The sequence below is a fragment of the Paramormyrops kingsleyae genome, chromosome 4, assembly GCF_048594095.1.
Source record: "Paramormyrops kingsleyae isolate MSU_618 chromosome 4, PKINGS_0.4, whole genome shotgun sequence".
In the NCBI taxonomy this organism is placed as follows: domain Eukaryota; kingdom Metazoa; phylum Chordata; class Actinopteri; order Osteoglossiformes; family Mormyridae; genus Paramormyrops; species Paramormyrops kingsleyae.
The window spans coordinates 12,270,204-12,413,958 of record NC_132800.1 but is presented as its reverse complement, the minus strand read 5'-3'; the positions used below and the strand labels follow the sequence as shown (position 1 = coordinate 12,413,958).

Sequence of the window (143,755 nt, the reverse complement as noted above, 5' to 3'; positions counted from 1 at the left end):
CGGAGATTGATAAAAGTGTAAAAAATAAATGGAGATGGGCTTGGCTTAGCGAAATTGGGGAGAATGGCAAGCCTTTTAGTTCGTGGGCTAAAAAAATCAAACAACCAGGTATGTGTCTTTGCACAGTATGCCACAGGAAACTTCAATATGGTAATAATGGCAAAAAAGTGCTAGCTCGCCATCAATCAGAAGCTAGTCACAATGCTGCCGTTCGTGCTCTACAGTACACATGCTCCCTGCCTGGTGCGACAAATATCACAACGGAGATTCATGCATCTATGGCCGACCGTGTGTGCGATGTAAAAGTGCGCATATGTTCTTTCATAGCGGAGCATGACCTGTCGTTCACAGTATCACAACCGCTAGTTAATTTAATGCAATCAGTTGTCAAAGACAAGAGTGCACTTTCAAGATTGTCTATGTCTAATGCACATGCCTCCTACTTGTGCACACATGGCATTGCTGCTTATTGGAATTCCAAATTGTCATCTAAGCTGAAAACGAAGATGTTTTCTTTAAATGTAGATGAGGCAACAGATGGAAACATGGACAGGATTCTGAATGTTCTTGTTCGGTACTATTAAGAGTTTCACCAAACGTTGTTTGGTGTTATAAGATAAATAAAAACAAGCACTGAAAAGATGTGTGGTAGATGGTTGATTATTTGTCAAGGTATATTTTTTTTCAAAGATTACAAATAGCTTTTAAAATATGCAAACTGGCAATATTAAAGCGGTTTAAAACGCTATTGGTCTCGACTATTTAAATAAAGTGTTTGTTAAAGGAATATGGCTTGGCCTGAAAAAAGTTCAGTCAGAAGATTTTTTTTCACTTTAATCCCTGTGTTAACTGGGGATACTGAGGTCAGTATTACTGGGGATTCCAAGCTGTTAACTGGGGATACTGAGGTCAGTCATATTTATCCGGTCAAATAGTAAACTGGTATTTCATGATGATCACTATGATCACTGATGTGTATAATATATACTGGTTTCTGTGTGTATAATAACACGGCTTCTTTTGCAGGCTGAACAGCTGTAATCTCACAGAGAAATGCTGTGAGGTGCTGGCTTCAGCTCTCAGATCAAACTCCTCACCCCTGAGAGAGCTGGACCTGAGTGACAATGACCTGCAGGATTCAGGGGTGAAGCTGCTCTCTGCTGGACTGGAGGATTCACATTGTAAACTGGGGATACTGAGGTCAGTATTACTGGGGATTCCAAGCTGTTAATTGGGGATACTGAGGTCAGTCATATTTGTCCGGTCAAATAGTAAACTGGTATTTCATGATGATCACTATGATCACTGATGTGTAGGATTTATACTGCTCTCTGTGTGTATAATAACACGGCTTCTTTTGCAGGCTGAACAGCTGTAATCTCACAGAGAAATGCTGTGAGGTGCTGGCTTCAGCTCTCAGATCAAACTCCTCACCTCTGAGAGAGCTGGACCTGAGTGACAATGACCTGCAGGATTCAGGAATGAAGCTGCTCTCTGCTGGACTGGGGGATTCACACTGTAAACTGGAGATACTGAGGTCAGTATTACTGGGTATTCCACACTGTAAACTGGGGACACTGAGGTCAGTGTTACTGGGTATTCTACACTGTAAACTGGTGCTGTTATCAGCTGTCAGCTGCCTCCTGTTGACATTCCTCACTTCCTCACGGGTGGTTCTGCGGCCGACCGTGGGGATCTTGTGGTTTCTGCCCGGCGCTGTGGTGCTGAACGTCCTCTTTGGGATTTAGCCGACTTTCCTGCCCCTGTGGCGTCACACTGTTTGCTCTTGGCGTCACTGCAGGGCCTCATCCTCTCTGCCATCAGTGCTCTTCTTGTGGCAGGACTGTGGATGAGGGAGTCCAGCTCTAAATTTCATTCAGTGGGTCACTGTCACTGGATGGTTTAATTTTGAACTGAGCTGATTATTCATGTGTGTTGCTACACAGTCAGTGAGGCTAAAAGGTGAGCTTCAGTGAACAGTGTGTGGGGGCCGCAGGAGCAGAGGCACACAGGTGAACCCGGGTGCAGAATAATGCCCCCAAATGGAAGCTTTTTATCAGGAACAGGGAGAGCAGGGATGGAGGAAAAGAGGTGCTGAATGGCTGCTTGGTCTGGGGGGGTCCAGGCCAGTTGCTGGTCCCAGTCAGGCTGTGGCTTTGGGCACGTCAGCACTGGCGTTTTGATGGGTTGCTGCCACCTGTATTTTGTCTGATATTTTGTGATTTCCTTTCTGCAGGCTGCCATTCTGTAGAGTCACAGAAGAAGGCTGTTCTTCCCTGGCTTCAGCTCTGAAGTCAAACACCTCACACCTGAGAGAGCTGGATCTGAGCTACAATCACCCAGGAGACTCAGGAGTGAAGCTGCTCTCTGCTGTACTGGAGGATCCCAGCTGTAACCTGGAGAAGCTGAAGTGAGTACAGAATATGTGTCTGACACACTACAGATACTTATGCATGTCTGTGAAGAAGAGGCACCAATAAATAAATGGATACAGCAGTACTATGTTATGGCTTAATGGTTAGGGAAGCGCACTTGTAATTGAAAGATTGCTGGATGGAATCCCTGACCAGCAAGGCACTACTGAGGTACCCTGAGCAAGGTACCGTCCCCAAGCACTGCTCCCTGGGTGCTGAATTAGCTGCCCCCTGCTATGTCACGATGTCACATATGGGTTAAATGCAGAGGACATATTTTGTTGTTGTGCACTGTGTGCTGTGGTGTGTCAACAATAACCACTGATCATTCAATTCTAATTCTAAAATTCTAAATTCTGCTTTTCCTATAGTGTGGACCACTGTGGCGAGTGCAGGACCAGACCAGGCGTACAGAAATGTAAGTGTGTCTGCATGTTCTTATTAATAATGCCATTAATACCATTTTATGATTGTATTCATGCAATTGTTGTGATGAGTGTGGCTTTTTGCACTGTATGTGTCACGGCGTGTGTAGCACGGAGCGGGGAAGCAGGCGAACGGAAGCCAGGGATCGGGGAATACGGAGTTTAATGCCAAAACACAGAGCACGCAAAAACAACATCAATGACCGGACTGGGGATACAAACGGGAACGCGGACTAAATACACTGAACTAATGACAACAATCCGAAACAGCTGTAAAACACTGGGATTCCACATGAGGTTAACGAGGGGGCGTGGCACACATTAGGATCGGACGGAGCGGGGCATGACAGTATGTAGATGGATTTCCATGTTTTTATTTAGGTGAGTTTCTCTGTGTGTGACAGTTTAGACAGAATCCAAAGGGAAAGAACAAAACAGACAAAACATCCATCACCGTAACCACTTAATCCCAACTGGGGTCAGAGGGGGCACCGGAGCCTATCCCAGGAACAAGGGGCGCAGGCGGGAACCAACCCTGGGCACAGACACACACACCAATCAGCCTGGCCTGCACGTTTTTGGACCGTGGGAGGAAACCAGAGCCCCCTGCAGAATCCCACACAAACACAGAGCGTGTGAACTCCACACAGAAAGGACTCGAGACCAAACCCAGGACCTTCTTGCCGTGAGGCAGCAGCACTAACCACTGCACCACTGTGCCGCCCACAGACAAAACAGGCATCACCAAAAATACTATTAATTCATTCATCTTTTTTTTGTACAAATAAATACTTTATAGATGCTTATATCGTCTGTGTGTGGGAGTGTAACAGGGTTAAAATATGTTCTGATACAGTTCTGTGTCTTTGATTTCACAAAGAAATCCTTTGCATTTGTTCTTCATGCACATGTGGTGAGTTTACTTTTATCTTATTGAGATTCATTAGTATTTTCCTAGATGGCACCCGTAGTCTCCCCCAAACCGGGAGAATGGTCTGACTGCAGAACACTGGGCGTCTCCGCTAGGAGGATCTCCACTGTGGGACCAGAAATCACATGATCTCCACTCCTGGGCCGGACATGACGTTATGCAAACTTAAGAAACAGAGCCGAAATATAGGATAGAGTTATTATTTTTATTGTTAATAATTATTATAGCATTATTATAATAATTTGTATAATATATGTATATATACATATGTGTCTGTATAATGTTAAACATTATCGCAACATCTTATATATAATTATACCATAGAAAAGTATTATTATTACTAATAATAAATCATAATAATGTACAATAATAATATAGGATAGGAAATTATTATTATTATCTCCACTGGGATTATATCGCATCACTCTGTATAACTTAGGATGTACCACCACTAGGGGGCGCCGAATGACATGACTTCCACAATAGCGTGGAGTGGCGTCAGTGCAACATCGTGAACTAACTTTAATAATCCAGCCTGCTGAATTCTCTTTAGTAGCGTCGTGTCCGGGCAGGAGTGGAGTTTCCAGCCCCACAGTAGAGACCCTCCTGGCGGAGTCTGCAGCCAGATGTAATCAGTTCGTGCTCCTTATCTTTCTCTCTTCTAAACCGGGTGTTCTGACGAGTTGAGCTACCTATCGAAACGTGCTATCGAGCCTTTCGGCGCATGTGCAGTTCCACCGTCTTGGAGTTAGGGTTAGGTTTTAGGGGTTAGGGTTAGGGTTAAGGTAAGGGTTTTAGGGGGTTTTGGGTGGTTAGGGTTAGGGTTAGGGTAAGAGTTAGGGTTAGGGTTATCGATTAGCACTACGGTAGCCTAACTCGACAAAGTAGCTCAACTCGACAGAACACCGGCGCTGATGCCGGACTCTGCTCAGTCTGCGGGTAGCGCTGCCGTGAAGAGGTTTGCGGTTCGAAGGAAGGTTATATTTTAAACTAAAGACGCTCACTTTTAGTATTAATCTCTGATTCCGTCTTGTGGTAAATATGCTTCTGATGAATATGTCTGATGAATGTCGCTGCTTTGTAATTTTATTTACCCGTAATTAAGCTGTTAGTTTAGCTCGCGCAGCATTTCCCGCCGGCGTCGCGCGCCGTACGATATTTCCTGAGCTATATCATAAACTTCAGTTCCCGCTTCGTTAAGCGAAGCTGTGCTGTTTTTATATTGTACAGAAACATAAAGTACAGGCTGCCTGATGATATTAATAATAATAATTCTTCCTCTTGCCTACAGACTCCTGCCAGCTGACGCTGGACCCCAACACAGCAAACAGACACCTGTCTCTGTCAGAGGGGAACAGGAAGGTGACAAGGGGGGCAAAGCAGCCATATCCTGATCATCCAGAGAGATTTGACTACTGGCCTCAAGTTCTGTGCAGAGAGAGTCTGACTGGTCGCTGTTACTGGGAGGCTGAGTGGAGTGGATATGGAGCTGAAATAGCAGTGACTTATAACGGAATCAGGAGGAAAGGAGACAGTGATGACTGTGGGCTTGGATTCAATGACAAGTCATGGAGTCTGTGCTGCTCTCCTGTCAGTTACTCTGTCTGTCACAATAATAAACAGACTGTCATACCCATAAAGACCTCAGGCTCCCGCAGAGTAGGAGTGTATCTGGACTGGGCAGCTGGTACTCTGTCCTTCTACAGAGTCTCCTCTGATGGACTGACCCTCCTGTACAGCTTCACCTCCTCATTCACTGAACCCCTCTGCCCAGGGTTTTATGTTTATACAAACTCCTCCGTGTCACTGTGACGTGTTGCTGGTTCTCATGGCAAAAAGGTAAAATCTCTGCTTTTTAACCTTTATAATCCTTTTTACTCTGAAATGTATGTTTGACAGAAATAAATGCCTGTGTTCAGGGAGCTGAATAAACATGAAAAATATTTTATAGTTTTTCTCTCTGATTAAAATGTAACTAAATGTAATCCTGATGAGTGGGGGGGGGGCTTTCCCCCTCCCCTGTATATGTACATTTTATATATTTATGCCTATTTACTGTATTTCCTGCCTGTACAATGACAATAAAGGCTTTCTGTTCTGTCCTATTAATGTCCTGCTTCAGCGTCACCCAAAGCATAACTGAGTAACATAATGAAACCACAGTCTGGTGGATTAAGTTAAATTGACTTTACTGCTGCAGCTGAACATAACTTACACAATGACACTAAATCAATGTACATAATAATCATTTAACTGGAGACATAACAGAAACAACAAACTTTAAATTATATTGTGTTACTGCTCTGGTTCAGTGGATTAAAGTAAATAAAATTAATTTATTTTATTAAAATTTCTTTTAGGAAATAATTATTTAATAATTTATTAATTATTAATTACTTTAAGAATAAAGTAGTATTATATTACCATTATTTACCATTACCATTATATTATACTATATTATCATTATTATTACATTATATTATCTCTCTCTCTCTCTCTCTCTATATATATATATATATATATATGTGTCTGTGTGTGTGTGTGTGTATATATATATATTCATTCATACATACATACACATACACACACAAATAGCACCCAGATAGATCACACACACAGGTTTGTAATTATATCTTTGTGTGGACTCTCCATTCATTACTATGGGGAAAATCTAATTAGCATAACAATCTTAACCGGGCACAGTATATGGGTAAGTGTGTGTGTATGTGTATGCATAGTGTAACTGGGCACTGTACGTGTGTGTGTGTGTGTATGCGTGCATGCTCTAACTGGGCACTACGTGTGTGTGTGTGTGTATGTGCATGCGTGCTCTAACTGGGCACTGTGTGTGTGTGTGTGTGTGTGCTTTAACTGAGCGTTCGGTGTGTGTGTGTAGGTGTATATGCTCTAACTGGGTGCTCTGTGTGTGTGTGTCCTTGTCACTGCACTGGGGCACTGGGATCCACACTGACCACAGGGTGGACTAATCTGTTGGCCACACCAACACCTCTTCCAGCAGTAGCCCAGCTTTCCTAGTTGATCTCCCATCCAAGTACTGGCCAGGCCCAAAGCTGCTTCAGATGCATTACCTGGTCTGAGCTACAGGTGGTGTGGCTGCTGACATCTCAAAAAGAAAGAAAGTGATTGATCAATCAATCAAATAAACAGTATATGATGACTGTTGAAACACTTTACCATGAAATGTAGGTAATGATTAAAAACCTTAAAAATCTTTTTGTATTAGTGAGCAGGACCAGGTGACAAACTGTTTCTGTCAGTGTTCCAGGGTTCTAGGTAGCTTTTATTAGAGGTCGACCGATATTGAATTTTACCGATACCGATAGTTAGGTTGGTCCGTACTTGCCGGTAACCGATTAATTAACCGATAGTTTTTAAAATGGATACTGGATTAAAAAAAAAAAAACTAAATTAAAACACAACACTACATGTAAAATAGCACTAAACTTTATTACAAAAACCAAACAAAAAAACAGTACTGAATCATGAAAATGTGCTATATGAAATAAATATGAATATATTAATAAATATTGAGGTAAATTAAAGACATGCTTTCAAACTGAAACAAAAAGTAACACTCCAAATAAATAAAAAAAAAGTTACATACAAAATGAATTATAATAATAATTATATAATATTATAATTATATATAATATTAATTATATAAATGTATATTATATGTGTAGTCTCCCACTATATTTGCTTCTATTTTGAAAACTTTTTTCTCTCTCCATAGACAGAGGTTGACCAAACTGTTTGTGTAATCTGTTAACAACGCTCATTATATACCGGTACCCGTCTTTTTAGGCAAGAACCAGATAATGAGTGTCACATCATGAAATGGTTTTAATACGAAGGGAGCTGTATTACAGTACGTGATAACAAATTTAATAAAAACATCGTAAGTTAGGCCTATAATAGTAATGATTTCATTTCAAATAACAAATATATTATATAGAGAAGGTGAGCAAAGTATCAACAGAGCTTTTTGAAACTCCGAATCAGTAAAACACTGGATCCCCCCCATCCCCCCGGCAAATCGCACCCTGTGCCTGAAGATAAAAAGAACTGAAATCGAATGCATTCCTGATGGTAACAATCATGACATTAAACATTTGGGTCAGACTTGCGTGTATTTTTGCCACATTATTTTAACCGCTTGATGTAGCCTACTGCTAATGTTAGCGTCCTCTCAGCCTTGTCGACAAACATACTGCTGTTCTTTCTCCAATGCAGAATCTAATCAACAAATGAATTACTTTATATTGAGATGAAAACATGTACTGTAGTGTACTGTATACATACCTTTTCGCTGTCTATGTTTTAAACGTGCATTTGAAGTGTCAGCGTTGTCCGTGCACCGCGCTCTCTCCAGGCAGCTTGCGATCTCCTTGAAACTAACAGTATCACGTGTCAAAACAAAAGCATGTGCTTTACAGCGATTTTCGCCTATAGAGGTGGCTCTTGCCATAGATATATATGTTGGCTCTTGCACTGTATAAGGACAACGGACCGTTCTCAGCCGCTTCAGCTCTGACGCAACCCGGAAAAACTATCGGCGTGGATTTTTGCGATAACCGATAGTTCCGGGAATCAACTATCGGTGCCGATTAATCGGCAAAACCGATACATCGGTCGACCTCTAGCTTTTATTAATATTTTACATTATGTATCTTACATTTGCATGAGGACATTGTGGAGGACAGTTTGCTTGAAATAACATGTATTATAAAGCTACTTTTCATGCATATTTATGCCTATAATGTCCTGGGGACAGAAATGGCACGGATTTGGCAGAATACCCCGAAACGGCTCGTCCATGAGGATCCTGTGGCTGCGGTAACGTTAGCTGTATGTTCCATATTCAGTCCTCCAGCTGTAGCATCATTCATCATTTCAGGCACTTTTTAATCACAGAATTTTCATGTCCGTGGGCAGAGATGCACACCGATCATTTTTCATTTCGAGCCCTTTGCTGTCTGTGCCAAGTCTTGGTATTATCTAAGAAAAGAGGCGATCTCTGCTGTAACAAGATATCGGTTCAGAAATTGGAGTCTATGGTGACTCTTGCACACAGTTTGGTTTTCCTTATTACTTCATGGGTGAATATTAATTAGCCTAATAGCTGAATGTTCACATGTACACTTCACGTTCAGTAGCTGGTGGTGATTGGACACTGCGGTTATTAATGAAGATGAATAAAAATCTGAAATCATCTGCAGTGTCATGATGTGAATATCAAGTGGTGTGCATTGTGCCCCATAGATCATTGCTTAAACCAGACTTTACTGAACATGTCTATATCTCATTAGGTTTAATGGTTAATCGATGAAACTTTTGGCTGGCACTGTATGAACATAAATGAAAGCATCAATAGCCATCTCTACAATTTTCTTTGAATATTGATAGAGGTGTTTTGGTCAAAAAAAATTATTTTGTCTATTTCTCCCAGCCTAGAAATAACATCATATGAACTTGATGTCATGAACTTATGAACTCATCATGAAAACAAAAGCTTCACTATTTCCTAAAACCTCTTTGATCGATGAAGGGGTGTGTCATCTTTCATCACCAAACTCATCGAATTGTTCTTGCCTCTCAACAAAAACTCTACTCTCTCTGTGCAACTAAAAGAGCTCAGTGGAGTTTTGAAACCTTTGGCATGGGGATTGTGACTGTTCGTGATGTCACGTCACAGGGCGGAAGCAAGCGACGGGACTCCAGGAATAGGGGAACACCGGGTTTAATTGCACACAAGGCAGGCGAAAACACATTGACAATACAATGACCGGACTGGGGAAACAAACGGAAACGCGGACTAAATACAATGGACTAATTGACAACGATCAGGAACAGCTGGTAAACACAGGGAATCCACATGCGGTTAACGAGGGGGCGTGGCACACAAGAGGAGCGGACGATCGGGGCATGACACATGATGTCACAGAGCATGTCAATCATCTAAAAGCAAATATATGCATTATAACAGGAGGAATCTGAATCATCAGCATAAATAACATGTTTCCTTTCATCATTAGCTAATTACTGAAATATAGCAGGAATGTTTTTCATTATTTGTTTCATTATTATTAAACTTTGCATGTAACATTACCTCAGTGAAGAGTGAACAGCCGCGGTCCCTCAATGTGCGCAGAGCTGCTGTCACAGAGCGACTCAATGTTTGTGCACACATGGACACCATTTTCTGTGAATCAAAATTCACATCATCCATCATCACAAGCACCTTCGCACCAACATCTCCTCCATCATCAAAAAGGCCCAGCAGAGGATGTACTTCCTGAGACTAACTGAGGAAGTACAGTCTTCCACAGGAGCTGCTGATCCAATTCTACTCTGCAGTCATTGAGTCTGTCCTCTGCTCCTCCATCACAGTCTGGTATGGAGCAGCCACTAAACAGGACAGGAACAGACTGCAGCGGGCTGTACGGACAGCAGGAAAGATCATCGGTGCCCCCCTGCCCTCCATCCAGGACTTGTACTGCTCAAGGACTAGGAAACAGGCTGATAAAATCATTTCAGATCCGTCACACCCTGGACACAATCTCTTCCAGCTCCTCCCCTCTGGCAGGCGCTACAGAACTCTGTACACAAAAACCACCAGACACAGGAGCAGCTTGTTCCCTCAGGCCATCACCCTCATAAACAGCTAAGCTGTCATCTGCCTTCTGTCAATTTCCCCCCTGTTGCTCTCTACCTCGCACCTTAATTGCAGTGTTACCCAAGTGTGTATATTTATAATATTTATAATTTGTCACATTTGTATTTCTTGTATAGTGTAATTTATTGTTTGTATCCTGTCGCTTATTGTCTGTGTATGAGAGAGTCTCAAGCTGCCGGAAACAAATTCCTTGTGTGCCCCAGCACACTTGGCGAATAAAAGCTGATTCTGATTTGTAGATAAAGGTGATGTAATTATATCACTTATGCAAAAACAAGAAAAAAATCCATTTATTCAACAAAAGAAATTAACTATGATGCCAATTTCCATTGAGGAAAAAGTTAGTTCACCCTCACATTCATGACTATTGAAAATGCCCAGAATTTGATTCCGGGCACCACATTAGGTGAAAATGGTTATAACATTGTTACACAGCCCAGGAGTTTCTGTTGCTGTTTTGCCTGTACATTTTTTATTTTGTTTTCTTTTTTTTGTTGTTTGTGATAAGGTCGTGTGGCTTGTTCTTTTGTAACTTGTTTGTAACTTGTGTGAACAAGTGATTGATCAATGACTACTGCTGGTGCACATGCTTCTTTTCTGATTAGGGTTAGGGTTAGGGTACTGGCTGGTCTAACTTTGTGTGTGTGTGTGTGTGTGTGTGTGTGTGTTTGAGTCTATAATGCTGACCAATTACTGCTGTGCACATTGTGATAAAAAACAAGTATGAATTAGCACCTTGTGTTGGCTTAGAAGTTTCTGTATCTGTTAGCCGTTTTGTTAGCCTCTAGTGTATGAATATGTACTTTATTAGTGCTGCAGCTTATCACTATGTTGAAGGACAAATACCTTATTAACCCTCTAGCCAGACAATCCGCAAGAAGCAGAAACTGCCACGGTTTGCTACTGAAGGAAGGGATTCGCCTGAGTTCACCAAAAGTTCACAGCTGGACATTTTAAAAAAACTGAGTAGAGATGGTCACGTCACCCTTATGTTCAGCCGAGGCACCAAACAGTAAAAGAGATGATTGACAAACTTATCATATAGGGGTGTGGATTAAGGGAGAAAACAACGATGGTGAATGGCTGAGGGAATGATGATGCTTAAGTGGCGAGATATTGTTACACAATGAGAAAATGTATAAAGATTGGTGTAAAACAGTATTGGACACACTTGTAAGTGTCCGGCCTTGGTTGTAACTTCATTGTTGCAATAAAGACTGAATTTGGATCTACACCAGCGGCTTCTGACTTCTGATTTGGCGGAGAAGGAAAAACCACAACACCATCAGAAAAAAGACTCCACAAGTTCAGTTTACATGGGAGGTGTGCAAAGAGTTAAAAAATATTAGGGCAAGACCAGGACTTTTGGAGCAATGTGCTTTGGACAGATCAATCTAAAAATGAATTATTTGTACACAGTAAGAAAGTAGTGTCACGGTTCTGGACGACACGGGAACGGGAACGAGGCATCGCAGGCACAGAAGAAGGGTGGACGACCCACTGGCGGCTCCAGAACAAAAAGGGGTTTATTAAGGAAAACGGAAAACACAAGGAAGGGCTAACAAAACAAAAGGACCACGAGGGGTCGAAAACTAAAAAGGGATTAAGTAACAAAACTAAATAACAAAACCTAACTACACAACTAATACGGGGAATCGCAGAAACAAACCATGAAACACAAACAATACAAATTAACTAACACGCCATCACGAACAACCTAGACAAAGACAATGAACCACTGGGGAACTGAACACAGGCAGGAACTAAAATACTAATGGGTAACGAGACTAACACAGGACAGGTGAGGCTAATTAACAAAACCAAGGAAACAGGGCACAGGTGAAACTAATGAACTCAAAAGGAACTGAAAACAGGGAAACTAATAACTAACCAAGGAAACAGATACTAACACTGGGGAATCTAAACAGGTAAAGACACAAGCAGAGGGCATAAGGAACAAAACCAAGAACCATATACAAAATCACCAAATACAATAACTAGACAAACTCAACTGAAACACTAGGGAGCAAAATACAAAAACAGGAGGCAGGATTCAAACATAGGACGGAAGGGTACTCAAGACAGAAGGGTACACAGGACAACCACATGCTCTACACATTGAGCCACAAGACCAGACAGGTAACAGGAAAGAACAAAGACTAACAAAGAACAGGATGACCAGCAGCACCTGCTGGTCAAACAGGGAAGGGACACGGAAGGACCACAGTGGGGGGCTGACCCTGACAGTACCCCCCACCGAACGCGCGGACACCGGACGCGCGCCGGGGCACTGCCAGGGCCACAGAGAACAGGCAGACAGGACTCAGACGCGGAGCAGGACAGGGAACAGACGAACGACAACCAAGGAACCGGACAGACAGGACAGACCAAGACGCAGAACCGGACAGGGAACAGACTAACGACAACCGAGGAACTGGACAGACAGAACCAAAAACTCAGACAGGAAGGGCACGAAAATAGACAGAGCAGACACCAGGAGCTGAGACAGGAAGACCAGACGGGGAAACACAGCAGGGGACAGAGCATGGGAACCAAAAACAAAAGGACCTGGGAACGGACGCGGAGGCGGAGGAACAAAACCCGGGGCACGAGGAGGAAAACAAAATGCAGGGGAACCAGAAGGGACAGGACCAGGGACATGGGACTGGGACCGAAACGGGGCAGAGGGACCGGAAGGGAAGGGCAGAAACGGGACTTGTTGGGGCAGCTGACCAGGAAACGGAGAAGGGAACTGTTGGGTAGGGTGTGGGCCTGGTGGCCGATTGGAGGGCGAGGTGGAAGGGACTGCAGGACGGGGACAGGAACTGAAGGGCGACGAGAAACGAACTGGAGGACGGGAACTGGAAGGTGACGGCAAGGAAGGGACTGCAGGATGAGGACGGGAACTGGGACCGGAGGGTGACGAGGAAGGGACCGCAGGACGGGAACTGGGGGGTGACGGCGAGGAAGGGACTGCAGGATGTGGACGGGAACTGGGATCAGAGGGTGACAAGGAAGGGACTGCAGGATGTGGACAAGGACGGGTACAGGAGGGCGATGAGGCAATGACGGCAGGACGGGAAAAGGGACTGGGACTGGGATGGGAACTGAGAACGGAGGGCGATAAGGAAGGGACTGTAGGATGGGAACCAGAGGGTGGCAACGAAGGGACTGGGTCTAGGTGGTTGGACCGCCTAGTGTGTCCCCGTCTCCCCTTTCGGGAGACAGAGAACCGGCCTGGCCCTCTGCTGGACCTCCACCAGCGCCAGGAAAGGTCCGCTTGGGTGGAGGTAGGCGTCCGGATCTTGGGGCTTGGGGCCAGGACGGTCTTGGGTGGAGAAGCAGGGGCAAAGTCAAAAGGCCTGGCCCCCTGTGGGCCGGGCGCAGGCAGAGCAGAAGCGGCGGCCCCCTGTGGGCCGGGCGCAGGCAGAGCAGAGACGAAAGCGGCCCCCTGTGGGCCGGGCGCGGGCAGAGCAGAAGCGGCGGCCCCCTGTGGGCCGGGCGCAGGCAGAGCAGAGACGAAAGCGGCCCCCTGTGGACCGGGCGTGGGCAGCCGGAGCGTCCCAGAGACGACAGCCCCCTGTAGGCCGGGCGCGGGCGGCCGGGGCATCGCAGAAGCGGCGACCTCCTGTAGGCCGGGCGCGGGCGGCCGGGGCATCGCAGAAGCGGCGACCTCCTGTGGGTCGGGCGCAGACAGAGCAGAAGCGGCGGCCCCCCGTGGGCCAGGCGCGGACAGAGCGGAAGCGGCCGTGGCTTCCCCTGGGCAGGGCTCGGGCAGAGCGGCGGAAGCGGCCGTGGCTTCCCCTGGGCAGGGCTCGGGCAGAGCGGCGGAAGCGGCCGTGGCTTCCCCTGGGCAGGGCTCGGGCAGAGCGGCGGAAGCGGCCGTGGCTTCCCCTGGGCAGGGCTCGGGCAGAGCGGCGGAAGCGGCCGTGGCTTCCCCTGGGCAGGGCTCGGGCAGAGCGGCGGAAGCGGCCGTGGCTTCCCCTGGGCAGGGCTCGGGCAGAGCGGCGGAAGCGGCCGTGGCTTCCCCTGGGCAGGGCTCGGGCAGAGCGGCGGAAGCGGCCGTGGCTTCCCCTGGGCAGGGCTCGGGCAGAGCGGCGGAAGCGGCCGTGGCTTCCCCTGGGCAGGGCTCGGGCAGAGCGGCGGAAGCGGCCGTGGCTTCCCCTGGGCAGGGCTCGGGCAGAGCGGCGGAAGCGGCCGTGGCTTCCCCTGGGCAGGGCTCGGGCAGAGCGGCGGAAGCGGCCGTGGCTTCCCCTGGGCAGGGCTCGGGCAGAGCGGCGGAAGCGGCCGTGGCTTCCCCTGGGCAGGGCTCGGGCAGAGCGGCGGAAGCGGTCGTGGCTTCCCCTGGGCAGGGCTCGGGCAGAGCGGCGGAAGCGGCCGTGGCTTCCCCTGGGCAGGGCTCGGGCAGAGCGGCGGAAGCGGCCGTGGCTTCCCCTGGGCAGGGCTCGGGCAGAGCGGCGGAAGCGGCCGTGGCTTCCCCTGGGCAGGGCTCGGGCAGAGCGGCGGAGCCGGCTGCGGCTTCCCCTGGGCCAGTAACGGGATACCGGAGACCCTGGACCCAGGCCTTCAGCCGACGGGCAAAAGCCTCCGGTCCTTCCTCCTCCTTGACGGGCGTTCCAACCGGAACCCCTGGAGGCAGGCAGGCAGGCAGAGGTCTCCCAGATGCCAGAGCAGGGGCTATCCTCCCCGTCTTTGGCACCTTGGGGACTCGTGGAATAGCGTCCTCAGGAAACCTGGAACATTTTAGGGCCAGGCGGGTGCCAAGGTAGGCACTCTGGGACCAGACGCCACGGAGTCGGGGTGAATCAGGAACAGGTCCAGGGGGTGAGTGCTCCAACTGGAGCACTGCAGGCCTAGTAGCAGGTGCTAGGGACACATATCCCAGCATGAGGGGTGTTGTGGAGCCTGGGGATCGTCCTTGCGAGTGGTTCATTCTGTCACGGTTCTGGACGACACGGGAACGGGAACGAGGCATCGCAGGCACAGAAGAAGGGTGGACGACCCACTGGCGGCTCCAGAACAAAAAGGGGTTTATTAAGGAAAACGGAAAACACAAGGAAGGGCTAACAAAACAAAAGGACCACGAGGGGTCGAAAACTAAAAAGGGATTAAGTAACAAAACTAAATAACAAAACCTAACTACACAACTAATACGGGGAATCGCAGAAACAAACCATGAAACACAAACAATACAAATTAACTAACACGCCATCACGAACAACCTAGACAAAGACAATGAACCACTGGGGAACTGAACACAGGCAGGAACTAAAATACTAATGGGTAACGAGACTAACACAGGACAGGTGAGGCTAATTAACAAAACCAAGGAAACAGGGCACAGGTGAAACTAATGAACTCAAAAGGAACTGAAAACAGGGAAACTAATAACTAACCAAGGAAACAGATACTAACACTGGGGAATCTAAACAGGTAAAGACACAAGCAGAGGGCATAAGGAACAAAACCAAGAACCATATACAAAATCACCAAATACAATAACTAGACAAACTCAACTGAAACACTAGGGAGCAAAATACAAAAACAGGAGGCAGGATTCAAACATAGGACGGAAGGGTACTCAAGACAGAAGGGTACACAGGACAACCACATGCTCTACACATTGAGCCACAAGACCAGACAGGTAACAGGAGAGAACAAAGACTAACAAAGAACAGGATGACCAGCAGCACCTGCTGGTCAAACAGGGAAGGGACACGGAAGGACCACAGTGGGGGGCTGACCCTGACAAGTAGAGCTTTACTGTAATCCCAACAATATATAATAAGTATACAGTGAGACGAAATATCATTCTCCATGACCGTAAGTGCAACATTAACCACAACAACACACAAGACAGATCACAATGAGGGTGAAAGGGGTAATAATTTACAGTACACACACACACACATATATGGTGCAGTTGTTAACTCTAAATCTATATATAGATTAGATTAGATAGCACTTTATTAATCCCTCGGGAAGGTTCCTCCGGGAAATTCAGTTCCAAGGCTGCCGTCACTTCAGCGCCATCTTGCCAGCAGGCCATCAACCCGACCATACATATACAAACATCACATTACAGGGGGTAGACAGGTCGGGAAGACAGGGGAACAAGATTACATGAGGAGAGTGGAGGTGAATAAAAAATTATACTCCAGTAGGGAGTACAATGTAGGAATAGAAAAAAACACCTCAGCAACATACGCTCATAGTCACCACATCTTACAACATTGAAGTCGAGACTGGCAATAGGGGAGGGGAATGGGGAGGTGGAGGTAGTCCATCATAGACAAACATCAGTCCGGTCCTGCAGCCAAATGGCGCTGGTCACAGACCCGCTTGGTCACGCTGGGGGTATGAAATGGCGAAGGCGTGGGATGGGGGTAGGGTGTCCTTGGGATTGGGGGAGAGGAATTCAAGAGAGTCTCCCTGCCTCGTTCTTCAGGGGGAGTTGTTGAATTCAGCAGCGGCCTTGGCCAAGGCCAGTGCTGATTAGGGGGGAGCCAAAAGCAGATAGGATAGGGTTGTTTGGGTTTTCAGGCGAGAAGCTGTAATTTCGCAGCTCCTCTAATGTCAGGATTACATTTAGTTACATTTTAATCAGAGATTTTGCATGTTTTTTCAGTTTGCTGAACCCAGTCACTTATTCTTGTCAGACATACGTCACACTTAAGGGTTATACTGGTTAAAAAGCAGAGATTTTACCTTTTTGCCATGGAGAAGCAGCGACATGTGACACTCTGATAAGGTAAAAATTATTCCTCCAGCACACAGTGAGCTATCCCAGCATGCACAGGGACACTGAGGAGTCTAGATAAACATAAAACCCTGGATAGAGGGGTTCAGTGAATGAGGAGGTGAAGCTGTACAGGAGGGTCAGTCCATCAGAGGAGACTCTGTAGAAGGACAGAGTACCAGCCGCCCAGTCCAGATACACTCCTACTCTGCGGGAGCCTGAGGGCTCTATGGGTATGACAGTCTGTTTATTATTGTGACAGACAGAGTAACTGTCAGGAGAGCAGAACAGACTCCATGACTTGTTATTGTCTCCAAGCCCACAGTCAGTACTGTTTCCTTTCCTCCCGATTCCTTTATAAGTCACTCCTATCCAGGCTTCATATCCACTCCACTCAGCCTCCCAGTAACAGCGACCAGTCAGACTCTCTCTGCACAGAACTTGGTACCAGCAGTCAAATCTCTCTGGATGATCAGGATATGGCTGCTTTGCCCCCCATGTCACCTTCCTGTTCCCCTCTGACAGAGACAGGTTTCTGTATGCTGTGTTGGGGTCCAGCGTCAGCTGGCAGGAGTCTGTAGGCAAGAGGAAGAGCGATTAATCCCATCACGAAGCCCAGCATCTCCATCATTATCACTGTCACACCTCACACACTCACTAACACAGAACTCGCTCCAATACACACATTTTATTCCCAATATACTCATGTAGCCGCCCGAGTCTGCGGCGCTCCGGCTGCCCCCTGCGCTGTGAGACTCGCTGGGGACCGAACTGCACTTTAGTCTGAAAGCTATTATTCTGTACGATACATAAAATATAAAAACGAAGCAGGAATTCAAGTATGTGAAATACCTCAGGAAATGTCGGACGCCCGCGCGACGCCGGCGGGAAGACTGGACGAAATGTTGCGCGTGCTAAATTAATAGCCTTAATTACAGGTAAATAATAATAATAATAAATTTTATTTATAATGCACTTTTCATTAAAACAAATCTCAAAGTGCTACAAAAGTAAAATCAGCACATAAAAACACATAAAATCAGCAATAAAATGCTCGTCTAAAAAGGTGGGTCTTTAAGCCACATTTGAAAGTGGCTACATTCTGTGGTGCCCTAAGATGCTCTGGGAGGGCATTCCAAAGACGAGGGGCAGCAGAGCAAAAGGCCCGATCCCCCATTGTGCGGAGTTTTGTCCTTTGAATTTTAAGAAGGTAGGTTGAGGAGGAGCGGAGGAAACGTACGGATGTCTGAGGAGTGAGGAGATCCTTGAGGTATGTAGGAGCAGTTCCGTGGAGACATTGGTGGGTGAGGAGGGAGACCTTATACTCAATGCGGAGTGAAACAGGGAGCCAATGGAGTGTTTTTAGAATGGGAGTAATGTGGTTGAATTTTCGCACCCTCATCAGGATCCTAGCAGCGCTGTTCTGCAGGTATTGAAATTTTTGAATGCTCTTGCTAGGGATCCCGATGAGGAGCGCATTGCAATAGTCCAGCCTGGAGGAGACAAAGGCGTGCATCTGCATCTGCCAGGGTGAGTAATGGACGAAGTTTGGCGATGTTCCTGAGGTGGTAAAAAGAGGTTTTGCATAGCTGTTGGATGTGAGTATCGTAGGTGAGATGGGGGTCCATTTTTACACCGAGGTTGGTGACAACTGATGATAATGGAATGTCCTGATCTGAAAAAGAAATACTGGTGATGATGGAAGTGGAAACCTGGTGTGGAGTGCCGACTAGGATGGCCTCAGTTTTGGAGCTGTTTAGCTGCAAAAAGTTGAGCTTCATCCACGTCTTTATGTCCTTCAGGCAGGTGGTGAGAGTGGCAGAATGCGACAGTGCAGAGTGGTTGGGGTGGTTAAAATCCATTTTTAAGTAAAGCTGTGTGTCGTCAGCGTAGCAGTGGAAAGATAGTCCATGTGTACTGATAACACGACCAAGAGGGAGCAGATAAAGGGTGAATAGAGTAGGTCCTAGTACCGAGCCCTGGGGAACCCCACAGGTGACAATGTGGGTATCTGATTTGGCTTTTCCCAGGGCAACGTGCTAAGTTCTTCCAGAGAGAAAGGAAGAGAACCAGTCGTAGACGGAGTTGGAGAGACCGATGGTGGTATGAAGGCGGTGCAATAGGATATCGTGATCGACGGTGTCAAAAGCAGCGGACAGATCCAGAAGAATGAGAAGGGATGGGGAACCAGCATCAGCTGTCATGAGCAGGTCATTGGTCACTCTAACCAGCGCTGTTTCCGTGCTGTGACCTTGACGGAAACCAGACTGAAATGTTTCATATAAACTATTTAGTTTCAGATGGTTATGAAGTTGGGAAGCCACTACTTTTTCCAGCACCTTTGAGAGAAATGGGAGGTTAGATATGGGTCTGTAGTTAAAAAATTGATCAGGATCTAGTGTGTGTTTTTTAAGAAGTGGCCTAATGACAGCACTTTTGAGTGCAGGTGGAACATGACCAGCTTGAAGAGAAAGGTTTATCACTTGGGTAATGAGGGGGCCGATAATTGCAAGATTGGATTTTACCAGAACTGTGGGGAGGGGGTCCAACACGCAAGTGGATGGTTTCATCTTAGTGATGATTGCCTCAACCTCTTGCAGAGTAACGGTGGAAAAGTGGCTGAGAGGTCTGGTTGGTCCCGGCAGTGAGTCTGATAGAGTGGTGAAAGTGGCTGATGGGCTAGGAGGACTGGAGAGACGAGAGCGGATGGTTATTATTTTATATCTGAAGAAGTTCATGAAGTTATTGCACTTTTCCACAGTGGCATCCGAGGGAGAGGTCGTTTGTGGCTGGAGAAGGTGATTAATGGTGGAAAAAAGCTGTTTCGAGTTCCTGTGGTTGTTGTTGATGATATTGGAATAAAATTGGGATCGTGCATCTTTGAGCGATTTGGCATAGGCCTTTTGATGTTCCCTATAGGCCTGCATATGTACGGTGAGTCCAGAAGCCTTGAAGCGCCGTTCAAGGATACGTCCAGCAGATTTCATCTTCCACAGCTCACTGGTGTACCAGGGGGCTGAGCGTGAGAAGGTGACCGTGCGGGTTCTGATGGGGGCATGGTGGTCTAGGAGGCTGGACAGAGAATGATTGTAAATCCACTGTTTCAGTAACTGAGGAAAAAGTGGTAGGGTCAGAGGATATGTGTTGCAGGTCTAGCGCTAGGGCGTCAGGGTCAATGTTTTTAATAGACCTAAAGTCGATTTGCCGCTCCGATTTACAGTGAGATGGGTAGGATAAAGGCAGCTCCATGAAGATGGCTTTGTGGTCTGACAGCCCTAGATCACGTACCTGTACATTTGTAATGGGAACATAGCTTGATATTACCAGGTCAAGTGTGTGTCCCTTAGAGTGAGTAGGAGCAATAACATGTTGCTGCAGATTTAAATAGTCGAGTAGATGAAGAAACTCAGCAGCAGAGTGGCAGGAGGGGGTGTCAACATGAATGTTAAAATCACCGAGTATCATAATGTTGGCAGAGGTTGTGCAGAGTGTGCTGAGAAGGTCCTGAAACTCCAGGAGGAAAGCTGAGTTGGGTTTAGGAGGGCGATAAACAAGAAGAAATGTTAATGATAAAGGAGGCTTGCATTTGAATGCAAGGCATTCAAATGTTGAGAGTACAGGTAGTGGAATGGAAGATAGCTCCAAGTCCTGACGATGTATTGCAGCAAGGCCACCACCACGACCAGTGCTGCGTGCCTTCTCAAGGTAAGAGTAGCCAGGGGGGCAGGATTCATTTAAGGTAGAAAACACTTCTGGCTCATGCCATGTTTCAGTGAGGCACAGGAGATCTAATCTATTTTCAAGGATATGATCCTGTAAAAAGGATGCCTTTTTTGACATGGACTGTGTATTGAAGAGTTCAATTTTGACCAATGGAGAAACAACATGTCTCTGTAGGGGGCGCAGTACAGCCCAGTCCGCTCCGCGAAACCCACACTCCGCCGTGTTACATGTATCAAGCAAGACAGTGTTCTGATGACGTCTCCAATGTGCGCCAGTTACTGACCAGAGAGCCGGGATTTTTGAAGCGAAGCGTGGATATGGAGCACAGTGGTTGGAGTGATGATCATAGATGAATTTTCTCCGGGAACTTCTATGGATGTAACGAGGTCGGCGTAGAAGTCCAAGTTCCCCGATGATGGACATACACACTGGACGAGTGTATGTATCGAGGCTAAGTAGCTGTGCGGCGGTGTACGTGAGCGTCATGCCGCCAGCCGCTGAAAGGGTCCGCCGGCGAGAGGTACGGGAATTGACTGTAGTGGAGATCGGGGGCTACATGGAGCTCGACAGAGCCAGTTCAGTTCAATAAATTATGGCTTGTAGTTTGTAGATTACAGACCATAAAACAACTAGGAAGTAGTCAAACTACCTCAGGGAGAGCGTAAAGCATAAGAGCATAGAGGATAGAGGATAGACGGGAAGCGGCGACAAAACACGCCAGCGACCTCCCCTACCTAATTACCCGAACTTTTAGCCGGTCAGGAAGCCGGTCATTCGGCATCAGGAAGCCAGTACTTGGATGGAAGAATAGCTAGCAGTCTGACGTCATATAAACAGCATTAATCAAACATGTTAAACCTGAAATTGTACCACAAAGAGTACCACTCGAAGTTAATTTGTCTTTACTTCAAAATAAGAACTTCCTTCAAACCACTTCGGACACATACCTCCCTCCAGCAGCGTTCAGGACCGACTAGTGATGTGTCGGTCGCGAACGAGCCGTTCAAAACATCCGGATCCTGACCGAGAGACGTTTTTATAGAAACCAAAACGTCTCCGCGGCTCAGCGCTCCCCACACGGAAATAACCTATATAAACATATAGGTTTTGATATAGGTTTTTAATATATGTGACATATATAAAATTGGCCATTTTCCTATATTATATGTACATATATGCACATATATGCGTACATATATGTACCTATATAGGTACATATTTGCATATATATATGTATGTGCATATATGCACCTATATGTTCACCTATATAGTACTAAAATTATTAAAATCCATAGCTGCTAGACAACATAAATAAAAGCCCAAAATGTAGAAATTTAAATTTCTTTATTTACATTTAGCAAGTGTCTTGTCACACAACGACAATCTGCACCTGCAGAAGCCGGGCTTCAAACCCCTGACCTTCCGATCATGGGACGACCTGCTCTCCCATCTGTGCCACTGTCACCATTAAATTGATTCCTCTGTTTCTCCCTCTCCCTCCGAAGGTTGGCGTGAAAAAGAAATGTTCTTCTAAATACAACTGCATAGTAAATGTTTCATGGGACTGCATAGTAAATGTTTCAGGAAAACGTGTAGACATCATAGCTTTCCATCTCCTCTAACTTATTTGCCATAGTTAAATTCCATAACATGCCAATTACATGTGATACCAATTTCACGTGTTCGCACATAAGTTTTTTGCATTTTTTTTTTTTTAGTTAGTTCTTAGTTATTGCCTTGATAATAGAAAATATGAGCTAGGCATCATGTATGACAGTTGCCAAAGTGAGATATGAACTAAAATGACCAGATCCTGCCATGAGCTATATAGGAGACATATCTTGTATGTACATATAGGGCTTACACTCACCTAAAGGATTATTAGGAACACCTGTTCAATTTCTCATTAATGCAATTATCTAATCAACCAATCACATGGCAGTTGCTTCGATGCATTTAGGGGTGTGGTCCTGGTCAAGACAATCTCTTGAACTCCAAACTGAATGTCAGAATGGGAAAGAAAGGTGATTTAAGCAATTTTGAGTGTGGCATGGTTGTTGGTGCCAGACGGGCCGGTCTGAGTATTTCACAATCTGCTCAGTTACTGGGATTTTCACGGACAACCATTTCTAGGGTTTACAAAGAATGGTGTGCAAAGGGAAAAACATCCAGTATGCGGCAGTCCTGTGGGCGAAAATGCCTTGTTGATGCTAGAGGTCAGAGGAGAATGGTCCGACTGATTCAAGCTGATAGAAGAGCAACTTTGGCTGAAATAACCACTCGTTACAACCGAGGTATGCAGCAAAGCATTTGTGAAGCCACAACACGCACAACCTTGAGGCGGATGGGCTACAACAGCAGAAGACCCCACCGGGTACCACTCATCTCCACTACAAATAGGAAAAAGAGGCTACAATTTGCACGAGCTCACCAAAATTGGACAGTTGAAGACTGGAAAAATGTTGCCTGGTCTGATGAGTCTCGATTTCTGTTGAGACATTCAAATGGTAGAGATAGAATTTGGCGTAAACAGAATGAGAACATGGATCCATCATGCCTTGTTACCACTGTGCAGGCTGCTGGTGGTGGTGTAATGGTGTGGGGGATGTTTTCTTGGCACACTTTAGGCCCCTTAGTGCCAATTGGGCATCGTTTAAATGCCACAGCCTACCTGAGCATTGTTTCTGACCATGTCCATCCCTTTATGACCACCATGTACCCATCCTCTGATGGCTACTTCCAGCAGGATAATGCACCATGTCACAAAGCTCGAATCATTTCAAATTGGTTTCTTGAACATGACAATGAGTTCACTGTACTACAATGGCCCTCACAGTCACCAGATCTCAACCAAATAGAGCATCTTTGGGATGTGGTGGAACGGGAGCTTCGTGCCCTGGATGTGCATCCCACAAATCTCCATCAACTGCAAGATGCTATCCTATCAATATGGGCCAACATTTCTAAAGAATGCTTTCAGCACCTTGTTGAATCAATGCCACGTAGAATTAAGGCAGTTCTGAAGGCGAAAGGGGGTCAAACACCGTATTAGTATGGTGTTCCTAATAATCCTTTAGGTGAGTGTATATGTGGATATAAAGAAGCAATACAGGAGACATATATGGCCTGTATATGCACATATATGCACCTCAATTTTGCCTATATGTCGCATATATACGCATATATGCTGCATATAGGTTTCATATATGCGCATATATCCTCATATGATCCATGCTGCTCTGGCTGTGACTGAAGTTTGTGTTAATGGCGTGTGAGCCGCGCGACCAATCACGTGATGAGTCAGACAAGGGGGGGGGCGCGTGCTGACGGTGTACAGGTACAGAGCACGAGGGAGGGAGAGGAGGAGAGAAAGAGGGAGTGTGGTGCGCGAATAATAGGCAAGATGAGTGGTAGTCGGAAACGAAGCGGCATGCCTCAAAGGCACAATGCACAGTTTGCAAGATGAAGCTGTCATTTCGATCAGGATCCACAAACAACCTTCACAGGCACTTAGGAACTGCGCATCCAACAGTTCAGATGGAAGGAAAAAGACAGGCTAGCGTGCTGCTACTGCCAGAAGCCGGATCAGCCCGTCTAAGCTGAGGCACTTAGCCTTTCTGCCCCAAAGGAAATGTTACAATGTTACTCTGTTAGAAAGGTGATAGATAGTTGTTATAGTGGATAGATACTAAAACTGTTGGATGCTGGTGTTTTGCACGTTATTTATTTATTATTTCTTTATTGTTATTTGTTATTTATGTTATTTGACTGTTAATGGCATCAAAGACAAAAAGATTTTCCACTTCCATGATGTTCAATACACGTGTAGTAGTGTTTGAGGTTTTTACATTTAAACATAATGTAAAATTATGGTATTGAGGAAATCATAAGGTTTAGTACACATATCAATCAAGCGTCAAAACAGCGCTGAATCTGGCTGAGGCAGAAATAATAAAATGAAGAATCGTTTGGGAGCCGGAAGAGCCGGCTCTTCTTGGTGACCTGAGCCAAATGATCCGACTGACTAAAAAGAGCCGAAATTCCCATCACTAGCTCAGACTGAGGAGACATTCAGTGTCACAGCCAGTTTGGGGAGATTACGGGTGCTGTCTTAGGACAATACTAACAAATCTCAAAACAGTACTACTACAGAAGTTCCCAGACTCCCATTGTTATTTAAGAAAAGAGTCATTTTTAAACCAAAAAAAGAAAAGAAGAAAAAAAAAACAAACACACGTAAGGAATAATTGACGACGGGCCGTTGAATTATTAGAAAAATAATGCACACCCGAGGTGGTGATGCGGCCACGACGCGAATTATTTTTCTAATAATTCAACGGTCCGGAGTCAATTATTCCGCTTATACTACGGTTGCCACACCTCAAGACATCGATCAGATGATATATTTCAAGGGATTCGTCCGGTTTTTCTACTTAAATCGCTATTGTGAGTAGGATTATTTCTTCCGCATCTCATCCAACGACTCTTTTGCTAGTTCCAAAACGTCATTTTAAAGCTGGCAATGGAGGCTTGAGCCGTTGATAGCAGACTAATGCAGTTAATAATGAAGTTATTAGAAAGAGAGCGAGAGAGACAGAGACACAGAGAAAGGGAAACAGAGAGAGAGAGACCTTGTATGAATTAGGCTACCTCTGTGTGTCCCTCAACAGTGTTCTGAAGCACCGTCTCTAAACTGTAAGTCTGCTTTAAGATGCAGCGCTGTTATTACCTCGCTAGTGAGAAATGTCATGTGTAGCCTTTAAGTTGCTACACTAGGCTAACTGATAAAATCGTCAGGGCAGCGCTGACAACACGTTTTTGTGTGAGTGTGTAAATATTAAAATTTACTTTCGGAAAATCGTCTGTCATGTTGTTGTTTTTGTTAGTCCTGTGTGCTGTATAGGTACTGTATGCTAATTTCCGTTATTACAGTTAACTATGCGAAGTGATATGGAACTGTAATGCGGTCAAGAGAGCTGCCTGGAACTACGTTCGCCGTGCGTTTCCCTGAAAATAATTGCACACCTCAGAACGTTCGTCAGCCAATCAGATTCAAGCATTCAACGGTCCCGTAGTATAAAGTAGTATAAATGGTATTAAGCATAACAACATGCAAATAAACTTACATTTCTGGATCCCTGGTCTGGTCCTGCACTCTCCACTGTGGTCCACACTATATCAGAAGCAGAATGACATAGTACTGCTGTATCCATTTATTTAATTGTTGTACTTTCTCCACATACATGAGTCTATGTCAGGGACAGACACACATTCTGTACTCACTTCAGTTTCTCCAGTTTACAGCTGGGATCCTCCAGTAGAGCAGAGAGCAGCTTCACTCCTGAGTCTCCTGGGTGATTGTAGCTCAGGTCCAGCTCTCTCAGGTGTGAGGGGTTTGACCTCAGAGCTGAAGCCAGGGAAGAACAGCCTTCTTCTGTGACTCTACAGAATGGCAGCCTGCAGAGAGACAGACAATATCTCTCCAATAAATAAGACCACCTAACCACTATGAGTATTACTGTTAAGTAAATGTGACGACTTCAATAAAGATTTCAGTAATTACACATTACAGTGTGGAATACCCAGTAATACTGACCTCAGTATCTCCAGTGTACAGTGTGAATCCCCCAGTCCAGCAGAGAGCAGCTTCACCCCTGAATCCTGCAGGTCATTGTCACTCAGGTCCAGCTCTCTCAGCTGAGAGGAGTTTGATCTGAGAGCTGAAGCCAACACTTCACAGCATGTCTCTGTGAGGCTACAGCTGTCCAGCCTGGAAAAGGAAACGTGTTAAGATATAAATACAAACATGACACACACAGGTATATCAAATAAAATATCAAAATAGACATTACGTACAATAAGACATGCAGCATATAGCTGAAATATCAGTTATTTTGTTGTTTCCTTGTCCTAGTCAGAAACACAAATAGTTTTTACTTGACACTCCCCAGCCGAGACGAACCTGCTGTTTAATGACCTTACAGGGTGAGTTACCCTGAGACTCTGTAATTTCTGCATAAGAATTTTTATAAAGCTCTGAGCAGCGCTGGGGCTCAGTGATCAGCACTACAGCCGACCCAGGGGTTCTAGGGTTTTGGGTTCAGTTCCTGCCTCGGATGTGTGTAAGTGTACATGTTTATGGGGGTTTGAATGTCAAGAAGAGCTTAAGTAATGTTAATTATAATTTTTATATGACTTTTGAATTGCTTACACCATGTCTGAAATACTTATTTTCTGTTTGTTGTATCTGACAACCTGTTAAATTTACAAAACACTAATCAGCCAATTATCAATCCTGTCAGATATGGATGAAATAGTGAAACTTTATTAATCTCCCTGGTAAAATAGTGCTGTCACCTCTCTGATCTTGCTCTCTCTGACACACACATACAGGTCAGAGCACAGGGTTGGCCAGCATCCAGCCCTCTGAAGTTGGGGGGTAAGCATCACTCTGCCAGCCAGGTATTTAAACCGGTGACCTTCTGACTACAGGCAAGAGTCCAAACCCACTGAACCACACACCACAGCAAGAATGTTAAGAAAAATATACACATATCCTGCAGTATCCAGAATGAAAAAGAATTTCTGGGTGTCCATATAAATACACTCTAATTGTTCTGATAAGATATAAAAGCAGTATCATGAATAACATCTGTTCTTCTTTAGCAACAGACTAATGTAAGATCACTTACAGAGCTCTCCTAGATTTCTTGATCACAGGCAGCAGCATCTGAAGACCTTCATCTGATCTGATGTATTTCTTCAGATCAAACACATCCAGCTCCTTATCTGACATCAGTAACACAAAGGCCAGAGCTGACCACTGTGCAGGTGAGAGGTCTGCTGCTGAAAGGCTTCCTGAACTCAGGTATCTTTGTACTTCCTCTATTAGAGAATTGTCACCCAGTTCATTCAGACAGTGGAACAGGTTGATGGTCCTTTCTGCAGATAAATTCTCCTGTATTTTCTTCTTGATGTACTGGGCTGTTTCCTTAATGTTATGTGAGCTGGGTCTTGTCTCTCCCAGTAGTAACAGAGTTCTTTTCTGGCCCAGTAGCCTTTGTAACAGATTTTTACTAGAGACTGTTGAGAGGCCAAGGAGGAAGCGGAGGTAGAGGTCCAAGTGTCCATTCTTGCTCTCTAATGCCTGATCCACTGCAGTCTTCAGCAGATCAGCTGATGAGTTTGACAGAAACACATATAAAGCAGCGAGATACTCCTGGATGCTCAGATGCACAAAGCAGTACACCTTCTCCTGGTACAATCCATATTCCTCCTTAAAGACTTCTGTGCACATTCCAGAGTAAACTGAAGCTTCAGTGACATTAATGTTATTCTGTATCAGATCTTGCTCATAAAATATGAGATTGCCTTTCTCAAGGTTGTCAAAAGCCAGTTTACCAAGTTCCAAAAGGAATTCCTGGCTGGTTTTATAGTTTTTCATATACTTGTCATTTTTTAAACTCACCTGAAAGATCAGGAAGTGTGTGTACATTTCAGTCAGAGTCCTTGGAATTTCTCCCTTGTCAGTCTCACTAAAAAGCCTTTCAAGGACAGTGGCTGAAATCCAGCAGAACACAGGTATGTGGCACATGATGAAGAGGCTCCTTGATGATTTCACATGTGTGATAATCCTGCTGGCCAGACCCTGATCACTAAATCTCTTCCTGAAATACTCCTCCTTCTGGGCATCACTGAACCCTCGGATCTCTGTCACCTGGTGGATGCAATCAGGAGGTATCTGATTGGCTGCTGCTGGCCGGGAGGTTATCCAGAGGAGAGCAGATGGAAGCAGATTCCCCTTAATGAGGTTAGTCAACAGCACATCCAGTGACGTTTTCTCTGTTACATCAAACCGGCCCTCATTGTTCTGATAATCTAGAGGAAGGCGACACTCATCCAGACCATCAAAGATGAACAAGACTTTGTACTTAAACAGCTGAGTGGATTCAAGTGATTTCAGTTCTGGGACAAAGTGGTGAAGCAGATCAATCAGACTGTATTCATCCTTGATCAAATTCAGGTCCCGGAAAGGAAGAGCAAATATGAAGTGAATGTCCTGGTTTGCTTTTCCTTCTGCCCAGTCAAGAATAACTTTCTGCACAGAGACTGTTTTCCCAATACCTGCCACCCCTTTAGTGAGTACAGTTCTGATAGGTGTCACACGCTCACGTAAGGGTTTAAATATATCATTGCACTTGACTGTAGTATCTTCTGTTACCCTTTTCTTGGATGCTGTTTCAATCTGTCTCACTTCATGTTCATCATTGACTCCTCCAGCTCCCCCTTCAGTTATGTAGAGTTCTGTGTAAATCTCTTTGAGAAGTGTTGGCTGTCCTTCCTTAGCTTTCCCTTCAAATACACACTCAAATTTCTTCTTCAGGTTACATTTGATTGTGCGCTGATACTGCGACAGAAGATGCCCTGAAACAAAACAAGAGCTTTTCAAACAACATTTTTTACTCATTAAAACCAAATTAAGTCAAATTAAATAAATGATAAACTGAAATGTAATACACATATTTCTATAAATTCTTTTTCTGCAGCAAATCAAAAACACTCTGAATGAGGTACAGCTCTTACTCTTCTCCAGCATGTCAGCGAGATCATTTTGCTCCATGGTCCTCAGGATGTACAGTGTGATCTTCAGAGCTCCCTCTCTACCACAGGTCTTCTGCATCTGACCATCACTGTCCAGGTCATTGTCCTCCTCCAGCTGAGGCTCAGAGCATTCTGGGTCATTCTGATCCAGGTACCTTTTGAATTTCATCAGCTCATCCTTCAGAAACTTTTGAATTTTTTTCTCCAATACCTGAAAAGAACAGTTACAGATTAATTATTATCACTCCTGGCACCGTATCTTTTTATAACTTCATTTGTGAGTTATGCTGCGTTCCATTTCAACTTGTAACTTGGAAATTCGGAGTTCCTAGTGGGAAATATCAACTGAAGTCGGAATTTAATGTACTCTGGGCTAAATATAAGTGAATGAAGATGAAGGTCATTTAAACTGGGGCACATTAAATACAAGGAGTTATCTGGCTAAGGAAGAAACCCTGCTGTTTGAAACAGGTCCCTATTCAAGCGATTTCAGGTCCCTGATTTTGCTAAATGGCTTTCCGACTTGCTGTACTGAAACGAGGTTAACTTGGGTGTGACGTCATTCCCAGCTCCGACTTCCGACCTCCGGTAAATGAAACGCAGGATTAGTTGTAAATATCATCTCTTTGATAGGATGAACTACTTATTATACATCTGTAGAAGATATATGTCAATTTAGATGAAATTCAAGAAAATATACTTCAGTAATAAATGCACACCTTGAAGATGGATGATAAGTCCCCTTTATGTGGCTGTGAATTACATCTATTCACTCCGTCCCTGTGAATGAAACACAAATATCCAACCATTATATTTTTATTTAAATAGATGTAACTGCCATCCACATTCTGAGCTTATTTCATTACGGCGGCTTCCTGACATCAGCTTGCTTATGACAGTATAAGAGAAGCAGTGACATCTAGTGGCAGCACAGAGAGACAGCAGGTAGCAGCCAGGAGAGACGATTTGTCATGTAGCTCCCAGTCACTCAATGACATTCACTGGTTACTTCTTGTAAACTGTGACATGATTTCAAACAGATTTCAACTTAATTACCATAACTATCCAGGGGTGGAATTTTTTTGGGGGGGACAACACTGATGTCGACTTTTTTTTAGCTAAAAAAAACACATAGATCAAATGTTCACATCAAACCATTTATATAATTATTTTGATTACAGTAAAATGTATAACAATATACCAATATACAAATTTTGCATGATATCACCCCCCCCCCCAACAGCACTCCTGTTTCTCTTTTGGCTCCAAAAGCAGCTGGCTTAACCCCAAAGGGATTTGTTCTGTCCCTTGTTTCCAGGGTTAACACTAGACTGCCTGTAATACTCAGGAGCTTCCTGTCTCTAGCTGGGCTGCACCTCAGGTACCCAGCAGGCCCAGGCTCTGGTGTGACCTCTGGCAGCTCCGTAGGATCTTGTCCAGTGTGAGAGAAAAACTGACTAGAGGGATATTTTGTAATTAGCTTTGAAACTTTATCTTTGTGCAACTAATACAAAAGTACCTGAGTGTTAGGCAGCTGACAGCCAAGAATGTCAGCTTAAGAGAATTAAGAGTGAACCTTAGTGTAGCGATATGTGCTTGAACTTTGTGCTCATTAGATTGAGCAGAAATGCAGGCTAGAGAACAGAAATGCAGGTTTAGAACGTGTTTATCAGATAGAGCAGGAAAATCACAAAAGGCTACAGTGAGTGTTCTGTGTTTGTTAATTGTTAGTTAATTCCACCTGTGTCCTGTTTCCAGTGTTTGCTCTGATTGGTTGATTGTGTTGAGTTCTCACACCTGCCTTTTGTTAGTCCCCATGATCTGTGTATTTTCCTGCCTGTCTGTGGTCAGTTCCCTCACTTCATTGTATCACATGCTGTTGATCCTGTGCTTTGTTCCTGTGTGTATTGGATTCCTGTGTAGTTATTTTCCCTTAGTTCTGCTCCCTGGGTTGCTGCTCTTTACTAGTGTCCCCTGTGTTTTGTTGTTATGGCCTTTTGACCCCTCGTGGTTCCCTTATTTTCTGCTCTGTGTTTTGTTATAAATAAACCCCTGTCATCTTGGAGCCGCACTGTGGATCGTCATCCTTTCCTCGCCTGCACCATCCCCCGATCCCATAACAACTAGCTAATAAGTAACAGGCACTGTTCCATTAAACATGTTCAAACTGAAGCACGTACTGTACACGGGTATTTTTTCAAACGGTGTTTTTCCTCCTCCGTTAAAAAAAAATCCCGTCCACATGAAACTGCTAAAATGCGCTGTCAAGAGCATGCCAAACCAACAGGGGGCATTATAACTCTAACCGTACTGCCATGTTAGCCAATCAGAAGCCTAATTGCCAGTCCTGTTAAGTTGAAAACCATGGCGCACATTCCGACACCTGTCTTGATCAATATAATGCGAGAATGACTCAACATGTATCTGTACACATGTAAGAAGTCCTGTCAGCAAGGTTAGCACAAGCATTATTTCCGCTAAGTCCGCCATTGCTCAAACTCGCCTAATGTATACAGCAAACAGCACACGCTTTGACGTTAAAAAAAGTGGACAACGGTGCACAATCTGACGTTTCGAGCCAAAAACTCTGTTTTCCCTGTCTACATGTCGGCGCTGAAGCCGGACTTTCTTAAAATCTTCACCCTGGATGGAGTTTTGCAAAAGCTCCGTTTTCAGTGACCTAAGACGCCATTTACGTGTGGCCAAAAGCCCAAGACGTATAGAAAAAGGTACTTTTAAATATTGCCCATGTACGTGTGGACAAGGCATCTGTCTGAACAGAGCTAAGGAGCCCATGAGAATCTATTTATTATCAAAGCAGAAACATCCGTCCCAGAAGAAGACAATCTATTGTCCAGTCATGTTTAATCAATATAGAGCAGTAGCTTTTTTCCAGCTGCATGCTGAGGATTGACGTTTAAAATACACTTTTCAATCTACCTTCTAATTTCAGCTCGCAAGAACTCAGTCTTTACAGTAATCCTCATCCTTTTACCTAAGAACTAATTTATACAGAAGACAGACAAAACTTCTGTTTACATTTTCAAAAACAATGGGATTTGCAAAAGTTAAAAAAAAATTGAAAGTTGAAGATTTTTTTTCCTTGTAGCTTGTGTTTGCCTGTATGTCTTTTGACTGAGAGCCTGAGTGTTTTAAACAATGTTTAAGTGTATATTTACCTTTGACCTGTAGGAAAAGGTCCCTCTCTGAAGCTCATTGGTAGGTCCATTGACCTGTCACTCTTCATGGAAACACAGCTGGTTACAGGTGAGCCTGCTCTCTCCATCAGGACACTGTGGACAATGAGAGGAAAGATCCTCATTATATAAATATAATCCATATACTGTGGACAGGGTCACATTAAATCTTCAGCTGTTTAACCTTCTGCTCTGTCTTCGTGTACTTTGTTATGCTGTGAAGCTCTTGATGCAAACATGCTTGTTTGCATTTAGCTTTAATGTGAAATAGTGTCTCACCTAAAATGAAGATACCAGTATGAAAGGTTTAGTATCATTGTTACAGCCTTCGTTGCTATACTTGCCTGTTGTTGCCTGATATTATACACTCACCTAAAGGAATATTAGGAACACCATACTAATACGGTGTTTGACCCCCTTTCGCCTTCAGAACTACCTTAATTCTACGTGGCATTGATTCAACAAGGTGCTGAAAGCATTCTTTAGAAATGTTGGCCCATATTGATAGGATAGCATCTTGCAGTTGATGGAGATTTGTGGGATGCACATCCAGGGCACGAAGCTCCCATTCCACCACATCCCAAAGATGCTCTATTGGGTTGAGATCTGGTGACTGTGGGGGCCATTTTAGTACAGTGAACTCATTGTCATGTTCAAGAAACCAATTTGAAATTATTCGAGCTTTGTGACATGGTGCATTATCCTGCTGGAAGTAGCCATCAGAGGATGGGTACATGGTGGTCATAAAGGGATGGACATGGTCAGAAACAATGCTCAGGTAGGCCGTGGCATTTAAACGATGCCCAATTGGCACTAAGGGGCCTAAAGTGTGCCAAGAAAACATCCCCCACACCATTACACCACCACCACCAGCCTGCACAGTGGTAACAAGGCATGATGGATCCATGTTCTCATTCTGTTTACACCAAATTCTGACTCTACCATTTGAATGTCTCAACAGAAATCGAGACTCATCAGACCAGGCAACATTTTTCCAGTCTTCAACTGTCCAATTTTGGTGAGCTCGTGCAAATTGTAGCCTCTTTTTCCTATTTGTAGTGGAGATGAGTGGTACCCGGTGGGGTCTTCTGCTGTTGTAGCCCATCCGCCTCAAGGTTGTGCGTGTTGTGGCTTCACAAATGCTTTGCTGCATACCTCGGTTGTAACGAGTGGTTATTTCAGTCAAAGTTGCTCTTCTATCAGCTTGAATCAGTCGGCCCATTCTCCTCTGACCTCTAGCATCAACAAGGCATTTTCGCCCACAGGACTGCCGCATACTAGATGTTTTTCCCTTTGCACACCATTCTTTGTAAACCCTAGAAATGGTTGTGTGTGAAAATCCCAGTAACTGAGCAGATTGTGAAATACTCAGACCGGCCCGTCTGGCACCAACAACCATGCCATGCTCAAAATTGCTTAAATAACCTTTCTTTCCCATTCTGACATTCAGTTTGGAGTTCAGGAGATTGTCTTGACCAGGACCACACCCCTAAATGCATTGAAGCAACTGCCATGTGATTGGTTGATTAGATATTTGCATTAATGAGAAATTGAACAGGTGTTCCTAATAATCCTTTAGGTGAGTGTATAAATTTAGCCTTAAATGGTGTTCCCCACAGTAAAAGTTACCAATAAAAAAGTTTGCCGACCAGCTACTGGACTGAATACTGATAACATGTTCTGAATTGGGGGGGGTGCGGAGACCGACAATATGGATTTTATTTTAGCGCATATTCAGAAAATCTTCTTGCGCCATAAAGATGTGAAAAATTCAAGAATCAGCGCTAGGTGGCAGCAGAGGACGGCGTCCGGGGAGTACAATTAGATGTCAATTCTTTAAGGAAATTAAATTTCATAAATTTCATAAAGGATAAACATAAATCATCTACCCCACGGACTTGAAGCAGTTAAGTCTCGAGGAAGTGAATTAAATTAAGACAGATCATTACTCTCTCTTTCGAGAATGCTGGAACGTTCATTTTTTATGACCGTGTGTAAAGCAGTACAAACACACAGGTTCTGTCTTACCTCTCAGCTCTCTTTGTTTTACACTCCACAGGGGGGGTCACTTCAGAAGCAGCTCGCTCCATTTTTGTGCCGATCTAGACCAGATGACTGATGCTGGGGCCTCATGAACACGAAGGGTAAATAGTGACATACATGCATAATATCTACTAGCTATTCTTAATGCAACGGGTGCGGCCGCTATATATAGGTGTGTTTTTATATGTATACATACATACATACATACATACATACACACGCACACATATATATTTTATTGACTAAAATCTTACCTTGCAATACAGAATCTTATCCGTGTTTATTAACAACTGGAGAGTCCAGCATTAAAATACTTTCACTTTCATTTGCAAACAGGAAATGCTGCGTATCAAACGCGGAAGCGGTCTAAGCAGAAATGGACACGGACTCAGTGGCCCGGCGTAGGATTTTTGGGGATATTATCCATGTGACTTAATAACAAGTAACAATAAGAGAAAGGGGACAAGCTACCGCCGCCACCTAATTCTGTCATGACGGACATTTTGTGTTATAGCCTACTTGTACATTTAAAACGTGGTTCTGCAGTGACACTTAAATCAATAACACACATAAATCAATATCATACAATCTTACTTACGATTCACTTTTCACATTTGTCGCTGCCCTACGGCTGCTTTAGATAGATTCCTCTGTCTTTTGAGACAGATGCATGTCCTTTAAAATGAGCTTTGAACAGTGGACTGTGCGTAATGTACAATATATAGATTTATAGGAGTACCAGATCTGAGATGTGTGCACTGTCATAGACTGTCCACTGCTCTAAGCACTTTACTATAGATGTGTCTTATTTTGTCATAGTTATTAACCCATGTATATATTGTCCTATTGCATGGGTACAGTATAATTAATAAACATGTACATACATAAGTAACCTAAAAATGCAAGGGTTGTGCATTGGTCCCCAGAGTCCACTGTTAAAAGCCCACTTTGCAGAGCATGTTTGTCTCGTTTAGTGTTAGAGTAATTATGCCATTTCCTACCCTTTGTACTATGAATGGAGACTCGGGGCACCAGTGACTGTGAGTGAATAGGAAGTGCGCATGCGAACATTCAAACATTAATTAAAATTCGCCCGTAAAAAAATATGGAAAACTAACCACACAACCGCAGGCACACGCACTGACATACAGATATACACGCACTCATGCCAGGGACGGATTACGGACCGGGCCAGCGGGGCCTCTGCCCAGGGGCCCTTGGGGTGCAGGGGGCCCGTGGGGCCCCTAGCCCAAAACAATTTGCAACGCTTATCAACAATGTATTTTCGTTTGTCTATTTTAGAGGGCCTACATTCTTTGATCCTCTGCCTACAAGGGCCCCTGACCCTACAGGGCCTCTGATGGAAACATGGAGGGAGGGCGTTTGGCTGCCAAGGGCCCTTGAATTGTGGTGGTTGTGGTGGTGGTGGTGGGGGGGGGAGGGGGCCTCGCGAACGTTTTGCCCAGGGGCCCACACAACCCATAATCCGTCCCTGCCCTGACCTGCCCATAATTATGTATATTTGCATATGTAAATATATGGCAGAGGAGGAAGCCGGTCAGATCTGGTAGACCCAAGCGTATAGTGAGGGTATGCTGGGAACGTCTGGCAGAGGCTCCTGTTCGCTGGAGCTTTAACTCGTGCCTCCGGCAGAATTCCAACTGCATGCCGGGGGAGGTTGGGGACATTGAGTCTGAATGGACCCTGTTCCGGACCTCCATTGTGGAAGCGGCCGTACGGAGCTGTGGCTGCAGGGTGGTCGGTGCCAGTCGTGGCGGTAACCCCCGTACCCGATGGTGGACACCAGAGGTGAGGGGGGCCGTGAAGCTGAAGAAGGAGGCTTACTGGGAATTATTAGCCCGGGGGTCTCCGGAGGCAGCTGACGGGTACCGGCGGGCCAGGCGGAACGCAGCTCGGGCGGTCGCAGATGCAAAAACCCGGGCATGGGAGGAGTTCGGTGAGGCCATGGAAAGTGACTTTCGGTCGGCCTCAAAAAGGTTCTGGCAAACCATCCGGAGTATCAGGAGGGGGAAGCAGCTCCTGGTTCCTACTATTTATAGTGGGGGGGGGGGGGCTGTTGACCTCACCTGGGGACATCATCCGGAGGTGGAAGGAGTACTTTGAGGACCTCCTCAACCCTGCCTCAAATACATCTACGCACACTGCCTTTGAGACATCTGAGGGCACAGAGCCCGAGGGTGCTGGGGGGGGCTTGCCCATCACTGGGGCTGAGGTGGCCACGGTGGTTAAACAGCTCCGTGGTGGCCGGGCCCCGGGGGTGGACGAGATCCGCCCGGAGTACCTGAAGGCTCTGGATGTTGTGGGGCTGTCGTGGCTGACATGCCTTCTCAACAGTGCGTGGAGGTCAGGGACAGTGCCGCTGGATTGGCAGACCGGGGTGGTGGTCCCCTTATTTAAGAAGGGGGACCGGAGGGTGTGTTCCAACTACAGGGGGATCACACTTCTCAGCCTCCCTGGGAAAGTCTATGCCGGAGTACTGGAGAGGAGGGTGAGATCGATAGTTGAATCTCGGATTCAGGAGGAACAATGCGGTTTTCGTCCTGGTCGTGGAACACTGGACCAGCTTTATACCCTTGCAAGGGTACTGGAGGGGGCCTGGGAGTTTGCCTATCCAGTCTACATGTGTTTTGTGGATTTGGAAAAGGCCTACGACCGGGTTCCCCGAGGTGCTCTGTGGGGGGTGCTTCGAGGGTATGGGGTCCGGGGTCCGCTGTTGGGGGCGATCCGGTCCCTGTACGAACGGAGCAGAAGCTTGGTCCACATTGCCGGCAATAAGTCGGACGTGTTCCCGGTGCGGGTTGGGCTCCGCCAGGGCTGCCCTTTGTCATCGGTCCTGTTCATAATATTTATGGACAGGATTTCTAGGCGCAGCCAAGGTGTCGAGGGTGTCCAGTTTGGTGACCTCAGGATTGCCTCGCTGCTTTTTGCAGACGATGTCGTCCTGTTGGCTTCATCTGCTGGGGATCTCCAGCATGCACTGGGGCGGTTCGCAGCCGAGTGCGAAGCGGCAGGGATGAGGATTAGCACCTCCAAGTCCGAGACCATGGTTCTCAGCCGGAAACGGGTGGTTTGCCCTCTTCGGGTTGGGGAAGACGTACTGCCTCAAGTGGAGGAGTTTAAGTATCTCGGGGTCTTGTTCACGAGTGAGGGTAGGCGAGATCGGGAGCTGGATAGACGGATCAGAGCGGCGTCTGCAGTTCTGCAGGCGCTTAACCGGTCCGTCGTGGCTAAGAAAGAACTGAGCCAAAAAGCCAAGCTCTCGACCTATTGGTCCATCTTTGTCCCTACCCTCACCTATGGTCATGAGTTATGGGTAATGACCGAAAGAACGAGATCGCGAATACAGACGGCAGAAAGGTTTCTCCGCAGGGTGTCTGGGCTCTCCCTTAGGGATAGGGTGAGAAGTTCGGATATCCGGGAGGGCCTCAGAGTAGAACCGCTGCTTCTTCACGTCGAAAGGAGCCAGTTGAGGTGGTGTGGACATCTGGTGCGCATGTCCTACAGGGAGGAGGCCCCGGGGCAGGCCCAGGACTCGCTGGAGGGATTATATCTCTCGGCTGGCCTGGGAACGCCTCGGTGTCCCCCCCGAGGAGCTGGTGGAGGTAGCTGGGGAGAGGGAGGTCTGGGTGCCTCTCCTGAAGCTGCTGCCCCCGCGACCCGAACCCCGGACAAGCGGCAGATGATGGATGGATGGATGGATGGCATATGTAAATCTGTACACATACCCGCTTTTTTCTGTGTTTTGGAAAACCACATGGAAAAAAAGTATTTCAGCGAGTGCGAGGTGGAGGTCATGTTTACAGAAATCGAGAAAAGAAAAGTGATATTTAAGTATTTAAGTGGTTTAAGTAGCCCTGTCAAAGTGTGTCAGCGTAGCCATTTCAGAACCTCTGCTAAAATCATCCCAGTATTTGCAGCGACCGTCCAGTGCAGCCATTTTTTGACTTGGCCACTAGCCCACCTCATACAGCTAGTCAATCTGTCACTGACTTTTTAAACCAATTTATTTAATAATTTAATTGAGCTGTTGGTGAAATTTAACAAAATCATGAGGAGAAGTTTGGGAACTGAAGCGGTGTTCATCTAGCCATCCAACTAGATATCAGTAACTTTTTAGAAAACAGAAGAAATTATTACTAGTTTTTATCCTGTTACTCTTAATTTGCATATGTTCTAATGTTGAATTGTGTTTTTTGTTCTATGCCAAAGTACACTTGCTACACCAGATAAACAACTTTAAACATTTCTTTGGACTGCCTAAGACTTTTGCACAGTACTGTATCTGGGTGACAAGTGGATTATGCCGTCCCATACAGCTGGCATGGCGTGACTTGGTGTTGACTGAGAAATACCCGATCGGTCTGCAAGTTCTCACTGAAAAGCACCAGTGGCTAAGAAGCCGAGAGTGGACAGAACTTGTAAAGGAACAGGTACAGTATAGCGCAATTCCTCATCTTCTGCCTCTGTAATGCTGGCCCCAGTTCAGCACACAGATCCAAAAGGATTGCTCTGGGAAATCTGAATCGACTTAGAAGCCAGTCATCATCATGGGCCAAGAAATCACTACGATCCCTGAATACGCGCTCTCTTCTAATTCTTCCATAAGCTATGTCTTCCAATAACGCAAGAGCTGCCATGGTAGTTGTAATAGTTTGGTCATTTTCTGCACCGTTTTATTGTTACAAATTGATTAAAATCGGATGCCGTACATTTGTAAACAACACACAGTTAATGTTGTTTAGTGTATTGGATAAAGTCAATGTCATGATTGTGAGTTTAAAAAGGGAAAGCACAGTAGCAATAACTTGCCTCTGAGTGCCGTCCGTTTACAAAGCCGAGCAGAAATGTGCGTACGCCATGTCTGGAGCTGCCGTGAAAATGTGCGTAGCAGTACGCCAAGTTTCGTTTTTATTAGTGCTGTCAAACGATTAAAATTTTTAATCGGATTAATCACAGGGTTGCTGTGGATTAATTTTGATTAATCACGATTAAATATCATTCATTTTTAATCTATATTAATCGCATTTCATTTTGCATGAGCAAAGAGACTGAAGAAAAAAGGGAATATATATGCACTTTGTCACGCCCCGCTCCGTCCACTCCTAATGTGTGCCACGCCCACCTCATTACCTCGTGTTCATCCCTGATTGTTCTCACCTGTTGCCTATTTCGTTTACCTAGTCTTGTGCATTTAGTCCGTGTCTCAGTCAGTGTACCCCAGATCGGTCATTGACGTTTGTCAGTGTGCTTTCCCCGGTCCTGTTTCCCCAATTAAACCCCGTTATTTTGACTTCCCGGCTCCTTTTCCCTGCTTCCCTGCTCACCTACAGCACTGATCGTAACAGAATGACCGATCTCCCCGAGAGCACAAAGCAGCAGGCCGAGCACACCCGGCTCGGTCTGCTGCAAGAATTTGTGCATTGGCGATCGGAGCCCGAGGTCCAGGAGGACCCGGTGGCCTTGGAGCTGGCCGACCGGGGCACGGAACTGCTCCGAAAGGAGCGCCCGCCTGGACAGGACTATCCGCTCCAGAGGGCACGGAAATGCCTCCGCCGCCTGATGCGCCGGCGCACCGAGCGAAGGGAGAAGTGCGGTCGAGAGCAGCAGGAAGAAGCAGAAGTACTCTTCCTGGGAGCCTGCTCTCTCCTCCCGGCCTGGGACGCCATCGCCGTCACCCGCCTGGACAGCGCCGAGCAGAAGCCACCTCCCATGGAGGCATACCATTATCGGCCGGAGCGCCTGGGTCAAGGCGGGATAAGGGCGGTAAGGAACGCGATTCCCCGGGTCCCGAAAGCCCAAAAAGGGGCAGCACCCAGTCGCTCGGCGCCCCTCCTGGCGCCTGTGCCGGACCTGCCTGCTCCGGACCTGCCGGCCGAGCCGCCTGCTGCTGCCGCCGATCTGCCCGCGGCACCGCCCGCTGCAGCTTCCGCCGCTCTACCCGCGGCACCGCCCGCTGCAGCTTCCGCCGCTCTGCCCGCGGCACCGCTTTCTGCTGCTGCCGCCGCTCTGCCCGCGGCACCGCTTGCTGCTGCTGCCGCCGCTCTGACCACGGCACCGCTTGCTGCTGCTGCCGCCGCTCTGCCCGCGGCACTGCCTGCTGATGCTGCTGCCGCTGCTCTGCCCGCGGCACCGCCCGCCGCTGCCGCCGTTCTGCCCGCGGCACCGCCTGACCCGCCTGTCCTACCTGCGGTCCCTGCAGCTGCCGCCGCTCTGCCTGTGGCAACGCCCGAGGTGCCCGCCGAGGCGCCCCCTGCTGGCCGCGTGATGGCGGCGCCCGCCGAAGCGCCCCCTGCTGGCCAGGAACTGAGGGTGCCCGCTGCAGCTCAGCCCGAGGGCCTGGCTTTGCCTCCGCCTGCAGCGGAGGAAGCCGCTCTGCCCGTGGCGCCCCCTTCTGGCCGCACGCCCAAAGCGCCCTCCGAGGCGCCCCCTGCTGGCCAAGTGACTACGGCGCCCCCTATTGGCCACAGGATGGCGGCCCTGCCCGCGGCCGCCTCTCCTGTCCTGCCCACGGCCGCCTCTCCTGTCCTGCCCGCGGCCCCGCCCGTGGCCGCCTCTCCTGTCCAGCCTGCGGCCCCGCCCGCGGCCGCCTCTCCTGTCCAGCCCGCGGCTCCGGCTGCACCGCCTGCGGCCACGCCCCTTGCTCTGCCCGAGCCTCCGCCCTCGGGGGCCTCCCTAATGACTCCTTTGCCCTTGCCCCGACAAGGCCGACGCCCCCCAGGACCCCGCCTTTCAGTGTCCCGTAAGGGACGGGGACACAGGCATTGGGCCGGGGTCCCGCCCGCCCTGCCCCCTGGCTCGCCCGTTCGGCCCCTGGCTGTGGCTCGGTGGCTGCCTGCGGGTCCTGCGCCTCGGGGTCGGCGGTCTCCGCCAGGTCCCCCCCTGGATCCTCGGTGCCGGTCCTCGGTCCCGCCTCCGGCTCCGTGTCTGCCGCGGCTTCCCCCTCCTGCCTGCACCGGTGTTCCCTTCTGCTCCCTCCGTGTCCCCTCCGTCACTCCCTCATCCCGTTCCCTTGGCCCCTGGGTGGTCCCCTCTTGCTCCCTCCTCCCTCTCGCCTGCGGCCCCTCCGGCCGCTGCCCATCGCCCGTTTGGGTTCCTTCGGGCTCCCCTGGTTCCTCCTCCCTTTCCCTTTCTGCCTCCTGTCTCTGCTCCTCCTCCCTCTGTTCCTCTGTTCACTCCTGGCCCCTTCGTGTCGCCTGTGGGTGTTCCCTCCGTGTCGCCCTTTTCCGTCTGCCTGTCTGCGTTCCCCGTCCTCTGTCAGGTCCTGTCTTTCTTTTCGTCCCTGTTCCTGTTCTGTGTTTCTGTCTTATTTCCGGTTCCCCGTTGATGTCTTGCTTTTGTCTTTCAGGTCCTGTTCCCTCGTCCCGTCCGTCGCCTCCTCTCGGGCGCGCCCGGTGTGCGCGCCTTTGGGGGGGGCTTATGTCACGCCCCGCTCCGTCCGCTCCTAATGTGTGCCACGCCCACCTCATTACCTCGTGTTCATCCCTGATTGTTCTCACCTGTTGCCTATTTCGTTTGCCTAGTCTTGTGCATTTAGTCCGTGTCTCAGGCAGTGTACCCCAGATCGGTCATTGACGTTTGTCAGTGTGCTTTCCCCGGTCCTGTTTCCCCAATTAAACTTCCCGGCTCCTTTTCCCTGCTTCCCTGCTCACCTACAGCACTGATCGTAACACACTTAACATGTTTATTGAACATCTTGAACACGACTCGGATGCATTCCATCTGCCACAGAAGTGCAATACCATGGACCCATATCAAAAAGCAAGATTTTTTGCTTAGCTGGACAACTTGTCGGATTTAAGGTACCTCCGTTTAAATGGTCTTTATTTTCGTTCACTTACAATTAGCCCGAACTACCGTAAAGCTGACAAATAATCCGACTAATCATGAAATCCAATTCTAGCCCGGTTAATTGCCATTGTTAGCAATATCAGTTGATAACACATTACCTGCGGTGCTTCACGTATAAAACTCCGTAGCAACACGTCCATAGATAAGTTGGACGGTATAGTGTGTGCGACCGATTTAATGAGCCACAAATGAGAAGCAGTGCTTAAACAGTATAAAACTACAACTTTCCCTTCTGTTGATAAAAGGCGCAGCCATCTTCGATTCTGAACTCGGGATCCTCTGTGCTGCTCCGAGATATTTCTTGGAGAAACGGGAGCGCACATGTCGTCACTTCCGGCTTCAAAACTGGAATCCAACTTGGAATACGTAGTATACGGAGTTACCCGGGGCAAATGGAACGCACCAAAACTGCCCGAAATGGGTTGACAGAGACATTTCAGGGATTTTGAGTCATTCTGCGCTGCAGATGGATTAATTGCGTTAAAAATTTTAATCAGATTAATCATGATGATGGATTAATCCGCGTTAACCCGTTAATTTTGACAGCCCTAGTTTTTATACATCTCGACGTGAGCGTGGAAATGGCCGTACGCAACATTTTCGTGCATACGCACCGTTTATACATGAGGCCCCGGGAAACTACTGCCAGTGCAGCTTCTGAAAACCTGAAAAAGACATCATCATCACAAAGTTATGCAGAGCTTGCAAAAGCTACACTTGCAAGGGTAATTATTTTCAATCGTGGGCGTGCCGGTGACGTTTCTAAAATGCAGCTCAAAAGCTTCCAGGAAAAAGAGAACACACTACTTCATGCAGATGTTGCAGTGGGCCTTTACAAATTTGAGCAGAAACTCTGTAGCCATTTTAGTAGAGTTGAAATCAGAGGTAAAAGAGGTTGAAAGGTTGCTGTCCTCCTCACACCAGATATGGTGGATGCCCTAACACTTTTGGTGAATAAAAGAACAGAGAGTGCGGTTCAGGATGACTGCTTCTTGTTTGCTAGACCCAACTGCCAGAGTCATTGCAGAGGTCAAGATTGCTTGAGGCTCTATGCAACTCAGTGTGGTGCTCAGAATCCACAACATCAGATCAACACACTTGCGCAAACATGTGGCCACTCTATCACAAATTCTTAACTTGAAAAACAATGAATTAGATGAAGTTGCTGACTTCTTGGGGCACGATATTCATGTACATTGTGAGTATTACAGGGTCCCAGAAGCGACAACTCAACTAGCAAAAATATCCAAACTTCTGCTTACCATGGAAAAAGGGTGCCTCCCTAAACTGCAAGGCAAATCACTTGATGAAATTGAAATTTAAGGTACGCTTTTGTACAGTATCTATTTGCTGTATGTCCTTTTTCATGGTAAATATGTGAAATCTGAGCGCATTCATCTGGATTGGTTAACTTGATGCACCTCAGATACTTTTAAAACATGAGCATTATATGTTTTGCAGCATCATTGTCCCGGTTCAGTTCAATTTGACTTCTTTGTTTAAGATGAGATCAACTTAAGTATATTCAGTTTTTTTCCATGTTCTACTAGAATTGTTTGCATGTACATTGATTGAGCAGTTCCATATTCTTACAGAAAGTCAAAGCATTCAGCCAGCTACAGAAGATAATGCTGGAGGCTCAACAGATTCCATCACTGGTAAGTTTCGGTATAATTCAGATTTTTTTTATGGAAAGAAGTTTGATTACCGAGACAATAAGTTTGTCCACTGCTAAGTGGTATATTTGGCTGGTGTTGTGGCACATCTTACACGTTGCCATAGATTCTGATGCTTTTGACACTTGTGGCAACATGAATGGTTTTCCCCAAAGCCATTTGTAGTAAAGGAGTGAGGAAGGGCCTGGGTTTTGGGTTTGCCTGCCAGAATCTAGATTCTCACAGTAGATATCTCAAGGGGTTTGTACAGCTATAGAAGACAATGCAACAGTTGTGACATGAAGGATGGAGACTGGCAGTGGTGAACTCCTTCTCTGTAAGATTCTCATCCTGCCTCCAAGGTTTATGGCTGGTATCAGTATCTATATATTAAAGACCAATTTAACTACGCCCAAGTTCTTGTTCAGGCATGCCCTCCTAGGAAGTGAATCTATGTTGGGATTTTTTGGCAGGAGGTCATCTTTGATTAGTCAGGGGCAAGCAAACCTTGTACTGTGTACAATCATCGTAAGAGTAAAGCAGCACAGCTGAGTGAGGACTTTTGTCACAGGTCTCTAAGGAGGTCATTTTTCTCCGAGAGCTTTAGTGGTGGGGGACCTTTGCTGAAAAAGAGCCATATGGAGATCTCCTCTGGATCAGTCCGGGTTTCCCTCTCTGTCTCCCACCAAGTAACACTCATGCAGTGATATTCATGCTGTTTCTCTTATTTGCAATATTCTATGTGTTGAAGTCTTGCCTTATTTAGCCAGTTAATATGTGTGATTAATTTGGGTATGACCTGGGTATGAATCCATCCATTCTTTAAACCATTGTGAAGCTCAGCTTTCTACATAGCCTTGGATAACATAACGTTTAAATGTCTGTGTGCTAATTAAATGGAATAATGTTATGTTTGACATTACTGCAGATTATAGTGCAGAAATTCTGATGTCATTCTTCATAAATGACTATTTTTCTGTCCTTTATAATTAATTTACAGATTTAGCTTTTAGATACAGGTTGTATGCATTCGTTACTGAATGAACTGCCCTACACATGCAACTGTAGTAAATAATATCCCAACTCAAAATTGTCATTCTCAGCAATCTCATGCATACAGTAACTACTTCAGTTGTTTGTATGTGTTTGCATCTAGATAATACTGACTTGATTTGTTTTTTTCTGTGACAGTGGGCCAGGTTTTTTCAGCAGGAATTGAAACCAAAAAAGAAGAAGACGCGAACACAGTGGTCAAAACAGGAGGTGACAGCTGTATTTTAAAGATCATATAACCAAAGGAAAACTGGCAACAATGGCAGTGCAAGTCAACTGAGGATCCTGTTCTGTCAGGGCACACTGTACAAAACATAAGAGATTTTGTTAGAAATAGAGGGATCACACTTAAAAGGAAAACCATGGGTAAATGAATATATATTATTTTCTACAGAGGCAAAAATGCCAAGGAGAAAAAGATTGTTTATTTCTAATTTTTGGGGAGTAAAGAATTTGCCCTCGTGTTATGCACTGTTAAGTTGCAGTAAGTCTTTTGTTACAAGTTATAATAAAAAAACAATTGTTTCTATTAATATTTTCATTTCACATTAATACTTGTGCATAAGTAATCTGCATTTCATTAATCAGGAAAAAGTCATTTTTGTTTGTGTGTATAATCGAGGTCCAATAAAACATCACTGACCTTCTAACACAGTGAATGCACATTTTGTTGTCCTGGAAAATCATGTATGACCTCACAAACAATGTTCTGGTCATAGGTGGGAGGTTCCCATATGCTACCATAGTGTCAGGTGGAAATGTAAAGAGCTTAATTTACTTTAGAATTAATCTGTAGTGATATCTGTGTTGTGCAAAGCAAAAGAATTTTTTTGATGTTTACAGCATCTCTCTAGAGCAGGGAAGGTGGGAAGGTGGGAAGGTGGGTCCCCTAAAACCATGTTTCTACTGGTTTGGGAGGCAAAGTCCTCTTAAGACTTAAAAACCCGTATATGTGTGTGTGTGTGTGTGTGTGTATGACACTATGTTGCAGAGGGGACTTCATCCGATTAGTGTCATTAAAAGTATCAATACAATTGTGGTTAATTGACAAGTAAACTGTCGTGCAGTACAATAGTATAAAAGATATTTACTCATATAATGTATAATAAGTATTTATCATACAAATTTATCATATATTGTTATTATTTATTATTAGATGTAAGGTTATTAGATATAATCTGTGATTCATCGTAGTCATCAAGAATCTGTGATGTCCAGCTGAGTTCTTGGAATGAGGGAGGAACAAAGCAGAGAGGTTTTGCTTCTGCTTTCACAATACTTCTCCATTTCTTTCCAGTAAATGCAGTGTTTGCCTGCAGTTATAGTCTGTTACTATTTGAAATTTATTTTCAAAAATGATTTCCAATGTATATCCACACATACATGTAAACAGAAACATCAGCTATTTCCCCAGAACTGGAGGGATCATACCGACTTGATGTTGTCTTTTCAATTTGATGAACACATACTATTGGATATGCAGATGTAACAGTGTCGGAATGTTGAAGTGTTTCCTTGGCCCTTTTCCAAAGTCAAATCAATAAAAAAAAACACACACACAGACACGCACGCACACACACATGTAGGGTAAACATATCCTTATGGGGACTGCTCATTCATTTCAATGGGAAAAATGCTAACGCTAACTATGACAACCTTAACCCCTACCCTGCCCTAACCATAACCATAAGTAACCTAACAAAATACAAGAGTTTTTGCATTTTTAGTCTTTTCATAGCAGTCACCGATTTTTATAAAATAGCGTTTTCCCTTATGGGGACCAGGAAACCGGTCCCCATAAGGGAAAAAAAACGGATATTTATCACGTTATGGGGACATTGTGTCCCCATAAGGATAAGTAAACCCACTCGCGCGCGCGCGCACACACACACACACACACACATACACACACACACACACACACACAGAGCGATGTATAAAAATGATCACTGCTGTTTGCCACTCTGATGGAGAGGTGTGGTTGCTCCAGGCCCACATCTTCTAACCCAGCTTGTGCATAATAGGGCAAATTGTGTTTACTAATGATAATGATTGTAATAATCTGAATTTGGGCTGGAGAGAAAATTTGAATAATCACCTGAGTAACACAGGATAATCAACACTGCCATTTGAACTTGAGTTGAAATAAATGAATACAGCCAGGTTTATAATGTATATAATTTACACCATTGACAATGGGACAGGCCATGCCTGCTTCTATAAAAAGTGTGACACTTTAAAAATACTCAAATGCTTATAAAGATAAATAAGTCTCCTGTCTTTAATATTGCCTGAGAAAATCACAAAGTGAAGTAAAGAGATAAATGCAAGTGAAATGTGAATTAAATGTGAATGAAATATAAACATGGGACTGATGAAGAACAAAATGAAGAGTAAAATGAAGTGTTTGAATGGAGAGAGTAGAAGTGTCCAATCACAGCGGTCCAAGTTTTATATAAAGAGTAAATCTAACCCACTTCTTTGCTGTTACAGCTATTTATTCTCCCACCTCCTCCCCTCCACCACCTTCGGCTCCCTGTCCTGGTACGGGGGTTGGCTCCTTCGCCTCCTGCCTGGTCGCCCAGCCAGATCTGACAGCTTCAGAGTCGAAGGAACCAACGACCAAGAGATGGGCTTCGCCAAATCACTGTTCACATACTCATTTAAATTTGTTCAACAAATAAACACTTGTCAACTATCTGTTGAGGTCTCCTTGGTTGAACTGGCATTGGAAAAGGTTCATGGTTAAGAAGGAGACACTTCAACATTCCGACAGTGTTAAAAAAAACACAAAATTGAGTTGGTATGATCCCTCCAGGTTCTGCAGATATAGTTATAACGCTGATGTTTCTGTTTAAAATGGTAAATGGACTTCATTTACTGTATATAGTGCTTTTCTACTCCTACAATGACTCAAAGCAATTCATAATACATGCCTCACATTCATCCATTTGTACACGAGTGGTGGAGGCTGCCATGCAAGGTGCCAATGTGCTCACCAGGAGCAATTTGGCGTTCAGTGTCTTGCTCAAGGACACTTTGTTGGGCTCAAGAGGAACCAGGGTTTGAACCTGTAACCCTCTGGTTACTGAATGATAGCATTATCTCCTGTGCCACCATCTCCCCCTCATGTATAAGTGGATATACACTGGAAATCACTTTTGAATAATAACAGACTATAACTGCAGGCAAACACTGCATTTGCTTTACAAGTAACTGAATTACTGGAAAGAAATTGTTGTGCTAGCTGAGCACTATTGTGAAAGCCAAGATCCTAAAGATAGCAACAGTTGTGCTTCCTCAGCAAATCTGCCTTGTGATGGGCTGGATCAGAAGCATTATAGCGTTTATGGCAGGACTTCTTCACCCCATACAGTACAGTATATATACCAGCTTCTTCACCACATACAGTACAGTATATATAACAGCTTCTTCACCCCATACAGTGCAGTATATATACCAGCTTCTTCACCACATACAGTACAGTATATATACCAGCTTCTTCACCACATACAGTACAGTATATATACCAGCTTCTTCACCACATACAGTACAGTATATATACCAGCGCTCTCTCCTGCTGCTACAGCCTGCCTGCTTAAGCACAGCAGGAGAAGAAACTATCTCAGCTTCTCAGATCTGACTTACGCCAAGCCCACCGGCCTCCATCATGGTAATGTAATGTAGTATGAATTAAAAAAGGAAGACTGTATTTGATATTCCCAAAATGTTTAATAATGTGCAACATTTCATCAGGGGTCAAATTCTTTTTGGGAGCATCAAATACAGTTTGTGAGAATTCCTCCTTTTTCACATTTACCTTTAGCTTTGTCCTGCACCCGATTCCAGCTTGGGTTGGATGTGCACACCTTGAATAGTTTTTATAAGTAATGTAAGCTAATCTTTTCCTTTTTCCTTTCTCTAGACTGCTGGTCTGTGATTGTGCTCGTTCATGTTTTGTTACCTGTCTAGGTGTGTACAGGTGTGCTGACTGGACTCCTCCTGTTCTCCCTGTCCTCCTCTGTGGTATCTGCAGACAGGGTGGATCTGAACACTCTCCATAGAATCATCCAAGTCTTTGAAAGCAGGTAAGTGAGTGAGACTCCCATCATAGTTTAAGTTATTTGTCAGAGTAAACAGCTATAAATATTTGTAGCGAATCTTCTTAAATATTAGTAGTTATCCCTCAAGGTTGGTCAAAAGTATGATCAAGAAGCAGTTGTCATGACTATTCCATGTCCTGTCATCATGACTTGTATGTGAATTCAGCAGGCAGAGGAAAATCCTGACTGATAAAAAGAGCGAATAGTATTTGTGCACCGTGTCAAGCCTGGGATGTGCAGCATCAGTAACATCAGGTCTTCATTTATCTTGTCTTTTTCACTTGTTGTTTCTCCAAGATATAAACCCGGTGAAGATCTCCAGTATGCTGTGGCCATCAATGTCCCAGCAGAACAGTGTAAGGAAAATTTCAATAAGGACAACTTCCTTAGCGAGTACACAGATAATGTCAAGGATGACCTCAAAAAAAAGAGACTTTACATAGGAAATCACATGGTCGCTGCCAGACCAAAGGGCGGGGGCTCCACAGCCATCCACTCAGAGCGTGCCTTGCTCATCTGTGAAGACCAAGCTGTCACTCCTGTGCAAAACCTGCTGAACACAGCGGACAGAAATGGCTGTGTGGTGTTTTACACCTACAACTCTCCATGTCTGGACTACTGTCTGAACCAAAAAAATGACAATGACCAACAGAACCGGGAGAGGGCCCAGAAAGAGAGAGGAAAAACTGATGTCACCCCCGCTGTGAAGAAGTGCATCCTGGACTCTCTCAGTATACTGACCAATCACCCCGGTCCCAAGGCCTTTGTGTTCAGTCAGGTCTATAGGAAGGACAGAGAAAACACCAACCTAGCCTCTGCCCTGAAGGAGGTTGCAGAGAAGGTCCCCCTCTACAGATGTAACACCAACCGCTGTATCGAGTGCCTGGATAACAATAAAAAGTTCAACAATCAATGCCTGTCCTAAGCGAGACACATTGCAATCATGTCCAAATGGATATTCATCTTTTTTCTTTCCGTGAATATGAATGATTTCAGTCTTTGTAACTTGATTTACTAACATATATTAGTACTCTTTGACTACTGTTAATTATGCACTTGTGATTTGAAATCATTTAATAAATATCACAGCAACAATTACAGAGGTCTGTCTATGTGTTGGAAGAAAAAAGCTGAATGTTTGGATATGTGTGTGTTTGTGTGTGGAGATAAAAATCTTTTGGTCAGATGAGGAAAAAGTATACAGAAATCAAAAGACTGAAAAGGAATTTAGAAAACCAGGAATGAGTAAAAACTTAATCAGACGAAAAAAGTCTGTCTTAAAATTGGGCCTCCCCACCAGCAGATGGCAGCACTGAGAGCCTGAGATCTTCCTCATCATGACTCCGCAGGGAGGAGCTCAGTCACACACACCCACACATTACCATTAGACTCCATACGGGAACATGCTAACTGACAGGAACAGATACAGTCAGTTACTGAAATGAACAGAACGACAGGCTGGGCAGTTTGGGTGGCATCATGTGTTCAAGCTGTTTTCTGTCAGGAAACTAAGGAATGGCTGGCTTATCATTACTCTACAGCACAGCACACAGCCACCAAATACCTTGAAACCAAATACAAAATATTTAAACCACCAACCTCATATGAAGTAACAGAGGAGAATCAGGTCTGTCAGATTAACAGCAGATTCAACATTCAAGAACTTTATTGTCATTCCACACGTTTGCACATACCGTGGAGCGAAATTAAGTTCTCAGGTCCCGGATAAGCCACAGAGCTAGTCACACACACTTTTAAATATAAAGATGAAATTTAAATATAAAGGTATAGAAGTATAAAGTATGGATTATAAATTAGCAGTATGTACAGTGTCCGATGCACAGAAGCAGACAATGATGCAACATAAACGGATCCAGGCAATTTACTATATAATAGTAATAACTTAGTTACTGTGTTATAATGAGCATTGCACATTTGAGTGTATTGCACGTTATATGTTCCTTTGGACTACTGGAGGGTTATCGTCTATTAGTCCTTTTTTTGATGGAGATGGGGGGGGGGAGAATCTGTGCGGGGGCTGGGGGGGGGCAGAGTTCAGCAGTCTTACAGCATCTGGAAAGAAGCTGTTACACAGTCTGGTCCTACTCCTGATGTTCCTCAGCCTCCTGCCTGAGGGGAGAGGAACAAACAGTTTGTGTGCTGGGTGGGTGGGGTTAGGTTTAGGGTTAGGTTTAGGGTTAGGTTTAGGGGTCCCTCATAATGCAGGAAGCCCTTCTCCTGCATCTGGTGATGTAGATGTCAGTGGTGGTGGGTAAGCTGCTCCCCACCCCCCTCTGAGCTGCCTTCACCATAAGAACATAAGAACTATACAAACGAGAGGAGGCCATTCGGCCCATCAAGCTCGCTTGGGGAGAACTTAACTAATAGCTCAGAGTTGTTCAAATCTTATCTAGCTCTGATTTGAAGGAACCCAAGGATTCAGCTTGCACTACGTTATCAGGAAGACTATTCCATACTCTGACTACACATTGTGTAAAGAAGTGCTTCCTTAAATCCAGTTTGAAATGTTCTCCCACTAATTTCCACCTATGGCCACAAGTTCTTGTATTTGAACTAATGCTGAAGTAACTATTCGGTTGAACAGCATCCAAACCTGTTAGAATCTTATAGACCTGGATCATGTCCCCCCTCAGTCTCCTTTGCTTGAGGCTGAACAGATTTAGCTCAACTAACCTTTCCGTATGACATTCCTCTAAGACCAGGAATCATTCTTGTGGCCCTACGCTGCACCTTTTCTAAGGCCGCAATGTCATTTTTAAGATATGGAAACCAAACCTGCACACAATATTCTAGGTGAGGTCTCACCAAGGAATTGTATAATCTTAGCATTACCTCCCTTGACTTAAACTCCACACACCTGGAGATATACCCCAACATCCTATTGGCCTTTTTTATTGCTTCCCCACACTGGCGAGAGTGAGACATGGAAGCATCAACATACACACCAAGGTCTTTCTCATAATCAGCTACCTTTATTTCAGTAGGTCCCATAAAATACCTGTACTTTATATTTCTGCTCCCTACATGGAGTACCTTACATTTATCTATGTTAAATTTCATCTGCCAGGTGTCGGCCCAGTCACAAATTAAATCAAGTTCCTGCTGTAGCTGCTGAGCCGCTAGTTCAGTATCTGCTACACCACCCACCTTGGTTTCATCTGCAAATTTCACCAGTTTACTGTATATATTGGTGTCTATATCATTTATGTAAATTAGGAACAATAGTGGTCCTAAAATTGAACCCTGCGGTACCCCACTATGAACGCAGGCCCACTGTGACATTGTGCCTCTTATAACTACTCGCTGCTTCCTATCTGTTAACCAGTTATCAATCCAGGTCACTACAGTTCCTAAAATACCTGTCGCTTTGAGTTTAAGTGAGAGCCTCTTGTGGGGGACAACATCAAAAGCCTTTTGGAAATCTAAGTAAATGACATCATAGGCCTTCTTATCATCAACTTCCTGAGTAGCTTCCTCAAAAAACTCCAACAGATTTGTTAAACAGGATCTACCTCTCCTAAATCAATGCTGGCTATCCCTCAAAATGTTATTTGAGTCCAGGTAATCTACCATTTTCTCTTTGATTATAGCCTCCATAACTTTACCAGTTATACAAGTTAGACTGATTGGCCTATAGTTTGACAAATTACTTCTATCCCCTTTTTTGAAAATGGGCGTTATGTTGGCATGCTTCCAATCAGAAGGTACCACACCTTCAGATAAGGATTTTTGAAACAGTAAAGTTAAGGGTCGGCAAATAATATCCCTCATCTCTTTTAACACTATAGGTAAGATGCCATCAGGGCCCTGTGATTTATTTATTTTGAGCTTAGCTAGGCTTTGCAAAACATCAGCTTCAGTTATATATATATTAGTTATAGACGATGCTGGATTAGTAATAAGAACTGGTAAGTTACTAGTGTCCTCAACAGTGAATACCCATGCAAAACTATCATTGAACTCATTTACTATATCAATGTCGTTTTCAATTTATAAGACCCTTACTATCCTGCAGATTAGTAATTTCAGCTTTTAGAGCTCTTTTAGAGTTAAAATACTGGAAAAAACTTTTAACGTCATCCTTAGCCTCCAATGCGATCTTCCTTTTGACATTCCTTTTAGCTCGTCTAATGTCATTTTTTAGTTCAGTCTGTAGATTTAGATACTCTTGCTTTATTCCGTCATCATCAGTTATTTTCCATTTCTGGAACAAAGCCCTTTTCCTCCTTACTTTATACTTTATTTCCCTAGTAAACCACCTAGGTTGCAATTTCCTAGATTTATTCTTGCTGGAAACAGGTACAGTATGAAGTCCTCTTGCACTTGCAATAATGTGCTTTTAAAAAATTCCCATGCCTCTTCAACAGTTTTGTTATTTAACTCCATCCAGTTCACAGTTTCTACCTTGTGCAGTCCTTTCTTTTCTGCAGCCGTGCAGCCGGCATGCCGTACTGTGATGCAGACAGAGAGAATGCTCTCCACCGCACACCTGTAGAAGGAGGTCAGGACTGTGCTCCTGAGTCCAGCTCACCTCAGCTTCCGGAGGAAATAGAGGCGTTTATGGGCTCTCCTGATAAATGACGATGTATTTATAGTCCAGGTGAGGTCCCTGGCGAGGTGTCCACCCAGGTACTTGAAGCTGGAGACCACCTCCACAGGTGCTCCTCCGACATGCAGGGAAGGGGGGGGGGGGTATGTCTGCGCTTCCTAAAATCCACGATTACTTCCTTTTCTTTACGTTGATGCAGAGGTTATTTTTCCTGCACCAGTCCTCCAAGTGCTCCACCTCCTGTCTGTATGCGGATTCGTCATCATTCCTGATGTATCCCACCACTGCCATAGACATGACTACAGGGGGAACAGTCGTGGTATATCCACCCCTGATATCCATGAGTTTGACTGAACTGTAAGTCAGGCGCTTGTTCGCGCAAGAAACCGAAATAGCAGTTAAATCGGGCTTAATTCCGGGAGCTGGAGAAGCCGCTGCACTGTGACACGCCGCCATCTTGCATCTTTGATCAAGGCCAGACTCACAGGCTCCTTACTAACTCCCAACAGCACCCTCCAGTGGCCAAAAAAAAGTTTGGTAAAGTTCACCCAGTTTCAGATGTTTATTTTTCCATATCAGTATAGAGCTTTATTTGAGTCACATTGCTGAGTTGATCAGCTTTGTCAATACCAAGAGTGAAGACATCCACTACAGTTATGTTACAGAGTGTGAGCAAGTGTTAGCATGTGAAGCACAAACAGTCAGCCTACGTGAGTGTATAGAGTATCTGGGTGTTTGTTCATGTAGATCCACACCGAGAGTCAGATTAGTCTGCACTCATCCAAATTATATCTACCCATGCTTAATATGGACTTTATGTTCATTTCCCTCCTGCATCTTTTCAGCCATGTTACTAATACGATCAAGGGTCAAGTATGTATCTGCAAGGATCCCAGTGTCCCATTAGCATCCCAGTGTCCCATTAGCATCGCAGTGTCCCATTAGCATCCCAGTGTCCCATTAGCATCCCAGTGTGTAAGACATAAATACAGAAGGATGTGTCCAGCACATACATGTACCTGAGGATTAAGTGGATTAGCTTAAATCAACATTTATTTTGAGTGTGTGTGTGTGTGTGTGTGTGTGTGTGTGTTCAGCTCTCGGTTATAATACAAACCCTGCTGCTCACAGAGAGAGAGAGAGAGAGAAAGAGAGAGAGACATTGTTAGTTTCTCCAGAGCAAATAAATGACAATATCTTTTAGAAAGAGACACACACACACACACACACACACACCTTATCATGCATGGTCCAGCTCATGTATTTCAGGTAGCCGTCATTCAGAAACGCATCACTGTACATCTTCATCCACACAACGATCTCCTTGATACAGATCGCCCTGATCTCTGCTTTCGCATCTCTGAAATCCACGCACACACACACACACACACACACACTCTCTCTCTCTCTCTCTAGTGTTAATTTAAAGCTAATATCACACAAACACACATCACTGGAGTGAGTAAAAGGTGCCTGACTTGTACAATTAAGTCACATTCAGCCTTTACTATAGTCGTCTACCTTTCAGGATATCTGATGTTCTGTAGGATTAGAGTACAGATGCAGTATGGATACAGTACAGTACAGTGTGTGACTTACTACAAGTGCAACGTTACATAAAAGTCTTACAGTAAAAGTACAGTAATGAATCAGAGTTCATAAAGAAATATAAATATCAGAAAAGAAACGATAGAGGCTGATAGTTGATTGTAACGTCAGTGTTGAGTGTGTGTTCGTGAGTTGAAATGTTTGGAAATGCAGCGTTTGTGGTATAGTTATTGATTTTACTGAGGCAAATAAACACACAGTGTATACCGAAATCTAGAATACAGACAGTGTGTGTGTGTGTGTGTGCGCGCGTGTGTAGCCACACAAAGCATATGGACAAAAGAATTGGGACACCTGGCCATTACAACTACGGAACTACAGTATTATGACATCCTATTCTAAATTCATAGGCATCAATATGGAGTTTGTTGCCCCTTTGCAGTTGTAACAGCTGCCACTCTCCTGTGAAGGCTTTCCACAAGATTTCCACAGTGTCTCTGTCCAAATTTTTGCCCATTCATCCAGAACAGCATTTGTGAGGCACTGATGCTGGACGTGAAGGCCTGGCTTGCAATCTCTGTTCTAGTTCATCCCAAAGATGTTCGATGGGGTGGAGGTCAGGGGTCTGTGCAGGCCAGTCAAGTTCCTCCACAACAAGTTCACCCAGTATAATGTCATTATGGACCTTGCTTTGTGTAATGGGGTATAGTCATACTAGAACAGAAAAGGGCCTTCCCCAGACTGTTCCCTCAAAGTTGGAAGCACAGAACTGGAAAAAAAAATGCCTTGGTATGCTGAAGCATTAAGAGTTCCCCTTACTAGAACAAAGGGCCTAGCCCAGGGATGGGCAAACTACGGCCCGGGGGCCGTATGCGGCCCGTTAAGATTTTTAATCCGGCCCCCCGAATTAGAATCAATTATAATGGTAAACCTTGTTAATGTTTTATTTTCCCTGCAATTGTGGCGTTTCTCGATAGATGCGACACTCTGATACACTGACCTTTGTTGAGGTGCGCTGTCTTATGCTGCATTCAAGTGGTGTCGGAAGGTCCGTCTTGCCGAGTTGTTTTTCCCAGTGGGAAAGTGATTTTTACGATCATTCCGACACCGTATGAACGCATCATTACTCAGCATTTTCCCTCTTTGACAGCTCAACCTGTGACGCCCGGCTCGTTTTTTTTCCGAAATTGGGATTCCCTCAGGCAGTTCAGTCGGCGGGTCTAAAGACAAACCGCTGTTTGTGGCTACCTGCCACCGGTTTGCCTCTGCTGCCATGCTTCTAAGCTGCTGCAGGTTTAAACGAACCTCCTCTGCCAGGAAGGCGTCCTTCATCGGGGAAATCCTCGTCTCCTTTTCCCCTGTATGAGCAGTGAGTGCACATGCTGCGGGGTCCTCCCGAATCTCGGGCTGCTGGATCCAGTACCCAGCCTCAGCAATTAAAGCGCTGTATTCAGCTTCGGTGAACTGAAGCGCCTTCTTCCGGAGGTGTAATCATATTTACGTGGATTTACGTGTTACATGTCATTTCTGTTAAGGTGCGCACATAAGTGGTGTGCAGGTGCACTGCCTTCTCAATATAAACAATGCGCACCAGATATAACATGGCCACATACTGGCATGCTGTCACTGTTCCGATGATCTGCATCTCCAACCATTTTTGAAATGTTCAGGAGGAGAGTGATGATAATGTCCTGAAGGATATCAAAACTTTAAATGCTTCAAAATGGTAACTGTTAGTAATTTTAAAAAAGCTGTATTTTGTCAATTGAATTTTCAGTGTTTTAAGAGTCATTTCAATAAAGAAATACTGTGGGACTTGGAAGAGATATTTTGTTGTGATGCTTTTGTTAATTTTCTATTGAAATTAAAGCACGTTTTCTACATATCCCATGTTATTTTTTCTCTTATGAGGTGAATTACCAAAACACTCCATCCATCTGCTCCTGGTCCGGCCCTTCTGTCAAATTTTAGAACCCCCTGCGGCCCACGAGTCAAAAAGTTTCCCCACCCCTGGCCTAGCCCTACCCCTGAAAAACACCCCTGACCTGTTATCCCTCCTCCAGCAAACTTTATAGATGGATCAGTGCTGTCAGGTAGGTTACATTCTCCTGGCATCTGCCAAACCCAGACTCGTTCATCAGACGGCCAGACAGAGAAGCGTGATTCATCACTCCACTGAACACAAGTCTACTGCTCTAGAATCCAATGGCGGCGTGCTTCACACCACTCCATCCGACGCTTGGCGATGTGAGGCTTGCATGCATCTGCTCGGCCATGCAAGCCCATTCCACGCAGCTCCCAGTGTTTTATTGTCAGGGTAAATCTTAGAGGAAGCTTGGAACTCTGCAGTTATTGAGTCAACAGAGCGTTGGAAACTGTTTTGCGTTATTGCACTCGGCGACCCTGGTCTGTTACTTTATGTGGTCTGCCATTTCATGGCTGACTTTCTTTGGTTCCTACATGCTATAGGCGATGTGGTGCTGTTTCTATGGTCCAAATACACTACGCAAGAAGCCCAGAGATAAACAAATCATTACTTTAACTAAACATAGTTTAAAAATGGTAATAGGTAGTGTCATGCCCTGCTTGTGCCGATCCTCCTGTGTGCCACGCCCCCCTCGCTACCTCGTGTGGAATCCCCATGTCTTCAGCTGTTTCTAGTCTTGCTAATAGCTGTTGTGTATTTAAGTCCACATTAGAGTATGTTTCCTCGAGTCCGGTCATTAATGTTGTGATGTTGTGTGCTGATTGTGTGGTCCTGCTTGTTTCCCTTAATTAAACCCCGTATTCACCTGATTCCTGGAGTCCTGTTCCTTCGACCTTGGTCCGTGCCCCGGTGACTCATGACAGGAGGTATGTCTACTAATAATACTAACATTTACATCATATCTATTGTTTAGGCATTTTTGCTTGATTACCAAATTATTCTGAATGAAGAGGCAAAAAAGCAGAAGTATATGTATTTGTTCTTAAACTCAATGGGTCATTCCCATGAACTCATTACCGCAACAATTTTCTCTATTTTTTTAATTAGTATGACAACAGACTCACATTATAGTATTGTTTGAAATGTTGACTGTTGTAGTTAATAGGTTGCAAAACAATCAAAGAGATCAAACTACATCATATACTAAATGACTGTGTTACAGGTACCGTGCAGGGGCACCAAGATAACAGATACGTTCCTGAAATAAAGGAGAGAAATGATGAGGCAGGGCAACAGCGTGTCGATGCTTCCGAGTTTTCTGCAGTTATGTTTATTAAACACTCTTTTCAGCAAGTCCATGTCAGCTTTCTTATGAGTCAGGTTTACATACAATGCATATTCAATGCCTTTTAACATAAGGATGATTGTTACCAGAGCAAGGCATGGTGCAGGCAGAAAAAAGGAGGATATGATCCACTGACCCACTGACAGCTCTGAGACACAAAGGGGTTAATTAATCAAAGAAACACCCTGGGTAAAACTACAAAGGAAAAGAACCATGAGAGGTCAATAAGCAAAATAGGGAAAACAAAGACTAACTACAAGAAATGTCAAGGGAACAAGGTCCAGGAACAAGAGTGACAGGGGCCTTAAAATATCTGGAAAATAACTGGACTGGTCTGGACTGGGGGGCCCAATATAATATGCTTTCATGGGGCCCAAAATCTTTAGCAACTCCCCTGCATGAAACACAGTATATGTACATGCTGCCGGTGGGAGGAGAGTTGTGCGCCGAGCTAGCTAACTTGATTAAGAACGTGTCCACATTCTTAGTTTAAAACTGTTTTAGAAAAATAGTGAACTAGTGTCTTGTCATGTCTTTGTCCTGTTTTTAAAGGTGTTTTACACATTACTAACCTGAGAGAGATGATTAGGCAGAGCAACAGTGTGTCGATGCTTCCTGGTTCTCTGCAGTTATGAGAAAACTAAAACAAATTCAGAGAAAATCGCTACGTGACTCTGCCCCCTGCTGATCTGGAGTGAGCATGACAAGTGTGTATTTCAAATGAAAAACTTTTGAAATACATAAATTTTCTCATGTTCGTCATGCATACATTTTTCCCCAAATAAAATACAATCCATTGTATTGAAATGAAAAGGCAATAATCACAAAAAAATACAATATGTAAAACCACAAATCTGACACTTTTGTGGACATCACAATTGTCCATTATGGGTTACTTTCAGTAAAGCTGAAAGATTTTAAAACATTTCATATAGTTTTGGGCTATTTGATCTTTAAAAAATGGTTGAGGGATCAATAAATCAGTGCTTTAAATGACATAATTGTAATATAACTAATAAGTTAAGGCAGACAAAATAAGCTCCAACCCCCCCCCCCCCCCCCCACACACACACACACACACACACATATTTCCTGACTGCACAGGTTGCTGACTGAAAGAATCAAACCTACACTTGGGTTCAGTTAAACGTTAAGTCAGGTGTAATTATAATTTAAATGTTTAGATGCATACAGGTATTTCCTGGTCTGTATTTAGCCAAACACAAAACCCCAGGCTCTGTGTGTGTGGAGTCTGCATGCTCTGCCCATGTCTGTATGGGTGTCCTCCAGATGAACTGGTGTCTGTAAATTGTCCACAGTGTGTGATGATGTGTGAGTGGCTGCTCTGTGATGGACTGACATCCCATCCAGGGTGTCCCTAGTGCTGGAGGACACACCTTGGCTTGAACTGTGCACTGATCTCCTGGAATCACTACCTGCTTCTGTCTTTAATTTTTTGACATACTTTTAACAGCCTGTTAACATACTCAGTACAGTCTGGCTGCACTGTTCCAGAGAAAAAACCCAGGATAGAGTGGTTCAGTGAACGTGGTCTGGACCCTGTGCAGGAGGGTCACTGTGTCAGAGACGCTGTAGAAGGACAGAGTTCCTGCCCCGTGATCCAGGTACACTCCTATCCTGGGGGAGGGGGGGCCAGATACCGCTGTTTGCACAGTATTATGCCGGAATGAGTAACTGGAACCTGAGCAGTACAAACACCAGGACTTGTCATTGTATCCAAGCCTACTGCCCTCACCTCCTCTTTCCCTGTCAATCCCTTTATATGTGACGGCTATACCAACCCATCCCCCGCTCCACTTAACCTCCCAGTAGCAGCACCCAGTCAGACCCTCTGTACACAGCACTTGGTGGCATGTGACAAATCGCTCCCAGTGATCAGGATATGACTGTGTCTCTTCCTTCCATGTCACCACTCTGTTCCCCTTAGACAGTTGGAGGTGTTTGTTTGCTGTGTTGGGGTCCAGAGTGAGCTGACAGGAATCTGATGGAGGAGAAGATCAGAAGGTGATGGTTTGCTCTTATTGATGTCATCACTGAAAAACCGTTAATTATATGTTTACCTCTTCATTTTTAAATGGTTATATTCTCAACATGAATGAACAACATGATAAACACAGTAATATTAAACATCAGCAATTGCATTAGAAATCAATTGAATGATACTGATGTCAACAATTTCTGTAAATATGCAAGGCCAGGCAGCAGGAGAGAGAAAGAGAAGCTCCCCTAGCAGAAGAAAACGAAAGACAATAAAACACACTCCACCTCATACAGGGAGAGAGAAGCGTGTGTGTGAACAGACTCACATTGTAAGAATTCTGGTCTGGTCCTGGGCACTAATACCGATAGGATGGTGTCTTTGGTAACTAGAAGGAGTCAGAGAGAAACAGGGATGTGAGTAAAAGGAATTTACTTGTGGGAGATGGACTTCACTCACTGTGGAGATAACAGCAGTAGGGAATTATCATTATGAGGTACAGTAACAGGCAGTTTAACAAACCATTAATCATACTACAATAAACATAATAGAAATTTTTAGATTGCATAATTTAAAAGAAACATGATTTGTGTAACCTGTAAAATGTAGATCTCTTTTAAAGGTTTACGCAAAGATTTAATCTTATTGAAACAGAAACTGACTTGGTCACACAAACATAAGGCTGACTGTACTGCATTCTCTATCTGCATGGTCTATATTAACATGAACAGACTGGAAAATGCATTTATTTATTAACCTGTACGATGCAACTGTGCTGTTTTCTTTTCACAAACATTCTCCAGTTGATCCTTCAGTTCAGAAACCACCTTCCTCATGTTCTCAAAAGAACAACGTGGATAGACAGAGATTCTGGGTCCAATTCCAGCTTCTTGGGCAACCGGAAGACCCTGGCAACTCTACAGACACACACTCCGAGTAAACTGCTTCATCAAAACCAATGTGTATTGTAATCAAATTAACAGAAATATTTTACATCTGTCAAATGATAAAGTAAGCTGAATGTATATGACCTTGGATATCTGTTCTAAGTTTCTGGTTCTCATATTGTTAAGGTAGCTGTTCTGTTACCTGAATTAAATGGATGTGATCCTCTGTGTGTGAAAGCTGCTCCAGCTCAGAGTGTCTCCTCTTCAGTTCATCAATCTCCTGCTTCAGTCTCTCCATGTGTCCTTTAACCTGACTTACTGCAGCCTTCTCCTGATCTCTGATCAACTTTGTCACCTCAGAGCGTCTTCTCTGGATGGAGCAGATCATCTCACTGAAGATCTTCTCGTTGTCTACCACAGCTGAATGTACTGACCTCTGTCAGTAAATTACCAGATTAGCCAGAATATATGACAACCTCCTACTTTTTTCAGCAACTCTTTTAGGAAAAAAAGCTTTCAGAATACCAAGCCTTATCTCGATAAATAGTCAGCACTATAAACTCCACAGCCTTAAACATTACAGAATGCCATGCCTGCTATTTTGTTTTTTGTCCTACCTCTCGTTCCAGCTCTTGTGTGACTCACTCCAGCTGCCTCTTGTTTGATCTCTTGTAAATCCTGCTTATAAGTGCTTCTCTGGCTTGCGTGCCTTAGCCTCTCCTGGGGCCTGTACTACGAAGGGGATTTAACCAAATCAGATTTAACCCGGAGTCAATTTGCGAACGCATGATTGACAAAATCAGGTTGTCTCAATCGGTGCTAAATCAGTACTACGACGCCAGTTAAGAAGTTGATTTGTTACATCGGTGTTAACTGCATTGGAGTTTTTGCGCGTTCACATAAATGGAGCACGTTCGGCAGCGCAAGGCACCGTTTGACTCATGGTGCGATCTCCATGTATCACGGAGGAAGACTGCATGCTAATCATGCAGGGATATGAGGAGTTTAAATCAACGCTGTAAAGAAAGTCCAATACCACTGCAGCCAACAAAAGCAGGCTGGCTTGTTGGCAACGTATTGCCGACCGAGTAAATGCACACGTACATTTTCATGGTCATAAAACGTGGTCTAAAATATCTCACGACCGAGTATTAGACTATGAAGTGAACTGAACTACTGTTAATAGAGACTCACAGATGCGACACAATTCAGAAGTAAGCTTATTATTTGCTGTTCAGTAATGTAATGCTCCCTAAAGTTCCATTACTGTGATGTTACTCATAATGTAAACCTAATGTTAACAATAACTTAATTGATCCGTTTTCAAATGCAATAGTAGTGGAAAGCGTACGTGGCAGCAAGTCAAGATGAAATATAAAACATCATGTCAAGTGGTAGGGCTATGTATTTATATTTCTACTCATTATGAAAGATTTGTTGTGTCTAGCCTCCACTTAATAGCGTCTTTCTATGTTTTACAGCTAATAAGAAAAAGGTGTCTGTTCATATGACACTTAATAGAAGGTGAGCCATTGTTTAACAAACAAATGATTTATAACAGGACAAAACAGAAGCATATGTGTAGTGAGAAAACGACTAGGATCCTGTCAAATCTTTCCTGAAAGTACAATACTATCAAAATAGTAGATCAGTCATAACAAATATATGTTACAGAAGAAGCTAACAAATTCCAAATCACCACCTTATGTGACTCCAATAAGAGAAGAAGAGGTGAACCTAGTGTAGACGTGTAGTCACTAGTCCATATATCAGATCTAAAAGCATATTATGAGAAAAATACCTGTACAGTGGTACCTCGGTTCTCGAACTCACTAGAACTCGAATCTCTTGAAAGTCGAACAAACCAGTTTGACCTAGAACTCGATCTGAATATCAGAAATCGAACCGTGAACGCTGACCTAATATAAATTGTATACGCCAGGAAAGGAGTCACAAAGTTTTTATTGTTATGTTCAGACTACAATACAATTCTTACTTGAATGCCTTCTTCACAGACTGGACGATTAACCAAATAAAGCAGCGCAACATTACAGTAACTAACAATAAATAAACCACTAACTTACGTGTACTATTAGAGCATTTATGTCATTTATTTAAACTGCATTTTACCAGGTAAATTAACTGAAAACCAGTTCTTACTGCTTTACGTGATATTCGAGAGAAACAGCAGATTACGTATCGGAACTGGGATACAAACGTCATGCGTGTAACTAAACTCTTCAGCCAATAAAGGCAAAGGTGTGTCGTCACGGAGGCGGTTCCAGTTTGTGCAGCCGGGTGAGAGGTCGCAATGCATCTAACTGTAATGCATTGCATCAGGATCAGAATGCGTTGCTTTAAGCCAGCGCTGTAAGCAAGTCGACCGCACCCAATGACCGGACTGGGGAAACAAACTGAAAAGCGGATTTAATACAGAGGACTAATGACAACAACCAGAAACAGCTGATCACATGGGGATCCCACACGAGGTTAACGAGGGGGCGTGGAACACGGAAGGAGCGGACAATCGGGGCAGGACAGGGGTAATGTTGGGATAAGATCTTTATCGTTTTGGAAGCCATTAAGAAAAAAATGCTCTTCTTGTTTTATCCTGTTCATTTTGTGTTTAAAAACATAACATAAAAACATATTTAGGTGTAATTTTTGGGGGCCGGGAACCAATTAATTGGTTTTCCATTAGGCCTATTTCTTATGGGAAAAATTCGATCAGAACTCGAACTTTTTAGGATTCGATCCGGAGTCCGGAACGGATTAAGTTTGAGAACTGAGGTACCACTGTACACTGATGCTGTGAAAAGATTTGCGATTCACATAATCGCCCTCATGTTCTCCCAGGGGTGCACTAATTGGGCTGTGTGTGCAATCGATGATTCCTATGACCCTTGGGAATCTTATGAGAAATTGTGCTCAGTAAAAGCAATTTCCCTATGGAAATAGAATATTTTAATGCTGCGATTTACCTGCGATTGCATGAAAGCCTTCTTTATTACGCAGAGCACTTAAATGACAAGGGAAAACCACAAATGCATCCAACAGTCTAGATAGAACAAGCACCACTTTGCGAACCGCACGGCAAACAGTATTCTTGCTCAGATGTTCAGCATCACCTGTGGAAAACATAAATTGGCCACTGGCAAAATATTTTGGCACAAAGCATACTGTCTGCTCGATTGTGAGGACATTGCTATGGTTAATAGAGACCTATGGGCCGATCAACTGACAAAGGTAGCGAATTCCCTCGGATGAGAACCTGTACCTTTCATGCAGGTATGCCAGCGGATTCTGGCAGTCTCTAAAAACCCTCGCCCTGCGGAGAGAGCCCCCTCATGATTTGCGCGCCAGTGTCGTATGGATCATCCAGGTACACCGGCATTTTCTTAAGAGAAAGCGGTGCTCATATAGGGCTGGCTTATGCAGCAACCTCGACTTAACTAAGAACAGGACCTGCACAAAGCAGGTTTGAAACACAGTGTAAATTGCCATAGCAGCATACCTCGAGTAAAACCTACCCACCTTTCATAGTACGGGTTAATCGCGAAGTTACACCACATGTCATCAAGTTACTCGCAAAGTTACCCCGATAAGCCAGTAATCCCACTTCGAAGTACAGGTCACTGATTAGCACTGATTGAGACAACCTGGTTTTGTCAACTCTGTGTTCGCAAATTGACTCCAGTGGCCTGTACTACGAAGCGGGGTTACTGGCTTATCGGGGTAACTTGTCGGATTTAAGGTACCACAGTTTAAATGGACTTCATATTCATTCACTTACATTTTGCCCAGACTACCTTAAATCCGACAAGTTACCCCGATAAGCCAGTAACCCCGCTTCGTAGTACAGGCCACAGGTTAAATCTGATTTGGTTAAACCCCCTTCATAACACAGGCCCCTGACCTGACCTCTGCTTCTTAACTGACCAGATCAATATCCCAGAAGTTTAATTGACTTGATGCTATACTCTGATTAATAAATGTTCCTTTAATTTTTTTGAGCAGTGTAGTTTAGTCTAATATTGCCGGTGCCAGCAGTAAAACAACTAGCTAGCTTATAAACTAAATAACTCTGCATAGTAAATTAAAACCATGCTGCAGCTCTAATAAATAATGTACTGTGGTGCTCGAGTGGCAAAGTTATCATGAGGCGGTCAGCAAAGTTCAGTTATTAGCAGACTCTTTTATTGCGAGGTCCTTAAAAGGACAGTGACAAAACAACGAGCGAGAATAAAGAATAAACTCACACACAGACAAGGAGCCTTTAAGGAGACAAAAGTGGATTCAGGCAGTAGAGACAGAGCGCAACAATTCATTCAGTTTGGCAGCTTATAAAAACTTAAAATCCAAAACAGATAACATGAACCTTTGCTCTCATTTCCACTTATGTTCATTTTTGTGACCGGTGGAAATGTGGGCAGGTTCTCAAAAGGCACTAAGAGAGAACCAGCCTAGCACTGCTTCTGCGTTGGTAGAAATGAGGCAAATGTGACAGGTTTTAGATACACCTGTAAAGCAGAGTGATGTGAAATGTCCGAGTGCGTTTATACTCTGATAACTGCACTTGTCCAATCAGATTTCTTGGTCGGAATTAACTGTATGAAACTGTATAATTTACCATAAACCACTCAAGTCACCCATCTGCAGAAGAATCTCAATTCAAGCCTGAAATGACTCTTATGACTCAGCTGTTATCTTCTCTTCAGGTTCATACTCACTGTTATTGAGTTCACAGCCTCTCTCAGCACTTGCAGGTCCTTTTGTTTCATCTGAATTCTTTGCTGAAATTCCTTCTGTGTTTCACCCATTTTTTTCTACCGAAAGGGAAAAATATGACAAAATGAGTTTGTTTCATTAGCTGAGTTTATATTTGAATGTATTTTAATCACCATGTCCAGCGTGGACCCCAGCCTTGTGCCCTGGGGAGGCTCCAGGTCCCCATGACCCTGACCTGGATTAATGGTTAGGAGATGGATGGATGGATGGAAATTCTTAAACGATTTATTGACTGTAGGTAGCATAAACTGGACAAAGATCTTTTGACTCCTGATCCTAGTGACACATCATTTAAAAACTGCATTTTGTATGTACTCTGGTTATCGTTGCCTATTATTAAAATTTGTTCAAAGATCTGAAATGTAAGTTTGACAAAAATGCATAAAAATAAAAAATACTTTTTCACAGCACTATGAGTAGTGGAAAGTTCCCATGTCTCTTTTTTACTTGCAGAAACCTATTTATTGGTTCATTTATTATCATAATTACCAATATCTAGTAGGTAGATAATGATTATGTACACTAGACAGTGATGGTTAACTAAAGTTAACACTGAGCTCAGCAACTTTAGTAATTTGCTTGCAACTAAGACTTAGTTTGTGGTTAATTAATACATTAAGTAAGAGTTGGTTCATGGTTAATTAAGATTTTAGTATATTTGTGGCCCCACAAGTAAAGTGTTACTGGAAATATTCAGTAATGCATATGTCTGTGTGTTTTCTTTTCAGTTTTGCTTTATCTCATTAGCCTCAATCTCTGTGCCTTCAAAGCAAATTACACTCACAAACATCCATCCATCACCATAACAACTTAATCCCAACTGGGGTCATGGAGCCAATCCTGGGAACAAGGGGCACAGGCAGGAACCAACATACTACAGGGCCAACTTAGAATTGCCAATTAACCAATCATGCACGCTTTTGGACAGTGGGAGGAAACCGGAGCCCCTGGCAGAAACCCACATCAACACAGGGAGAGCATGCGAACTCCAAGCAGAAAGGACCTACGCCGACCCGGGGATCGAACCCAGGGAGAGCATGCGAACTCCAAGCAGAAAGGACCTACGCCGACCCGGGGATCGAACCCAGGGAGAGCATGCGAACTCCAAGCAGAAAGGACCTACGCCGACCCGGGGATCGAACCCAGGGAGAGCATGCGAACTCCAAGCAGAAAGGACCTACGCCGACCCGGGGATCGAACCCAGGGAGAGCATGCGAACTCCAAGCAGAAAGGACCTACGCCGACTCGGGGATCGAACCCAGAATCTTTTTGTTATGAAACAGCGGCACTAATCACTGCACTGCACTACCGTGCTGCCCAACTCACAGACATAAAGACATAAAGACATTTTATGTGCCTTGTGTGGGAAAGGGGGTAAATAAACACTTTCTTCCATTCGGTTGTGGAAATGATGTCTGTATTTTTGGAAATGTATAAATTAAGTAATCAGAAAAATATATATCGCACAGAAGACAATGACGCATAAAAACCCACAAACGTAAGACTTGTCTTTCATGAAGAGCAAGAGGGAATATGCCCCCACATGCCCCCAGTACACTGTGTACAAAGCTTTTCATAGCAGCATCGAAATGCTCATGGCTCCTAGTTCTAGAAGGAAATATGTCAGACTTGCAGTGTTTGTTTACCGTATGAACCAGACTAGCGGCTACGAGCTACTTCCTGTTGCATGTTTCTATTTTCAAATTTTCTACTTAATTTTCCAACTTTAAATCACATTTTAAGTGGATGCCAGTTATTCAGTTTTGTGTATGTGTATAAATATTTATGGTTCTGTACTAACAAAATAACTTTTTTCAACAAAAAGATTTTTTTCAAGCATAGTTTACATAAACATTTTTAGAACTTTTATAGAGGGATTCCTGACCTGTATCTCCTCCCTTTCTGCAGCAGCGGAGACTGTATCATGACCTCTGTGTTCATACATCGTACAGAGATGACAGATACACTGCTGGTCGGTACGGCAGTAGATCTCCAGGGGTTTGTCATGGTGGGAACAGACCTTGTCCTGCAGATGTCCAGTGGCATCAGTCAGCTTGTGCTTCTTAAAAGCTGGAGACTCATAGTGAGGCTGGAGGTGAGTTTCACAGTAAGAGGCCAGACACACCAGGCAGGATTTGGCAGCTTTGCGTTTTCTCCCAGTACAGAAATCACATTCCACATCTCCAGGTCCAGTATAATGGTCAGCAGCAGCAGTCACTTGTTGTCCAGTCTTTTTCAGTTTCTCCACCACTTCAGCCAGCATGGTGTTTCTGCCCAGAACAGGTCTGGGTGTGAAGGTCTCTCTGCACTGGGGGCAGCTGTAAACTCCAGCATGATCCTCCTGATCCCAGCAGCTCTTAATGCAGCTCATACAGTAACTGTGTCCACAGGGAACAGCCACTGGATCCTTCAGTAGATCCAGACAGATTGCGCAGGTGAATTGGTTCTGATCCACTGTGACACTGGCTTCTGCCATTTTACAACAAACACTGATAGGATTCAGTTTTGTTTTCTCTGACAGTCATCTGTGTGTGAGAGTGGGAGGAACTTCCTGCTTCTCAGGTTGCGGTTTGGACTGAGGCCAGACTGAGAAGAGCAGACTGGGCAAACACTGCAGTTGGAGTTTATGAAAAAAACAATGCATTATATCAATTTTATACCTAACAAACTCAATATTTATTTAGCTTTTTTGATTATAACTGCTACTAGCAGTTTGATTATAACTGCTACTGGCATTGCACTCAGTTTCCATGGGCATCACTGCTGACGGAAGTCCTATTTTCTAAAAGGAAGCCTCCCCAGCATTTATCAAAAGGTGATGGAGTAAATTTTTAGGAGTGCAACATAGCACAACATAGCACAAAACTCATAATAATCATAATAATCAGTTTTCTGATAATTTTTTGGCAAATAAAGGGTGGCAGAATGACATAAATTCCGCACGCTTCACCGACCTTATTATCGGGAGTACCTGCGCACTTCAGCCGCGTTCCCATACAGCAGTCCCGTTTGGCATTATCCCATGGGGGACCTCCCGGTGATTTTTTTAGCCGGTCATGGGTCGGATCACCGCCGTCTAAAACTTCACCGTTTTACAGAGCCTTCATACACCTGGCTGGCAGGGGCGTCGTAGTGGGGGGAAAAGGGGACTGAGTTACCAGGGCCCCATGTGGGGGGAGGGCCCCAAAGGGATCTGGAATTTTATTTTACTTTAAATATTAATATTATTCAAAGATCATGATAAATGTTGCTAACTAATGTAAATGTAATTTTTGTGGGAAACTAAATCGGTTGACGGATTGAATTGTGTCCTAGCTTACAGTGGCTGAGGACAAGCACCCTCACCCCTTGCAATGGTTTAGTCTTCACCGGGCTTTTTAACTAGGCGCATTTGATTTAGCGGTCATTCTGCTGAAACAGCTGAATCCGTGTTGGAAGGTGATGCCAAAGAAAGCTAAATCTGGTTTTCAAAAAAGAAAAGAGGCAGGAAAAAAACAAAAAAAGAAATGAGGGAAAGCAACTGCTTACAAACTTTTTCCCCAAGAAAGGAAAAAAAGCAAATTGTGCTTTGTTTTTTAAACATTTGATCAAAAAGTGAAAGCAAATAGCCTACATTAAACGAACTGTGATTATTAAACACTTCAATATCACCGCGAAATTACACATAGCTTAACATGATGTAGTCTAGATAAGTCTAAATTTTTTTTGTTTGCTTAACTCCCTGGGGTTCCACGGCATCGTCGGCGATGACGCGTATCTTTATCGTCTATTTCAGTTTATATCTCGCTGAAATGTTCGTGTAGAATCATGGAAAAAACGCTGGCTAAATCTGTAATCTGTCTTCTTTTCAAAACGTCCATTATCGGAGGTATTGAAAGTTTCTAAAATTAGGTTAAATCGGCAAAAAGTAAACCATGTCACCTTTCTTTGTTTTACCTGCATGGGGTATGGAAGGCCATTTGGGGCATAACGTCTACTTTGACGTCTGTGTTAACACGTCATATTTTGACGTGTTAACACGCAAACAAATAACGTCTTAACACGTACATTAGTTACGTGTTAAGACGTTCAGACGTGTTAACACGGCCAATTTGAACGTCTTAAGACGTTTAAAATTGGGTGCTACCACTTTATCGGTTTTTGAGGGGAAGCCCTGCAGACAGCCATTGCAAGAAGAGAAAAATGTTCCTCTGTCACTAGATATATGACCGCGTACTATTACAGTTCTTTTTTAAAATTAGATTTGTTTATAATACGTGGAAAAAATAAACAATGCAATCACAGCATAATTATTTTGCATTTTTAAATATTTTAATACTGCAGCTAGGGCTGGGCGATAAAACGATTACGATATGTATCGCGATAGACACATGATCGATATCAATAAAAAATGTGTTCGATAAAACGTTCGATATTTTTTATTCTTCGTCGGAAGAAAACAGAGGTTGCGAAGCTAGTTTGGATCCGTGCCGGTGTTCCGGGCAATTCGTTTTCCCTATGTTTCCCCTGTCTATCGGGAAATAATGTTTCCCCTAATATTAAAGCAAAGAGGTATGTGAAATGTCTGAAAATCACTCAAGTACATTATTACATGTGAATACTGTATTCTTATTAGTACCGAGGCCCAGAGTTGCTGTATACCTGTTTTAACAGGGGGGAACCAAATATCCTGGATGTCAGGAAATAATGTTTCTCCTAATATTTAGGCAAATATGTATGTGGGATGTCTGAAAATCACTCAGGTACATTATTACATGCGAATACAGTAGTTCGTCACGCATAATATAGTCTTATAAGCAATAGGCTACTATACCGTTTTCATCAAGAAATATCTCAATCCAGCGAATTACATACTTTCATTTATTATCAGTAAAAACAAAAAACATTTGATGTTTTAAAATATGTGGCTTGTTTACCTCAAAAGCTTCGTAAAAAGACATGAAAACAACAGCGAAACCGTGTACAAATCAGCGCGCGACAGGGGAAACATAGGGAAACTGAATTGCCCGGAACACCGGAAACGCAGCTGTCATAAATGGTCGTAGCACAGCAAAACAACTGCTTTATGGAAGTTCTGCCGGTTTTTTGTGAATCACTGTGACGGTCGCCTCGCCCTTCCCTAACGCCGCTCGCCCCCCGTCTCCTGAATATTAAGTTATAGGTCTGTATCCTTTCGGTTTGTATGTGTCATGTTGTCCGGTTTTTCGCGTATCCCGTGTTTCGTTTCGAGTCTGCCGTGTCTTTGTTTCCCCTTCTCTCTTTCCTCTGTGTTTCCTCCCTACGTATCGCGTCTTCCTCGTTAGTGTTTGCATGTGTGTCTTTTCCTAGCACAAAACCTGGACTGAAAATATACTTGAATAATTCAACTTCAAGTATGATTAGAGTAAGAATAACTTGAAGAGTTACTTTTTCATATTTCTGCAGGTTTTATATTTCAAACAATGTTACTGTACTGTATCAGGTTTGTTTTTTTTATATTACAGATGTATCTCAGTCTACGTCAGTTTTACTGCACATATTTTAAAAACACTTTATTTCCCATGGTTGTTGACATGTTTAAAATAAAAATGTTTAAATGTAATATATTTTTCTCCTGGTCTTTATTTTAAATGGGTCATAAAAAATGTCAATAATTATCGATATCGACTGATATGAAACACTCATATCGTGATACAGTTTTCAGTCATATCACCCAGCCCTAACTGCAGCACAGGAACAATACATGCAAAAGTATGGCAAGCCGCTTTAGCATTTAATCGCTAGACTGGATATGTATTGCAGATATCTCTAATTTAATTTTTCCTAGTGAGCATTTCAGATATCCACAATGACATTCTTCCTATCCACAATTGTCATTTCAGATATCTCGAATGACGATGCGACGTACATCCGGTAAAATATATGCCAGCTATTGTAGATGCCATCCATACTGTTGCTATAACAGTTCTCTATAAATTTCTGATTACAAATAAATTAATAACTATATACGTTTTAATAGAAAACTAATAACTTGCACGGTAAAATATAAAATGTTCTTTGTTTCGTCCGCCTCACTTTGCTGAATATGCAAAATCTGCTATTGAAAATTGGTAGAGCGTGGACTGTATAAGGTAGGTGCCGGTAAGGTTGTACCACTCAGATGGCGTCGGTAAGAACACCAGGGAAGGCGGATGCAATTCCAGACTTTACTACACTCAATCAGGCAGTATGGTTTGCATTGAAATTCACAGGTTGGCACTGATTGGCCTACAGATGCACTGATTTAGTTGAACACAGGGTGTGCATGTGGTGGTTCGTCAGTGACGCACAATACTGCACCCCTGAACATAGTAACTGACTGGCCAGGATCCCTCGGCTCTGGATAAGATGGTCTGGTGCGGCACAAAGGGACAATGCACGCCGAAAATCCAAAGACGCTCCTGACGCTGTTCCAGACGCATGCGCGTCAGCATCCCGTTTCAGAGGCAGCCTTTCCAACATAGCCGCCCCCCCCATTTGATACCAAATGGGGTGACTGGAAAGGCCAACCACCATCCCTTGATTGTCACTCCTCGCTGACCTCGTCATCAGGGAGCTCGGGTAAGACAATGAGACGAACGATGGGCCTAGTATAGATTCTGTCGTTGATCTGCACAGCTGCTGTCCTGACACAGTGATCAGGACCTGGGAAGACCTTCACCACCTTCCCAATCTGCCAAAGGGACCGTGGTAATTGGGGGTCCACCATCATCACCACTGATCCAACTGTTATGTTAGGAGTAGAGATCCTCCATTTCCCTCTAGTTTGCAAGCTGGGCAAATAGTTTCTCACGAAGGTGGTCCAAAACCTATCAGCTAACACTTGAGAATGTCTCCACCTCCGACGTCCAAGCATCTCTGATTGGGGATAAATGACTTGAGGCAACGAGGTGTCAGGCCGCCCCATAAGCAGATAATTTGGTGTGACTGGATCCAAGTCAGCTACATTCGCTGACACGTACTGTAGCCTAATGGTTTAGAATTCAGTATAGACTCAACTTCAATGAGAACAGTTGTGAGCACCTCTTCGCTTACTGTCTGGGAACCAATGGTGGTATACAAAGCAACCTTCACAGACCGGATTTCCCGTTCCCACACACCACCGAAGTGGGGTGAAGCAGGTGGGTTAAAATGGAAGGAAATCTGTTGTGGAGCAAGTTGCTTCTGGACACTGATAGCCAAACTAGAGAAAGCCTCCTTCATCTCCCTCTCACCTCCTCGGAAATTGGTTCCCTGATCCGAATATAACTCTGCTGGTTTGCCCCTCCGAGCTATAAACCTTCGAAGAGCCATCAGAAATGAGTCAAGACTGATCGATGATAACACTTCTAAGTGCACGGCCCTTGTGGTGAGGCACTTAAAAATAATACCCCATCTCTTCTCACTCCGCCGCCCCAACTTTACCAGTAATGGACCAAAGCAGTCCATACCGCAGGAATAGAATGCCGGTTTGAACAACCTAAGCCTTGGCGGTGGTAGATCAGCCATCCTCTGAACAGCTGGTTTGGATCTCCACCTACGGCATTCAAAGCATCCATGTTGGTGACGCTTTACCGCTTCCCGACCCCTTAGGATCCATACAGTGCGCCTTAGCTCCGCAAAAACTCGTTCAGGTCCTGGGTGACTCAATTTGGCATCGAACTCTTGTATCAACAACTTTGTTGAGGGCAGGGCTGTGGAGTCGGTAGATAAATGGTCCGACTCCGACTCTGACTCCTCAGTTTCTAAATCTTCCGACTCCGACTCCGACTCCCCGACTCCGACTCCTCTGTATGTATATACTATGTTAATGTATTTTCTACATCCATTGAAGGAAAGGAAGGCAACATACATGTCATTTCACCACAGATCTACTGGCTAGGAAGCCAACACTCTACTATAATGCCAGATTAAAGACAAACACAATGAAAACAAGGTTTCAAGGGTAGCGCATAGCGAAGGGGAGCCGACGGAGCTGAGAACACACCAGATGATTTTTCAGGCGTTTGACGCGTGATGACTCGTTGAACGGCCGAAAAATCGGCAGTGCATCTGTAAATGTATGGGGGGCTTTAGGCTAGGTTCACAGTTCCCTGTAACAGTGGAACACGACACAATGGAAAGCGGTGCCGCACCTTACCTGTGCATTACATCCCATATAGTGACGCATACAGTCAATGAAAAGCATGCTTCATGGTTAGGACATGTTCGTTTTGTGGTAACATTATGCACTGCATGCATTGGGCTTTATTCTTACAGCAGAGAAGTAGTTCATTATGACTGTTTGTGAATTGGGACATTTCAACTTACTTTTTTAATTCCCATTTAAATTTAGTAGGAGTCGGAGTCGGTTAACTTTTTGCCGACTCCGACTCCGACTCCAGGTACCCAAAATTGTCTCCGACTCCTCGACTCCGACTCCGACTCCGACTCCACAGCCCTGGTTGAGGGGTGACTAGGATCGAGTACAATGGGGTGTACTGTCGCTGGATCCATTCCCTCAACCCTACGGAGACGTCCTCCAACTCTTATGATCTGATGAGCCAGGTCAAATTCAGGTGAAAGACAATGTAGTCGACTACTGGGTGCTACTGGACTACCCACCTTAAGGAGCTCATACTCCTCTGCGAAGCTATCTTGCTGGGCGTTCCTAAAGACTGACATCTCGGCTGCTTGATATGTACTGGCAGGAAAGGGTCCAGCTAGACCAGCTGCCTTCTGTAGTTCCTGGGCGTGCGAGGCAACCAGCTCTTCCCAGGTCTTAAAGATGGGTCTATCTGTCCTCGGTGTACCAGAGGTGGTGTTCAGTCCGCAAAATGCTGAACGCTTAAGCTCCGTGGTATCCTCCATCTCAGAGCGGGTCGATGAGGGATGAGTGGGCCACTTATCTGGTGTTAGGTGCAGAAAGTCTGGCCCCTGATCCCACCTGTTTGGTCTTGCTAGCTCTTGTAGGGTCTTACCCCTAGTAAGATCATCTGCTGGGTTGCTAGCGGAGCCCACATATCGCCAGGTTCCGGGATCAGTGAGCTCCTGTATTTCTGCCACCCTGGTACCCACAAAAACTTTAAAGTGGCACGACTCAGAGTGTAACCACGTGAGGACTGTGGTTGAGTCACTCCAAAGCACAAGGTGGCGAATCTCGAAGGTGAGTTCAGTTTTCAGCAATTGCGCTAAGTGAGCTCCTATTACTGCTGCGCATAGTTCCAACCTGGGTATGGAAAGTTGTTTCCTAGGTGCAACTCTGGAACGGGCAAGAAGGAAGGTGACATGGATTGCTCCTCTGGCTCCCTCGGAACGTAGATAAGCAACCGATCCATAGGATCTTTCGGAAGCATCGCAAAAGATGTGTATATCTCTCTTAGTGTCAGAGAGGTCCATGTCGGCGGGAGTGTAGCATCTAGGCAGTTGTATTAGAGGTAGGAACTCAAGCTCATCTTCCCAGGTACGCCAGGCTGCGAGGAGTCCTTCGGGGAGGTTGGGATCATCCCAATCTCTCTGTTTATTCCATAGCTGCTGGACGAGTACCTTAGCGCGTGTAGTGTATGGGAGTAGGAACCCCAAAGGGTCGTACTGACTCGCCAACACTCGGTAGATGTTGCGCATGGTGGTAACCTCATAGGTGACCAATCTGTGCTTGTACCTAAGGGTGTCAGCACCACAGTGCCAGCTGAGCCCTAGCGTTGATTCGCTCACTTCTGATTTATCATGTGTCAGCCACAGTTCTTGCCCATCAGATCTGGCATCGGCAGGCAAGTGATCGACGACTTCAGGCACATTACTGGCCCACTGGCAGAGGTTAAAGCCTCCAGAGGCAAGGAGACTCCTGAGTTTATCAATCGTCTGTCGTGCTTCTTGAGCAGATGGCCGACTCCTTAGACAGTTGTCCACATAGAAGCACCTTTCGACTGCAAACCGCTCCTCACTTCCAGTGGTGCTGTGATCGAAGACATGACGTTGCAGCGCATAGGTGGCACAGCATGGGCTGCATGTGGTCCCAAAGGGCAACACCTGCCATTCAAACACCTTGGGGGTCTCCTCCCTTCGCATGTGGCGCCAAATGAAGCGCAGAAGAGGCTTATCCTCCGGCAATAAAAGCACCTGGTGGAACATGGCTTTAATATCACCACTAACACCTACACAGTGCTCTCTGAACCGCAAAAGGACCCCTAGTAGGGAAGGACCTAACTTCGGGCCGGGTAACAGAGCCTTATTGAGGCAGAGACCTTTGTACTCAAAAGAACAGTCAAACACGATCCGTTTCTTTCCGTTATGCTGCATCATGTGGTGCGGGATATACCACATTTCACCACCAGGTCGGCTGTCGGATACAAGCAACCTAGATACAGTACCGACTGTTTCTAGTTTCTTTATTTCAGCTCCATAAGCATCTGAACTATCTGGATCTCTCAACAGGCGTTTCTCTAGACCTCTGAGTCGTGGCATCACAGCCTCCAAGGGGGCCTGAAAGAGAGGAAAATTCTTCCTTCGGAGCAAGGGAGCTGCATATCTCAATACACCATCAACCTCCACTCTTGTGGTCTTAGATTCGAGTAGATCAATCGCTTGCTGATCCTCTCTTGAGCGTATCACCTGCTTCTCCTCCCTAGGTGGTATGACATCTAGTTTCCAGAGGTTCTCCACATTTCTCTTCAGTTCCACTTCCAGTGGACTGAGTGAAGCTAACAAACACTGCTGAGGCCGTAACTGTGACTCTGTAAACCTAGTTGGACCCTGGAGTGTCCAACCCAGCCTGGTTCTAATTGCAGCCGGACCACCAGGGGGTCCCAAACGAACTGGCTCAATTGGGGTTATTAAGTGTGGGTTATCTGCTCCAATGAGCAGCATAGGGTGTACCTTGTCAAATGGTTGAAGAGGAATGTCTTGAAGGTATTTAAACTTTGCCTTTAGGGTGGTCACTGGATAGGTATGATCAGCAAGGCTGAGGCGTTCTGCAGTGAAGGCGTCATGAATTCTGAAGCTTCTGCTAGGCTGGGTGATAGGAGTGATACAGAAAGTGACTGACATGCCCTCCAGAGTTTGAACGTCTTGGCGAATGGTTGGTAATGTTAGGGTTTCTGGGGACCCGTGGAGACCTAGCTTATGTACTGCCGCCGGGAGAAGCATGGTACGTTCAGATCCATCATCTAAAACTGCATAGGTATCCAGGGTCTTACCCTTAGTGCGTAGGAGGACACGCACCACCTTCAATAGGACTCGACTGCACTCCGATGGCCTGTCTAGGTACAGGGCCTCCATAGGAGAGTTAACTAGACATGACCCTTCCTTGGTGTGCTTAACATTAATGTCATGCAGTATCTGAAGATGTTTCCCTTGACACTTATTGCACGGTTTCTTAAGAGTACACTGCACGGCTCGATGGGCTCTCGCACAACGCCAGCAGCGTCGATTGGTCCTCATCCATTGGATAATCTGGTCTCTATCCAAGGATTTAAAGGTCATGCACTGGCTCAGGAAATGCTCCTCGCTTTCACAATACGGGCAGTAGACTTGCCGTATCTTGTTCTGATGTGTACCTTCAGGCTTCGTCGATGATGAATTCGTCGTCTATTTGTCAGAGGCATCCTCTGTACCATGAAGCACCATAGCTGGACGAAAGGACTTGATGTTGCCTGATGTTGTCAGGCCTACCTTTCTCCTGCTCTCTAGCTTAGGTTCCCCGCAATTCACTTGGCCTCCACTATCTTGGCACCATGCCTCATACTGTAGCCACTCTGAAAATTCTAGTAGATCGTATCTCCTTCCTGGACCTCGACCCATGCATCTGCGGAATTCTGACCGCAAATTCAAAGGAAGCTTGCTTAGGAGCCTTTCTACATGTGAGCCGCATTGGAGCTCCACCTGACCATCCTGACCTAAGGTCTGTAGCATCCCCACTAAAGCTCGTACCTGTAGAGCAAACTTCTGAAAGGATTGTGAGTCTCCCTGTCGAACATCTGGAGCGTTCATTACTGTGACTATTTTCCTCAGAGCTAACTTCTGAGGCTGCCCAAACTTATCTGTCAGCGCAGCCATCGTATCGGAATAGGGTGTGGGCGAATTCAGATAAGCATCTGCCACTAGACGAGCCTCCTCCAGTTTTAGATGGTCCAACAAAATCTGGTACCTAAACAGTTCAGTGGCATCAGGAGGTAGGAGGTTATCTAAGGCAATTTTGAGGCGGGTGAACTCACTAGGATCTGCTCTCGAAAAGTCTGGGATGGTTGGGATGGGACCTCGATAGGTTCTCTCTCTGAGATATACTACTGGTGGTGGGGTAGATGCACCCCATGCAGTGCTCGGTGGTGCATGCTGAGGGTTCACTGGGGTATATGACTGCCTATAGTAGGATGGTCGCCGTGGTTCCGATTCCTGTGGTTGGGGCCGACTAGGCATTTGCCATGGTGTATGCTCATAAGCATAAAGCTGGCTGGCAGGTGTGGGCCTACTGGGCTCTCCTCCATACTTATAGGAAGGGGTTGTATGATCGTAGAGCGATCGTTCACCTGGATGTGGAGTGAGTGTTTGTGAGTTCTGATGTAAAGCTAAAAATTGGTAGAGCGTGGACTGTATAAGGTAGGTGCCGTTAAGGTTGTACCACTCTGATGGCGTCGGTAAGAACACCAGGGAAGGCGGATGCAATTCCAGACTTTACTACACTCAATCAGGCAGTATGGTTTGCATTGAAATTCACAGGTTGGCACTGATTGGCCTACAGATGCACTGATTTAGTTGAACACAGGGTGTGCATGTGGTGGTTCGTCAGTGACGCACAATACTGCACCCCTGAACATAGTAACTGACTGGCCAGGATCCCTCGGCTCTGGATAAGATGGTCTGGTGCGGCACAAAGGGACAATGCACGCCGAAAATCCAAAGACGCTCCTGACGCTGTTCCAGACGCATGCGCATCAGCATTCCACTCCAGAGACGGCCTTTCCAACATCTGCTGTTAATGCGGCATAACAGAAAGTGATCAGCATACGTTTAGCTCATCTGCACTGTTCAGGACAAATACAGACTCCAGTGCAATTAAATCAATATTAGCCGGATTTACCAGTTTTGCTCCAGTTTCATTTTTGATTTGGTCACCCAGAGGGTCTGCTGACAGGCAGCTAGCGCAAGTGGCGTGTTGAGAGGCTGTCAGCTGTTCGCAGTCAATGCATGGGACAGTCATTCATTCACAAAATGCATAATTTTGACCAGAGCATATAAGTCGAGCTCATCGCTCACGGAGCTGTATGCTCCTCCAGCACCCCCCAATCACAGCCGCTTCGCTCATTATCGCCCCCCTCTCGGATCAGTTTTAATCCCGCTCCAAGGAAGTCGATCACCGCTGTCTCCAAAAACGAAAACAATCTGCATCATATTTTAATTTTAGCTTAAACTTTAGCGTGACATCAAAATAAATGAGCAGTCAAATCCGCTGTTTCCTGTTGCTGTCATTAGTTTAATGTATTTAGTCCGCGTTTCAGTTCGTTTCCCCAGTCCGGTCATTAACGTTGCGTATGTTTTGGATTGTGTCACCCCGCAAATAAATCCCTTTTGTGTGCATATCCACGACTCCTTTCGCCTGCTTCCCCGTGCCGATCGTGACATATATATGTGCAATGTGTTTTTTTCCGTTTGGATATCTGAAATTAAAATTATGACTAGTAACACTCTTCTCTACCACCTCTCATCTGTTCTGCCAGTTTAAATAAGCCCGCGATTCACCCCTCCAACAAATGGACTGTGCGGAATACAACATCACAGTGACGTCTGACACGTAATACATATGTTGCCTATACGTAATCACAACGTAGGACTCACATGGCTGAACATAGAGTTCACGTAACTACAACGTAGAAACCACGTGACTACAACGTACAGGGCACGTACTGCACACGTATAGCCCCTACGTCAAAAGGGGTGTGTATGTTTATGCCAACCAATAGCATAGATGCATTAAAGGTACAAACGTCTTAAGACGATCAATTTGGCCGTGTTAACACGTAGTTTGAACGTAAATAATGTACGTGTTAAGACGTTATTTGTTTGCGTGTTGACACGTCAAAATATGACGTGTTAACACGGACGTCAAAGTAGACGTTATGCCCCAAATGGCCTTCCATAATGGGGGGGCGTGTAGTACCGCCTTCGCGTGAAGATCGCTATTCACATTCTAAACAGCCGCACTTCCGCGTATTGAAATCGCATTCGCATGGTAATTTGATGAACAACGCAGCGGTGAAACCGTTTCAAAAGTGTTCAATTTTCATGCATGCCTATGATGTTATGTTATAGCTTTTAACCATTCTACAAATAAAACCAAATTCCAGTGAAGTCTTGTGTGATTAGGTTGTTTTTTTTTGGGGGGGGGCATGGGCACTGTTTTGCATAGGGCCCAGAATTTGGTGCTACGCCCCTGGCAGCCATCCTCGTCGCCAATATGTTGTATCGTAGATGCCAGGCAAGTGCAATTAGTTAAAGTAAACTTTACTAAACACAATTAGAACGTAAGCCATGGGAGTCCAGCTAACCACACTTTTTGTAAGTTTTCTCTCCTTCCCAGTTTTTCTAAACTTACTCTGTCGCAAGTACTGTATATCATACCATCTAGGGCAGGGCTGTTCAACTCAAGGGCCGAGCCCTGCTGATTTTCCAGCTTTCCTTCACCTGTGAGCCAGGGGTGAAGCCTCTGACCAATCAGAATCAGTAATTAAACTAACTACCTAGGAGAACTGAAAACAAGGCCTGGATTTGGAATCGAGGGCCTGAATTGAATAGCTCTGATCTAGGGGCAAGGAGGAATATAGCGTATCCCACACATTTTATCGAAAGTCAGATTTCTGATATGAGAAATACATATTATAACGACTTACAATTGAATTTCTGATATCAAGAATTTGCATTCTAACTAGTTGGAAATAAATTTGTTATCCTCTAGAAACTAATTAAAGCTTAAACAGCTTACCATATGCTTCAACTGACATTGAATACATCGTGTATTTCTGGGCGAATTGTGAAATGCTCTTTTGAATTCCAATTTTCATATAGATAGTACACACTACATCCCCAATGCAACTACCTGAACAAGACACTCACCTAATAGGACATCACAGGGTGAAGGAATTCAGATGGTGGAAGAGATTTTATCATGACAGAACCATTATATACGGTTAATGGGGTAGATGTGTTGCTTTTTAGTGACAGTGACTAGCTAGTGATTTGAAATAATACATTGCAGCCAACACTGTAGCATATAAGCTTGTTCAGAGGACTATGCAGTTGATTGCACTATTTTACCAGCAATGCATTCTAAACTCTCAGTCCACTAATAACACTAACATTTACATCATATCTATTGGTTAGGCATAGTTGCTCATTTACAGAATAGTTCTGAATGAAGAGACGAAAAAGCAGAAGTACTGTATATGTATTTGTTCTTTAACTCAATGGGTCTGTCACACCCCGATCGTGCCGATCCTCCTGTGCCACGCCCCCCTCGTTAACCTGATGTGGATTCCCAGTGTTTATCAGCTGTTTTGAGTTGTCTTCGTTAGTTTGGTGTATTTAAGTCCGCGTCAGAGTTTATTTCCCTAGTCCTGTCATTGTAGTGTTATGCCGTTTTCTGTCCTGTCTGCCTCTCCGAATGTCAATTAAAACCCTTACTCCCGATTCCTCGTCTTCGTCGCCTGCTTCCTTGGTCCATGCTCGGCACGGTCATGACAGGGTCATTCCCATTAACTCATTACCAGAACAATTTTCTCTATTTTTTTTTATTAGTTTGATGACAGACTCACATTATATTATTGTTTGAAATGTCAATTTTGTTTCTGTTGTAGTTAATCGGTTCAATCAAAGAGATCAAAGAGATCAAACTACATCATATTATACTAAATGACTGTGTTACAGGTACCGCGCTGGGGCACCAAGATAACAGATACGTTCCTGAAATAAAGGAGAGAAATGATGAGGCAGGGCAACAGCGTGTCAATGCTTCCGAGTTTTCTGCAGTTACGTTTATTAAACACTCTTTTCAGCAAGTCCATGTCAGCTTTCTTATGAGTCAGGTTTACATACAATGCATACAATGCTATATAAATAAAATTGAATTGAATTGAATTGAATATTCAATGCCTTTTAACATAAGGATGGTGCAGGCAGATAAAAGGAGGTGATGATCCACTGGCAGCTCTGAGACACAAAGGGTGTTTATTACTCAAACTAAAACACTGGGTAAAACTATGAAGGAAAAGAACCATGAGGGGTCAAAAAACAAAATAGGGAAAACAAAGATTAACTACAAGAGATGTCAAGGGAACAAGGTCCACAAACAAGGCAACACAAGGAGCAAAAACTGGCGGGGAACAAAGTACAAAAATTAAACAATGTAAGTAACGTCTAACATTTTGACACAGATGACTGAGGAGTGTAGAGGTAGCTGCACACTCAGCTCATTGAGCCATGCAGCAGTCAGGGGAGCTGGGGAAACACACAAAGGGCTTGGACAACAGGGAGGACAGGATGGCCAGCGACACCTGCTGGCCAAACGGGGAGAAGACACGAAAGACTGGGACAAACGGGTGCTGACCCTGACAGATAATATCCCATTCCCAGGGTAATACAAATACATAACACCTGGTTCACACCGCATAACATACATATTCACATTTCCTTACTATGGCCTATTCTATGCCATCTGTTATTATTCGTAAAAAATAAAATGTACCAATTATTGCTTAGAATACATTTATGAACTTCTGCCATTAGTACCAGGCACTGACTGTCTGATGTTACAGGCAAAACTCACACACTGTAAGTTTATCAGTATTAATTCAATTAACAATTCTACACTCTTGGAAGTTCAAGTTTCTCATTAACATATCAAACAATGGCCGTTTCCATATAAACTCACAAGGAATAAATAGTTTTATAATAGATTTACTTGGTGGGCTAAAGTGTGTGTATTGAGCTAGTCAGTAAACATGGACAATAGCTCATACAACCAGGGGTGCCGTAAGGGGGGGGTAGTTAGGACAATTCCAAGGGGAACTGAGTGACAGGGGCCCTGAGAAATTTGGAAAATAACTGGATTGGTCTGGACTAGGGGCCCAATATAATATACTTTCATGGGGCTCAAAATCTTTAGCAACACCCCTGCATGAAACACAGTATATGTATATATGTACATGCTGCAGGTGGGAGAACACTTGTGCGACGAGCTAACTAACTTAATTAAGAACGTGTCCAAATTCTTAGTTAAAACTGCTTTAACAAAGTAGTTAACAAGTCTCATGTCATGTCTTTGTCCTGTTTTTAAAGGTATTTTACACATTACTAACTTGAGACAAATGATTAGGCAGAGCAACAGTGTGTCGACGCTTCCTGGTTCTCTGCAGTTATGAGAAAACTAAAACGAATGCAGAGAAAATCGCTACGTGACTCTGCCCCCTGCTGGTCTGGAGTGAGCATGACAAGTGTGTATTTCAAATGAAAAAGTTTTGAAATACATACATTTTCTCATGTTCCTCGTGCATATATTTTCCCCAAATACAATACAATCCATTGTATTCAAATTAAAAGGCAATAATCACAAAAAATACAATACGTAAAACTACAAATCTGACACTTTTGTGGACATCACAATTGTCCATTATGGGTTACTTGCAGTAAAGCTGAAAGATTTTTAAACATTTGATCTAGTTTTGTGCTATTTGATCTTAAAAATGATTGAGGGATCAATAAATCAGTGCTTTAAATTACATAATTTTAATATAACTAAAAAGTTAAGGCATGGGGCAGCATGGTGGTGCAGTGGTTAGCACTGTTGCCTCACACCTCTGGGACCTGGATTCAAGTCTCCACCTGGGTTTGATGTGTGTGGAGTTTGCATGTTCTCCCCGTGTCGTCATGTGGTTTCCCCCCACAGACATGCTGAGATTAATTGGAATTACTAAATTGCCCATAGATGTGAATGGTGTGTGAGTGTGCTGAGTGATGGGCTGGCACCCTGTCCTGGGTTGTTCCCCACCTTGTGCCCATAACTTCCAGGATAGGCTCTGGACCCCCCATGACCCAGAAGGATAAGCAGTTTGGAAAATGAATGGAATTTAAGGCAGACAAAATGATCTCCAAGCACCCCATACATATATTTCCTGACTGCACAGGTTGCTGACTAAAAGAATCAAACCTAGACTTGGGTTCAGTTAAACATTAAGTCAGGTATAATTAAATTGAAATGTTTAGATGCATGCAAGTATTTTCTGGTCTGTATTTAGCCAAACACAAAACCCCAGGCTCTGTGTGTGTGGAGTCTGCATGCTCTGCCCGTGTCTGTATGGGTGTCCTCCAGATGAACTGATGTCTGTAAATTGTCCACAGTGTGTGATGATGTGTGAGTGGCTGATCTGTGATGGACTGACATCCCATCCAGGGTGTCCCTAGTGCTGGAGGACACACCTTGGCTTGATCTGTGCACTGATCTCCTGGAATCACTGCCTGCTTCTGTCTTTAATTTCTTGACATACTTTTAACAGCCTGTTAACATACTCAGTACAGTCTGGCTGCACTGTTCCAGAGAAAAAACCCAGGATAGAGTGGTTCAGTGAAAGTGGTCTGGACCCTGTGCAGGAGGGTCACTGTGTCGGAGACGCTGTAGAAGGACAGAGTTCCTGCCCCGTGATCCAGGTACACTCCTATCCTGGGGGAGGGGGGGGCAGATACTGCAGTTTCCACATTATTATGCCGTAAAAAGTAATTGGAGCCTGTGCAGTACAAACACCAGGACTTGTCATTGTATCCCAGCCTGCTGGCCACACCCACTACTTTCCTGTCAATCCCTTTGTATGTGACGGCTATACCAACTAAACGCCCTCTCCACTGAACCTCCCAGTAGCAGCACCCAGTCAGACCCTCTGTACACAGCACATGGGGGAGTGAGCCAAACCTCTCCTGGTGATCAGGATATGACTGTATCTCTCTCTTCACTATCACCACTCTGTTCCCGTCAGACAGATGGAGGTGTCTGTTTGCTGTGTTGGGGTCCAGAGTGAGCTGACAGGAATCTGATGGAGGAGAAGATCAGAAGGTGATGGTTTGGTCTTATTGATGTCATCACTGAAAAACCGTTAATTATATGTTTACCTCTTCATTTTTAAATGGTTATATTCTCAGCATGGATGAACAACATGATAAATACAGTAATATTAAACATCAGCAATTGCATTATAAATCAAATAAATGATACTGATGTCAACAATTTCTGTAAATGTGAAAGGCCAGGAGGCAGCGGGAGAGAGAAAGAGAAGCTCCCCCAGCAGAAGAAAACGAAACACAATAAAACACACTCCACCTCATACAGGGAGAGAGAAGTGTGTGTGTGAACAGACTCACATTGTAAGAATTCTGCTCTGGTCCTGGGCACTAATACCGGTAGGTCTTTGGTAACTAGAAGGAGAGAGAAATGGGGATGTGAGTAAGAGGAATTTACTTGTGGGAGATGGACTTCACTCACTGTGGAGACACCAGCAGTAGGGTATTATCATTATGAGGGACAATAACAGGCAGTTTAACAAACCACTATTCATACCACATTAAACACAATACAAATTTTTGGATTGAATAATTTCGTGTCATCTGGGTTTTGCAGCCTGTAAAATGTAAATCTCTTTTAAAGGTTTACACAAAGATTTAATCTTATTGAAACAGAAACTGACTTGGTGACACAAACGTGAGGCTGACTGTACTGCATACTCTCTCTGCATGGTCTATATTAACATGAACAGACAGTAAAATGTATCTATTTATTAACCTGTATGATGGATCTCTGCTGTTTTCTCTTCGCAAAGATTCTCCAGTTGATCCTTCAGTTCAGAAACCACTTTCCTCACATTCTCAAAAGAGCACCGTGGACTGACAGAGATTCTGGGTCCAAATCCAACTTCTTGGGCAACCGGAAGACCCTGGCAACTCTACAGACACACAGTCTGAGTAAACTGCTTCATCAAAACCAATGTGTATTGTAATCAAATTAAGAGAAATATTAACATCTGTCAAATGATAAAGTAAGCTGAATGTATATGACCTTGGATATCTGTTCTAAATTTCTGGTTCTCATATTGTCAAAGTAGCTGTTCTGTTACCTGGAGGAAATGGATGTGATCCTCTGTGTGTGAAAGCTGCTCCAGCTCAGAGTGTCTCCTCTTCAGTTCATCAATATCCTGCTTCAGTCTCTTCATGTCTCCTTCAGCCTGACTCACTGCAGCCTTCTCCTGATCTCTGATCAACTGTATCACCTCAGAGCGTCTTCTCTCAATGGAGCGGATCATCTCATTGAAGATCTTCTCGTTGTCTTCCACAGCTGACTGTGCCAATCTCTGTCGGTAAATGACCAGATTAGCCAGAATTTATGACAACCTCACACTTTTTTCAGCAACTCTTTTTGGAAAAAAGCTTTCGGTATACCAAATCTTATCTTTATAAAGAAAAACAATTTGACAAGAACATATGAGGCTTGTCACTGTTAAAAACGCAATTGCATCACAATAAGTAACAAACATTACAATAAACTAATGTATTATTTTTTTGGGGGGTAGATAGTCAGCACTATAAACTCCACAGCCTTAAATATTACAGAATGCCACGCCTGCTAATTGTTTGTCCTACCTCTCATTTCAACCCTCGTGTGATTTACTCCAGCTGCCTCTTGTTTGATCCCTTGTTAATCCTGCTTATAAGTGCCTCCCTGGCTTGTATGCCTTAGCCTCTTCTGTTTTGATCCACAGTGATCCTGTTTGATTTCAGTTCTGTCAAGTTTCCCTTTCTGTTAATAAACCCTGTTTGTTTGCCCTTAGCTTTGCTCCTTCGTCCTCAGTTCTGTCTGGTACCGTGACAATAGCACATTAATGCAAATCCACCGTTTCAAAGATCAATGAACTTTTAATTCTTCCGAATATTCAGACATTGGAATTATGTTATTTATAATTATCGTTTAGTTGAAATTTATTGTCCTATCTTGTTTTATTTCAGTTTATGGAAATCATAACGCTGCCTTATGTACACAGTGCATGGTTACCTTTAGTAAAAATTCTATTTATTCTTATGAAATCCATTCCATACTTCATAAATGAGATTCTCTTGGGGGTGCATTGGCGCTAGAAGTACGGACATTCTGGACCACGGACAGCCGGGCATTGTGTTGTATGCACTGGGGTATCCATGCTTTCACATCAAGTACGAATCAGCCCAGAGTAGCGCTTGTAACACAGACAGCAGATGAGAGGCCAGAAGCAGTGCAACTGCCTGAAATGTTGGAGACATTCATTCTTATGTAAACACAATTTGTTAATATCAAGGTCAAATAAAATTATCGAGGTTATATTAACACCGAGCTGTTGATAAAATATCACCCCTTACCAGTGTGGGGTTTTTGACACAACCAACACATCACAATCACCTCTAGGCCTGTCACAATAATTATGTTATTGACTTATCACACAATATATGGATCTATTGGATTTAGGTCAGGTGATCGTGGGGGCCAGTCAATGGTATCAATTCCTTCATCCTCCAGGAACTGCATACTGGCTGGATGTCATTTTGCAGGGCTCTGGCAGTGCTCATCCTGTTCCTCTTTGCAAAAAGGAGCAGATACCGGTCCTGCTGATGGGTTAAGCAACTTTTTATGGCCTTGTCCAGCTCTCCTAGAGTAACTGCCTGTCTCCTGGAATATCCTCCATGCCCTTCAGACAGTGCTGGGAGACACAGCAAACCTTCTGGCAAGGGCACGTATTGATGCGCCATCCTGGAGGAGTTGGAGTACCTGTGCAACCTTTGTAGGGTCCAGGTATCAGCAGTGACACTGGTCGCAGCCAAATGCAAAACTAGTCAAAAAGTAGTCAGAAAAGATGAGGAGGGAAAAATGTCAGTGGCCTCCACCTGTTGCACCATTCCTGTTTTGGGGGTCGTCTCATTGTTGCCCCTCTAGTGCACCTGTTGTTAATTTCATTAACACAAAAGCAGCTGAAACTGATTAACAATCCCTTCTGCTAGCGTCTGATGGTTGCCATACTCAGTGAGTAGCTGTTGTCTGATGTCATTCCTGATGTCAGAATATTATGTGTTAGGCTAAGGCACTCCTTGGGTGTCTTGTCTGTTGTCTCAATGTATGCTCCGACCGCGGTGAGTGATGTCTCGTTGAGGGAAACATTTTACTTGCAGTTTCGCTCGGTGGTTGCCCACGAGGTGACACCCCCATGTCATGGGTGACTTCAGTGTGATACTGACATTGACAGGGCTGGCTATGAGGATTGTGTTGGTCCCCATGGGTCCAGAGACCGGGCTGAAAGTGGTTCCAAGTTCCTTGACTTTGCGAAAGGTCAGTGGCTGTGGGTTGCAGGATCCTGGTTCCAACTCCCTGAGCCACATCGCTGGACTTGGTACTCCAATACGAAGGAGATCAATCACATCCTCGTGGGCAGACTCTGAAGGCTCCTGCACAACTGCGGGGTCTACAGAAGTGCCTACTTTGTGAATTCTGACCACAGACTTGTTGTTGCTACTCTGAAGATTCAGCTTAGATCCAATAGGCTACCACCTACTAAGACAATGAGGCTGGACTTAGCCAGATTCCAAGATCAAGATGTTTCTGATGAGTTTGCACACAATTTGTGTGAGGAACCTGTAGACTTGGGTGTGACTGCTGACTCTAATGTGATGTGGGAGATTTTCCATGATAAGACCCTGAAGGTTGCCGAGGGTTGTTTTGGTGTTGCCAGTGTTCCCAGAAGGAGGTGTTTCATCTTGCAGGGCACCCTGGATATTATCCAGAGGAGTCATAGCGCATGACTTAGTGGCAACTCCAGTCTGTACCGGGAACTGAGAAGGACGGCTGTGAAGGCAGATAAGTAGGTGTTTGTTAGATGAATCCGTGAGCAGGTGACACACCATTTGTGGTGTGTGACCCACATCCTGCTTACAGAGGAATCAAAGCATTACGCACATCTTAATCTGTTCCTTGGAGACTTGCAGTCAGAGCGGCTGATGACGGTCCTTACAGAGGACACTGCAGTTGTGACCCACTGGGCCGGCTACTTTGAGCAGTTGTTCAAAGCTGACCCACCAGCTAGGATGTTGGACATCTCTTGGTCCACGGTCCTTGAAGTTGATCCTCTGATCAGCTGTGAACCACCCAATCTCACTGAGATTGCACGGGTGGTAAATCAGCTGGGGTAGGGAAGGCCGCAGGGATCTATGGTATCCAGGGTGAACTTCTCCAGGCTGGTGGTAAGGCTGTCCTCCTGGCATTGCAGGCAATTTTTGCTACCATTTGGGAGTCAGATGTCATCCCAACTGACTGGAAAACAGGATTTGCAGTCCCTATCTATAAAGGGAAAGGTGATCGCCTTTGTGGCAACTATAGGGGGATAACATTGCTTTCTGTGCTGGGTAAGGTCCTTGCTAGGGTCATCCTTAACAGGATCCGTGATCACTTGCTTGCCTGTCAGCGACCGGAGCAGTCTGGTTTTATGCCTAAGAAGTCTACCATCGACCGTATCCTTGCACTGAGGGTTCTCATCGAGCGCAAGCGCAAATATCGGCAGAGGTTCTTTGCAGCCTTTGTTGATTTTCGTAAAGCGTTCGACTCAGTCCATTGAGTTGCCCTGTGAGACATCCTGAGCCTTCGCGGGATCCCCCCAATGTTGCTGGACATCATGGCCGGCCTATACACTGGTACTGTGAGTGCGGTGCAGAGTGGAGGGAGAACCTTTGCGTTCTTCCCAGTTGATTCTGGGGTTCGCCAGGGGTGTGTTCTTGCTCCTACTCCGTTCAATGCTTGTATGGACTGGGTGTTAGGCAGGATCGTGGGCTCCAGCGGCTGTGGGGTGTCCGTTGGTGAAGAAAGATTTACTGATCTTGACTTTGCTGACGATGCCGTGATCTTAGAGGAGTCAATGGTGGCTCTGATTGGGGCTGAGCAAGGAGTCTGAGTGTCTGGGATTGCAAGTGTCCTGGATGTAGAAATGATCCAGGCATTTAATGACTTCTTAGACACAGCCATCAGTAGTGTGTCTGCAGGGAGAATGTCAACCTTGTTGAAAGATTTACCTACCTCAACGGCAACATTCATGTCTCTGATGACTCTTCCTATGAAGTCAGCAGACAGATTGGAAGAGCATAGGAGGTCAAGAGGTCGCTGGAAAGGGGTGCATGGTGCTGCTGATATCTTTGCAAAAGGATGAAGGTCCTGGTGCTCTATGGCTGTGAGACCTGGACGCTATCCAGTGAGCTGAGAGGAAGACTGGACTCCTTTGGTACTGCGTCTCTTCGGCGAATCCTTGGGTACCGCTGGTGTGACTTTATGTTGAAAGAACGGTTGCTAGAGGAGTCCCGAATAAGGCACATTACCTGCATTGTGAGGGAGTGTTAGTTACGGCACTATGGCCATGTGACGCGTTTCCCTGAGTGTGATCCGGCTTGCAGGATCCTCATTGCTGAGGACCCAAGCGGCTGGACCAGGCCGAGGGGACGCCCACGTAACACCTGGCTGCAGCAGATGGATGGCCATTTCCAGAGGGTGGGACTGGACTGTGTATCTGCCTGGTGGATCACTGACTGGGATCCCGAGGAGTTTCGCTGTGTGGTGGGAGCGGCAACGCACTGCATCAGAGTTTGCTCCCCAACCTGACCTGACCTCTGCTACTTAACTGACCAGGGGTGAGTTTCCCGAAGCGTTCTTAACGCTACGTCGTTCTTAAGTTCTGTGTTAAAAGATAGAATTAACGAACGACGTAGCGTTAAGAAGGCTTCGGGAAACTCACCCCAGATCAATATCCCAGAAGTTTAATTGACTTGATGCTATACTCTGATTAAAATGTGTTCCTTTAATATTTTTGAGCAGTGTAGCTTGTCTGACATTGCCGGTGCCAGCAGTAAAACACTCTAGCCAGTTTATTAGCAGAATAACTGCAGAATAACTGCAGAATAACTGCAGAATAACTGCATAGTAAATGAAAACCATGCTGCAGGTTTAATAAATAATATACTGTGGTGCTCGAGTGGCGAAGATGTCATGAGGTGGTCAGCAAAGTTCAGTTATAAACAGACTGTTTTATTGCGAGGTCCTTAAAAGGACAGCAGTACAACAAAGAGCAAGAACAAAGATAAATTCACACACAGACGACAAGCTTTTATGGAGACAAAAGTGGATACAGGCAGTAGTGTAATGAGTCTTACTCTAAAAACTTGTCGGTTTGGTTTTCAGCTTATAAAAATTTTAAATCCAAAGCAGATCAAAATGAATCCAACCAAAACCGAATACATATGAACCTTTTCTCTCACTTCTTCCTACATTCATTTTTGAACCTGTGGAGATGTGGGCAGGTTCTGAAAAGGCACCAAGCGAGAACCAGCCCAGCACTGGTTCCGTGTTGGTGGTAATGAGGCAAATGTAATGGTTTTTAGATACACCTGTAAAGCGAAGTGATACAGCTGATGTGAAATGTCCGAGTGCATTTATACTCTTATAACTGCACTCATGGAATACCTCTTGTCCAATCAGATTTCTTGGTCGGAATTAACTGTATGAAACTGTATAATTTACCATAAACCACTCAAGTCACCCATCTGTGCAAGAATCTCAATTCAAGCCTGAAATGACTCTTACGACTCAGCTGTTATCTTCTCTTCAGGTTCATACTCACTGTTATTGAGTTCACAGCCTCTCTCAGCACTTGCAGGTCTTTTTGGCTCATCTGAATTCTTTGCTGAAATTCCTTCTGTGTTTCACCCATTTTTTTCTACCGAAAGGGAAAAATATGACAAAATGAGTTTGTTTCATTAGCTGAGATCATATTTTAATGTATTTCAATCGTCCTGTCCAGCGTGGACCCCAGCCTTGTGCCCTGGGGAGGCTCCAGGTGGATGGAAATTCTTAAATGATTTAGATAGATAGATTCTTTATTGTCATTGTATGTCATACAATGAAACTCTGTTTGATGCAATCCCATTAGCAGGTTCTTAAAACATAATTCAGAAAAAACATTCACTCATACTCTTCACACATTCGTTCCTACTGTAAACATCTACAAAATTTAATTAACTACATATGCACATATTATGGCAAGAATTAGTATAAGAACAGCAATATTGCACATAGGAGTAAAGTATTACACAGGTCCATGGCAGTGAAATATGAGATATTGCACAAAGTCCATGATGGAAACAGTAAGGGATACACATGACTGTACGTAGTATAAACTGGAAAAAGATCTTCTGACTCCTGATCCCAGTGATATCATCATTTAAAAACTGCATTTTGTCCCTGATCCGTCCTTCGGTTACTGCTCGCAACCTTGGGGTTACCATGGACAATCGTCTGTCCTTTTCCTCACATATCGCCAACGTTTCCCGCTCTTGTCGGTTTCTCCTGTTTAATATCAGAAGGATACGTCCATTTCTTTCCACACAGGCTACCCAGATACTCGTTCAGTCCCTCGTCATCTCCCGCCTTGACTACTGCAACTCGCTCCTAGCGGGTTTACCACTGAGCGTCATTCGTCCCCTCCAACTGATTCAGAATGCAGCTACTCGACTTGTTTTCAACCTTCCCAAGCTGTCCCACATCACTCCTTTGCTGCGCTCCCTACACTGGCTTCCTGTGGCTGCCCACATCAGATTCAAAACACTGATGCTCGCATACAAAACCAAAAATGATCTGGCTCCATCCTACCTAAAAGACCTCATCACACCCCGCACTAAACCACGATCTCTCCGATCCTCCAGCACTGCTCGACTGGTCCCACCACCCCTCAAGGCACAAGGAAGACACACCTCTCGGCTCTTCTCTGTTCTGGCACCAAGTCACCCAACCTAACCCTAACCCTAACCCTAACCCATCCTACCTAAAAGACCTCATCACACCCCGCACTGCACCACGATCTCTCCGATCCTCCAGCACTGCTCGACTGGTCCCACCACCCCTCAAGGCACAAGGAAGACACACCTCTCGGCTCTTCTCTGTTCTGGCACCAAGTTGGTGGAATGAACTCCCCCTAGATGTCTGAACAGCTGAGTCACTGAATGTCTTCAAAAGACGACTTAAAACACACCTTTTCCAGAAATACCTGAATTAGCACTTCTGGCATTATACTCAGTTCTTTCCTTTTATATATAAAAATAAAAAAAATAATAATAAATGAAAAAAAAACGCACTTTCCCAACAGAGTATTTGATCGATGGTATTCATAGCCTTGGTTTTATTGAGGTAGTATCGGGAAAAAAATCATTGTAGAGTCTTAAAGCACTTATGTAAGTCGCTCTGGCTAAGGGCGTCTGCCAAATGCTGTAAATGTAAATGTATTGACTCTGGTTATCTTTGTCTAATATTAAAATTTGTTCAAAGATCTGAAACATGTAAGTGTGACAAATCAGAAATCAAAAATACCTTCCCAAGTCTCTTTTTTACTTACAGAAACCTATTTATTGATTCATTTATTATCATAAATACCAATATCTAGTTGTTAGATAATGATTATGTACACTAGAAAGTGATGGTTAACTAAAGTTTATGTTAACACTGAGCTCAGCAACTTCTTTCTGCAACTAAGATATTTGCTTGTAAGTAACACTTAGTTTGTGGTTAATTAATACATTAAGTAAGAGTTGGTTCATGGTTAATTAAGAGCTTACATTTGTGGCCCATCAAGTAAAGTGTTACTGGAAATATTCAGTAATGCATATGTCTGTGCGTTTTCTTTTCAGTTTTCCTTTACCTCAGTCTCTTTGCCTTCAGAGCAGAGCACTTATGAACATAAAGACAAAAAAACATTTTATGTCTTGTGTGGGAAGGGGGGTAAATAAACACTTTCTTCCATTCTTTTGTGGAAATGATGTCTGTATTTTTGTAAATGTATAAATTAAGTAATCAGAAAAAAAATATATCGCACAGAAGACAATAAATGGTCAGGATCAATGAGCCATTTGGAACTGGTTCTCATCCACTGTGACACTGGTTTCTGCCATTTTACCCCATAGGATTCAGTTTCGTTTTCTCTCACAGTCGTCTGTGTCTGAGAGTGGGAGGAGCTTCCTGCTTCTCAGGCTGCGGTGTTTGTTTACCGTATGAACCAGACTAGCGGCTACGAGCTACTTCCTGTTGCATGTTTCCATTTTCAATTTTTCTATTTAATTTTCCAACTTTAAATCACATTTTAAGTAGATGCCAGTTATTCAGTTTTGTGTCTGTGTATAAATATTTATGGTACTGTACTAACAAATAACTGCATTTCCCACAACAAAAAGATTTTTTTCAGGCATAGTTTGCATAAAAGTTTTTATAATTTTAATAAAGAGTCTCACCTGTATCTCTGTCCTTTGTACAGCTGCTGAGACTGTATCATGGCCTCTGTGTTCATACATCGTACAGAGATGACAGATACACTGCCGGTCGGTACGGCAGTAGACCTCCAGGGGTTTGTCATGGTGGGAACAGACCTTGTCCTGCAGATGTCCAGTGGCATCAGTCAGCTTGTGCTTCTTAAAAGCTGGAGACTCATAGTGAGGCTGGAGGTGAGTTTCACAGTAAGAGGCCAGACACACCAGGCAGGATTTGGCAGCTTTGCGTTTTCTCCCAGGACAGAAATCACATTCCACATTTCCAGGTCCAGGATAATGGTCAGCAGTAGCAGTCACTTGTTGTCCAGTCTTCTTCAGTTTCTCCACCACTTCAGCCAGTATGGTGTTTCTGCCCAGAACAGGCCTGGGTATGAAGGTCTTTCTGCACTGGGGGCAGCTGTAAACTCGAGCATGATCCTCCTGATCCCAGCAGCTCTTAATGCAGCTCATACAGTAACTGTGTCCACAGGCTGTTGTCACTGGATCCTTCAGTAGATCCAGACAGATTACACAGGTGAATTGGTTCTGATCCACTGTGACACTGGCTTCTGCCATTTTACAACAAACACTGATAGGATCCAGTTTCGTTTTCTCTCAGTTTTCTGTGTGTGAGAGTGGGAGAAACTTCCTGCTTCTCAGGCTGCAGTAGGTGTGGTTTTGGACTGAGGCCAGACTGAGAAGATCAGACTGGGCAAACACTGCAGTTGGAGTTTATGAAAAAAATAGTGCGTTATATCAATTATATACCTAACAAACTCAATATATATTTAGCTTTTTTGATTATAAGTGCTACTGACATTGCTTTTCTTCAGCAAGCCAGCTGCAATCTTTCAGTTTGTTTTTGTACATATAAAATAGGTAGAAGACAGAAAGGTAGAATAGTTACATTAAGAATGAATCTGTCCATTTATATAAATACACACATAACCATTTATATTTATATTTCCACTTACGTTATGACAAAACATCAACATTAATTTATCACAGAAACAGTGAAACACAGGTTGATATTGCATGTAGTGTGTGGATATTTGTGTGTCTGGCTTGTATTTCGTGGACGATCTGGGTGTCACATTGCAGCGGGAGAAGGACGACCCAAATGCAGACTGTCAGTAAGTATAACCCCTCGCGGGGGAGTTCATTGTGGGAAACACACCGGCTAGCACACGCAGACAGGGAACAATGACTGAACAGGGAGCACAGCACTGAGAGACGCCAATATACATGACAAACAAAAGAGTAAATGCAAGGCAGCTGTGGCTGGTTAACGAGAGGCCAGGAAAAAGAGGTAAGACTAACACGCTGCAGGAAGAAGCTACAGCCAAAGGAAACACAGGGAGCAGACAAGCAGGACAGGGCTGGACGTTACACTGGCAACTTGGATAATGTCAGACAAACATACAAAATCTGTGGATCTGTGTTTGGCAATTATTCATAATAAAGTTTGAGAGTCATGCAAATTATGGAAGTTTCTCAGGAGATAGTAACAGGATCAGTCATACAGCATACAGTAAATTATTATTGGTGACACTTAATGGGAGACAAATAATGTATTATTATGATATTAAATATGTATTAATTGACCACAAACTAAGTGTTAGTTATAGACTGTCATGTTTTTTTCTGCAGGAATGAATAATGAATTGCACAAGTAAAATACTGATAGCATGCTTGTTCACCATCAAATAGTGACAGATATTTTATCCCAAGCAGTTACTATATTTGTTACTATATCTGTTACTTGACTATCTGTCAACCTTGCTGACCTACTGAAGCAACTACTGAAGGTACTACTAAGGAATTACTGAAGGAACAATATTTAATAGCAAAAGTGAAAATACTGATATGTTTGTTGATTATTAATGAATGACAGCTTTCATCTTAAGGAGCAACTATGTTTGTTAATGATTTGTTCATGATTTGTACTTCAGTAGTAACTGAGTTACTACTAAGTATTTGCATATCAAAGTGTATTATAATCTTACATGAGATGGCATTGCAATCAGATTCCATGGGCATCACTGCTGACGGAAGTCCTACTTCCTAAAAAAGTTGGGAAGCCTCCCCAGCATGAGCTCTCATCCTCATCTACAAAATTTGTAATTGAGAATTGAGTTTATTGAGGAAATATTTTGATTGTTAATGGAACACTATTGCATGGTAACTCGGCTGCCATTAACTAATCTCAGGTGTGTGTCTATGATATTGAATTCCATGTATTTATCAGAGTTGTATGTTTATTATGAAGTGTTTTATTAGATATTAGTTAATTGCTTGTTATTATTGTGTGTATATTAAGGTCACACCATGCATAAGTGCTGTTGTGGATTGTTCAATGGTGTCTCAATAAACAATTACTTCCTCACTATGTCTTTTCTCCCAGGTCGGTAGAGTGAATTTAGTGGGGGTTTATACTTTTTATAGGGAATAATTTGAGTTTTTTTTAGATGTTTTAGGGAGTGATTACTTCTGTAATAAGCTTTACAATTAAATTGTAACTAGTTGAAAATCCAGTTTCTGATATTAGGAATTCAGTTGCTACTAGCTATAATTAAAACTAATTACAATTGAATTCCTTGTATCAGAAATTGGATTTTCAACTAGTTAAAATTTTATTTCTGATGTCAACAATTGGTATTTTGACTAGGTAAGAGTGAATTCCTGATATCAGAAATTTTAGTTATTTTTGGCATTTTAGTTCAAACATTGAAATACATGAGAGAAATGTTTTGAAATAAAATTTCTGATGTTAAGAACTGGCATTAACTATTTACACAAGTTACAGTTAAGACAGGCATCCCCAACACCTCAGCTAGACTCCCGTTTGCAGATTTCTCATCTGCATTCAACACTTTGTAACCACACATCCTGGCAGAGAAACTCTCCACCCGCTTCCACCTGGATGACCATCTCACTCTGTGGATCATCAACTTTCTGACCAACAGGACACAAAGAATGCTGGTCTACAACACCTTCTCTGACCTCTCCATCACCTCCACTGGCTCCCCCCAAGGCTGCGTCCTGTCACCTCTTCTGTTCATCCTGTACACCGATGACCGCAGGTCATCCCACCCAGACTGTCATCCAGTGAAGTACGCGGATGACACAGTCCTCCTGTCTCTGCTCTCCGGCTCCTCACATCACCACAGCTCAGTGCTCAGTGAGTTTGTGCAGTGGTGTGAAAATGCCTCCCTGGAGCTAAACGTGGAGAAGACCAAGGACATGGTGGTGACCTTCTCCAGTAAACAGAGGGAGCTGGCGACAGGATCTGTCAGCATGATCCACGGGCAAACAGTGGAGGTGGTGGAGGAGTACAAAGATCTGGGCGACTTCCGACTGCACCCTAAAGCTTGCCTCCAACACCGAGGACATTCTAAGGAGATGTCAGGAATGGCAATATCTCCTAAGGAAGCTCAACAGCTTTGGGGTCAACAAGGTCATACTCAGAACCTTCTACTGCTCCTTCATTGAGACTGTCCTCTGTTTTTCCATTGCCAGCAGGTATCACTCCACCAGCCTGCAGCACAGGACCCGCCTGCACAACACAGTGAGTTTGAGTGGCTCCCCTGAGGACGACGGCTCCGCTGCCCCTGCTACAGGACCCTCCCATGCTCTGTTCCCGGAGTTTGAATGGCTCTCCTCAGGACGACGGCTCCGCTGCCCCTGCTACAGGACACAGAGGAGGAGAGCCACCTTTGTTCCCAGGGCCATTCAACTCCTCAATTCACAGACTTCCCTTTCCCACACCTCCCTGCACTGGAACCCGTCATTCATTCTGCACTTGAGCCCCCCCATGCCCACTTACAGTCCCTCCCTTTATATATTTATCAGTTCTTATCTACCTGATTGACTGCATTTTTGCACAGCATCTTTCAAATACTGTTGCACTTTATGTCATTCTGTCCTTGTTCAACTGCCCTATGTGCCTTTAATTGCCCCTTGGGGACAAATAAAGTTATTTTGAATTTGAATTAAATTAAAACTGAATTTCCGATACCAGTAACATGCATTTTATCTAAAGTCAAATTTCTGATATCAGAAATACACATTATAACTAGTTAAAATTGAATTTCTGATATCAAGAATTTGCATTCTACTGTAACTAGTTGGAAATAAATTTGTGTTATCCTCTGGAAATTAATTAAAGCTTAAACAGCTTACCATATGCTTCAACTGACATTGAATACATCGTATACTTCTGGGCGAATCGTGAAATGCTCTTTTGAATTCCAATTTTCATATAGATACTACACACTACATCCCCAATGGAACTACCTGAACAAGACACTCAACCAAATTGGACCATTATATATCGTTAATGGGGTAGATGTGTGGCTTTTTAGTGACATTGACCAGCTAGTACTTTGAAATAATACATCCTACACTGTCGCATATAAGCTTGTTCGGACTATGCAGTTGATTGCATTATTTTACCAGCAATGCATTCTAAACACTAATCGGTTGCAAAACAATCAATGAGATCAAACTACATCATATTATACTAAATGACTGTGTTACAGGTACCGCGCTGGGGCACCAAGATAACAGATACGTTCCTGAAATAAAGGAGAGAAATGATGAGGCAGGGCAACAGCGTGTCGATGCTTCCGAGTTTTCTGCAGTTACATTTATTAAACACTCTTTTCAGCAAGTCCATGTCAGCTTTCTTATGAGTCAGGTTTACATACAATGCATATTCAATGCCTTTTAACATAAGGATGATTGTTACCAGAGCGAGGCATGGTGCAGGCAGATAGAGGCAACACAAGGAGCAAAAACTGGCAGGGAACAAAGTACAAAAATTAAACAACACAGGGTAACGTCTAATATTGTGACACACATGACTGAGGGGTTTACAGGTAGCCGCACATTCAGCTCATTGAGCCATGCAGCAGTCAGGGGAGCTGGGGAAACACACAAAGGGCTTGGACAACAGGGAGGACAGGATGGCCAGCGACACCTGCTGGCCAAACGGGGAGAAGACACGAAAGACTGGGACAAACGGGTGCTGACCCTGACAGATAATATCCCGTTCCCAGGGTAATACAAATACATAACACCTGGTTCACACCGCATAACATACATATTCACATTTCCTTACTATGGCCTATTCTATGCCATCTGTTATTATTCATACAAAAACTATGATATAATTTACATTTACATGTAAAATGTAAATTATAACATAGTTTTTGTACGAATAATTTACCAATTATTACCAATGAGTAATAATTTACCAATTACATTTATGAAATGCTTCTGAGTCCTCTACAGTAATGAGAAAATGCAGAGAAAAACACTTACGTGGCTCTGCCCCCTGCTGATCTGGAGTGAGTATGACAAGCTCCCCTCCCACACACACACACATTTTTCCCGACTGCTGAGATTGCTGACTGAAAGAATCAAACCTAGACTTGGGTTCAGTTAAACGTTAAGTCAGGTGTAATTATAATTTAAATGTTTAGATACAGGTATTTCCTGATCTGTATTTAGCCAAACACAAAACCCCAGGCTCTGTGTGTGTGGAGTCTGCATGCTCTGCCCGTGTCTGTATGGGTGTCCTCCAGATGAACTGGTGTCTGTAAATTGTCCACAGTGTGTGATGATGTGTGAGTGGCTGCTCTGTGATGGACTGACATCCCATCCAGGGTGTCCCTAGTGCTGGAGGACACACCTTGGCTTGAACTGTGCACTGATCTCCTGGAATCACTGCCTGCTTCTGTCTTTATAATCCAGATGGTGCAGTTTTAGGGCTCAATGGGGTAAAATGAAGGTTCATTCTGTATGTGACAGAGCCATCAGCAAACAGTTACAATAGGAATGTTTTCTAATATTAATTACATAGTTAATTGTTTTTGAGATACTTTTAATAGCCTGTTAACCTAATCAGCACAGTTTGACTGTACTGTCAAAGAGAAAAAACCCAGGATAGAGGGGCTCAGTGAACGTGGTCTGGACCCTGTGCAGGAGGGTCACTGTGTCAGAGACGCTGTAGAAGGACAGAGTTCCTGCCCTGTGATCCAGGTACACTCCTATCCTGGGGGAGGGGGGGGCAGATACTGCAGTTTCTACTTTATTGTGCTGGAATGAGTAACTGGAAGTTGAGCAGGACAAACACCAGGACTTGTCATTGTATCCAAGCCTGCTGTTATCACCCTCTCCTTTCCTGCTGATCCCTTTATACGTGACGGCTATAGCTACCACCAGCCCGCTCCACTCAACCTCCCAGTAGAAGCGCCCAGTCAGACCCTCTGTACACAGCACTTGGTCATGCCAGTTAAACCTCTCCCGGTGATCAGGATATGACTGTATCTCTCTCTTCCATGTCACCACTCTGTTCCCCTCAGACAGATGGAGGTGTTTGTTTGCTGTGTTGGGGTCCAGAGTGAGCCGACAGGAATCTGATGGAGGAGAACATCAGAAGGTGATGGTTTGGTCTTATTGATGTCATCACTGAAAACTCGTTAATTATATGTTTACCTCTTCATTTTTAAATGGTTATATTCTCAACATGGATGAACAACATGATAAACATAGTAATATTGAACATCAGCAGTTGCATTAGAAATCAATTAAATAATACCGATGTCAACAATTTCTGTAAATGTGAAAGTCAGCGGGAGAGAGAAAGAGAAGCTCCCCCAGCAGAAGAAAATGAAAGACAATAAAACACACTCCACCTCATACAGGGAGAGAGAAGCGTGTGTGTGAACATACTCACATTGTAAGAATTCTGCTCTGGTCCTGGGCACTAATACCGGTAGGATGGTGTCTTTGGTATCTAGAAGGAGACAGAGAGAAACAGGGATGTGAGTAAAAGGAATTTATTTGTGAATACAACAGCAGTAGGGTATTATCATTATGAGGGACAATAACAGGCAGTTTAACAAACCACTATTCATACCACATTAAACACAATACAAATTTTTGGATTGAATAATTTCATGTCATCGGGGTTTTGCAGCCTGTAAAATGTAGATCTCTTTTAAATGTTTACACAAAGATTTAATCTTATTGAAACAGAAACTGACTTGGTGACACAAACATGAGGCTGACTGTACTGCATTCTCTATCTGCATGGTCTATATTAACATGAACAGACTGGAAAATGCATTTATTTATTAACCTGTATGATGCAACTGTGCCATTTTCTTTTTGCAAACATTCTCCAGTTGATCCTTCAGTTCAGAAACCACCTTCCTCACGTTCTCAAAAGAGCAGCGTGGACTGATGGAGATTCTGGGTCCAAATCCAGCTTCAGGGGCAACCAGAAGACCCTGGCAACTCTACAGACACACACTCCGAGTAAACTGCTTCATCAAAACCAATGTGTATTGTAATCAAATTAACAGAAATATTTTACATCTGTCAAATGATAAAGCAAGCTGAATGTATATGACCTTGGATATCTGTTCTAAGTTTCTGGTTCTCATATTGTTAAGGTAGCTGTTATGTTACCTGAAGGAAGTGGATGTGATCTTTTGTGTCTGAAAGCTGCTCCAGCTCAGAGTGTCTCCTCTTCAGTTTATCAATCTCCTGCTTCAGTCTCTTCATGTCTCCTTCTGCCAGACTCACTGCAGCCTTCTCCTGATCTCTGATCAACTGTATCACCTCAGAGCGTCTTCTCTCAATGGAGCGGATCATCTCATTGAAGATCTTCTCGTTGTCTTCCACAGCTGAATGTGCTGACCTCTGTCAGTAAATTACCAGATTAGCCAGAATGTCTGACAAACTCCTACTTTTTACAGCAACTCTTTTTGGAAAAAAAGTTTTCAGAATAGCAAATCTTACCTTTAAAAAGAAAAATAATTTGACAAGAACATACAAGAAGTTAGGCTTATCTCTGTTAAAAAAGCAATTGCATCACAATAAGTAACAAACATTACAATAAACTAATGTTTTTGGTTTTTTTTTGGGGGGTGGGGGCGGGGTTAGAAAGTCAGCACTACAATCTCCACAGCCTTAAAAACTACAGTATCCCACGCCTGCTAATTTTTTTGTCCTACCTCTCTTTCCAGCCCTTGTGCGATTTACTCCAACTGCCTCTTGTTTGATCCCTTGTTAATCCTGCTTATAAGTGCCTCCCTGGCTTGTATGCCTTAGCCTCTCATGTTTTCATCCACAGTAATCCTGTTTGTTTTCAGTTCTGTCAAGTTTCCCTTTCTGTTAATAAACCCTGTTTGTTTGCCCTTAGCTTTGCTCCTTCGTCCTCAGTTCTGTCTGGTACCGTGACAACAGCACATTAATGCAAATCCACCGTTTCAAAGATCAATGAACTTTTAATTCTTCAGAATATTCAGACATTGGAATTGGAATGGAGAAAAAATTATGTTATTTATAATTATCATTTAGTTGAAATTTACTTTCCTATCCTATTTTATTTCAGTTTATGGAAATCATAACCCTGCCTTATGTACACAGTGCATGGTTACCTTTAGTAAAAATTCTATTTATTCTTATGAAATCCATTCCATACTTCATAAATGAGATTCTCTTGGGGGTGCATTGGCGCTAGAAGTATGAACATTCTGGACCATGGACAGCCGGGCATTGTGTTGTATGCACTGGGGTATCCATGCTTTCACATCAACTACGAATCAGCCCAGAGTAGCGCTTGTAACACAGACAGCAGATGAGAGGCCAGAAGCAGTGCAACTGGCTGAAATGTTGGAGACATTCATTCTTATGTAAACACAATTTACTAATATCAAGTTCAAACAAAATTTTCGAGGTTATAATTTCTCTCTTCAGAACCTGCCCTCTAGTGGTTTGGATGCATACGTCCAAGTTTTTAATAACAGAGAAAAATGATGTTCAATAAAAGAAACAAATGTATAAAATCAACCAAAAACCGCTTGTTAAACTCCAAAAAACCTTTCAAATAATATATGTAGAAAGTTGCACAATTTTTGTGCCACGCTTTTTTTGTAATAAGTAAAAATAAAATGACCAGGGTAGCCATCTTTAAACGGGTCGAGTGTCTGGAAGTGAAATAAGTATTGACAACACACACATTTTCCCATAAAAATGACTGTCATGCTCTCAAATAGCTTGCTCACTCCTCGCAGAAAAATGTCAGTGGGAATTATGTAAACACGTGCTGTGTTTTTCATCTCCGGAGTTTTTGAAGAAAACCATTGAATAAAATGGCAAAGTTACCCTCGTTTGAAAGCTTGATCACTTATGTACATGAATCAATCACTGTCATTCTTCATTGTCAAGTATTTTTTTAAATATACGCTCTGCTTCCCTGCAAGCATATCAATTTTTACGCACTGAACTTTTGCCCATAGTTATGTTTCACCATGATAAACTTTTTGTATGAACATCAAATTACAGTGTCAGTGTTTCGTCCAATAGAGGTGCGACTATAAGGGTTGAGAAATGGTATGGAATGTGTTGATTGGTCATTGTTTTTCGCGCTGGGGACATAAATGTGCAAATTCTTGTCTGCCGGCGCAGTATTTGTGGGAGTGTCTCGAGTACACATTGCGCAGATAGTCTCCGTGAGTTTTCCCAGTTATTTTCGCACAACAACTTTATTGAGTGAAGAAAAATGGTTCGGAAGACGTTCACTGTTTAGGAAGCACAGAATATGATTTTGGAGAGTGATTCGGGGGAAGAAATTGAGGCATCCATCGCTGACTCCGTTGATTCGAAAGAGGAGGACGCTTTTTTTTGTCCGGATAGGATGCAACCCTCGACATCCAAGTACATTTATTTACAGTTTACATTTTACTCTTTTATTCTATAGATTTTTATAATTCAGCAATTCATACTTGAATTTTCTTATGGTGTTTTGTGTGTGAATAAAATGCAGTTTTTTTCCAGGATGTGTTTCTTATGAGCTGTTGTATAATTTACCATAAACCACTCAAGTCACCCATCTGTGCAAGAATCTCAATTCAAGCCTGAAATGACTCTTACGACTCAGCTGTTATCTTCTCTTCAGGTTCATACTCACCGTTATTGAGTCCACAGCCTCTCTCAGCACTTGCAGGTCTTTTTGGCTCATCTGAATTCTTTGCTGAAATTCCTTCTGTGTTTCACCAATTTTTTTCTACCGAAAGAGAAAAATATGACAAATTGAGTTTATTTCATTAGCTGAGATTATATTTTAATGTATTTTAATCACCCTGTCCAGCGTGGACCCCAGCCCTGTGCCCTGGGGAGGCTCCAGGTCCCCATGACCCTGACCTGGATTAATGGTTAGGAGATGGATGGATGGATGGATGGATGGATATTCTTAAACGATTTATTGACTGTAGGTAGCATAAACTGGACAAAGATCTTTTGACTCATGTTCCCAGTGACATCATCATTTAAAAACTGCATTTCATATTGACTCTGGTTATTCTTTGCCTAATCTGAAACATGTAAGTGTGACAAATATGCATAAAAATAAGAAATAAAAAATATCTTTTTCACAGCACTATGAGCAGTGGTAAGTTCCCATGTTCTCATTTTTTACTTACAGAAACCTATTTATTGGTTCATTTATTGTCATAATTACCAATATCTAGTAGGTAGATAATGATTATGTACATTAGAATGTGATGGTTAACTAAAGTTTATGTTAACACTGAGTTCAGAAACTTCCTGCTAAGTACACAATGAATGGTCATGATCAATGAGCCATTTGGAGTTAATGTAAGACTTGTCTTTCATGAAGAGCAAGATGGAATATGTGAGAACTACCCAGTTGCCCCACTGGATGAATAAAGTGCCTGTTTTGTCGTGTCTTTTCTTTTTCTGATTTTCTACCCTGTCTAATCCTGTCCTGTCCTACTCTGGGAGCGTAGTTATAACTTGTTTGGAGGTTATACAACGGGGTGTTGACAAATAAGTACTGTAACAACCAAAGTCCTCCACTTACTTTCAGTCAAGTTTCCTTTGTTTTTCTTGCACATAGAAACCCACAAACGTAAGACTTGTCTTTTATGAAGAGCAAGAGGGAATATGCCCCCACATGCCCCCAGTACACTGTGTACAAAGCTTTTCATAGCAGCATCGAAATGCTCATGGCTCCTAGTTCTGATGAGAAGGAAATATGTCAGACTGTGAGAGTGGGAGGAGCTTCCTGCTTCTCAGGCTGTGGTGTTTGTTTACCGTATGAACCAGACTAGCGGCTACGAGCTACTTCCTGTTGCATGTTTCCATTTTCAATTTTTCTATTTAATTTTCCAACTTTAAATCACATTTTAAGTGGATGCCAGTTATTCAGTTTTGGGTCTGTGTATAAATATTTATGGTACTGTACTAACAAAATAACTGCATTTCCCACAACAAAAAGATTTTTTTCAAGCATAGTTTGCATAAAAGTTTTTATAATTTTAATAAAGAGTCTTACCTGTATCTCTGTCCATTGTACAGCTGCTGAGACTGTATCATGGCCTCTGTGTTCATACATCGTACAGAGATCACAGATACACTGCTGGTCGGTACGGCAGTAGACCTCCAGGGGTTTGTCATGCTGGGAACAGACCTTGTCCTGCAGAAGTCCAGTGGCATCAGTCAGCTTGTGCTTCTTAAAAGCTGGAGACTCATAGTGAGGCTGGAGGTGAGTTTCACAGTAAGAGGTCAGACACACCAGGCAGGACTTGGCAGCTTTGCGTTTTCTCCCATGACAGGAATCACATTCCACATCTCCAGGTCCAGCATAATGGTCAGCAGCAGTTACTTGTTGTCCAGTCTTCTTCAGTTTCTCCACCACTTCAGCCAGTATGGTGTTTCTGCCCAGAACAGGTCTGAGTGAGAAGGTCTCTCTGCACTGGGGGCAGCTGTAAACTCGAGCATGATCCTCCTGATCCCAGCAGCTCTTAATGCAGCTCATACAGTAACTGTGTCCACAGGCTGTAGCCACTGGATCCTTCAGTAGATCCAGACAGATTGGACAGGTGAATAGGTTCTGATCCACTGTGACACTGGCTTCTGCCATTTTACAACAAACACTGATAGGATTCAGTTTCGTTTTCTCTCACAGTCGACTGTGTGTGAGAGTGGGAGGAACATCCTGCTTCTGAGGCTGCAGTAGATGCGGTTTTGGAGACCAGACTGAGAAGAGCAGACTGGGCAAACACTGCAGTTGGAGTTAATGAAAAAAGTATTAGAAGACCTAATTACGGAGTTGCAGTGAAAACCTGCATACACATCGTCCCTTTGCGAATAAGATTGCCCACCCCTGATCTAGCATATACCTTGCAAAAGAATTCATCCCCCTTGGTGTTTGTCCTGGGGGGGTTAGCACCATTTGATTTACACAACCTGTATACCACTTTAAAGGTGTAAAATATTTTTTATTGTAACACAAATAAAAATTAAGATGAAAAAATAGAAATCTTGAGCGTGCAAAGGTATTCACCCCCAAATTCAATACCCTGTAGAACCACATTTTGCTGCAATTACAGCCACAAGTCTCCTGGGGTATGTCTCTATTACAGTACTTGTGGATGCTGGAATCCCTTCCACGACGCTAGCCACATAGCATGCCACTTCACTGCGTGTGTCAGTCTCTGTGCACGTGCTAGCTAGAGGACTGTGTGACTGGGTCCGCAACGATCAGGGTTTTTCCCGGTGCGTACTCTGCCACCGGATTAAATCTCATGAGCCACATGAGATGACGGCACCGTTGCAGTACGCAGTCCAGGTTGCTGTTGTTAATGAGAGGTACCAGCAGCTTGTGGTCTGTTACAAGTTTAAATTGACCCAGACCATTGAGGTATCTGTCAAACTTCTCGCGTGCCGACACGCCTGCCAAAGCCTCCTTTTCATTCTGGGCGTAGCATGTTTCAGCTTCTGTGAGGCGTCTGGAGCAATATATCACGGGTTTCCATTGTTGCTCATGGAGCTGAAGCAGCACGCCCCCCAGTCGATAGCTACTAGCATCAGCGGACACAGCGGTAGGCTTGTTTACATCACAATAAGTGAATATTGGTGCGGTAGTTAGCAGCTGCTTTATGTGTTCAAAGGCTGATTGTTGTGTGTGAGTCCATGTCCATGCATTTTTGTTTTTCAGGAGCTCATACAGTGGCTGCCCCAATGTTGAAAGGTTGTAATTGGTCAAGGGAAAGGTTTTTGATCGGATGTCGCGTCTCCATGGAGGATATCAAATTTTTGGACGAGATGAATAATCCTACAAATCTATGGACAGTGATATCCAAACTGCCCTACAAAATGAAAGAACGTTGGCGTGCTGAAGCTTTTGAGCTCAAAGAGTAAAGAGGTGGAAGAGTAAGGTGTGCAGATTTGGTGAACTTCATAGACCACCAAGCTAAGATAGCTATGGATCCCCTCTTCGGTTATATCTCAGATGGCCGCCTAACCACAAGTGGAAAGAGTGACCAAAAGGAAAGGCATCCAGGAAAGAAGGAAGTCTGTGGAAGCAGTTTCCTGACTAATGCTTATACCGAAATCAAAAGGCCTCAAGGAACTCGTTTGAAGCCAGCAAACTCAGGCAAAACAGTCAGTGCCTTTGAGAGGCCATGTTTGTACTGCCAGCAGTCTCATACCCTTGCTTCCTAAGTAAAATCAAAGGTCAGCCACATAAAGAGCGAATGGAGTTTTTAAAATCAAATGTTTAAAATAAAATGTTTTGGATGTTTGGGTCCAAGTCATCTCAGCAAATTCTGCAAATGAAGAACTGAGTGTAAAGAATGTGCATTAAAGCACCCAGACATTCTACACAAAGTAAAAGATGAAAATTCTGTCTTACCTGAAAAGAAAGATGGTGCTCAAGGTAATGACATGTCATGTTCTCAAGTTCTTATTACTCAAGAATCCTGTGGCCTTACGGGGGACGGAGAAGCTGAATGTGTGCTGTCAATAGTACCAGTAGAGGTCAAGTCAAAGAAGGGTAACAAGTATGTTGAAACATACACCTTTCTGGGTCCAGGAAACACAGCATCATTCTGCACAGAAGACCTGTGAAGGAAATTGATTGTAAAGGGAAAATCAACACAAATTCTTCTTAGCACCATAGGTCAAGTTAAACCAGCAGAACAGAAGCTCATGAACAGTTTAGTGATATCAGATCTAGAAGTGTGTGGGCTGGAAGACACCAAGTTCATTGAGTTACCCAAGGTGTTCATGCATAGCAGTATACCTGTTCATACTGGTAACATACCCAAACAGTCAGGTATGCAGAATTGGCCTTATCTTCATGAAGTGAGCGTGCTAGAGATAGAAGCTGAGGTAGGCCTCCTTATTGGAGCTAACTGTTCAAGAGCGTTGGAACCATAGTGCATAATTAATGGTTGAAATGGAGGTCCTTATGCAGTGAAGAAGCCATTGCTTGGGTTGTGAATGGACCCATATGGAAAGAACTGAATGACACAGATAACGAACCACCTAAACTTCTCAGTAAGCAGAATCTCTGTGATAGAAATTTAGAAGCTACTGGCCCAACAGTACGACACTGATTTTCCAGAGCGTAACTATGATGATAAAGAAAAGATGTCTCAAGAAGACAAACGGTTTTTGCAGTCTGTGGAGAAAATGATGGTTTTGGAGAACGGGCATTATAGCATTGGATTGCCGCTCAAGAATGAGAAGCTCCAAATGCCTAATAACCGTAAGCATGTTTGCTTAGGAAGTTTAAGAAGAATCCTGAATTCTTTAAAGATTACAAGAGTTTCATGGAGACCATCATTGACAATGGCTATGCTGTCCAGGCTCCGGCACATGAGCTGAACCATGATGACAACAGGGTGTTCTATATACCACACCACAGAGTTTATCCCCCGAAGAAAAGAAAGCTGCAGGTTTGACTGCACAGCCTCATTTCAGGATAGGTCCCTGAATAGTGAGTTACTCCAGGGGCCCGACCTGACCAACACATTAGTAGGTGTCCTCCTAAGATTTCATAAGGAGCCAGTAGCAGTAATGGCAGACATTGAGTCGATGTTTTATCAAGTTAAAGTGCCAGAACACGACACAAATCTCCTTTGATTTCTTTGGTGGCCCAACAGTAAGTTGAATGAGTCTATGAAGGAATTCCGTATGACAGTGCACCTCTTCGAAGCCACTTCCTCACCAAGTGTTGCCTCATATGCATTGAGAAGAACTGCAGAGGATCACAAAGATGTTGCATCTCCAGAAGCTGTTCAGACAGTCCTGCATAACTTCTACGTAGATGGCTGCCTGAAAAGTGTAGCTACAGAGCTGGTGAAGTGAAAGATCTGGATCTAAGACATGATGTTCTGCCAGTAGAGAGGACACTCGGTGTACAATGGGACACAGAAATAGATACAGCTTTATACTGTAGGTGGAAGTAAGACAAGCATTTTATCAGTCGTCAATTCCATCTACAACTCCCTTGGCTTTCTGGCTCCAGTCATCTTGCCTGCTAAACTCCTGTTGAAAGATCTGTGTAAACAACATGGTTGGGATGAGAACATCGATGGAAAGCATGCTGAAGACCGGAAAATATGGATGGATGATGTTACTCACCTCTCCAACTTCCATGTGAGTAGATGTAGATACTTCTACTTCAACATTACTGAAGTTTTTTTTTTTTTTTTTTTCCTCTTAGTGCCAAGCGGCTCACTGCCTGCGCATCTTTTCGCCATTCCTTGCACACGGCCCTACAGTCTCATGCCCTTTTATGGGAAATTACAGGGCGTTTCCCTATGCTAATTAGGACAAACTGGCATGCGCTTTCAGTTACGAAGACATGGGGTTCATCATTCTTAAGAAGACAGGTGCAAACAATTCTGCTGCTTAAGAACACGTCATGAATCCGACGTAGGTTGTTCTTAACAAGTTTTGTAGGAACAAATTTAAGAGAATTCTTAAGAAAATATTGGTGAATGAGGCCCCAGTGTCATGACCTGCTCGTCTAAACCTCCTGTGTGCCACGCCCCCTCGTTACCTCGTGTTAATTCTCGATTGTGATCACCTGTTGCCTGTTCTTTCCTGCTTGTCTTCAGTATTTAGTCCGCGTCTGAGTTAGTTTCCCCAGGTCTGTTCTTGCCATGCGTGCCCCTCTGTCCTGTCCGTTCAAAATAAACCCCGTTTTGATAGTATTCACGGCTCTCTCTCCTGCTTCTCTGCTCGGTGACACCCGGTCGTCACACCCAGGACCAGTTCTCTGGAAAAACCTGTGAATAAACTGTGCCTGCTGGAAGAAGCAACATCGGAAGAATGAAGAGAAGAAATTATGGACATTATAAGTAGTTTGGCTGTTAATGGCTATTTTAAGTTTTTAATTTAGTCCTCCTGCCTAACAAATTGGGGGCCAGGTAATGTAAGAGACAAACAGGATGCAATTCTTTTCTAGTAATAATTCATTTTTTAAAAGAGTTAAAAATACTAGTTAATTAAGTGGTTGGACCAAGCGGCTAGACCAGGCCAATATCAGATCAAACAGACTGCACAATGAATTGCCAATTGCACAATGAATTGCCAGTTGCAAAATGAATTGCCATTTGAATTGTCTTACTAAATATTTTCCACAAGAGAGATGTATTAATGGTACATTCCATTTGAACTTGGAATTGTTTGGAATTTCTGAGTTCTTCATTAGAAATTTCAACTGGAACAGGGACTGACTGTCAGGGAGTCAAAGGAACCTCTGCAGCCTCAGAATGCAAGATGGCTATGTCCTTCAACAATATGTGAATGGTGTCGTTATATTCTGTTTATTATATTACGTGCCGTAAGTGTTTGCAGGAGGTCATGGCAGATTCTTCGGACTTCCCAAGTTCCCGCCCTCGTCGCCATTCGCCGGCTGCGCCTCCAGCTCCGCCCACACGCCTTGTCGTCGGCAGCTTGTCCGCCATGCATCTTGGCCCCGCCTCCTCGACTAGGCCCCACCCACGACGACTCTGATGCGCCGCTCGTCATTTCCGGGTCCTGTGAAGAAAAGGCCACAGTTCGCAACACTGGGGAGTTCTGCTCATTTCTTGTGTATTTGGTTTGTATCTGGTTTTGATTGTTAGTGTATGGCGGTTTTGGATTTTGGATTTTGATTTCTCGCTTCGTCCCTCGGTACTGTCGCTTTGGTTTGATTTGTTTCCTGGCTTATTTGATCTCTCGCTTGTTTTCGACTACTCTCTTTGCCTTCTCCCTTCGGTAACGTTGCTTGTGTTTTGTGTGCTTGCTGTGTGTTCGTACCAGGTGTGTGTAAGGAGTGACTGCCTTTTTGTTTTGCGAGTCGTGACGACTTATTGTTGGTTTGGTTAAGGAGCTAGGTGGTAGTATTGTTTTGTTTATACTTTGTTTATGTCACGCAGGATTAGTTTAGATTGGGTTCGTTCGGTAGCGGTGTTTTGTTTGTTTTAGCCTTGTCACTCCCGAAGTCTGTTACACCTGGTGTTTGTGAAAAATAAAAAAAACAAAGATTCCTCTTGTTTCCCGTGTTCCCTTTCCCCTATTCACCGCTTGTCTCGTCTTCCCTTGTCCTTTCCCTGTTTCTTTTTCTGACGGTCCCCAACCCTAGACTGGGGATCGTAACAATTAGTACTTATTTGTCTCATTAAATTGGTCATATACACAGTACTATCACTTTTCTGCATGCGCTTTCGGTTTTGGATGCGGGGAATTGACGTGAAATTCGTCATCGGGTTCGCTGCAGATGCTGCGGTCGGTGCACGTGTAACTCTGGGTTGTGTCCAAATTCAGGGGCTGCATCCATCGAAGTAAGCTGTCTGTGAAGGTGCAGATCACTATTTACTATATAAATGTAAGTTTTTGCCATGAAATTCCCAAGGTGAAAGATCTCAGAACTTACTATTCTTTAAGAGCAATATTTGGTCATTTTGTTTGCAAGGCCTGCTATAGTTATGTGGCCGGTTTAAGCCCGTGATAAAGTTAAGTTTAATACTTTAAGTTTGTAACCTGGCATTTATTACCGTAAGATGTGTGCGTCCATGAAAACCGTAAGTTTCTTTTTCCTTTGTGAATAATGGTAAATTTACATGTTAGTTTGTACGGTGGAGACGCTAATTGTAAGACTGCGTTTACTATTTTATAATTAATTTATATTCCTTGGTTTAATGCCTTTATGTTTGAGTTATGTTTACGGCATTGGAGCGGTGTGCGTAATGTAATGTATTCGTTTGACTTTCCTTATATATTAGCACACGCATGCTACCGTTTATGTGCCCTATGCAGGGTGCAGGCTTAGTCATGTTAACTATTTGTACTTAGTAAGCAGTGCATAATATTGCTGGCTCGTTAAAGTAGCGATCCTGAGTACATATCATTTAGGTTTATAATTCAGAGACGAGCTAGATTACTTTGCAATGTAATCTGTAACCTGTACTTATAATGTTAAATCTATATTGCATTGTGTTATTTTATTTGTTTACACACCACACCCTACTTTCCACGTAATAAGTTATAACAGCTGCAGTATACTCCCAAATAAAGGAGACTTCATTGAAAGAAGTTCGAGTCGTCCAGATTCTGTTTGCGGTTATACCAGAGTTCTAACCAGACTCCCCACAGCGATTTGAATATACAGCACGTACTCGGCGCACAACGCTCCATTACAATCGTTAAGGGTGCAGTTTCATAACCAGACATCACTAAACTAAAAAAATAACTGATCCTTACGATAAAATAATTTTGTCTGTTACATGACTCCAATCTCCGCTAGGTGTCGTCCTTGCGCTCTGAATGCACAGCAAATTGGCCTCAGCAATGTGCAGATTCATAATCAAACATAAGGAACTCGCTGTTGATTATGTATTTATTATTTGGGAAGGAATGGGGGGGAGGTTCTGCTGACATTGAGGTGGATGCGTTCCCCCTGTTTCCAACACCCCTGGAATGCACACACCTACACTCACAGTACATCAAAACGCTGGTTGATACAAGTCAACACTGCAGGTTAATTTACTTGTAAGTCTAATATATTTTCCCCCAAAGAAGCACCCTGGAATAGTCCTTAGTACCTAGGACATTCTCTTATGTTAAGACAGTAACAAAACATTTATTTCAGTTCATCCCAGTATCAATGATATGCACACATATTGGTGCACACAGGTGTTTTATAGACCAAATAAAAATAAATTGGTGATATTTCTCTCTTTCTGCACCCAATTCAATTTGTTAATTTTGTATTTTATTTTTAGGTTCTCCCCAGTTCTGATTAATGCCTATATTGAAGGATTCCTGCAGTGTTATATTTATAAAGAACACCACTGTCTCTCATGCAGCAGTCAAGCATTTGCTGCATGGAGGGAATAATCAGTTCTCATGCCATCGATATCAATCAACCAGGTTCCGGCGTCTATTAAGGTCGCAGGTAAGAAACCCTCCCTTAAGCAATCTCATAAGAGACTGTTCGGGAAACAGACATAGGAAAATAAATTCATAACATATATCTTTAAAGTCTTCATAAGACACTAAGAGTCATCATTTGGAAAGGCATCCCATATCTAAGCAAAATATCTTTAGTAGAATATACTCTTACAGTTATGGTTTCCTTGAGTGCAAAAACCATCCACCATTTTGTTTAATTAGGAATGTGCCCTTAATATTTGGAGATGTTGTACAAGAAGGAATTGCATACTGGAGACTATTACTCATTTTATTGCAAATAACATAGTATATTTCCCAGCAATTACTGAGGGACTGACTGTTTATTTGAAATATCTGATAAATGATCATCATACGGTCTTCAAGGAGTTGTACAGTACCTGGATCGTAAGCTGATCCCTAAGCACCCACTTCATGATTCATTATCCCAGAATCATTCAGAAAACAGGTCCAGTTTTTCATGTTTGGTCAAACAGCAAAACATTTGAAGCCAAACATTTTTTTTAAGAACACCATCAGAAATTTAAAAAAAATTGCAAAGTCTTTAACCCAAAAGTATCAGATGGCTGTAGCATACCATTGAGAATCTTTGCCTTGTAAAAGCATAGTTTGTGGACCAGTAACAACTGTTAAACTTAGGAACTGTAAGAAGATCTCAGAATATCTGTAGGCTGACATCGACTGTGAAACTGATGTATCCTCTTGGATTAATTGTTTTGGGACGGAGTATCGCCCAGGTCTCTTGGTTTTTTTAAGGATAGTGGAGGGAATACCAGTATTTAACCAAGTAAAAGACACTGTTTTGCAGAGCATTTTCATTCATACCAGCTTAGGGAGCAGAGTGAGACAAATGTTTCCTTATTGAAAGTTGATGATTTAAGTATTTTTAAACTTTTTGACTTACAAACGAGTTATGACTTTGACATGGATGACCAGTATGTGGTTCTTGTACGTAAATTTTTGTGAATAAAACTGCTATTGCAACTTTTTCACCATAAAGAAACCAATATTGCATGTTTTCTGTGGCATATTTTTGAAATGTTTGTTATAGTGCTGCTAGATACTTGATTTAATAAATGTAATTTTATTTGTCATTTTATTATATATATATTTTAATTACCTGTTGTGTAATGTTTATGTATAAACATTTCAAAAATCTGTGTACTCTGTAACTGTGACTCTTTATGCTCAACTGGTTCGTTGAAAGTAAATCATGGTCTGGCTTTTTACTTTCTGGACCTGAAATTGCCACCTCTGCCGACTACATGATGAAACACCTCAGTATCCCAGCTGGCGACCCCCCAGGCAGACACCCAGTCCAGTTCCACCTCTGGAATGATGGCCATCATTCTGCTTCAGCCAGGTGTTACGTGGGCGTTCCCTTGGCCTGGTTTAGCCACTTGGGTCCTCAGCAATGAGGATCCTGCGAGCCAGATCACCTTCAAGGTAATGCGCCACATGGCCGTAATACCGTAACTGATGCTCCCTCACAATGCAGGTAATGTGCCTCATTCAGAACTGCATTAGCAACCATTAATTCGTCACAATGTCAAACCAGCGGTACCCAAGGATTCCCCGAAGAGACACAGTACCGAAGGAGTCCAGTCTTCATCTCAGCTCACTGGACAGCATCCATGTCTCACAGTCATACAGCTAGACAGGGAGCACCAGGAGTTTAAAGACTTGGACATTCATCCTCTTGCAATGATATCGGGAGCCACACACCCCTTTCCGGTGACCTCATGACCCCCCATACTCTTCCAATCTGTCTGCTGACTTCATAGGAAGAGTCATCAGAGACATGAATGTCGCTGCCGAGGTAGGTGAATATCTCGACGAGTTCGATATTGCCCCCGCAGACAGAAACACTACTGATAGCTGTGCCTAAGAAGTAATTAAAATAATTTTATTCTAATTGAGTTAAATATACATTGGCATACTCAGTAACATATAAGCTTCTGACCTTAAAACAGAGCTGAAAGGTCCTGTACGAGGAACCTTGAAAAGGTAACAAGGTAGATAATAGCCAAGCTAACAAGGAACAGACGAACTAACGAGAAACATCAGGTGAGTTCATGTAGGGACATCACTCTCAGAAAAGGTATAAATATGGATGTTGATTTGCGAAGGGGGGGGGTCTTCTCCTTTGAATGTGGGGAATCCCTGTGCAAACAGACCTAATAAATGGACAAGTTCTCCTACCCTAAGTTGTCTGCAGTTTATGTCATTCCAAAATTTTTGACTTCCATAAAGCCTTGTGCATTGTAGAATGTATAGTGGCGAGGTTGAAGCTGAAGTTTGTGCATACATACAGTGTATGTGGAAGATACTTTTTGCAGAAGTTCATCACATTTTGTATTACATTGACGGAATCAAGGCTTCAATAACATTTACAGCTCAATTTGAAGGCTATACAGTAAAAGTCTATTGAGATCAGTGTCACCAAATCCGCTTATTATAAGGGTCATTTCATGAATTGGATGCCAAGTGTAAATAGCGTAAATGGCTCTGTGTATTTATCATGCATTGTATTGTTATTGTGCATAATGTCATGTGTAGTGTTAATGCTAATTGTTATAATTAGTGGTGTGTGCACCCATCGTGTAGTGTGTGTGTTTGGGGCAGCCAGTACAGTGGGCAGTGTGTGTGTTTGGGGCAGCCAGTACAGTGGGCAGTGTGTGTGTTTGGGGCAGCCAGTACAGTGGGCAGTGTGTGTGTTTGGGGCAGCCAGTACAGTGGGTAGTGTGTGTGTTTGGGGCAGCCAGTACAGTGGGCAGTGTGTGTGTTTGGGGCAGCCAGTACAGTGGGCAGTGTGTGTGTTTGGGGCAGCCAGTACAGTGGGCAGTGTGTGTGTTTGGGGCAGCCAGTACAGTGGGCAGTGTGTGTGTTTGGGGCAGCCAGTACAGTGGGTAGTGTGTGTGTGTGTGAACTCGAACTTTTTAGGATTCCATCCAGAGTCCGGAACGGATTAAGTTCGAGAACCAAGGTACCACTGTACATTTGTTATTTTGAAATATGCATTAAAAAAAAACTTAAATCGTTTAAAATAACAATTGTTATATACAATCTTAATGATAAACTTTGAGGTAATTTATGCTTGGTAGTTATTGACAAAATATGTTATCAAATGCTAAGGAAATAAATGGGCACTGTTCTCATGGAATGACCCATAAGCAACTTTGTTGATAAATATTCTCACTCTTGGAATGTTTTTTTTTTTTTTGGCTTGTTTGAGATTGTACTGAGCAATTGTTTAGCTGTCATAGTCTGAGATAGAGCCAGTCTCAAAAAGAAGATATTCATTCATATGGCAACAATTCACTACGGTATCACTTAATAAGGTGAAATATAACTGGTTATAGCAGTCCTTTAATGTTTTTAATACAGCTGTATCATAATATTACCATCCTAGTTCATATAGTTCGTATCTCCGCCCATCATTTGGGAGACTGAGGTTTGATTCCCCAATGCGGAGGGGCTGCATTAAAAAGTGTATAAAATTGCGTCATTTAAACGACAAATGCAGTGATGCAAAATTGCAATTTTTACCTTTGACCTCATCACAGAAGTTTACATATGAAACATTGATTGTTCGACGTGTATATCTTTCCTGTCCTACAAGCACATTGCTTCATACTATTCAGTAACACTAATTGACATACGAGTAGTAGGCCTAATAGCATCATTATCGGATTCTTTACCAATTTTCCTAACAGAAGACAAGACATTTGGAGTCCTGACTCACAACTGAAATATTATGATTCTATTATGAAATTCAAAGTAGTTCGATTTTTTTTTTTTTAAAGACTTTACCTCACCCAGTTAAGAGAACCAACTAAACTAAACGAAATAAGTCAACCTCAGTAGAACTAAACATAAACTAAATAGATTGAAGATGGGAAATGGCACAAAAATAATGAATTGTCAATACACTATCAGCTGCAATAACAGTGGTTTGAGGAATTGATGTGCACTAACCTATGTGTTGTTCCATGTCCTGTTCTAAGCTCTTCTGACCAGCAGGTGACTCTAGTGAGCTTCCAAAGCCCCAAGAAATGAACAACTTTTCAATAAAATTGGCTGGGAAGCTTAAAAGTTTCAGGATTCATCTGGCCATCACAAGAGATAAATATGTCAAGGCAAGTTAGTTTATTTATAAAGCACATTTAAAACAACAAAACTTGACCAAAGTATAAAACTGTAATGAAACACAATAAATACTCCTAGGTATATAAAAATAATGAATTAAATAACAAATTAAAGTTACAACCACGATTAAAACCAATCATGCTCAGGCCTACTTAAAAGCTAACGAAATGAGATTTAAAGATTTCAGCAGTCGGGCTAGATCTGATGGTGAGTGGAAGACTATTCCACAGCCTAGGTGCAGCGACTGAGACTGCCTGATCACCATTTCCCCTTTAGGCGTGACCAAAGGACAGACGGCAGCATTTGATCAGATGATGTCAGAGCCCTTGAAGTGGAATAGCGACATAGGGGATCTGCAATGTATTCTGGAGCCTGACTGTTTAAAGCTTTGTAAGCAAATAATAAAACATTAAAATCAAAAATATATATTGACTGGTAACCAATTTGGTAAATCAAAGTTTAAAGACGAATCAAAAATGACATAGTGGGCCTAGCATTCCTTCTAATGATCCAGTTGAACTAGGTGGACCAAATAAAATAATTTCAGCTTTATCATTATTTTGTTGTAGAAAGTTGTTTGCCATCCAAATCTTGATATCATCAAGGCTGCTAAAAAGTGCAGTCCGGGAGCAGGCTTTGTCAGGTTTCAGAGGTTCAGAGTGTTATCAGCATAAAAATGGTAACGTACTGTGGGTTTGTAGAATATTTCCCAGGGGGTGCACATACAAGGAAAACAGAAGGGGACCTAAAATTGCGCCTTGTGCCACATCACAGGTAATGGTTGCAGTAGAGGAGAAATAAGTGCCTATATTCACTGAGAAAGTTTTACCTTTAAGATAGGAGACAGACTAATTTTAATGCAGGGCCCTGAATGTCCACTCTCCTCCAACAGAATTAATTCTGCACAATTTCCAGAGTCCACAGACATTAATAGGTCATTAGTGACTTTGAGGAGAGAAGACTCAGTGCTGTGTTGTGTTTTAAAACCAGATTGGTACACACACAACCAACATCCCACACTGATATAGGCCTAATGCTGTGTGAGGCGGTTAATGAATGACAACCCCAGTGATTTTGACCAGGGGTGGACTTCCCAAATAATGGTGACTCTTAGTGTCTTATGAAGACTCTAGAGTTATATCTTACAAAAGGTATTTGTTTTCCTAAGTATGTTTCCTGAACAATCTCTTAAGAGATTGCTCAAGGGAGAGCTGCTTTAGAGTGACCTTAAAAGGTGCTGTCCATGGTGATCGTGTAGGATTGGCTGACATTGATGCTTCAAAAATCGATTATTCCCTCCATGGCCCCACTACCTGATTGCATTATGAAAGAAAGCGGTGTTCTTTGTAAATAAAACACTACAGGAATGCTCCAAAATATTACGTCGATCAGAACTGGTGACAACCTGTCATGGACCCCTATGACATCACACGGTGCTTCCCATCCACACCCTCGGGGATTCCCAAGAAGCAAGACTGGCACCAACGGGGATGTTCCTTCCCCACCTACCCCAAGAACCGGTAGAACTGCTTAGCTGCACGCCTCTCTCTCTCAGCTGTGTTTTATTGGGGTTTAATGGTCTGTCTTACCTATTTGCTTCTGGGATCTTCATCGTTTCAAGCAATTCTGTCCCGTTTTCCCCTTTGCCTGTCTCCTAGCAAGCCTGCCTGTCTCTTGACCCTATTTTAGTTTTTCAACTTCACATCTTATCTAGCCCTTGAAATGCCTACGCCAATCGCCCAAACTCCTGCTTGTCTCCGTATTCTGAGTTTAACCCTGTCCCACAACCACCAACGAAAATCACCCGACCCCTACCCACTCCTGAACAACGTTCTTAGACTAGGTTTTTGGATTCTGCTGTCTGGAATTAAGACTATAATTATAGACCTTTCACCTGCCTGATCTGCAACAGTGTCCTGCTTATTTTCCACGATACCCCCCATGACAGAAGATCTCACAATCAGGATGGACTCCACAGATCAGACTAACCTTCAGCATCTCACCCAAGTCCTGGGTAAGCAGGGTGCTCTGCTGGGGTGTCACCAGTTAGAACTCATGGCAATCAGTGAGTTCCTGGAATCCTTTAAAGCCGGGTTAACAGAGTAGATCAGGTGGAGCATATCTGTTGCAGTCCTCAGACTGCTTTTTCTCAGTGAACCCTGCTCGTCTCCGCCCCCGCAGTATATTGGTGATCCGGGAACCTGCCACTCATTTTTATCCAAATGTTCCCTAATTTTCGGCTTGCAGCCATCTGTGTTTCCATCACGTTGCTCTAGGGTTGCTTATATAATCACCTTGTTGACTGGTCCCACCCGAGAATGGGTGACTGCTGCGTGGGAGGCTGGGACATCTTTTTGTGTCAACCTCTCCAGTTTTACCGCAAAGATGAAGCAAGTGTTTGACCATTCTACGCATGGCAGAGAGGCAGCACACAAGTTGCTTCAGCTCCATCAGGGCAACCGATTGGTATCTGATTTTGCCATAGTGTTTCAAACCCTAGCACTCTACTGGTTGGGATCGGCAGGCTCAGTTCAATGCCTTTCACAATGGACTGTCCAAGGACATTAAAGATGAATTATCTACCCACAAGCAGCCAAGCACTTTTGAAGATCTGGTAAACCTCACTATCCGGGTTGACAACTGCTTCCATCAGCACTGCAGCGAATGTCACAGAGGGACTGAGGTCCCGGGTGCCGCCACCTCGGCTGGCATTAACCCTTTGATGCCTCCCACCGAACCAATGCAGCTGGACCAGACCTGTTTATCTCTCAATGAATGGCAATGGCGTCGGTCCTCCAATGCGTGTCTGTACTATTGGCAGGTTGGACATTATATTGTGAACTATTTAGTAAAAGGATGCACCCACCAGTAAGGAGGAGGGACATTTTTCCTCATTGACACAGAGGACTTTTTTTTTTTTTACCAGTGCTGTTGATGGTGATATCTGGCAGCCCTTATCAACTCAGGGGCAAATGACAGTTTTATTGACTTGTCCACTGGTGGGGGCTGCCGACTACTTCTGTACAGATGCAGCTGGTGGCCCATGCGCTCAATGAGCATCGGATGGCCACCCTCACCGGGGCTACTCTCCTAGTGAGTCTCGCCGTCGGGGGTAATCATGTGGAGGAGGTGTCCTTTTATGTTATTGACTCACCTCAAGCGCCTTTACTCTGAGGCCACCCCGGCTTAAACATAATCCCCACCCAGAATGGAGTTATTTTGGGCTGGACTCCTTCTTGCCGTTCCCAGTGTCTCTGTACAGCTCTCCCTTCCATGGTCCCCGGGGAGAAGGAGGACAGTTTGGACCTGTCTTTCGTTCCTTCGGTCTATCTAGACTTAGGTAATTCGGTAATTCCCGGGCTTTTTTCCTGCCTCCACATCACCCCTCTGATTGTGCAAATGATCTTCTGCCTGGCACCTCACCACCTAGAGTCCGTCTTTATCCCCTGTCCGTCCCTGAGAGGAAGGCGATAGCTGAATATATCAGTAGTGCTCTAGCGTTGGGAATTATTCAGCCATCTTTGTCCCTAACAAGCACTGGATTTTTCTTCCTGGAGAAGAAGGACGGATCCCTCTGTCCTTGTATTGACTATGATAGGCTGAACCAGATCATTTTCAAGAATCGGTACCCCCTATCGCTACTGTCCTCGGTCCTTGATTTACTTCAGGGTGCTAGTCAGTTCACCAAATTGGACTTGCGGAGCGCCTATCACTTGGTTACGATCCACGAGGGGGATGAGTGGAAGATGACTTTTAACATGCCGTCAGCACATGATGAGTATTTGGTTATGCCTTTTGGCTGGACTAAGCCAGGTCCAACCTGTGGAGAGGCATCAGAGATGTTTAAACTCAAAGCGACAGGTATTTTAGGAACTGTAGCGACTTGGATTGATAACTGGTTAACGGATAGGAAGCAGCGAGTAGTTATAAGAGGCTTGATGTCACAGTGGGCCTGCGTTCATAGTGGGGTACCGCAGGGTTCAATTTTAGGACCACTTTTGTTCCTTATTTACATAAATGATATAGACACCAATATATACAGTAAACTGGTGAAATTTGCAGATGACACCAAGGTGGGTGGTGTAGCAGATACTGAACTAGCGGCTCAGCAGCTACAGCGGGATCTTAATTTAATTAGTGACTGGGCTGACACCTGGCAGATGAAATTTAACATAGACAAATGTAAGGTACTCCATGTAGGGAGCAGAAATATAAAGTACAGGTATTTTATGGGACCAACTGAAATAAAGGTAGCTGATTATGAGAAAGACCTTGGTGTGTATGTTGATGCTTCCATGTCTCATTCTCGCCAGTGCGGGGAAGCAATAAAAAAGGCCAATAGGATGTTGGGGTATATCTCCAGGTGTGTGGAGTTTAAGTCAAGGGAGGTAATGCTAAGATTATACAATTCCTTGGTGAGACCTCACCTAGAATATTGTGTACAGGTTTGGTCACCATATCTTAAAAAGGACATAGCGGCCTTAGAAAAGGTGCAGCGTAGGGCCACAAGAATGATTCCTGGTCTTAGAGGAATGTCATACGAGGAAAGGTTATTTGAGCTAAATCTGTTCAGCCTCAAGCAAAGGAGACTGAGGGGGGACATGATCCAGGTCTATAAGATTCTAACAGGTTTGGATGCTGTTGAACCGAATAGTTACTTCAGCATTAGTTCAAATACAAGAACTCGTGGCCATAGGTGGAAATTAGTGGGGGAACATTTCAAACTGGATTTAAGGAAGCACTTCTTTACACAGCGAGTATGGAATAGTCTTCCTGATAACGTAGTGCAAGCTGAATCCTTGGGTTCCTTTAAATCAGAGCTAGATAAGATTTTAACAACTCTGAGCTATTAGTTAAGTTCTCCCCAAGCGAGCTCGATGGGCCGAATGGCCTCCTCTCGTTTGTATATTTCTTATGTTCTTATGTTCTTATGTTCTTACAAGGATAAAATGGAGGAGCACTTCAACAACAACTCTGATCCCCAGCACATGTGGCATCAGGTCCATTATAGACTATAAAAGCAGGGATTCAGATCAGCCGTGACCTGTCATGGACCACAAACACTTCAGTCATGGCCAAAAAAGGACTTCAGAGGCTCCACTTCCTGCGGAGCCTAAAGAGAAAGCACAACTTCCACAGCAGCTCCAGGTGAACTTCCACAGGTGCAACATAGAGTCAGTGATCATATACTGCATCACTACATGGTACTCTGGATGGACCTCAGAGAACAAGAAGACCCTGCAGAGTATCATCAGGACAGCCCAGCGGATCACTGGAACCCAGCTTCCATCACTGGAAGAAATCCATCGCACCTGGTGTGGCCACAGAGCTGGAAAAATAATCAAGGACCCAACCCACCCTGGACACAACTTCTTTACACCTCTGCCATCTGGTAGATGCTACAGAACCCTGTACGCCTGCACAAGCTGGCTGAGGAACAGTTTTTACCCCACATCCATCACACTTCTGAACTCTCAGCACTGATCTCAAACATTCTGAAGCAATACCCCACATGTGCAATTTCCATATTTATGTGCATTTAGACCACTTGAAAACTCTACCTCTGTGAACTTACTTACCAGCACCTTATTTTATGTATATATGTATGTACATACTCTCCCATTCTATTTTATGCCTCAGAATCTAGTTAATTGTAAATATACTGTGCATCTGCTGGCATGTTCCAAACTAAATCTCATTGTACTTACAATGACAATAAAGCATCTATCCATCCATCCATCCATCCATCCATCCATCTATCTATCTATCCATCCATCTATCCATCGTTGCTGGTGTCTGTGTGGAGGGTGAAGGGGATGAAGAGGAGTGCTGGGTTGGGTTACGCCAACACTGGAGCCTCTGTGAGTGCAGATTTCAGGTAGTTGAAAGTGGTTGTGCAGTCTCCTAACCCCTCCCTTTTTGGTGAGTCGTTGGGTGGCTTGGCAATCCTGGTGAAATCTAGTACAAACCGGCAGTAGTAAGAATTGAGACCCAATAGACTGCGGAGGACCACGACATGTGCGGTGTCAGCCAGTCCTTCACTGCAGCGATCTTTCATATGTCCACCAACACACCCTCACCACTTACTACATGACTCAGGAACTCTGTCTTTCACCACAGAAGGCAACACTCCAATGGTTGAGGCACAGGTCTGCCTTGTGAATGGCAGCAAAGATGATGCGCAAGTTAAGTGCTATAATTGAAATAAACAGTATGGGTGAGCAGATCATCCATGTAGAAGATGCATTGGCTCCATTCAATGTGGGCTAGCGCTTGTGCCATCAACCTCTCGAAATTAGTGGGGGTGTTACAGAGCGTCAGTACATGGACTGCCTGAACACTTGATAGCACAGCAACCAGGGATAAAATTTGAAGGCACGAGCTGTGCACACCAGAGCACTAAGCATTTGAGCCACTTTCACAGCCAAACGTGGTGCAAGATCTAGGTATGGAGTTCCTATGGTGCCTTTGGGAGTGTTTTAAGGGCACACACAAACTGGCCCAGCAGCACCAAGGGATAGTGACTGCCCGATAGAAGTGTAATTTAATATACGTGCAGCCACAGGCAGGACTTGAACATCGGGGACCCGTTTTGGGTATACTGTTCCATTCAGAAGAAGGGGCAGTTGCCCATGGTAGAAAGTCTTTGGTGGGGGTCAGAGGAGAACTTCACATGGCACTCTGATGGTGTCTACAGCCTGCAGCTGCCTGAGCAGCGAAATGCTGGGGTCCTGTACAGGGATTGCCTGCACGGTTTAACCCCAGGCCCAACCTGACCCCCCAGTAGCAGCCGAGGATGAGGATGCTCCAGGAGAGAAAGGTATGCTGGGGACATTAGAAACTATGACATGCTGGCCACAGCTGCAACATCATGGACAGCTGACCTGGGAGGTGGAGGCAATGTCACACTGCAGGGCTGGTTCAGAGTGACTGATTATTCATGTCATCGGCATGCAGTTCTGTTTGTATATGTAATTGTGGTATTTTATGTGTGTATTTCTGTATTTTATGTTCACTGTATGATCATTGTAATGTTTCCCATGGAATGCATGTGTTTTTGTTAGTGCCCACTCTGTCATGTACGCCAGGGCACGGACCGGGGAAACAGGAGCAGGACTCAAGGATTTGGGTGAATGCAGGGTTTAATCAGGGAGGATACGTTCAGGTACATACAACCAACACGACGTCAATGACCGGACTGGGGAGACAGACGCAGACAAATACACAATACCAATTAACATAACTAGAAACAGCTGATGACACGGGGATTCCACACGAGGTAAATGAGGGGGACGTGGCACATATGAGGATCGGCATAAGCAGGGCATGACACACTCCACATGCAAGTATCACGTCGATCACTGTCTTCCGTGTGTGTGCCGCCGCTAGTTCTCTCTGGCAGCGTGCTGTGAATAAAGCACAGAGCTTTTGTACCTTTTTATAAACAGTTGCCTTCTCTTTATTATTTAAAACCATGACTCACACAAATATTATTACAATATATACACACAGCTTGGGGTACAAGTGCACAGTAATGTAACTTACCCAGCAATGATGGAGTACTTCGCGTGACACATTTTGCTGAATGAAAACAGCACAGTCTGAGGAAAATATTATTACATGCCAGCCTTATGCACTCTGCCCACATCCCCCCAAAAAAGTGACAATAAAATTCTGCCGAGTTCTCCATGATGCATTTCTACAGCTACTGCACTGCTACAAATAAATGTTGCCGAACAGGGAGGATAATGATCAAAAATCAGTATCACCTTTAGTGGAGCCTATTCAGAAAATCATCTCATGCTAGCAACCAAGAATCAGAATATTCAGAAAATTATCTTGTGCCCCCAGTTTTAAAATTACTCACCTGTACAAAGATCCATGAAATATTTGCTTTTAAAAGATCCACGGAAGACCTGTGTATGCAAGATTTTTTCTTTCTTTGTTTGTTTTCTGTTTCTTTGATGTCACTAAGGCTCCGTTTTCGCTCTCCGCCACCTTCTGCTGGTAGTTCCAATTTTGCTGCCCTCTGTCATTGCAGTTGCAGTTTCAGATCTGACTAAGTGTACATCCATAAATGTTTTTGTGAAGTGGTAATAAGATTCATCAAAGATCATATAAGGTAAAAAAGAGTAAATAACGACAAATTGATTGATGCTGTTCACAAGGATAAGCCACTAATCATCAAATTCTTCTCTTTGATGTCACTAAGTGCCATTGCTTCAGTTATGGTGTGATTTGTCTCAAAATTTGATCTAGTCCAGATCTTTAATCTTGCAACATGTCTGTTAATGTTGAAAAACATCCATCAAATACTTTTTGAGTTCTCATGCTAATAGGATCAAATGTCTGAAATGACACTTTTTTTGCTATACAGGGCTGCTTCAGTTTTGAGGTGATCTGCTTCAAAATTTGATCACTTCCGGTCTGTCAACCCTAAAATATGCCAGCAAACTTTGAAAAAGGTTCGTACTAAACATTCAAAGTTTCCGTGTTCACATGACCAAGTGTCCTCTATAACTGCCATTTCCTTCATTTTGTGACACACATTGCTGCTGCTTCATTTTTATGGAAGTTTGCCTGAATATGAAACCAGGTATAGATCTATATCCATATAATGATTTGTGAAGCAATAATAAGATTCATCAAATACTTCTTGACTTATCACATTGATAATGTCAAATGTCTGCTTTCACCCTTCCCTGTACTGCCCGTGACTCACTTCAGTTTTTGGGCAATCTGTTTCAAAATTAAATCAGACCCAGTTTGGTACCCATTCAATGCCTCTGCAAAGTTTGAAAAAGATCCATCTTATGGCTACTTAGTGATCGTCTTAATGGGATCATTTATCAATACTGCACTTGTTTTGCTATCACCATGCTGCGCTGCTTCAAAACTGGGGCGAACTGTCTCAATATAATGAGCTCCATTCCAGCCCCGCTACATTGCCTACAGTACTGCCTTTGAAAGAAATCCATGAAATGCTATTTAGTTATTGTCTTAATGAGAATGTCAAAACTGCCTATGATGCGCTGTTTCAGTTTGAGGCAATCTGTCAAAAATGTAAATAATTTGAGTTCCTCATGCATACGCAATGCCTGTCCAAAGTTTGAAAGAGATCTGTCAAACGGTTTTTGCATCATTGGCTCGCATAGCAAAGTGTCTGCAGTGGAAGTTGACTTGTGCTAAAACCATATGTATACCCCAAAAGCGAGGGAATACTATTACAGAGCGATTAACGGGAGAAGGTCATGGAAAAAGCCCTGTACCTGTAGCAGGGGGCGCCATTTTGTGTAGCGCGAGTATCAGTATTTGACATGATGCTTTTTAAGTTGGTCAGATGCAAAGCTTTAGGTTACAGGGGGGAGCGCACACGCAGACACACAGGCATACAGTGAGGGCAGAATTTGAACTTCTAACATTGTAAGCGGGAGGCAACACAGTTGAAACCTTGATCATCTTAAATGGTTTTAAGCATTGTTCCTCAGGTGGAATTCATCCAGCGAAGTAGTCGGTGATGTAATGGGTAAGACGCTTCCCTATTCATTTCCTTTAATCTGCTGTTCCTCTGTTTTTAGAACCTCTGCGACAAACAAACTAGCACATTGTGTCTTTTTGTCCTAATCTTGTTTATAGGGGCCTCTTATTCCCAGTGATGTTCTCTTAGTAGACAGTTTTCTATTTATATATGGGGTAAGTGGGTTAAATATGAATTTACCTGATCATGGAGACATTTATTTCTTTAGATTTTATCCTGCAGACTTTCTTTATCCAGTGTACCTGCAGCTCCAGCAGAGTCTTTGCATGCCAAGTGGTCTCTTTGAAGAAGTAAACCAATCGAGGAGCTAGGTATGTCCCTCCTTCTTCCCATTGGTTGGCCACTCTGCAGCATTGATATCTGGGGTACTGTATGGGTAGTTGGGTACCACAAATATCACCCGTAATCCGTGTCTGCGGGTCAGGCGTTGCCATAGGCGTGACCGAAAGATGGCGCTCCTACACTATTTTTGCTAAGCATGACGGCGTACTGATTTCCAGTATTGTCAATCGAGGCTCATTCACTTGAGTTCAAAGACCTCAAAGACCATAGCCAGACAGGCATTTCGATACTGATTAAATCTTTGCCACTGTAAAAACACGATCGGGCCGGTTTACTGAAACGTTGCGCATTTACAAAGAGGTTGCAGCTCTTGAGATAAGTACAATTTAAGGTAAAAATAACTTTAATTAAAAGCACAGTAATTAAACAGAATACAGCAGAGAGTTAAGCCGTTTCATGATAATTATCTGTGACATACCAAGTAACTCAGCTTAATTCCGATGCATGTTTATTCCCGAATGAATCAATGAGCACCTGTACTATAACGGTGCGCCGCGATTTTTCACAGGGATATACGAAGCAGTTCAAAGCTCATACTATGACCCACGATTTCGTAGGCTGCGAATGTACACCTCAAATAAATGTCTAGTCTGTTTTTAAATGCATAACAGTAATAAAAAATCTTCCAAAGTAGCGGTGGGCAGAGACTGTTTGCGTTAGTTTATATACTTGATTAATTAATATGTGCCTTAGTTACATTGTTAGTTACGTATCAACCAAAACGAATTTATTTTTGCCTAAAATTACCAAAGTAACAATAAAGTCTTAAGTTACAAATTGACAAAAGTTTGATTGAGAAGACCATCCAATTTAGTCGGCGTTTAAGTTGACGCAATTTGTTTTGTGGTGGATTTATTCTCTGAGCATTATATAAGTGCTTAATTAATTTAGAAGCAATCTAATTTGTTCTCATTGCCTATCGAGGTCCTCATTATAAATAAAAATGAAAGTTTAGAAGTTTAGTAAAATATCCACGAGGAAGTTCATATTCTTCGAAGTTCATATATGTAAACGCAGGCCTATGTAGGCTACTATCGATGTACGAGTATTCACAAAATTATTTCTACATAACAGTTATCAACGGAGCGTTAATCAGAAACAAGAACATATAACAGATGAAAGTTTGAATATTCCTTTATCTCATTTTGTAGTAAACATATAAATAATAAACTCTAAACATTTGTTTATGACATCGCCCGATTATGAAAGTTAATGGTACGGTCACCGTATGTATTATATACTATTCAAACTCTGCATTTGGCGCTGTTTAATTCTATAAAACTATTTCCCTATTACAAAATATGAAAAAAAATACATTTTAGTACATTTACAGTAGTAGTTAATTTATTAAAACAAACATCTTGTTCTGTACTACTATATCATATAACGAAATTGTCAGAATGTGCACTTGAAATGTTGGGGAAAACAAAAAGAAAAAAATGGAAAAGGAGATGATTACAGTCGGCAGGTGGCAGATGACGGAAACTGTCCCGTTTTTATAACCTGGCCATAACCAATGAAGACAATAATAGTAAAAAATGAAAGGCAATACAGCACACGATTGGCCAAGACTTTTCGCAACTATTTAAATTAAAATATATTTTTGTATCTTACACTATTTCAAATAACGAAACGTGATTCAGTAAGTAACGATCTGTCAAAATCTAATTTACAATTCTGTGTATAAAAATATAATTTATGGACCCACACGAAGTATGACCCCCAAAATATAACAGTCTGATGCACATATGGACAGAATATCACAAACTCTCTGCTTTTCTCTCTTTACATTTTCTTCTTTTTCTTTGCGTTTTGCCAGAGACGTACAAAAATAGATTCTGAGCAAATAGCTGGCAGCGCGGCGTCAGGATCCATACCGGTGTACCGGCGTACAGTTCACGTGAGAATAAATTATTCAAAGAAAAGTTTTAAGGCTCTTGAAGGTCCATTTATTCTTTGAAAAGGACACATGTAAATGTCAATTAAATAAATACTCCAAGTCCTCCGGCGCTTCTTGTCTCCTTAGGGCTATTTTCGCGTATCCTACATTAGTCATGTCTTACTTCGCGGTTAGACGTTTCAGCTGGAGTTTACTAACATGCCAAGGGGGTGCAGTAAGCGGCTATCCAGGACCCAGTTTCCTATTTGATATAGGATCATGGGGTACCAGTGGACACCGTCATCCGGCGAGGAGCTGCTTGAGTCTAAATGGTTTTCTGGGTACAATAAGGAGGACAATCGGTGAATAAAGCGAACCGGTGCAAAGGCCCAGTGCGCCAGCTGATGGTCTTCTATCACGGCATAGCACGACGCCAACACCTGGTCAACCACCAGGGTTCCTTCAGCGGTTACCGGAGCAAATGAGCCTTGGTGCTCCTCAAGGTAAATCCTCTGAACGGTGACAGCTCTCAGTTGGCGGTTCGTTTCATCCATCACGAACACCTTCTGGCCGGGCTTGACTTCACTGGCAAAAGTTGCCACCATCGCCTCCTGAGGATGGGTAGAGTTCTCCGTGATGAAGATGAGATGGGCGGCAGTGAGGCTTAGCTTTCTGCGCGGCTCCTTGGTTTCTATCACGTAAAACATTCTTCTGGTTGCGAGGTCTTGGTCCATGAACATGATGAAGTCGGTATACATGAGCTTCCCCTCGCCGTCAGCGGCCAGCACCTTGTCGCCGACTCGAAGGTCTTTCACCAGCTTCTTCCTTCCATCTTGGAGAGATACGGAGGCAGAGCCCGGGAAACAGCCTCCAGATTTTGCTGCAACCGAATTTTCTGTTGATGAAAGAATGACAAGCATGGGGTTAAAATTTCTACAAATTTCAAACCTGAACGCAAAAGACAGTGCCGATAGTACTGAAACCCCAATATCAGTTTTCACTTAAACCCAGACAGTTTGGGGATTCATTTTCGATAAAATCATTCATAACGTGTTAGCTTATAGTGTTAAATGTTTACGTTTAATAAGTAGCCATAATGCTTTTTTTGTTTGTTTTTTCTTTTTCGGGAGAGGGGATAGAGCGGTGGTGTTTATGAATGCAGTTTACGTCTTAAAAAATTAGACCGTTGTATTGCTTCAAAAGTGGGGGAAAAAAACTCCGTCTTGAATATCCACGGCCTGGTTAGTCTAATTAAATAGCAATAAAGGCCCGACATTGTCATTCTAATCCAGCTTGTAGTGTGGGCCCACTCTTGGAAAAGGACACTTACGCTTTTCCCAGCCTCCCACCCATATTTGCTCAGGTGCAGAAACCCCTATGTGCCAATTCACGCACATACTCTCCAAAACTAGTGGCATTGCAAACACTATTTGCACAGCGGAGCCACTCTTCCAAGGCACTCAAGATGAGTATTTGAATTTTAAATGAAGGCAGAGGCAACGAATGTTCACAGCCAACCGCCATCAATGTGCCCCTTCTTTAAGCAGCACCGGGCCGCCCTGTTGTCTGTCTGGATGACAATAATTCAGGCCTTGGGAGAAGCCTTCGTTGCATTCCTGTCGCTAGGATCACGCTTCAGGCAAACAGATCGGGGGAATGGGATCGCCTCGCTCGGAATCTTTGCATTTAATCTTCTCATGAGATTCCGCGGCATGAAATACGGCGGGGAACCGCTGAAAAAACAGATTTAGCCGCCCCAGTCCAGCATGGCGCTGTCCAAATTGCACGCTACTGTCACACGACCCTGAATGACACGGGCTAAATATCATGCCAGAGTGTGTGTTGAATTTTAAATAGAAGATTTGGCCCTCGGATCTAGACGCGCTTGAGAATTATAGCATTTATTTGGTTTGATAAAAATGCAAATATATGAATGATACCAAAGCATTTTTGTGTGATAGCAATGAAACCGTATAGTTATGTAGCAGTTTTAGCATTGGTATTTGTCCGCTTCCTTGTAACTGCATATATAATTTACGAGGTTACCTCGATTCTTTGGTTAAGTTGCTTGACAGTATATCTAAGCAGGGTATTTTACAATAACTGGTTATTTGCGGTGCCAAGACGATAAGTATACTATGGTGATTAAAATGCACATATGATTAAATCCAAAAATAACATGAACGCAAAGGAGACACTTTACTTACAATTTCTATATAATAATAATTATTAATAATGATTATGGGCATCTTAGTGGAGAATATTTACACACTGATATGCTATTCACACAGGAACATCAGTTACATTTTAGGGACAGTGTGGGGCGATATTAGATCGTGAAATATTTTTTTTACGGTTCACCTATGGTTTTCTGGTTACTTATACCTTAAAGAGTAATTGTACTAATGTTTTATACTTCACGTTTACGTTAAATTGCGCATACATTTATGTCCAGAGAAACCAGTTAATAACATGAGGTGGCTTCGTTGATAGACGTAGCGACTAGATTTGAACGATTTTATAACATCTTAAAAGGCATGATTTGAATTTTATTATCTGCATACCCAGAGTAATGCTGTGTGTCTACCTGAAAGCCGCAGGATCATTCTGTATGTAAAATATATCCATATTTATCTGATTATTTATTGTTATGTTAATAACGTAGCCTATCCTTAAACTGTGACTTTTAAACCGAATGTTGAAATATGTAAGATATTTATAACAACCAGACAAAGAACAGCAAACTGATTTCTCTATTTGGTATGATGTGTGAACTTTAGATTAAACAAAAAATAGCTACTACTTTGTTGTCATATAATTATTTGTTAATTTATAGCTTTCTTCCATAAATCTTTTACTTGATTATGGGTTTAAAATGAATATTCTTGACGCCCAGGAATTCCAGATTTCAAGAAAATCAGTTTCGGACAAACCCAACGCTTTCGCTCTTTGCGGAACCTCACCTGCTTTTACAGAGCAGTGAATGTGGGCTTTAGATTCATAATAGACCCAATCGAAGCCGGCCTCCACGGCGAGCCGGGACAGCGTGCCGTATTTGCTTTTGTCGCGGTCGGAGGTGGTGATGTCCACCGCACGTCCTTCGTAGTGCAAGGACTCTTCGAAATGGTGTCCGTCCTCGTCCCAGCCCTCCGTCACCCGAAGTTTCACTCCAGGCCACTGATTCATAACCGAAATGGCCAGAGAGTTCAGCTTATCTTTGCATCTCTGTGGAAAAAAACCAAAAACAATTTAAGTTAGATCATACTTTAGAGAATCTAGCCTTCTATAGCTTGTTACTCTGCTTCAGTTTATACACTGGTGCATCCACAGTTGATCAACAACGTAACTTCATAAAATAGGGTTATTGGCCACTGTTTCTTCAACTATTATTGACTGTTTCTAAAAGTTATTAATTTATGTATTTCAACACTTGTGATTAGAATTGCTTGTATGCACCTCTTAGAAATAAATTTTATGAGTCTTTCTAGATTAGCACTTAGGCTATTAGGCGTTACAAAAGCTACAGCAGAAGTCTGAACAGAACAAATGAACTTGAATAATGAATACACAACAACAACAATAATAAAAAAAAATAGGGTTCCATCAGTTTCGCTGCTTGGACCCCTAATAATAGGAATGGGGAAAAACAGAAGGGACTTGCGTTCTCCAGAACCAGCAGATATAGCAAAATCGGAATAGTAGATAATGCTTCAAACAGTAATGTGGTTAAATGCATAAACGTTTCAGAGTTTGAGGAGAAAAAAATCCATCTTAACTAACTGTATCTGTTTAAAATCAAACACTATGAAACCCAAAGGATTTCGCAGACATCACGTGGCAGTGAGACTTTTTTTCCACAAATGGATTTATCAGCTCGTAGAAGCTTTGGTTGTACAAATCACGCAGTGAAGTGCTTAACGTCTGAGCTATTTTGTAGTAAAACCTGTTGGGGCTTCACGATTGCCTTTGGAATTACTCGTAAATAAAAAGCGCAATGTCTTATAGCCTATATCCATTTTATAGCCTTCCGTTATAAATGTCTTTTCCTAAATGCAATATTCCTGTGTGTCGTTATTTCTCTTTTCTTTATAATTTTTCAAGTTTTCGTCAAATGCACTCGGCTATAGTGTCAAATCCTCAGTATCGGAGGGCTGGGAAAAACGCGAGAAAAAGAGAAGTTCTAAACTTTTAATTTATAGATAAATATATATATATATTGATGCCTAACGGAAAACATGGGTACATTTACAATGATTTAAATTTGGCCGAAAGACTTGGAATAACGGGTGCATTTCAGTAATTGTTAGCGTCCAGTTGGTGTTTGAATACAAGAAAACCAAGTTTAAGAACAACGATCTACAATGAAACTGTTCGTCCATCATTAAAGTATTGCACTTGTTAACCGTTCCCTAGACCCCAAGTGAGGATGCCTGACCTTCTCCAGGACAACTCTTCCTTGCACTTTACCAATATGTCAAATAAAACATCACAAAGCGTCCATTCAGGGCTCCCTGGAGGGGAAGGGGACCTTCATTATGTGAGCAGTGCTATTTTTGTGAACGTGACCGGATTGCTTAACGCGTGCTGTTTCACTGCTATCTCAAATCCATAAAATAACCGTTCTTACATGTTGTGCCAATTAACAAAATACATATACCCAGACAGAGAGAATGAGAGAGAGAGATTTCAGACTGTAATAGGTAACACACATAATACTACTGAGCAGAATAATTATCACTGGAAAAAACTTGTTCCTAGTACCTCTATTCTACATTTAGTGCGAAATAAACAGGTTTGCTTTTGCAACATGTTTAAGACAATATGCTAATCCTCCGAGACACTGCGATGAACTGAACCAGCAAAATAATTATGAACCGGTGAATGCGCTTAACAGTCATACTGAGCACTTGTGGCGCACAGATTGGGACATAAAGGCCGTGCCAAACCCATCCCTCTCAACTCTGAGCGGGGCTGTCAGAGTCAAAAGCCGTGCAGCCCAAACTATTTATTAATTCATTGGTCGTGTGCCGCGAATCAGCCAAATTCTGCTCAGTCACCGTGAAGCGCAGCGGGGCTCCTCGGGTTGCCGCTTTGTGCGCTGGACAAAGTTGTTCAACAAGCCTGCGCCGGCGGCTCTTAATCTCCCCACAAACGAATTGGTTAATGGGAACACTTATCGGGTACCTGTCAATGCAAACAACTCGCTACTTCTTCCAAATTATGCCTCGTTTGCCATATTTTCGCAAAATAATTTAATGGAGCCGGGTCGTGGTTCCGGCATCTTACAGGGGGGCGGTATTCATTGAAATATCCTTACAGGAACAATTTAAACCTTTATAGCCGAAAGCTTTCCTTGGTTTGACGTTGCGTTTACACAGACTGCGCCCTCAGGATGTTTTGCTTTCTCCGTCTTAATAACCTGAACTGCTATGCGATTTAGCCTACATTTCAGGAAACCGCAGCAAACCAAAATTGCAACTGCTATGAAAAAGCTTGTCGGGCATCATTTTGTATCAAACTACACCAAAATCTTTTGACCGGTCAGCTTGTTGCACCGCACCTGTGCTCGATCACAGCAGTGGTATCATTCCCAACTATGCAAAACCTATACGAAACGATCGGGGAACGGAAAATATTATATTAAATAGATTTTCTGCATAACAATTAACCCAGTGTTACTGGAGTGCAAGAATAGGTTGGTTATTTATAATCACAATCTTTAAATAGTGCTATCGGTTCGTTTCATACTACACGCCCTTGGCCTTTAAGTCGGCCAAACGCATTATTTATCTATTTTAACAAAACTTTGAACATATATTTTACAGTCAGCTATCACTAAACGTACTAATGATGGTAAATCCGTATGGCCAGCACGAATAATTCCTAGTTAACTGCAGTGATCTCTGAAGCAGGGCAAGATGAGCGTCGCTTTAGATAATTCCCAAGTACCGACGAAAAGGCACGGCGTTTTAAAACGAGGATTTTTGTCTGTTCCCATTTTGTGAACGAGTTTAGCTAAAGGTTGGGATAATGGCTATAAAAAGATCCTCCCTGGAGCTGGCGCAGTCGGGTTGTCATTGGTTATATAAAATACAAACTGAAAGCCTTAGCCTTTCCGATCGATAAGGTGACAGTAAGTGGAGCTGAAAATAACAGACGCGTCTGACTAGCTGCGGATCGCGCCGTCTTGCAGCCCCCAGTCGCGATGACCGTGGACTACAGGGACCGATCTGACTCTTACAATTACGCAGCGTGTGGGCTACGCTTCTCCTAAGCCTGCAAGGTTAAAAGCATATACTGTGTATGCATCGTTAGCGAGGAGCTTATTGCGCTGTAACGCGCTTTCTCAACGCGCCGGCTTAATACATAATTGGAGCTCGTTTCGTTAATCTGGTTCAGCGAAGCAGGCGCACTTCGGGTCGTGCATAAGAAGGCAGGACACGGAAAAAAATCCTAAAATATTTCCATGTAATAAATAATCCAGTTTAATCCTCTAACAAACATTACAGTTTTTATTCACAGCCTTATTTTACAAATAAGCCACCGCGGAACTGTGTATCTATAGCCCAGACATGTGCAAGGAAAATTATCTGGAATGTTCATTTATGACCCATATATAACCCAAACTCGTCGCTCCAAGCAGGCCATGAAGACCAAGTATATTTAATCACAGAGATCGCTCTAATTGTTCACCATGCAGTTCATCTGAACGCACCGCGTACATGTAAAAACGGATCTTCATTGTGCAATTAGCTTTATCGCTTTACAACGGCGCAACGCTGATTGAAAAAAATACGAGTTTCCTGCGTACGCCAATAATTGCCAAAGTCCCGCCCCGTTATTAAGTAGCAATTGTCAACTGAACATTCTTAAAGAAATTACAATATTTTCATGCAAAGACGAAAGCCGCTTTAAACAAGCTTTTTATATGACCGGACTGATTAATCTAAGGCAGAGACGCGGGGAGACTGAGTGGTCCTGCAATTTCATTCCGTAATTAGGTACCACATAATTAACATAGGTGGTACTGTAACAGTTACGTTTTTCTATAGTTAGGTATATATTTTGATATGTAAAACTTGAATGTATTTTATCAATTCTGTACATATTTGCCTTGCGTGTAACGTAACACAAATACAAATATAGATGTATTGAGTGGATAGTGAACTACATCAATATTTCCTGAAAAATGCTATGACAAGAGCAAATAAGTGCCTTGTCTATCGGCATTTACTTGAAGCTGTATCTCCTATACACTTTAATCGTTAATTGCTGCCTAGTGAACCTGCACACACAAAAATAACACACCAAGACGAGATAAATCACCCCGGGCATATTTCATTTCGATCAGCCCTGACTTCTGAGAGTTTAAAGGCGGCTGGTTGAATGATGTGGCCCGTAATTTCGCTGCACAATCAGCGTCCGAAACGACAGATGCGTCGGCTGTGACAGTGTCTAAGAATAAACAGTTTCCCCCCTTTTTTACTGTACCTGTGTCATCAGCCTGTCAGCGCCAGTGTTTTCTTCGTCCTTAAAAATAATGTCAGGATTGTAATTGGGAGTCAGCTCCTTAAATCTCTCAGAGTTTCTCGTTATCTTGCCTTCATATCGGCCACTGGCCCCAAGGGTCTTCTCGGCAACGTTGGGAATGAACTGCTTGTACGCTAAAGGTGTCAGCTTCTTTGGGTGTCTTCTCCTTCCGTAGCCCCTGCCCGGTCCACAAGCCAACCCAGAGGAAATAACAGATACGAAGATAAAGAAAATGAGCACAGAGCGCGTTAACGGTGGCATTTCGTCCATCGATACCTAATTAATTAACAGCGGCTGTGAATCTATGGCTCCCTCGCCCTCACACCCCCCGGCTTCCGATGCCTTGTCTCCCTGACTATCCACCGATCACTACCGTGGCAGGTGCGGAAATGTCAGCTTCTGGTCGTTAATAACGGAACACATCGGAGTTGGGTCGCTGCAGCGCGGAGGAAAAAGGGCAAACGGGCTGTGGATCTAATGGCAGGCTGCAGACGTTTGTGAGAAGTCTGCCTTTACTGCTATGTATTATACGTGCGATCTATGGCAAGGGAGCGAGCTGATTGGCTCGACTAGACCGCTGTTATACCACATAAGACAAAAAATCTTTAAAGAATTTTTTTTCACCTGAAGGGTGGGTTTGAGGGGAGGGGCTGGCCTCTGTGGGAAAACATCAATTACAAGTTTCTCCCATCTTTTTATTTCTTAGAGCTTGTTTTAAACCCACACATGTCAGCCAGGAAACGAGTGTATCTCAGCAGAAGTAATTCTGTCTGGACAGTTTAATTTTATTATTCTGTGTCCAGTAAATCAATAAATTATCAAGCTGGGATATGCCCCATAACCTACTTATTATTAAAGACTATTACAGTGCATGGGCGATTAAGCGATTTAATTGCGAGTTTTAAAGATGATGCACGGAGTAGGTATATGACAAAATTAACACAGTCATAAAATACTTCTAACGTAATGGCATTGCTACTGACCGTCGATGCTCTGTACTTTGTACTTTTTTATGACTGTTCCAGTTCCTCCAGTGTTAAGTCCCCGGTAATCGTTAAAATATCACGACCTCAATAAAGGACCCCGCACGTTTTAAAAGGTGACACAACGACAACGAACCTCTGTGAGAGTTATAAGGGGGTTTGCTCAACATGCAAAAAGTTTTTAAGTTTTTTTTTTTCTGGTGCAAAATTAGATAGTTCCACCTAAAGAAAGATTATCGTAAAGAGAAAGTAAGATAAGCGTTATCTTTTATAAAGTTTCATACAGTTTGCATCTGTAAGAAAACTTCTTAAGAAAGTTGTATTAGGTAGAACTTTTACCACAGACAGTGTATGGTTGTAATGTGCTTTGAATCATAACTTGTAGATTGAACGTGACAGTGCAATTTCACACCAATACAGCGCACAGAAGACAACATTTAAATCCTTTTCTTATTGTATTTAAACAATTCTTTGTAAATACACACTGGTCCCGGTCCCTCCCTGCGCGTTGCCATGGCGCAGCCAATAAATGTTAACAAACGTATTGATTCAGAAACAACAGTCTTTTCAGGTTCTGCTGAAGATCCCACAGGCGTGAGTTCATGTGGAGTCGGATGTATTACCAGCTTTCAGATGAGCGCCGCCTAGGGCGCCATTGCCTATTCGTGCTGATATCGCCATCGTTTATTTATTTATTTATTTAACTACTTATTTTCGGTAGACACAGTTATTTCTTTGTAATTAAAAGAGGTAACATTTAATACAAGAAATCTATCTGTCTGTCTGTCTGTCTGTCTATCTATCTATTTATCTGTCTGTCTGTCTGTCTGTCTGTCCTCCGCACTCCCTGCCCATTGGTCCTCATTCATGTATTTTACTGAATCAGACTGCTTCAGAATTGTTCTCAATTAGGGCTGAGGGATGAGACCTGTCCTACAGCACACCCCTGGGCAGTGAATATTGGGAGGGGATTGTTCTGTGTACATAAGCCCACTTGTCTTGAATCACAGACCAGGGTTCTTTTTGGGAGGGGTGGGGGGGGGAGATAAGACCCAAAGACCTTAGCCTCCAGGGTCCATCTCATTGTCTGATTTAGCCATGGCAACGGGGAACTGGCTGCCCCATAGCAGCAGCGCCGGCTATGCCCACAGCTGCCTCACATTCCCTTTGTTCCCTGCTTCTATTTGCCCACTGTCTTTAGATGTGGAAAATGCCATTTCCCTCATTCAGGGCAACACCCAGGTGCCATTTGGGTGGGGAGGGGGCTCATCCATCAGAGGTGTGCGGAAGGGTTTTTTTTCTTTCTTTTTTCGCACTGTGACTGGCCACCAAAGTGGTCATGAGGTAGAATTAAGGACCTGAGAATAATGGGTTAATGTCCTGGGGTGAATGTTCGTGCTGGTGTCCGGGTGTGGTATTGTACCGTACATAAACAGCTCCACTGGAGTCTGCAGTCATACAGACTGATAAGGTATGAACCTGAAAGTCATGTGATTAACCCGAGGTGACGGTCTCCAGCAAGGAAACGCTCTCTTTGTTGACACTGCTGATGGTATTGCGGTCATGGAACCATGGATCAGGACATTAATCAGCACATTGAATAATTCCACCTGAGAAACATGGTACATTCTGTAGTGGGAAGTCCCTCAGAAACAGGGAAACAATGATGAAGGAATTCACATACAGGGACTTTCATGTCAGGTGATGGCTCTATAGAAAGGAAAGGGATCTATATCCAGAGGACCAAAGGAGCCAGAGGAAGAGAGCCTGAGCAAAGTAAATGACATTGAACGTGTTGAACAGGGTCATCACTGCACAGCCAGTGATACTGACATGAAGCAGCCGCATATCATTTCTCTTTATGTCATTTCGAGTTATATCTCTTCATATGAATTTATTAAGTAAAAGTATAAAGAATGAGTAAGAAATGGAATACAGTGCTGTGGTAATGGCTTTGCCAACTCTGCTTTACCTGCCGCTTAGTTGGGTGATGGCACGTAATTTCAGAATCTTATTGAAAAGCAGAATAACAAGCAGAGTGGTCAAGGTTCCAGTTTGGGGGGGGCAGTGTGTAGCTGAGAGGGTTTGGCAGAATAATCATATGTCCACTGGCTTCTGAAGCAGAGCCGGTACCCCCCTGAAATGCGCTGGGGTGCTGGGTGAAAGGCCTGAGCCTGTGCTTCAGAAGCTTCACTCTCAGGTCAATGTGTCTTATAGGAGACCAAGACTGGATATGCAAAAAGAAGCATTCCAGTCTACTTGTGCAAATAGCAAATAATGATCATCTAACTTGACCCGGAAGGACTTTTGGTTTGAGTCTTGTAAATGGACCGATGCATAAGGGCACGCTACTAGAAGGTATCCTTTAAAGGTCAGTTTAATATGAATGTTAATAAAGGCTACTAGGAACAGGAGTGACTGTCTTGGTTCTTACTGATTTAACATTTAGCATCCGACCCTTCAGAGATGGGTCTCTGTTCGGCCTCAATCAACCAACGTATCCTTTCAACCTGCCCCGCGAAGCAATGCAACTCAGTACCGAAATGTCATCACATTCGTGATAATACTGGACTGACTATGACCGGGCCTAGAAAATATGGCAATAAACCCACGTTCATTGTTGTGCTATGAAGGCGGCACAGAGGAACACGCATCAGCCGCGTGACCTTCCTTGGAGCAGAAGCGCCCATCTGCTTCCTGAGGTATGCTGACGTCTGCTTCCTGAGGTATGCTGATCCTAGAGGGCTGGCTGGACCCACAGATGCTGGGTGAAATGTCATTTTCATCCTTATAAACAATGTGAGGTGGACATCAGAGTCATCATAAGGGGGGGGGGGGGGAGTTAGGAAGACTCCACAGACCCCTGAGTGACCGGGGGAATCTAAAAAATTAGGAATATAACTGGATTGGTCCGGGTTGGGGGTGCCAATATGATATGTTTTCATGGGGCCCAAAATCTCTAGCAGCACCCTTGGTGGACATAGAGAAGATACCCCTAACCCCCAGCTCCATGGGCGCTGCTGCAGGAGGCTGCCCTTCGCTGCCAAGCTTGCTCTCCCCTACTGTATCTCTGTGTCATGGAGAGCAAGATGGGGTCGGCGATAAAGTATCATCATCACCCAAATGCCTTTAAGCTTGACATTAGGCCCCGCCCCCCACTCCCGCAGCTGAATCTGTAGGCCTTGACAAGCCACCACACTGCTCACGATGGGTGTTTTCCTAGGAAAGGTGGTCACCCACATTCAGTAGGTGTGTCTTTTTTATGATTATTATTATCGGTCTCAGTGTCAGGTGCCAATATTGACTTGGTGGTTATATATTTTGCTTACTGCCCAGTCTCATGACCAAATGCATATCTACATATCAGTGTCTCTCATACATCTGTGGACTATTGTGGAGCTTCAGCCCACTTAGTGTGAGACAGTTGAGACCGTTGAGACAGTGAGACAGTGAGACAGGTGAGACAGTGAGACAGTTGAGACAGTGAGACAGTGAGACAGTTGAGACAGTTGAGACAGTGAGACAGTTGAGACAGTGAGACAGGTGAGACAGTGAGACAGTTGAGACAGTGAGACAGTTGAGACAGTTGAGACAGTGAGACAGTGAGACAGTTGAGACAGTGAGACAGTTGAGACAGTGAGTGCCATCAGGGATGCTGGCAATCCAGGAACTGGCTATTTGAAAGATATTAAACAGCAATTTTCTAAGTCACCTTGTGTTTATATTCCTGCATTATTTAGTGTTCAATAGATAGTGAGACATCCCTTTGCCTCTAAAGTTCACATTGCATCTCTGATAACCTTCAGACGTGTCTTTGTTGCAGCAGATAGCCAAGTTACACATAACTTTTGCTTTTGGTGTAACGAAGATGACAGAGTCTCTTAAAATGCTTAAAATGAAATCCATGCGGCAAAGATTGCACAACACACTGAGTTTGGTATGCACTCCGTACGTCTGTCATTAATACATTTGTGAAAGTTTGCTTCCACTAAAGTGAGGTGGACCTAGCCAGTCCAGGACATTTGAAACATTTCAATGTTTTGATTAAATTAACAAAAGTCAAAAGAATTTTCTAATGTAGACAAGTTATTCTGAGTGGCTTAAAATTAGTAATTTTTGGTCAACTTTTGATCAGCTTTTCCTTTGAGGCAAATGTAGCTATTTACCTGATTTTCTGGCATGATTTACTGGGTCACTGTGGACTGTCAGCATCCTCTGTAGGGAGCCATACGTCCCATAGATGAGGGCAACTTCTGCAACTTCCCCATGTGTCATCATTTGGGTGTCTTGCTATTACGGCTAATGAGATGAACCTTAAACCCCAGGCGGAGCTGATCTGATGGATCATGAGATTTCATCTGCACAAGAGGACTGAGGATTTGGATTTATGATACTCTACCAGAGATGCCTACTGTGACACTAGAGAGCAGAGTGGCTTGTAGGTGTGGTCTTCACAGATTCCCTCTTGGGTTGACGGCTCACAGGAGACTGTACACACACTGAAAGGCAGTGAGTTCTCCAGTACACTTCCTCACTGGCTTTGGAAACGAGGGTCAGCTTTGCACTTCTCCCTGACATTCCTCACCCACAGTCTATTTGAGAAGGGCCACCTTTGAACTGTCTTGGGCAAAGAAGAGCCACCACAGGCATGAAGGAACGGAGGGACCTAAGGAGGGACGAAGGAACCGAGGCCCAGCCCTCCTCATTCCACAGAAAACGACCCTTTATTCATCACCTCAAATTATGGAGATATTACTACACACCTGACAGCCACTGATAGCCAAAAACTGGTTCTTCACAGTTCATCAGCCCCCATCAAATCACATTATTATAACATTACCATAACATTATTACTGGCTAATTCCGTCCGTGCATCTTGATCGTTCCCCACAAGAGATATGGCATCTTTCCAAAGATTGTTTTTCTTGGAATCAGTGTTTTTTTGCATGTTATTGTAACCCCCTCAGTTGCAATGACTGAGGGGTCACATACTAGCAGGAACTAAAACAACGCGGTAATATGTCCCTGTTATTCTTCTATGCTAAGCCCCTGGACCCTCAAAAACCAAAGCATCTATTTATTCACTGTTCACCAGTAGCAGCAAATGCAGAAAGCTTGTGGCCTCTTAATCCCGTTCTTCCTGGCAGCTGTCCACATCAGTGCGTCATTAGCATGTAGACATGTAG

The 143,755-nt window shown here is 43.6% G+C and overlaps 7 protein-coding genes and 1 long non-coding RNA gene across 11 annotated transcripts in view; 3 read left to right on the top strand and 5 right to left on the bottom strand.

Moving 5' to 3' along the window:
- The window catches only part of LOC140588732 (uncharacterized), a 10,468-nt gene extending 4,593 nt beyond the window's left edge, over positions 1-5,875 (top strand). Inside the window, exons 3-7 of the mRNA XM_072710681.1 lie at positions 1,027-1,200; positions 1,364-1,537; positions 2,237-2,410; positions 2,786-2,832; positions 5,062-5,875. Coding sequence (XP_072566782.1) covers positions 1,027-1,200; positions 1,364-1,537; positions 2,237-2,410; positions 2,786-2,832; positions 5,062-5,582 — 1,090 coding nt within the window. The 3' untranslated portion in view covers positions 5,583-5,875. The remainder of the gene's footprint in view (positions 1-1,026; positions 1,201-1,363; positions 1,538-2,236; positions 2,411-2,785; positions 2,833-5,061) is intronic.
- A 9,605-nt stretch (positions 5,876-15,480) lies between these two features.
- Positions 15,481-35,885, bottom strand: LOC111857653 (NLR family CARD domain-containing protein 3-like). The gene is made up of 8 exons (XM_072711647.1): positions 34,756-35,885; positions 32,710-32,823; positions 30,250-30,310; positions 29,513-29,741; positions 27,622-29,353; positions 26,531-26,699; positions 26,056-26,095; positions 15,481-17,781 (listed from the first exon to the last, which is right to left on the bottom strand). The coding sequence occupies exons 1-8, from the start codon at positions 34,815-34,817 to the stop codon at positions 17,249-17,251; spliced, it is 2,940 nt and encodes a 979-aa protein (XP_072567748.1). The 5' UTR covers positions 34,818-35,885; the 3' UTR covers positions 15,481-17,248.
- A 12,891-nt stretch (positions 35,886-48,776) lies between these two features.
- LOC111857654 (uncharacterized) lies at positions 48,777-50,546 on the top strand. The gene is made up of 3 exons (XM_023838736.2): positions 48,777-49,020; positions 49,320-49,435; positions 49,748-50,546. Exons 1-3 carry the CDS (start codon positions 49,018-49,020, stop codon positions 50,373-50,375), a joined length of 747 nt encoding a protein of 248 aa, XP_023694504.2. The 5' UTR covers positions 48,777-49,017; the 3' UTR covers positions 50,376-50,546.
- A 9,362-nt stretch (positions 50,547-59,908) lies between these two features.
- Positions 59,909-69,190, bottom strand: LOC111857635 (tripartite motif-containing protein 16-like). 2 transcript variants are annotated; one of them, XM_072710683.1, is made up of 6 exons: positions 68,400-69,190; positions 66,457-66,552; positions 61,929-62,096; positions 61,597-61,756; positions 61,168-61,227; positions 59,909-60,842 (listed from the first exon to the last, which is right to left on the bottom strand). In XM_072710683.1, the coding sequence occupies exons 1-6, from the start codon at positions 68,988-68,990 to the stop codon at positions 60,328-60,330; spliced, it is 1,590 nt and encodes a 529-aa protein (XP_072566784.1). In that variant the 5' UTR covers positions 68,991-69,190; the 3' UTR covers positions 59,909-60,327. The 2 variants fall into 2 exon arrangements, with proteins under 2 accessions (XP_072566784.1, XP_072566783.1); XM_072710682.1 differs by having other exon boundaries at positions 61,929-62,162; positions 68,400-69,188.
- A 13,293-nt stretch (positions 69,191-82,483) lies between these two features.
- On the bottom strand, positions 82,484-95,550 carry LOC140588727 (E3 ubiquitin/ISG15 ligase TRIM25-like). Its single transcript, XM_072710662.1, has 6 exons — positions 94,850-95,550; positions 92,194-92,289; positions 86,635-86,868; positions 86,304-86,463; positions 85,886-85,939; positions 82,484-85,557 (listed from the first exon to the last, which is right to left on the bottom strand). Exons 1-6 carry the CDS (start codon positions 95,438-95,440, stop codon positions 85,043-85,045), a joined length of 1,650 nt encoding a protein of 549 aa, XP_072566763.1. The 5' UTR covers positions 95,441-95,550; the 3' UTR covers positions 82,484-85,042.
- Positions 82,484-106,829, bottom strand: LOC111857640 (tripartite motif-containing protein 16-like). 2 transcript variants are annotated; one of them, XR_011989912.1, is made up of 7 exons: positions 106,236-106,829; positions 104,850-104,945; positions 102,344-102,577; positions 102,012-102,171; positions 101,607-101,666; positions 99,590-101,286; positions 82,484-82,630 (listed from the first exon to the last, which is right to left on the bottom strand). XR_011989912.1 is itself a non-coding variant. In XM_072710661.1 (6 exons), the coding sequence occupies exons 1-6, from the start codon at positions 106,821-106,823 to the stop codon at positions 100,772-100,774; spliced, it is 1,653 nt and encodes a 550-aa protein (XP_072566762.1). In that variant the 5' UTR covers positions 106,824-106,829; the 3' UTR covers positions 99,503-100,771. The 2 variants fall into 2 exon arrangements, 1 of the variants encoding a protein (XP_072566762.1); XM_072710661.1 differs by lacking the exon at positions 82,484-82,630 and having other exon boundaries at positions 99,503-101,286.
- Positions 106,830-111,743: 4,914 nt separating this feature from the next.
- On the top strand, positions 111,744-117,290 carry LOC111857649 (uncharacterized). Of its 2 annotated transcripts, none has more exons than XR_002841414.2 (3): positions 111,744-111,797; positions 114,046-114,134; positions 115,431-117,290. It is a non-coding gene; the product is annotated as an uncharacterized lncRNA (long non-coding RNA). The 2 variants fall into 2 exon arrangements; XR_011989911.1 differs by having other exon boundaries at positions 114,046-115,594; positions 115,707-117,290.
- Positions 117,291-129,295: 12,005 nt separating this feature from the next.
- Positions 129,296-138,123, bottom strand: shha (sonic hedgehog signaling molecule a). The gene is made up of 3 exons (XM_023838720.2): positions 137,548-138,123; positions 133,020-133,281; positions 129,296-130,951 (listed from the first exon to the last, which is right to left on the bottom strand). Exons 1-3 carry the CDS (start codon positions 137,854-137,856, stop codon positions 130,257-130,259), a joined length of 1,266 nt encoding a protein of 421 aa, XP_023694488.1. The 5' UTR covers positions 137,857-138,123; the 3' UTR covers positions 129,296-130,256.
- Positions 138,124-143,755: the final 5,632 nt, after the last annotated feature.

What these genes read in the sequence shown, in the direction of transcription:
- LOC140588727 (XM_072710662.1), bottom strand. Translation starts at nt 95,440, where the DNA reads ATGGCAGAAGCCAGTGTCACAGTGGATCAGAACCAATTCACCTGTGTA. An exon ending in ATCACATCCATTTCCTCCAG is followed by an intron (nt 86,464 to 86,634) that starts GTAACAGAACAG and finishes GTGTGTCTGTAG; the next exon opens with AGTTGCCAGGGTCTTCCGGT. An exon ending in AGCAGAGATCCATCATACAG is followed by an intron (nt 85,940 to 86,303) that starts GTTAATAAATAG and finishes CTCTCCTTCTAG; the next exon opens with TTACCAAAGACCTACCGGTA.
- LOC111857640 (XM_072710661.1), bottom strand. Translation starts at nt 106,823, where the DNA reads ATGGCAGAAGCCAGTGTCACAGTGGATCAGAACCTATTCACCTGTCCA. An exon ending in TACAATGGACAGAGATACAG is followed by an intron (nt 104,946 to 106,235) that starts GTAAGACTCTTT and finishes CTCTTTCGGTAG; the next exon opens with AAAAAAATTGGTGAAACACA. An exon ending in CAGAGCAGAATTCTTACAAT is followed by an intron (nt 101,287 to 101,606) that starts GTGAGTATGTTC and finishes CTCCTCCATCAG; the next exon opens with ATTCCTGTCGGCTCACTCTG.
- shha (XM_023838720.2), bottom strand. Translation starts at nt 137,856, where the DNA reads ATGGACGAAATGCCACCGTTAACGCGCTCTGTGCTCATTTTCTTTATC. An exon ending in CTGACAGGCTGATGACACAG is followed by an intron (nt 133,282 to 137,547) that starts GTACAGTAAAAA and finishes TTTTTTCCACAG; the next exon opens with AGATGCAAAGATAAGCTGAA. An exon ending in TCACTGCTCTGTAAAAGCAG is followed by an intron (nt 130,952 to 133,019) that starts GTGAGGTTCCGC and finishes TTTCATCAACAG; the next exon opens with AAAATTCGGTTGCAGCAAAA.
- LOC111857653 (XM_072711647.1), bottom strand. Translation starts at nt 34,817, where the DNA reads ATGGAGCGAGCTGCTTCTGAAGTGACCCCCCCTGTGGAGTGTAAAACA. An exon ending in CGCTGACATGCTGGAGAAGA is followed by an intron (nt 29,354 to 29,512) that starts GTAAGAGCTGTA and finishes GTTTTGTTTCAG; the next exon opens with GGCATCTTCTGTCGCAGTAT. An exon ending in CAGACCAGGGATCCAGAAAT is followed by an intron (nt 17,782 to 26,055) that starts GTAAGTTTATTT and finishes TCTTGCCTACAG; the next exon opens with ACTCCTGCCAGCTGACGCTG.
- LOC111857635 (XM_072710682.1), bottom strand. Translation starts at nt 68,990, where the DNA reads ATGGCAGAAGCCAGTGTCACAGTGGATCAGAACCAATTCACCTGCGCA. An exon ending in AGGCTGTGAACTCAATAACA is followed by an intron (nt 62,163 to 66,456) that starts GTGAGTATGAAC and finishes ATTTACTGACAG; the next exon opens with AGGTCAGTACATTCAGCTGT. An exon ending in ATCACATCCATTTAATTCAG is followed by an intron (nt 61,757 to 61,928) that starts GTAACAGAACAG and finishes GTGTGTCTGTAG; the next exon opens with AGTTGCCAGGGTCTTCCGGT.
- LOC111857654 (XM_023838736.2), top strand. An exon ending in ATCCAAGTCTTTGAAAGCAG is followed by an intron (nt 49,436 to 49,747) that starts GTAAGTGAGTGA and finishes TGTTTCTCCAAG; the next exon opens with ATATAAACCCGGTGAAGATC.